The sequence below is a fragment of the Barbus barbus genome (assembly GCF_936440315.1).
Source record: "Barbus barbus genome assembly, chromosome: 47".
Lineage (NCBI taxonomy): Eukaryota > Metazoa > Chordata > Actinopteri > Cypriniformes > Cyprinidae > Barbus > Barbus barbus.
The window spans coordinates 14295065-14437724 of NC_136725.1; the positions used below are offsets into that span (position 1 = coordinate 14295065).

At 36.5% G+C, this 142660-nt stretch overlaps 1 protein-coding gene across 1 annotated transcript; it reads left to right on the forward strand.

Moving 5' to 3' along the window:
* The first annotated feature begins 17082 nt into the window (after nt 1-17082).
* Nucleotides 17083-70977, forward strand: LOC306865896 (GDNF family receptor alpha-2-like). The gene is made up of 9 exons (XM_079410722.1): nt 17083-17934; nt 19498-19812; nt 38352-38429; nt 52210-52594; nt 61854-61963; nt 62835-62975; nt 63188-63375; nt 68760-68804; nt 69624-70977. The coding sequence occupies exons 1-9, from the start codon at nt 17883-17885 to the stop codon at nt 69774-69776; spliced, it is 1467 nt and encodes a 488-aa protein (XP_079266848.1). The 5' UTR covers nt 17083-17882; the 3' UTR covers nt 69777-70977.
* The last annotated feature ends 71683 nt before the right edge of the window (nt 70978-142660 follow it).

The following is a 142660-nucleotide window of genomic DNA, read 5'->3' on the forward strand; positions in this document are numbered from 1 at the left end:
AGCATCTAGGACAAGCGGTGTGTTTGCATATGGCTATGCTAATTATGCTTTACACCCTACACTTAGTCCACAGAAATACGAGCGCCCTGCTGTTCTTTAAATGAGTGAAAATTTTTTCCGGCTTTTCAAACCCTTAAAATGGGAAATGGGCAGAATCGCTCCAGGAGACAAAGCTGAATCCATAAAATTCAAAAAGACCATGGACCGTGACAAAGCAGTTATTATTTGGAAATGACCATGCAGTCACATTTACCGTTGTTTGGTTCATTTCAATAGGAATCTGCTGTACAAGTTTGGGAATTTCGCGTGAGGGTGAAAGTTTTCCCCACACAGATTTCGCAACAGGTTCAGGTTAGTCTGGTGGATTAGTTGTGTTGACCAACAGAAAACTGTTTGGTTTGAAAGTGAGTTCTGTGTGTGAGTAGTGCTTTATACATCACCACAACAAACTTCCCCAGAATGTTGCAGATTTTTTTTTATATAAAATAACCTAAAATTAACTTATGCAGAACATTCCCTAATGGTTATTCTTAGGTTATTTTTATAACCTTTCCTTTTTATAATCTTTCAAATGAAAACCTTTTACATATCTTATCACAAAATATAAGTTCCAGTGATGTTAGAAACATTGGTCACAGTCTGAGAAAGCCAGTTTCTAGCACCAGTAGACAGGCCTTGTCATGGAACCCCCAGGGAAAGAGGAAAAGAGGCAGGCCGAGAAACACTTGGCGTCGAGATCTCCAAGCGGATATCAAGAGACTGGCAACCACCTGGAGTAAAATCGAAGGAGAAACACAGGACAGGAGTTGCTGGAGGTCCCTCGTCGACGGCCTATACCCTGGGAGGGGTGATAGGCGTAAGTAAGTAAGTAAGATGTTAGAAACAACATGAAACATGAAAAAACTGTTTTCTGTCCTGTGTCAACTTACTTCCTGTTGAAACAGGTAGTTGTGGTAGAGCATATAAAACATAACTGGTTACTAATGATGTTTAGGAAACCTGGAGAATGCTATCTATGGATAATAATGCTTTTTAGAACTAGATCATGACGTTACAGCAAAAGCTAACGTAGATATGCTAACAAGCTTAATCACTTATTTGCTTGCTGCTCAGTTGCAGATGGTATTAGGGATGCATTCTCATTCTAGAGAGCATTTGATCTGTGTTTAGCGCAATAATCATCAATATTTTACACCAAGGGAAATATGAAATATGTTTATTTGCTAAAAGTGGACTTTGCTAACTTTATGCTAGCAAACAGACATGGGCTAGAAGCCACAAAGCTCTTATTTGAACTTCATGGGATCCTTAAAGCAAACAAACTCCTATGATCTCAGATCAAACTGGCCTAGGGACTCTTTTGGGGATAATTTTAGTCTTATTGGATACAGAAGAGTGCTAGACTGTATTAGCATGGAGATAAGCTTTAAAGCTAATGAAAGAAATGCATCTTGTTTCATTACCGATGGACATTTACGAGCCCTCTGAACTGTATTATGCTGTGATTTGAGTCCTGAGGGTTTTACTAGCAATTAAGCCTAAACTGGACAATGGACAGTTTTTATACAGTGTGGTGTTGACCTGACTGGCCTTAGCTTCTCCCTGTACTTAGATTACTGAAATGATCGTAGCAAAATATGAATGCGCCTGTGAATAACAGCCATGATGTATGCTGGTCCAATCTTCAAAGGTTTTACTATGAATTTCAGAGAGCCCTTTCACTCCACAGCCATGATTTATACTATAAAAATTACAATGCAGCCAATTTACTTCAAAAGTATATCTTCTCCTAGCATCTTTACCAAGGTCCAGTGCAAAGAGTTCATTATGTGCAGGACAGGGCACTGAATAAATGAGCGTGATGACTCTTGGCATGGTGCAGACTGACTAGAGAGAAGAACACATCTCAGAGCTGGCATTTTTCTCTCGCAGAGTCCACTCTGCTCAGTCTAATAGACTGTAATGATGAAAATGTGCCTGAAGTACCCAATCTCTCATGGTTTGGCTGAATATAGCAGGTGCGCTCCAGGTACAAGGTCATAAAAGGACCAGGGTGACCCAAAATTTTAATACCGTATGCACTTTGTCTATCATCTTAAATGCTGTAATTAACTGCAGACTATGTGTGTGTGGCTGAGAAAGACAAAAGAGAACAACAGAAAGAGCATTTTAATTTTGAAGACCTCATGAATATAAAATTGAACTTAAAGAATTTTTTTTAAATAAAAAAATAACAATAATTTATTATTTTTAATACTACTTTGCTCTAAACTTCCCTAATAATAATAATAATAATAATTATTATTATTAGTAGTAGTAGAAGTAGTAGCAGTAGTAGTAGTAGGAAAATGTTGAGCAAAATAGTGTTCAAATAATAATAATGATTAAACAAACAAACAAATTAATAATAATAATAATATTAATTATAACTACTATTACTATTTTATATAAAATTATAATTTTATAATCACTATGAATCACTACCGTTTAATTTGTAATTAATAATGCTCTGAAATCATTAGATTAATCAGTAATTTTTTCTTCATAATTATATATCTAATGGTGCTCTAATGGAACCAATTTAACTGACTAAATATGCAAATGTCTTTCTATATTTTGTAAATACTTAAATATTTTGCACATATTTATAATATTTTCACGTTTAACAGTACAAATGTCTTAACTTGCACTCAAGAATGCATCCAATTTTTTTGTCCATTAAAATTCTCTGTATAGAATGAAAAGGCTTCCCTCTTAATCTCCTTGAATAGCAAGTAGCAAATCATGCTCACGGCTGTGAAATACAGGCTATTGGATTTTTTAAACCTTATTTACTGTTTTAATGGGATATACATCAATACAGTAATGCATACATCGATACATGGTACCTTTCAAACTTTTCATGACCCTGCCACAATGACACACCCTTCCAAAGACTTTCATTGTATTTCACCTACACACTTCCCACATCCTTTTTCAAAAATGTGCTTAACTGTTTAGAAGCTGATCTCTTAGAAGTGGTGAACGCCTCACTTCTTTTTGGGACTTTTCCAAACTCCCTTAAAACTGCAGTTGTTAAGCCCTTTCTGAAAAATTGCAATCTTGATAACACCATGTTGAGCAACTATAGACCCATATCAAATCTTCCTTTCATAGGTAAGATTATTGAAAAGGTAGTTTTTAATCAGCTGAACAACTACTTAAACTCAAATGGATACCTGGACAATTTTCAGTTTGGTTTCCGAGCACATCACAGCACAGAGACAGCACTCATTAAGATAATAAATGATATTCGCTTCAATTCTGATTCTGGCAAAATATCAGTGCTGGTACTACTAGATCTTAGTGCTGCGTTTGACACTGTCGATCATAACATACTTCTAGAGAGACTGGAAAACTGGGTCGGGTTTTCTGGGATGGCACTCAAATGGTTCAGGTCATACTTAGAAGGGAGAGGTTATTATGTGAGTATAGGAGAGCATAAGTCTAAGTGGACGGCAATGACATGTAGAGTCCCACAAGGCTCAATTCTTGCACCGCTCTTGTTTAGCCTGTATATGCTCCCACTAAGTCAGATAATGAGGAAGAACCAAATTGCCTATATCACAGCTATGCTGATGATACCAAGATTTACCTAGCCTTATCTCCAAATGACTACAGCCCCATTGACTCCCTCTGCCAATGCATTGATGAAATTAACAGTTGGATGTGCCAGAACTTTCTTCAGTTAAACAAGGAGAAAACTGAAGTCATTGCATTTGGAAACAAAGATAAAGTTCTCAAGGTGAATGCATACCTTGACTCTAGGGGTCAAACAACTACAAAATCAAGTCAGAAATCTTGGGGTGATTCTGGAGACAGACCTTAGTTTCAGTAGTCATGTCAAAGCAGTAACTAAATCAGCATACTATCATCTCAAAATCATTGCAAGAATTAGATGTTTTGTTTCCAGTCAAGACTTGGAGAAACTTGTTCATGCCTTTATCACCAGCAGGGTGGATTACTGTAATGGTCTCCTCACCGGCCTTCCCAAGAAGACCATTAGACAGCTGCAGCTCATCCAGAACGCTGCTGCCAGGATTCTGACTTGAACCAGAAAATCTGAGCCTAACACACCAGTCCTCAGGTCCATACACTGGCTTCCAGTTACATTTAGGATTGATTTTAAAGTACTTTTACTTGTTTATAAGTCACTCAATGGCCCAGGACCTAAATATATTGCTGATATGCTCACTGAATATATACCGAATAGACCACTCAGATCATTAGGATCGAGTCAGTTAGAAATACCAAGGGTTCACACAAAACAAGGGGAGTCTGCTTTTAGCTATTATGCGGCCTGCAGTTGGAACCAGCTTCCAGAAGACATCAGATGTGCTAAAACATTAGCCACATTTAAATCAAGACTCAAAACTCATCTGTTTAACTGTGCATTTGTTGAATGAGCACTGTGCTATATGTCCGAACTGACTGCAATTAACTTTATGTATAATAATTTTCTTTAAATTTATTTTAAATCAATTTCTATATCATTTTAAAATTAATTGTTTTTATTATTTTTATTTCCATGTTTTTATTGATTTTTAATGTCTATTTCACTTTCTTTTATGAATTACCACTGTGTATGAAATGTGCTATATAAATAAACTTGCCTTGCCTACACAACCAACCTGCAGAGTGTCTCTGCTACTGCCCATACCTTTAGACGGTCCCCTTCTCGCTCATAATCAATTGCTGATGTTTGCGTGTATTCCCAATACTGTCAGATGATCCTGCTGTGTCTGAGGAAAGAGATATTAATAGTCACTCTGTGAAACAAGAACTCCTTACTGTCTGTGAAAAAGACCCAAATAAAAACTAACCTATAGTACAAACACTTCAAAATATTGGCCCATGGTGCTTATGCAGGAGATGCAGGTCTGAATTCACCGGCATCGTGACCTGAACCCATTTTGTCCTGTTGATCCTCTTAAAGAAATAAAGAGAGAGAGAGAGAGAGAGAGAGAGAGATGAGGGAGAAAAACATTCCCATATAACCTCTGTATAATGTTGTTACAATTGATTAGTGGTTTTCATTGTCATTTTTCATAAACTTCCATACATCTGCCCGATAAAATACAATGTTTGTTCAAAGCAAAAAGGTGAGCGGAGGACAGTCTGTGAAACAGCAGAGGACACACAAACCCTCAGGGCCATTCTAAAGATATTGTCAAGGCGAGTTTGAATTCATTTTTGCTAAGAGAAATGTCCTAGGTCCTGTGTAACATGAGGACACAACTTGTCACATTGACGTTTTGTACACTCATTACATTTTTTTCCCTTTTCTAGTTATGAGTCTCATGTCTCATAATCTTAAAAAAGCTTAAATTTAAATCAAATATAAAAGGATTTTACACACACGCACACACATATTTATATACATATATATATATATATAGATGTTGCGGTCCTACTCAGCCTGCAATGAGCAGGATTCGAACTGCGGTTTCTGGTGTGGAAGGCGGGCACTCTAACGAGGAGGCTAAAGGCCACGGCGTCTAGTGTCGCTAGAGCACCACTTGAGATCGGGGAGTAAGGTTTTATCTGCACAGAACTTACCCGCTGGCCTCTGCTACATATATACATACACTGTAGAACGATAGATAGATAGATAGATAGATAGATAGATAGATAGATAGATAGATAGATAGATAGATAGATAGATAGATAGATAGATAGATAGATAGATAGATAGATAGATAGATAGATAGATAGATAAAACAAAACAAAACAAAACAAAACAAAAACAATAAAATGCCTTTTTACGTGTGAATATTCTAACAGTTAATTTAATGTCTTCCATTTCCATGACTGCATCATTGATTTGCAGTTAATGGCATAAATTAAGCAAATATTAAGTGTAATTTTCAGGTGCAGAAGATTTGCCATCGGACGAAGAAAGTAATGAATATAGATGTATATACGTTACATATAAAATAAAAGGAAGAAAGAAAAAACTAATTAATTTTATCTCAGTTTCTCACTGGGGAATGAGTTAAATTAAATTAAAGCGTTGTCGCTAAGGCAAATGTGCTGAAATGCATTTTAATTAGAACTTTTCTATCGAGTTCTATATCTTCTGAGCCATGGACCAACCCCATCATTGTACCCAGCTCATATTTCCCACAGTACCTCGTCTCCTTTTTGTGCTCTCGAGCTGTCTAATTATATTGATGGCTAAAAAAGCTTTGGCAACAGGATTCTGAAAGAATTGCTTAAAGATATCAGACCAGCTGACAAGTGAAATAGTTCTTGCAGCAGTTGTAGAAAAGAACATTTTGTGCAAGGGAAATTGCAGTTATTATAGTCCACGTAACGCATGTCCCTAACTTAAAGACGCAGCACGTTGACTGATAGGCAGCAAAGAGCAGATGGAGGACTCTGGGACTCAGGGGGATGCGAACAAGCTTGAAGGGGAGATTTATAAGAATAGGTTGTGACTAGAGGCTTAGAGAGAAGAGATTGTACTGCTTTGTGTCTTTCCTGACTGAGAGAACAGGAGTTTTTGTTTTGAGTGTGTGTTTGGGTAAAGAGACACAGTTTTAGAAGTGTTGAGGCCACAAGGTCAGGTATAAAAATACATCCCCTTTCTGAAATATCTAGGTTTGAAGGAAAATGGAAGCATCTGGAACTCTAGACATAAGTGTCGCTTTTGTTGTTGTGATAAAGCTAGCGACAGAATCACAGAAATGGAAGAAGTAAACACTTTTGTGAAGAACTATTGTTCATGTAAACAATAAAAACAGAGAGAAGGGATTATTACTTTGTTCCAAAACCTTAGGTAGCTGACATTTAAGACAGCATCTCATCTGAAATTAACATTACATAATATTAAGCATAAAAACACAAAAGGTTTTAAATAGTTAATAAAAATAAAAATTGCCGGAAAATGTACTCACCCTCAGGCCATCCAAGATGTAGATGAGTTTGTTTCTTCATCAGAACAGATTTGAAGAAATTTTGCATTACATCACTTGCTCACCAATGAATCCTCTGCAGTGAATGGGTGCCGTCGGAAAGAGAGATAAAATTAGTTGATAAAAACATCACAATAATCAACAGGTAACCTACAAGACTCCAGGCCATCAATTAATATCTTGTGATGTGAAAATCACAATTTAAAGTTTGTAAAAAAAAAAAATAATAATAATTTAAATATCATTAAGACATTTTAACTTGAGACCAAAATATGAGTCCATAATCCATAATAAGCTTGCTCCAGTGAAAAAGTGCATCCTCTGTTGTCCTCTCACATCAAAATCCACTGACATACTTGTTTAGAGCTGTTTTGGATTGTTTGTAAACAGTGTTTGATCTGTGCATATTTCTTTCACTGAAAACAATATTATGGATAACGAAGGAAAGTGATGAAATCTTAATGATTTGTTTTTCACAAACAAGCAGATTTTCTCTTTACAAGACACTAACTGATGGACCGGAGGTGTCTGAATTACTTGATTATTGTGATGTTTTTATCAGCTTTTTGGACTCATTCTGATGGCACCCATTCACTGCAAAGTATTCAGTGAGGAGTGATGTGTGATGTGATGCTAAATTTCTCCAAATCTTTCAATGAAGAAACAAACTCCTTGGATGGCAGTAAAAGAAAAGTAAAGTTTTCATAAAATTATAACTTTTGATGAAACGATTCCTTTAAAATACTCTGTAGGTAGCTTTCTACTGTATGTTATGTTCACAAATTGCTGCATTTTCTGAGCCAAAGAGCTATGAACAGATTTGATACAGGTTACCTAAAACTTTATATAAAGCAATTAGCACATCTGCCATGAATGTTTCTTTTGGATATTATTTGACACATGATGGAGTCCCTCGTGGCATTACATACAAATACAGGCTCTGAGATTGCCACTAATGAGGCAGGAAAGTGTCTCTCAAGACTTTGTTCATAAGTTTGATAGCTGTGCATTAGGTGTGGATAATAAGCAATATCCCACCATATGCTTCCCTGAAATCACTGATATCTTTAATAATATCGCCAGAACTTTTGTTTATTGCAATCAAGGAGATTATGACAATAGACATCGTCAGAGGAGTGCTAACGGCTGAATCTTTGTGAGAGGAGTCGTCCTATGGGAATGGCGATTTAAATTGGCTTAATGTTAATTAAACAACACAGACAGTGAGTTGGAGTTTTTGGCATGCTTGATGAAACATGTAACAGTGCTATCCTTGGCCATTTCTAATTAAGTAGCGTATAACGTTCAAAGGCCTTTCTGCTATTTGCATGGTAATTGTCTTTAATACTATTGATTCGAATATTTGAAGCTGGCTCAAACCACACATTACACGGCTCACTGGAATACTTAATTCTGATTGGTCGGCCATGACCTTCTGAAGACAAATATTTTTATACAATGCTAAAATGCATAGTTTGTTGTTTTCTCAGCAACCAATTTCCTACGTACAGTCAATATTTAAGTGTTTATTTTTTTACTTGCGCTGTAATTTATTGACTTGAACTGCGCTGTATAAAGAGCTACATATTTGTACCTGATATAAACCATTAAAATAGTTTTGTTGATTTATTTAGCTCTTTAGACAGCGCAGTTCAAGTCAATAAATTACAGCGTAAGTAAAAAAATAAACACTTAAATATTGATTTGAGTTCTTATGATAAACCTGCATTAGCTTAAAGCTTCTCCTTTACAAAATAATTGATCTGGCGATAAGGCAAACATTATTTATAAAATATCAATAGTGAAGTCTTCTGAGGTCAATAACTGAGACACAAAAAGGCAGCAGTGGCGCTTTTATGAAACAATAGAAAGTGGTATGATATTAGAAAGACGTGAAAGTAGTGCTGGTTTCAGTTACCCAGATCAAAGGTATGAAGGCGGTTTCACGCCAGGTCAGAATTATTATAATTCTGTCATGAGAGCTCTCGGAGGGATTGACATGGTAATGTACATGACAATGTTAATGTATTTGGTCTTGGCGGAATAGCTGCTGCTGCTGCCGTGGCAGAGCAAGTACCAAGACTTGCTACTACCAATACATCCACAACATGCTGCTGTGAGCATGTAGGAAATACTGCTGCTGCACATATAACACATATGAATAACCCCAAATAGCATACATGAATCACCTCGTAGCAGATCCATACAGGTGGAGCTGGGGAAGGTGAAGGGTTTCTGAAGTGTGCTGCCAAACTGCTACAGCAAACGAAAGCCAGGTATTTGAATATTGAGAAATAAGCTCATTGGCTACTGATACAGGAGAAAACCAATCAGTTGAGCCATATGATAATGATGCCATTATGGCAGACTGAGTTGGACCAACTTGGAGTTTTCATGCCAGAACTCTGTGTTTATGAGATCCTGACTTGTAAAAAGCATATTTATTTATTTTTTACATTTATTACAGCATTCATTATTTGTTAAACATTTATATTGTGAAATAATATTATAATTTAAAAAAGTTTTTATTTAAATAAATTTTAAAATGTAATTATCCTGTGATGATAAATCTGAATTTTCAGCATCATTACTCCAGTCTTCAGTATCACATGATCCTTCAGAAATCATTCTAATATGCTGATTTGCTGCTCAAGAAACAATTAATATTATCAATCTTGGAAACAGTAGTGCTGTTTAACATTTTTTGTGGAAACCGCATTTATTTGAAATGGAAATGCTCTGATTATAAATGTCTTCACTGTCACTTTTGATCAGCTGAATGTGTTCTTGCTGAATAAAAGTATTTTCCCACAAATATTAAGCCTCATAACTGTTTTCAGCATTGATAACAATAAGAAATGAGCACCAAATCATATTCAAATTATTCTTTTTGACCCTTACAATATATCAAACTAAACAAGCTGCTTGCTAAAACTCTGCCTTCACACAAAGCCTTTTCGTAAGCCAGAAGCTGATTGGTTAATTTCCAGAGGACAGTTTCAGAGAGTTAGCACAGACAAATTGCTCTGGCTTTTTCAATAAACCAGCAATCCCAGCCATGCTTTACCTTACAATCTCGCTGCTCTGATCTTTCATCAGAACTTATTCTCAGAGCGGTATGGGGCATCCCAAACTTTAATCATCTTTGACCTATAAACCTCAGCCACGACAGTGCAAAACTCCCCACGGAGCCGCAGAGACCTCTCTATCTCTCTCATGCACACACACACACATACACACACACACACACACACACACACACACACACACACACATAAACAGCAGTTGTTCAGCAATCAATTTACCTGAAGCAGTACCGCTGAAGATTACTTAAGGAGCTCCTCTCTGCATGGCATGCCCTTCATTGCAGTGCACAAATGAGGATGCCTGTTTTTCTGACAATTTGACAGGTAAGATTGTTTTTTTCCCATTTATGGCAATCACAAAACAATGACTGCTTTTACCTAAAGAAGAAAAAAAGTGCAAATAATTGTGGCCGTTTTAGGATAATCGAAAATGAGTTCAGACTTAAAAAAAACATCAACCTTGGGCATATGCTAACCACTATGTTGTGTTGCTCAGGCAGGAGATGCAGGTTCATATTTGATGTGTTTTGATAGGATTCATACCCTTTCTACCTCATCTCCATCTTCTTTTTGTAAGCTAAAAGTGCAAAGGAACCCAAAAAAGGGAAAATTACACACTACATGTATCACCAAAATATGGATTCAGAGCACTATAAATTAGCAACTAACATCTGTCAGTTATCATTGTGTTTAATGTTTTGACCTCCCACAATACAAAGTACAGAGCTTAATCATAAAACTAAGCATTTAAATATCATCTTGTTGGGAGATATAGAGTAACAACTGATATTTATATGCATTTAATGCATATAATTTTAAATGCACTGTTATAGAGGTCTCATCGATTTCATTTACAAGCCATCAGAATTTCATCTTACATATTGGCCATAGAAATGTCAGCAACTGCACCAAATTGCATATTTTTGTTCACTTTGGGCCTTCGGGTATTTTTCCACCTGGAGCTCTATGTTCTTATGTATCATATTTGAGTCATACAGACCTGATGTATCAAATATGATTCTCAACAAAAGCACATATAAAAACTATGTATATATATATACATATATTTTTATATTTTGTCTAAAAGTTTAATAAACTGTTCTTTTTTAAGGACTGTTATTTTATATGTCAAGCTTTACGGGGATAAAACTGCCTTTGGGACACAGCCTGCAGACTTAATCTTGAAATATACAAAATATAATGCGAAATTATGTAAGAATTCATAACCCTGTCAAGTTGAGGTAGCAGAAAAAGAAGGTGTTATCTTTCATTAGCCACCCCACTGACATGTGAACAATGTGGACAGTCTCTGTGGACAGAGCGTTTTCCACTAGGAAAGTCTGTCACATCGTTTCCTTTGCCATCATCACAAACATCACTGCATCGCTGATGACAGAATAGGAGGTGGAGCGTGCTTTTTCATCTCACTTTAAAGTCACCTTTGTTTCTGCTGATGACAAGGTCAGTGATTACAGATTTGGAGCCTGGGCAAGGACTGTTGCTGTGTGACTGGTGGGTGATGTGTGTTGTTTAAAAATGCCATTGCTTTTGCTGCTATTGTATGTCTCAGAGAATAACCTTGCCATGCAGTCTATGGGCATGTGGTTTGAGTGAACAAACCTACGCAAATTCTTAAGCCTGCAGGTCAAAATAGCAGTGCACTCTTAAAAATAAAGGCTCCAAAAAGGTGCTTTTTGCAATGATGCCATAGAATAATCATTTTTTTCATTCCCTAAAGAACCTTTCAGTGAACAGTTCTTAAATTAACTATTTTGAAAAATATTTTTAAAGAATCCAAGGAAACATTTCTTACTATAAACCATTTATGCATTTGAAAGGTTCTATAATGTCTATGCCAATAAAGAACCTTTATTTTTAAGAGTGTGAGTGCTGAGGAAGAGTTGATATTTTTTTATATACAAATCATAGATTTTAATTTGTGCACTGTATTTTTTATATTATTTTATTTTTACAGAAAATAACTGGAAAAATGCTACAGTATATGTGTAAGTTATGTTACTATATACAGTGGAAAATTGTGTTTTAACATGATATTACATGTCATTTTAGTGTAATTTTTTTTTTTTTTTATTTAAAGTGTTTTCAGGTAAAAAATGAATAAATTACCATATTGTCTATTTTGTATATTGTGTTTGTGCTATTTGGCACATTGTCCATTTTTGTATATATGTACATTATTTATTTTATTTTTTTACTATCTGTGTCCTGTCCTGTTGCTGTCATTCTGTCGCACTGTGGAGCTACTGTCACTAAAAAAAATTCCTCTTATGTGCAAACATACCTGGCAATAAAGCTAATTCTGATTCTGATATAATTTATAGTGAAATACAGTAAAAGGCCATTTCCAATACTTTTTTTGATTCTAGTAGACTGCATTAGGGTGTTTTGTGTTACAATGTTAATTAATATTTTATAATTTCATAAAATATACAGGCACTGAAATGCTGTCCCTTAATATCTGAAACATTGTTATCATATTTTTTTTTTTTTTGAAAATCTGACAACCACAACTGCTGTTTTCTGATGTTCTATTAACACAAAGATACAAACATAAATCAACATTGTGCTTCATACATACAGAGATTTTTTTGGGGGGTGGGGGGGTGATGATGATACAAAAGCCCTGATATCATAATGAAGAGAGAGAGAGAGAGAGAGAGAGAGAGAGAGAGAGAGAGAGAGAGATATTAACTGAGTCATGTGGTGCAACCAACACATACAAATAGAAAGAAATGCATAAAACAGGAAATATGACTGAATGGACCCCGCAGCATCAAGGTCATTAAGTAAGAACATCAGAAAATTTGGCCTTTTTATGATAAGTTTAGCTCAGGTTGTAAAACATTATGTGATGCAAAAAAACGTGATATTACGTGACATTTATGAATTATATAAATTCTATGAGATTTTGAATGAATAATTAATGATAGTAACATGTTTGACCTTAAAAAGTATATTTAAAAACATTTTTGAATATAATTAATAAATTGTGTTCACTCACACGTATTCAAGATGCAAGACAAAATATGTTAATGGTTTCTATGTGATTGTTACTCCACTTGACATTTGAATACATTTAATTATTTGTAAAGGTGGTTTAAAAGCTTTTCAAAAAACAAATGAAACCAAAATACAAAGAACCTGGCACGTGCTTTATTATTTTTTTTCTTTATCATCAATACTCATTAATCATGGACATTTGCATATTGTCAGTCCTCTGTTGTGTGTGTCATGTGTTCCCGCCTCTTGTGTCTATATTTGGTTTGTTTCCTGTCCTCGTCTAGTGTGATCATTAGTTCATTCTTGTCTAGCCGTGTACGTCTAATTATCTTTGATTATCCTGTGTATTTATAGTCCTGTCAGTTTGATTTGTTCTGGTCTACTCGTTACTCCCGGTGTTCCTGTCTGTGCCTTGCCTTGTTTTGCCCTGCCCTGCCCTGCCTTGCCTTGTTTTGCCCTGCCTTATTTGAAGTAAAGACTGTTATTTTGAGTTACATCCTCGTCTCCGTGTTCCTCCCTGCTGTGCATGTGCACCATGACACATATGCAGAAATGCGATGGAATGGAACTGCCCTTTGCAGACGACATCTGTCAGTTCACTTTCATGTGTTCTCAGCCATCTCTTGACCTTTACAATATGGCCATCACACAGATGTGTGGTAATTAGGAAGCGCTGCTAATGCAGTTTCTAGGTATTTATATCTATACACACCATCAACAGCAAACTGCATACAACACATATTTATACCGATGCTCTCCATTTCAGCCAGAACTCGAAACGGTTAGCCAAACACAGGGAAGACATCATTCAAATAGATGGCATGGATTCAAACCACTGAATCTCGCATGTTGAGTCACAGAATGACTCAGTCTGCATAATGTACAATGTAAGATAAAGACATGTTATTGTGTGTGAAATATGAAAACAGGACATGATTATTGCATCAGATTATAGTGACCAAAACACAGTCAGTCACTCTTTTTCAGGATAGCGGAATGATGAGACAACTGAGCGTGCCAGTTTGATCCTGTGGAGCGAATGCTGATGGGGAAGATTGAGAGACGAGCCAAAAAATATCACATGCACTTAAACGACAACAGCACAACAGCCTGCCAAGATAATGATATTCCATCCTCCTCTGCAGTAAAAGCCTGGCTTATTTGAATACCTCCATCAGTTCTACATAGCATATTGAGCTACAGTATATAATAAATATTGATAGGACTGGCAACATCTAGTATCTGAGACAACAAATCCGTAATCAGCATTTCGCTGTTGGAAAGCCGGAAATCCTATCGCTTATAGCACAAAACAGTCATTTCCCATTAGAGTAAAATCATTCGAAGTGTGTCACAGATGGTTGCACCCAGGTGAAAGGAATACACCGCTACACATCCACTCTCTTAAGCACTGCTGGAGTAAACAGAGCAGATAGGAGGAAATGTACATTACTGATGACTGCATTAGATAACTACATCAAAATGTCTCGGCTTTGTGCAGGATTCTGGGGGACCTTGAAGGCTTCTGCACAACGAGAAGCGAGACAATTATTTTCTTTCTCATAATGGGCTTGTCAAAGGCTGCTTTCTGCTCGCTAAGAGGAGCCCAGGATGTTGCCTTTTATGTCGGCTGCCTGTTTCCCCTCTCTACTTTAAAAAGGCTTAGGGGAGAGAATCTGCACGATGACATGTTGACAAAGTAGCCCCGTTTCTCTTCCCTGACGGTCGATTTTGAAAAGCAATGTGTTTGTTAACTACATCACTCCGAAATGAGAGGCGTACACGATGACAGTGCAAATATCAAGCTACTTGAATATGCTTCATCCAGACAGAAAAGCAGTTCTGTTTAACCTATTTTTCCTTCTGAAATAGACAATGTGCAAATGTTAGTACTCACTTTTATTATTTATTTTACTCAGAGCTATTTAATGATGTAATAAAATTAATATCAGTTTATACAGGTTACAAGCTATATATATATAGGTAGTTGACAAATAAAAATTGGCCTGTGTCCTATGCTGTGACATAGCAAAAATGTAGAAACAACAACAACAACAACAACATTCAAATAACATGAGAAAAATTAATCTTCATTCTTTTACAAATAGCATGAGAGAGGTTAGATGTACAATGTTAGAGTTTATATATATATATATATATATATATATATATATATATATATATATATATATATATAGGGCACAATGTATTGTATTAATATTATTACAATTTCTGTTTTTATTTATTATTATTATTATTATTACTACAGGGGTTTCACCTGTATTTTAAATTATACACTTCATTACATTGTGGGTGCATGGAAATGTCTATAAAATTATAGAAAACTATCAGTAAATATATATTATCAGTATTCTTAAATATATTATTTAATGGGTATTTTCATAAATGCAATATGCAATTTCTCCAGAGGACATTGCTGAAGAATTAGCATACTTGCTTGGAGTGATGATATAGTTGATTGAGCTTTTGAATTTAATGCCTCTACTTCATCTTAAACAGTTTGTTTATGACAGGCAATGTGCATTTACAAATTTACAGATTTGTATATCTGTTTATATGGTTAATTAGCTCAACTCATTTAGAGACCCCATTAAATAACTGAAGTTTCCCTCATGTTCACATTTAGACATACATATTGATTTGTTCAAACATAAGCTAGAGTTTTCAAACCAGTGATTAGGTAAGTATGAAATGAATGAATTAATAAATGAATGGAACTTTTGACTCTAGCAACTAAGAGTAGACTTAGATAATAGAGTAGATAATAATAATAATAATAGAATTTAAGACCTACACCTTAAGGGTGACAACAAACATTTGTGACAGCATGCCCCTGTAGTGGCAACATCTGCCGGTAGTAAATAACACATGATATGGGGTAAGTTGTCACAAAAACCTGCCATTATATAGTGTATTATATGCTTTTTAGCAAAATATAATAATTTAAACAACTCTAAAATGATGAAAAATGGACAGACAGACAGACGGACACAGATAGATAGATAGATAGATAGATAGATAGATAGATAGATAGATAGATAGATAGATAGATAGATGATATTGCTATTTTAGTGTTTAACCCCATCATATAAACCACATTTGACTTTTGACTCAAAAAACCTTATATTTCAGAGATAATTTGCCCAGCCTCTTTCAGCATTAGGCCTATATTGTCACTAAAGTACTTTAACACACATTTCACACTAAGCATTCGAAATGTAACTGGCAGCAAATCACATTCTACTGTATATACTACTAATTCTCACTTAAATGTGGCTTATTATCGACCATTGACTTATCTTATTAACTAATTTGAACATTCAAAGTTATTATTTTTAATGATACTAAGTGCGAGATGCTCCAATGCTGGAGAAGAAGGAAAACAAATCCCACCAAGAGTGTCAAAAAGTCCTATTTGTGGAGCGCAAGGTCGTCTCAGACATGACTGTGCTATGGTGCTTTGATGTATGGCAAGCCGTTTTGACTTTTATTCCTTCTCAGGATATGAATTCTTGATATCAACAATTCAATTTTTACTAGTTAAAATGTTAATTCTTGATATCAGGAATTAGATTTCTACTAGTAACAATGGCTATTTTTGATATCAGCAATTACATTTCCACTAGTAAAAATGCTAATTCTTGATATCAACAATTAAATAGTTGATATCTGTAATTGTATTTTCACTAGTTAAATGTCACCATAGGCTGCCATTCAAAATCAATTGTTGATATCAAGAATTAATTTCTTACTAGTTGAAATTCCAATTTCACATATCAGAAATACAATTCTTACTAGTAAAAATGTCTATTCTTGATATCAACAATTGAATTGTTGATATCAAGAATTAACATTTTAACTAGTAAAAATTTAATTGTTGATATCAAGAATTCATACCCTGAGAAGGAATAAAAGTCAAAGCGGCTTGCCATAGTCGATGCCCTTGTGCACTCAGCCAGTGAGCAGCGCTCAGATTCATGCGGTGATATGTTTTCATTGCGTCCGCTCTGACGTGAAGAGCGACAGAGCCCCGAGGGTCGTGCATGTAACTTCAGTTTCGTGGGAGAAAGCATTTTCCTGCGCCAGAGAAAACAGACGATAAGTGGAACTGGAGGTGCCCTTTCCCTGTTTGTTTTCTTCTCTATCACCGACTCGGAAAAACTACGGCAGTTCTGAAGCCACAGGCACGCTGGTGGACACATAAGGATTTTCTGATGAAAGTCAAGGTTGTCCGGCTCAAAGTCGAGGTTATCCAGCGAGGAAGATTTATTGCTTCTCACAGGAGTCCGGAGAGATTTTTAGTTCACGCGAACAGCCAACTTCTGTTTGAAAGCGCTTAAATATGCGTTTATACGAGAGAGGAATACGCGGTGATGATTAGTCATTTTAAGTTTAGTCATTTGTAACATAACATGTCTGAAATTAAAGTTTTAAACATCTAACGTTCGTATATTCAAATATCAACCAAATTTAGAAACGCGGGCTAGTGCTACCTTTTTGCTCCAAATCTGAGGAATGCTTCGACGCTCTTGTGGAAAGGATATGTTGGACAGTTTCATCAAATAAACGTCAGTTAGTCTTTTTTTTTTTTTTTTTTTACTAACTTCTCAAAAGTCCCAAAAGGAGATACCCAAGTACTGGAATTGTACGATTTGAACTATTTCTGACGTTATTTCATCCAGCGATTGACTGTTGGAAATGAACCTGAGGTTTGAAAAAGACGTCCGTTAAACATCCGTTGGATTTGTGGGCGAACATCACCGGGTTCTGGGATCGTAACAGCGCGCTGGGAGTTCGAATGGGATCTATCATGATTTTACTGAATATTCTGAGCGTCCTGTTTTTATCGGGTAAGTGATGAATCGAGTGTTTCATAAATGATACGAGAGACAAAAAGTAATAATCCATGAGGATGAAAGAGTGACAATCATTCGTCATATTGAGAGAGTGTGGTTTAACTGCCTGCGTAAAGTAGACATTTGACGGTCAACTAGACAGTTTACAGAATGAACTCACTCTTTCATACTGGTAGCCCTCCATACTTCAGTAGTCTCATCTCTCAGTCAGAAAAAGATCATGATTAAACAAACTGTGTAATATTACAGAAGCTAGGTTTACGTTGCAATTCAATGCTTGTTATTTTACGATGCAGTAACCCTTTGCCAACTAGAAGTGGATTGCTCGTCATTTAGAAGAACGTCTCCGTTACGTGAGACCAGTGTCAAAACTTAATCGAAGAATAGAGTGAAAATGTTGTGAAACTTAAAAATAAATAAATAAAGAAAAACTAGCTTTTCGAGACGCTGAAATTAAACATTTCCGAGTTTAAAAACATATTTGAGTTTTGGCTTCGGTAATACAATCCCCCCCCCCCCCCCCCCCCCCCCCCATACATACAAAGTACATAAATCATTTTAAGTGTTCGAAAAAGGCGATCCCAAAATTCAGAGAAACTGCATTCCTCTCAAGTAACCATAGCAACAATACAACTTCTTCACTTTCAGTTTGGATTGGTGTCCTATCAAACGCTATACTGGCGAAATATAAATACGTAAATATTATTACATATAATTTGATTAAATAAACACATCTCAAATATATCACCAAAATAGCAATTAACATCAAAAAACATCAAAAGACAGATTTGACGATACGGCCTCAAGACGAATCTCAACAGATTGTAGCATCATTAGTTGCAATTAGTTACTTATGCTTAAAATAGGCCTGCGTAAATATATGCCTTGCAGTCGGTCATGTAGCTAAATTAAGCCTATCATGTGGGATGCGCAGACAGTTGTAAATTATCCAAATGCATTACCATTATTTATTAAGTGTTCCTTTAACATGTGACCTGTGAAAGTGAAGCTCTGGTTAATTAAAAGAAAACGTTTTTACGTGCTAAATACATAATGACACTTTTAAGCGCTTATTAACGTTCTGTTTAGTGTTTTGGGAAATATAGAACAACTGAGATGAACTGTCCATGGTGCTGAAAACTCGCGAAAACCTACTTATAATAAAATAACTCATACAGGTTTGTTTGTTTTTTAAACATCCACGTGTTTATGTTATACCATAATTGTATAGACACACATTTTAAATGTTTTACTTTAAAGTTTTCTTCATAATGTGTTTGATATGACAGTAATGTTGAGTAATTCAATTCACTGTCATCTGGTGCAGTTTCTTTCCCCACCGACAGGAGTCGCTGTCATTATGGTTTTATGATTTCTGCTGTATCACTGTGGGAAAAAAAATGGTACCTTAGGACAATCTTGGGACTCTACAAATACAAAATGGATATTTATTGGATGTGTTCTTTTCTAAATTAAGTCATATTACAAACAACTAAATAAAAACTTCATTCACACCACCTCTTACCTGGTCTGATGATGCCCATGCCCTTCCCACAGATGAGGTGGTACTTTCCATGGCCAGCCATTCTGCCTTGTCTAGGCTGGGAACTCATGGTTGGAGAGCCCCCATGGACTGCCTGAAGGCCAGTGAGGTGTGCAACCAAAACTCACAGTGCAGCTCACGCTTCCGCATCATGCGCCAGTGCTTGGTAGGTCGTGACAGGACTACCATGCTGGCCAACAGGGAGTGTCAGGCCGCCCTTGAGGTGCTGCAGGACAGCCCCCTGTACGACTGCCGCTGCAAGAGGGGCATGAAGAGGGAGCTCCAATGTCTGCAGAGCTACTGGAGTATTCATATGGGTCTCAATGAAGGTAAGAATGTGTTTTTGATCTTAAAGTGTTTTTCTGTCCCATCTTATATGCCAGCCATTTTTGAAGGATGATTTCTGTGAAAAGTGTAAAAACTGTGGTAGTGTTTGTTTAGGAATCTTGCTCAGCTCCAAACAATTGCTTGACCAGTGGTATGAGTATGGAGAGGGACTATCTGTTTGGTGAACAGTGTGACACACTTTGCCTATAAAGTGACTGGTCATGCAAAAATGAGCATTTGTTCTTCATGTACATCATGTACACATGTGTTGCCAGATTGAGGACCTGCAACAGGAACAAGCACAATTAACCAAGATGTTGATGAGTTGATTTATCCTTGTTGTAATGTGCCTCTGATCATAGAGCTTTTTGGATGGTTGCCACAGCCTTTCAGGTAGGGGCAGAATCTGCAATCTCTGACACAGTTCGTTTGCTGGATTCCATGGCTGCAATATGCTATGTTTTCCAACAGCTGGCAACCCAGGGTGTTGAAATACTATTGGGTAAATTAACAGTGGGCAGAATCCACCAGACCAAAACAAAAGCAGACATTCTGAAATTGAATGCATATTTCGAAGTAGAATAACTCGCTGTAGCATTATTTTTTTTGAGAAACAAGTATGCGAACTGAGCATGTTTCCTAAATATCTGCAAACATATTATGGCATATTTATTTGCTTTAGTAAAGTCAATTTAAAATTTAAAGTCTATTCAAATTATGATACAACAACTTTATCTAAAACTATATATAAAAAATGTTTGAAATAAATAAAAATCTAAATAATGCTTCAATAATATAAAATACAAATTTTAAACAAAAATATTTAAGATGCACTAAAACTACTAACTGGAAATAAATTAAAAAAATAATATGGAAATAAAATGAAACAGTGATAGTTAAATAAAAAGACTAATAAAATGACTGAAAATTTAAATAAAAATAGAATTAAAACTGAAAAAAATATGATATTTTTAAAAAATATTTTTGTCTATACAATGAAAGTCAAAAGGGGCCAAAACAACAACTGCATTCCACTGACTTTCACGTATGGACATTTTTCAAAATCTCTTGTGTGTTCAGCAGAAGAAAGTCAGTCAGGTCAAGTCATTCCCACAACTTTCTAATTTGTTCCTTCATTTTAATTAAATTGTGGCCACAAATAAAGAATTTGTTCCCTTGTAATTCTTTAAAATAAAACAAGGGTATGTGGTAATAAAACAAGTGAACAAGTTCTTAATTTCTGGCCTCAATAAATATGTTTTTATCTTCATGTCATGTCCGGGGCTCTGTAGAAATGACAGGCTATTTCATTTTAGTGTGAAGTGTTCCTTTCAGTGATATTTGAAATATTGTGCATCAAAATGGTCCTAGTGGAACCTTGCAGACAAATGACTGCGAGTTGCTTTTCCAAGTGCTGCATAATAGATGATTTGTTTTTACTTGACACAAGGGAGATTTGTAGCATAGATTTAGGGCGGCGTCGATGTGCGAAGCAGACAATTAACCAGATTGCAGAGAAAGTCAACGCATACTTGCTCTCTTTACAGTCAGTCCATTACAGAAGCGTTGAGACTTCTGAAATGGCAGTTAGCATTTGCCTTTGGGAGTGTAGGGGAATCATTATAGGATTTAAGCAGTGCAAATCGGCCTGAATTATAACCCATCTGCTTTGGCAGTTGCTGCGGGAGCCACAACAAATAGGGTCCTATTGATGCGAGTAATCAGAGAGCCTTTTAAAGCAACTGCCCCTCTCAAGTCTGGCATTTCAATGAGGCATTGTGGACTGCTGGGCCTGCTTACTGCCTGCTGAGGTAGGGGGAAAAAATAAAAAAATCACACAGCTTCCTTTCATCAGAAGCTGTGTACAACCAGATTAGGTACTGCAGAAAGTTAATGCCATGCAAATGTGCCACATTCCAGCCCTCACGTTAGAAGAAACAGAGAATAATAAGTGATGCAACAGACATGTTGGCACAGATGAAGGCTTTCATACAAAGCATTAACAATTAGCAAAAACTTGTTTGGGTGTTCTAGAAGTTAAGAAGCAACTTGTACTTATATATGAACTTTGCCTTCAGTATCCAAACAAACAATTTGTTCTTTGAGCGTTTCTCCATTGAAAATAGTTGGACCCAGTTTTGTGTCCTACTTTGGACAGCTCCAGTCCTCATTATGATGTTTTTCTTGTGACTTTGCTCTTCAATCCACTACAGCCATTTCACTGGCTTCAGAAAAATACAGATTGCTCCCAAGCGACGGGACCGTGCAGCAATGATTGCACCTTGACAGAACTCTATCAAATCCACTGACGCTACACAATTGGCCCAACGAACACTCAATAATCAGTCAAACTAAGAGTGGCCCCATCAAAGGTTCATCTTTCTGCCATTCAGTTTGAATGGAATGGATTTTCTATTTCTAAAGAAACAGGTCCCCATAAAACAAAACAAAACAAAACAGGTCCAATCTTGGTCAAACTGAGTTAGGATGTAGAAAAAAATAAAGAGAAACATGGGAACGGCATTGGAGTGAGAAGGCGCTGAAGTTGCCACAAGCTCAGAGGTTTGAGGTTTTGCCAAAGCAAGCAGGAAGCTGGAGTTGTCCCTCATCGCAGTGCTGAAACAACTCAGCGCTCTGTTGGAGCATAACCCCTTCGCCTCGATCGCTCCCTCTTGCTGATTCCAAGCCCTCGCAGCGTGGGCAATATTCATTCTGATCCATAACACAGACAGGCATGTTGTGGCATTCAGAAAATCACCAACAGACACTGCCAACTAGGATGTCTGGGACGTCTGCTCCAGATTTAGAAACAGGCCTAGTTGTGATTTGCAATTTACATGAAGCTCCGTCTCCACTAAAACCTTCCATTGACCGGGATTTACGGTCAATGGAAGTCGTGGCCTAATGGTTAGAGAGTCTTGGGTGCCATCAGAATGAGCTTCTAATAAAAACATCACAATGTTCCACAAGTAATTGCTTCCTGATAAAACATGAGTTCTTAACCATAATAGTACTTGAAGTGAAAAAAAAATCATCTTGTCTAAATCAGGAGAGAAATATGCACAAATTGAGCACTGCTTAAACAGTCATAAACAAATATGTCGGTGGATTTTGATGTGAGAGGATAACAGGGTATGAACATTGCATCCAATTGATGGACTGGAGTGGTGTGGATTACTTGTAGATTATTGTGATGTGTTTATCAGCTGTTTGGACTCTCATTCTGATGGCACCCATTCACTGCAGAGGATCGACTGGTGAGCAAGTGATGCAATGCTAAGTTTCTCGTAATCTGTTCCCATGAAGAAACAAACTAAGCTAAGCAGAAGGGTGATTTTTGGCTTTTTTTGTGAGCTATTCCTTTAAGCAAGAAGCTCAAAACATTATGTTAAATGAGCTGTGGTGTCATGGTGACCCTAAAACTAACATTTTGATTTGTTATTGCAGATAACAAACTAAATATTTGGTATTCGTATTTGCTACAGTACATTTTAGCTGGATGGCTTGTTTGCACTGTCAATAGTGGAACACTAATGAATACATTAATAAGAAACATTTAAGTGATTATTTCAAAGCGTAATGATTAGTTTGTGCTAATGGAAAGTTAATGGCTGTTATAATTATTGTAAATGATTTGATAATTAAGCATATTTGTTATTTGTATGGGAAAAGCGCTGCACTTCTGCACTGCACTCTTTTAATATAATCTGGAAAAATGTCTTTTGCATTTATTACTGTAGGAAGCTATTTGTGTCTCATAAAACATTACTTTTGCTGGTGTAACCTAATGTAAAAATAATAATGTATTAATAAAACTGTTAATCTTGACATTACCACATGAAACGGGATATATACATACTGTATTTGTGTTTGTACACCATTAAATCTAGATTACCATTCAATTATGAGGTGCAGTAATATTTTTTTTTCTTTGAAAGAATACTTTTATGCAGCAAGGATTCATTAAACTGATCAAATTTAATTTCCATAAATACTGTTCTTTTGAACTTTCTATTCATCAAAGAATCCTGAAAAAAACGTGTCATGTCTCCACAAAAATATTAAGCAGCACAACTCTTTTCAACATTATAATAAATGTTTCTTGAGCAGCAAATCAGCATATTTGCATCACACGAATAAATTCCATTCTAAAATATATTAAAACAAAGCAAAAGTTATTTTAAATTGCAAAAAAAGAAAAATCACAATATTACTGTTTTTACTATATTTTTTTCATCAAATATATGCAGCCTTGGTGAGCATAAGAACCTTCTTAATGACATCTTTCTGGCCCTAAACTTTTGAGCGTATTTACTGAACCCAACAAATGTAAAATGTTCTAATGGAACATCATAGTTTCTAGCAGAATAAGAAGAATGCTGTGTAAAATATATATAGAGCATGAAATGTAATCTACACTAAACCTAGTGATTTCCCTCTCCAGCTTCATTTTGACAATTTTAATAGCACATTTTTGATAGCATGTAGATGGCTTGTATCTTTGTCATTGAACACTGGGGGCAATTATGTAATTACAGTCAAATCTGTGGCCTATGACCTTAGCTAGAGCCTATGCAAATTTGTATTATAGCCGTCCATGTTAATTAGGACATTATACTAGAGTTTAAATAAGAAGGCTTTAGACGTTAAATAAAGCAACTAAGAATGTCCTCTGACATAACTAGGCCTGCAACTACTTCTGTAATGCAAAACTCGAAATTACACTAAATACAAGCCAGCACAAGCACATGAGCAGACTGCTGTGGTCAAAATGTGTAAATTGATAAGAAAACACAATCAAACAACCATCTTTTAAAGTATAAACAGATATTATAATCAATGATAGTGAGGTTAGTAATTTTCTAAATGAAGAAAAGCTCAACAGCTGTTCATTGTTACATTTGTGCCAAATAATTTGACAGTGCGTTGACACTGTTATCGCTTTTATAGCTCAGAAATACAGCAGTTTATGAGCTAAAAAAGTACCTGTTATCAATGCACCGATGTATAAAATAATAATAAAGTTTCATGGTGTTATTTAACGGACAGCATCAATGATCCAATCAAATCCTGACTGATCTCATCTTATATTTTTTCCCCATTTCTTCACTGAAGTAAATGTATTCCTGTTAACTAAATATACAGTCCCACATGCACTCTGCATTCATAAGTATTTCAGTACATAATTATATTAGTTATAAAAATATTGACATTTTGTCATAAACTCAAATTTTAGCAACATTCTCTGTGAATGTAATCATACCCATCACAAATGATCTAGCCCATCACAGCAGTCAATGAGTCAGAAAATAAATATATAAAATAACAGCCCATCATTATGAGTTTACCAGCTTTACTTATGCCAGTTTGGTACTAATTACATTCCTACAGCTTATCAGAAGATTAGTATTAACCAAGCAATGTTTTATGAGCTAAATTGATTGAAGATACTTAGCAAAGTACACCAGATAGTCCAGGATTTCAGCACAATGGAGGTGCAGGTTTTTAAACAGCATGCTTAATCAAATATCAGTGTAGTCCACCCTTTCTCAGAACTTTAATTAAACAAGCATGTAGATATGAGGATGGGAAAAGGGCAGAATTCATTAGCTATTGTGCACCTGACAAATTGTGAAGCAAAACTGGGCCTTCGCTGCCAAATCATTTGGTATTTGTGGATTAATGAATCTGCTTAGACTCCACAACAGATTTACTTTGTTCCGTCGAGGCAATGTATCAGGCAGTTGTTCTTTGTTTGCTAATTGCATCCTTTGATTCCCACCAGGCACAACATGGGGGAAACGTAAGCCCTACCTCCTCCTGAAAATAAGATAATAACTGTCTCCAGACTCTTCGGAGATATTTTCATAATAAATCTTACCGTAATTAACCATTTCTCAACTAGCCCAACCTTCAGCATCTTACTTTGCATTGAATATTCAATTACTCAACCCCATGCAAAATTTAATAAAAATAAAAAAATTAATTAACTTTAAATGGCATTTAGGTCAATTGGTGTGACCCTCATTACTTATAATCCATCAAAACTAAGAAAACAATAGGCCATTGTTGACCAAATGGCATTAATGATTTTTTTTTGCATACTTTTTACATGTAGATTGTATGTATTAGTCTATCTCTCTACACAAGAACATCTTTAGATACATGTATTTTGAGGTTCATAATATATTATTATTATTATTATTATTTTAATTATTATTGTTGATAATACAATAATATATTAATATAATATGATATCATTTTAATTTTAAATAATTATACATGTAACTAAATGTGTATATGTAACTGTTATATTTGTACTATATTTGTACTATTACATAGAATACATACCTATAATACAACCATTTAATATATTTAAAATAAAAAAAATCTTTCTGTACTGTATATGTCACAGTCATTATCTGTTTCATTTAAGTTTTATGTCTTCATCATCCTGCCTAGTTTGTTTCCATGGTTTTTGATTAATTAGTTCCACACCTGTTTTCTGTTCCTCCCTGATCATGTTTGGTATTTAAAGCCTGTATTCTCTTATGTTCCTTTGTCTGCTATGGTTTTGGATTTGTGTTTGGTTGTGCCACTTTCCTCCTGTGTATTACTAAAAGATTATTATTTGAAGATACTCCCTTCGTGGTGTGCTTTTATAGCACACCAGCATGTAACAGAATAGCAGACCCTCAAATTAGTAATTTAGCTGCGTTTTTCTTTCTGTTTATTTTAATTTTTCTCGGTCCTCTCCCGGAATGGAGTTCGCAGCCGTCCAACTGTGCCTGGAGAAGATGGACCGTTCGCTGGAGGACCATACTAGGGACTTTCTCGATCTGGCGTGCCTTACCCACTTCCTGGACCGCTCGCTCTGTACTTTCTACATCACGAGGCACGCCTGCCAGAGAACGGTCCCAAGGAGAATTTCGCCGCTTGTGTGGAGTGGGTGCTGGAGAATAATGGACTGTTTTTCTACGTCTGCCCTGCCGAGGACAGCTCCAGCCCCACTCTCGATCCAGAGCCCAGCCAGCCCTCACCATCTCGCTGCACGGAGTGTTCGCCAGAGCCCGCCGAAAGCCCGAGCCGGCCGCGATTACAGCGCCAACACCATTTAAAGTGACAGAGCCTCTCATTGCCCTGGAGCCAGGACTCAGGAACGCGACTGACCAGGTGTGTGAGCCAGCAACACCGTTCCACCCAGTACTCCTTCCTCAGCCAGCTCCTCAATGAAAGCATCAAGGAGGTTCCCTTCCAGCCTCCCACTCCCTCCTCCTCTGTATCAGCCAGCCAGTCCATCAGCCCTGTCTCAGTTGCCTCAGGAAGGCCCCTCAGCTCATCCTCAGCATGCCATGTCCTGTGGGTCGGTTGCGCTTCAGGACTTCCTGTTACCAGCTACCTTGGGGTTGGAGGATCCCCAGTCTCCGCCTCCAGCCTTCGAGACCCGGACTCCACCTCGGCCCTCCGACCCATCGGCTCCACCTTGGCTCTTGGCTCCCTCGTCTCCATCGTGGCACCTCATTCCGCCAGCTCCACTGGGCTCCCTCGTCCCTCCGGCTCCGCCTTGGTCAGTCGTCCACCTGCCTACTCCACAGACTCCACTCATCAAGCTCTGTCTCATCCCTCCGTCCCTCTGGCTCCGTTGGGCTCCTCCCTCCCTCCGGCTCCATCTTCATCCTCTGTCACTCCGGCTCCGCCGCATCATTCCGGATCCCCACCTACGCCTCATTCGCCTGAGCCGCTGGCTCCGCCTAGGCCCTCTGAATGCTCGATCCAGGCTCTGCAGCTGCTCTGCTCCATCCTGGTCATCTCCGTCAGTCGGCCCCCTGGTGTCGGCGGTCCCATCTCCACCATGGCTCCTCCCGCCGTCGACTCCACCGTGGGCCGCCATCCTAGCTGGCCTCTGGATTGCCACCTGGATTGCCACCAATAATCTGAAAGATTATTATTTGAAGATACTCCCTTCGTCGTGTGCTTTTATAGCACACCAGCACGTATCTATCTATCTATCTATATATATATATATATATATATATATTGTGACGAGTCGGCTGTGTGTCGACGAGTGGGTGTGTGAGAGAGGAGGGGCGCTGAAACAGCCGGGGCTGGCGGCGTGTGATGAGGCGCACCTGATGTGAATAGAGCCTCATCACCGCCGCCGTTTAAATGCCGAGCGCACCTCTCCTCGGGAGACCCGGTCTCTTCCCCGTGCATGCACGCTGGTGTCCTCGTGGGTCCAGGAAGGGCGCGTCGAGAAGGGAGACTGCCGCACCCGTTACGGCTGACGGGCCAGGATGCCGGGCCGTTTAAGAAGCTCCAGGGGCCAAGGAGTAGGACGAAGCCGCTGGAAGAAGCCGCCGCCACTCGCTCCCAGACCCGAGAGGGGAGCACGTGCGGCCACCGGACTCCGCACCTTCCCTGGACCCTTCCTTTCTGAACACTGCCTTCCTTCACAAGCTCCACAGCTCGACGAGGATACCAGATCCCCTGTTTATTTTGGACACTTTCCCCCCTTTTTGGACACTATTTTGATTATTATTGTTTAATATAAACCTCTCCGAGGCCTGACGCCACGCCCACTCTGTCTGTCATTTGCTCCTCCCGCCACAATATATATATATATATATATATAAATTATATACATACGTGTGTGTGTGTATTAATGTGCTGTCAAGCGATTAATCACATCCAAAAAAGTTTGTTTACATAATATATGTGTGTATACTGTGTATATGTATTATGTATATATAAATACAAACACATGCATAAATATATTTAAGAGAATGTTATGTTTATATATTAAATATATTTATATATAATATAAAATATATGAATATAAATATAGACAAATAAAATACATGTGTGTGCATTTATATATACATAATAAATATACACAGAATTTACACATATTATGCAAACAAACACACACACACACACACACATAAAATAGTTACTTTATTCAGTAATGTTAAACACAATTTTCATTATGTTTGCATTATTAAATCTTGTTAATATAACATTAACAGTTCTAAAACTCAGAACAATGTTACAGTACTATGACACACACACACACAGTAAAAGAGTCAAATGAGTATTAATATTACACCACAATGTTGATGTGTTCCACTTCTCAATACTTCACAGTTGCTATAATTATAATTATAATAGCCATTAAAATCATCCTTCTTGAAGGAAGTTTCTCCTCATTTGCTAAAATACGAGAGTCTGAGTCTGATTGTGTCTGCATATTAAACTTCAAAAGCTTCCTCTAGTCTCAATTAGCCTTTAGTAGACTAGTAAAGAGTCTCTAAAATAGCAAACACAGAATGTAGATGTGGTCAAAATTTTGATATTGTACATTTCAGTTACCCAAACATACTAAAAATGTACAATTTACACACAAATATAAACGAGTTCACTTTGACATTACAAGTTGTCTTACATAATTTTTTCAAGCAGGGAATTTGTGTGGTCTAATTGATTTTAAAAGAAGAAAGCAATTTCAAAAGCATCCCCTAAAGTCTCTTTCTGAACAGTGTTGTTGTTGTTCTGATTACTGCTGACTGGTTTTGTTCATATCTGGGGGTGGCAAGAAAAAAGAAACGCAGTGACAGAGCCATGCTCAGCTAGACTGAACCAGTTCTGATAGTGATAATAATAGATCAGGCTCATATAAGCACAAACACTTACATGCTGTTTGTGAAAGACACCCTTCTCTCATCACATACATCCACCTGGTCATTCTTTAATCTGCTTGTTTTAGTACATACATGCAAGTCAGTCTAAATGCAGCTTTGCCTTTTTTGCATCAAATTTAATCACAGTGCATGAACTGGCAGTAATTATTCATTGTAAGTTTTCAAAAGTTCAAAATGTTTTATTCAATCAGATCCTGGTGCTTCTCAATAATGGATGTGACTAATGGATTCTTTTTCTAAAAATCATGGCAGGGACACATTTTCCTAACGACAGTTACTGTTTTTCGCAATGCCATAAGGCAGTATAATGGAGTTGAGTGGCTTATAATAAATTGTGGCATCACGTGTATATTTGGAAAGTAAGAACATCATAAACTGAGGTTTACTCAGAGCCCTTATTAGACATCAGATTGTGTAAGAACTGACGCACTAAATGTTCCAGAATAAAAATGGGCCATCGCTTTTCAACTTTTGTTCTTAACCATAAATGTCTCTAAATCTCAAGACATTTACTGAATGAATGGTGCTAAATTGGACTTAGTCTAGATGCCAATATTTATGAGATTTTTTTCCACCCAAACAGTTTTGAGCGTAACTCCTTTTCTGTCATGAATGCATTTGAAATTTTAAAAAGGAATATTTTATTTAGTATTTGATAATGAACAGACTGTGATGGCAAGTTTGAATTGCTAGAATATGTGGTGTGTGTGTGAGGCACCGGCGCGATCAAACAGCTGACATATTAAATACTCTATTTTTGGTCATACAGATAAGAGTAAGACAACCCGCAAAGTGTTAAAAAAATAATAAAAAAACTAACACTAGCTTTTCTATTCTTTTTGTAATCTATCTCTTTTCTTTTTATTTATTATACAGTTAACAAAAGCAAAAAAGGCCTCCAACACTAGCTTGCTCTCTTCTTTTTCTATTCTGTCTGTTTTCTTTTTATTTATTATATAATAAAAAGGGAGCGGCTATTTGCAGCGGGTATTTACAAGTGTAAATTGCGATAGATGCTATTTACAGTAAGTGCAAATAGCATTGGATTCTATTTACACCAAGTGAAAATAGCAGTATTTTTTAAACAAATATGCTATTTACACTAAGTACAAATAGCTATAGATTCTATATACACTATGTTAAAATAGCAAGATTTTCTGCTATTTATATTACTTACTGCAAATAGCGGCAATTATCTGCACCTCAGCATTGTGGTACATTATAAAACAGTATGCTATAATAACGTATTGAGTGTAAATTATAGTTTTAATTCAAATTAATAAATGGATGCCACCTTATTGGGACAATAAAGCCCTCCTCTCCAATAAAGCCCTCCTCCTCCAACCCTACCCTACCCTACCCAATACTTTATATTCAATTTCCTTCATTTTTATTTTAAGGGAGGAAAAAAGTTTGTCAAAAGGCAGGTTCGAACTCGGGTCGATTGTGTCAAAACACACGCACCTTACCACCTACACCACTGGAACTGAAAATAAGTGAGTGTCTTTTTTTTGTGTTGACTAACCCAATCACACATTAGTGGGTGGAGTTAGTGTAAATAGCCTTTGCCAACAAGGCGTGTGTGCTATTTGCACTTAGTGTAAAAAGACACTCCGTTTTGTGCCCACTAATGTGTTAGTCAACACTAAAATAAGACGCTTGTTCAACATCAGTTTCAATGGTGTAAATGGTTAAGGCCTTTCCACACTGAGCGCGATGCGAAAAGGCGAGGCGAATGTTGCTTACACACCGAGCGACAGCTGTTTCACGATTGGCCAAATTCACCACATGACAACAACGACGTGTATTTCGGGTTTATTCTGACAACTTCAGTCCCACTAATGCTCATATATGGACTTTCAAAAAAATAAAAATAAATTAACTTTTCATGTCATCTTCATCTCGTAAATCATGTTTATTAAAATATTACAATTATTTTTACTGCAATCACTTTTTTGTTAATTTGTTTATATAGGTTTTGTGCATAGGTTTATTTTGGACCTTTTTCATACAGACCCTTTACAGTATTAAGCTGCATAACCTATTTAGATAATCATTTTTTTATGGAATAAATCAAATGTCAATCTTACAGACTTTTAATATAATGTGGTCATCATGGATTCTGATTGATACTAATTGTCTAGTTGCTGGGTTCATCCATCTTCACTTGCATGTGATTACTGCCAACAACTTTGGCTGGATGTCAACTTAATACAACATTCAGATCACTTTCATAAACTGGTATAAATCATAATAGAAAGGCAAATAAATTGGGCTTATCCGTAGGCCTGTTCATGGTGTTCACGTATGAATGTTCATGGTGTTTTGTCTTACTAAAATGTGCTTACCTAACTGGAGAAATAGTAAAATAAATAAACAAATATATAACATCCTAATTCTTTTATCTGTAATGAAAACCACATTTAGTACATACAATTATTATCTTCATAGATTATTTTTATTAAGTTGCAGTAGCAAAAACACACATAATGAATCATACTGCACAAGTCAAATTTTCAATATGTTCTGTTTATTTACTTAAAACTTGTTTCTGTCGTGATGACACCCTTTCAAAATATTACATACATCTTAAAGGTTTATTAAAACATAAACTAACATAGTAATAAAAAAAGAATCACTTCTAATGAAAATTGTTAAGTGTAATTGCATTGATTGGTTAGTATTAGAAATAACGAGTCACACTGGTGTTGGGTATGGTCCCATGTCCCTTTGGATATATAAAAACAATACTTATTACATTGAACCCTTACTCACTTTCGTTGCTCATTGTGCTCAATTTCATACAACAATAACGGCATTTCTATAGCTTCCAGTTCGTCTGCAATAAAGCAAGCAAACGCCACGTGATCTGCCATGACTGAGGTAGATGCAGCAAACTACGAGAGCCCCGAAGTGTCCGACTTGACGACTCCGTTTTCAACTCCGCCCCTGACTGCAAGCGGCTACTCTCGTTGACCACCGTCTGTAGCCGTGCTTCAAGTCGAACGCACCTAATATGTTATTCTGTATAACGAACATGTGAGAGTAGTCTGTTCTTAAATACCAACAATAAAAGAACTCGGCATTCACTCTTCTCTCTTGCGGAAAAAGTCCTCTATTTCGGTGTTTTTACGCTCGTGCTCAATACTGCCCGTGTGTTCGCTTTGCAAAACTCAAAAGATTTGTTAGACTGGACGAAAAAAAAACATTCACATTTTTGGTGCGCGAATGTTCGCGGCCTATGTGGAAGCATCCATAGGAAGCTATTGTTTTATTCCTGTGCGTCATCGCGTGATCATTTTGCTTTTTCGCACTCAGTGTGGAAAGGCCTTTAGGCGTGTGCTTTTTGATGCGATTGACCCGAGTTCGAGCCAGCCTTTTGCCAAACTAGTTTTCTCCCTTTTCTAATCTCATATCGCATCAGAAAGGCATTCATTTTCAATAAAAATTAAGGAAGTAATCAAAAAGTTGAAAATAAAAGTATCAGGTAGGGTTAGGGTAGGTGTAGGGAGGGAAATAAGGTGACATCCATTTAATAATTTGAATGAAAACTATAATTTACACTCAATACGTTATTATTGTGTACTGTTTTATAATGTACTACAATACTGAGGTGCAGATAATTACCACTATTTGCTATAAGTAGTATAATTAGCAGAAAATCTTGCAATTTTAGCATAGTGTAAATAGAATCTATAGCTATTTGCACTTAGTGTAAATAGCATATTGTTAAAAAAATACTGCTATTTTCACTTGGTGTAAATATAATCCATTGCTATTTGCACTTAGTGCAAATAACCGCTGCCATAAAAAAAAAAAACCTTGTACTGTGCATTGCTCTTGTTGATTTTGATTGCTTTCATTGTCCTCATTTGTAAGTCGCTTTGGATAAAAATGTCTGCTAAATGACTAAATGTCAATGTTTACATTTATTTTTGTACACTCGCAATAAAAAGAACATTTATGTTTTTGTAATTAAGCAAACAAACAGGATGCGCATTCTGTCATCTCAGTTCTCGGTTTCCTTTCAGTGAACTTGTTTGCAGATCGCTGCTCCTCACATCTGTTTTATATCTGTTAATTATTTATGTCAGATATATTTAGCATATTTATACCTTTTTCTATATAGATTATGATTGTATTTTATTTTTATGGAAACACATTTTGTTATTTTTAATGTAACTTAGGCCTATACGTTTCCTTAAATCATCCTGGCGACCCATTTTTGACCCAGGTTTTGAAAATCTAGGCTGTATAGTTAGGTCCATGCAGAAACTTGTGAACGATGCTTGTATAGTTGTGCCATCACCGTTTAGTGACGTCATTGAATTTTCCGGGAAAACTGAAGTTGTATTGCCAATGTTGGTCACAGTGCCATTTAACTGCTGATTTGGATCCGGCAATGTCTCATTTACAAATTAAGCACTGATTAATGGTAATGCACAACAATATCCAGTATCACAAGTTTGTGGTCTGGTGTGGATGAAGGGGTTTTTGAGTCTTACTGATCAGGCTGTGGTTGGGAAACACAGCTCTACACATCTCCACAGTTAAAGTTTAATGCCAGTGGAAGATAAATACAGGCTGATGAGAGGATTTTTTCAATGCCGTTACATCTATGCCTCCATGAGGAGAAGACATAGACTGTTGAAATTCTGAGATGGGGACAGTCTTTATCTGAAAGTCGCGCTCCCAGAGCAAGTCTGAAATATGCCATTGAAGATGTTTCTCTAACAAAGGCCCTGGCTTACAAGAAGAAAGCACTGAGTGCGTTTTTACGACTGAGAGGTTAATTAGAAATTATGCCAAGTTTATTGTCAGAGGTAATTAAAAGTGGTGACACAAAGACAGTGAAAATGTAGTGGCACACTTTAATCAAGTTGGCTTGGTAGCTTTTTTGACTCATGTCTGCTGACTTGTATCCACCAGAACCAACTTAATATTCAGCTCCGTTACTATGAAAACCCATAGCCCTTGTTGAATCTGTTTTCTGCAATGCATATAATATAACTATAGAAATTATTGCAGACCACAGAAGAGTATTAATCAGGTTGTTTTTCCAAGGTCAGTGTTTGGCATGTTAAGTAGTCAGCCTATCTTTTTCCATTTACAGCCTTTAAAAGCAGCAATGTTTTCTGATTAGGGCTGTCAAACAATTATTTTAAAAAAATCTAATTAATTCTATGATATGCCAATTATTTAATGTAATTAATCATTATTTACAATCACATGTCAATTTGTGCTGAGGAATTACCCCAAAAAGATAAAGTCATCATTATTTAGAATAAAAATTAGTTAAATAAGAATTAGTTGTTAGAATTAGCACTAGCCGGGCGGAAAAATTCCAGAAACATTCCAGGATTTTTTTTGGAAAATTTCATACAGTTTGCAGCCTCTTTGCAACCATTATTATATTATATTATATTATATTATATTATATTATACACACTCCTAAAAATAAAGGTTCTAAAGTGTTTTCCGCAGTGATGCCATAGAACAACCATTTTGGGTTTCTCAAAGAACTTTTCAGTTCCTAACTCTTTCCTCACCATTTACAGAATTTTCCATATTTTATGAAACAATGCGCGTCTTTCAGTGCTTTCACAGTTATATGGTAGGGGGCACTATTACACATCTTCTGAAAAAGTACTAAATTTCTGGATCAAAACACGGTGAAATAATCTAAAGCACCTTCTGTGCAACGGAAAGGTTCCATGGATGGTAAATGTTCTGAGCAGTACTTGATTATTTTGGTTCAATGTTCAATGAAATGTTGTTCTGTCGTGACGACTCTCTGACAGTTAAGCATGGTTAGGTACATGACAATGTTAATGTGTTTGGTCTTGGCAGAATAGATCTTTTACGCTGCTGCTGTGGCAGAGCAAATACCGAGACTTACTACTACACAGACATGCTGCTGTGAGCATGCAAGAAATACTACTGCTGCACATATTATATACATGAAATCACCCATAGCAGATCTATACAGGTGGAGCTGGAGAAGGTGGAGGGTTTCTGAAGCAAGCTGCAACTGTTACAGCTAACACTAACCAACTATTTGAATGCTGAGCAGCAAGCTCATTGTCTGCTGATACAAAAAGAACCAATCAGCTGCACCATGTGAATAATGATGTCAGATTGAGTTAGAGCCTATCATCCTTCACCATCTAGAGTTTCATGAACTTTGGATTTATATTTTTAGATCTGCTGCCCTCAGGACAGAGACTGGTTTTGCCATCAGCCAATCATGACATCATTTTCCTGTGGCTGCAAAGTCATTTTGGATTACTGAAGGGCATTTTATCTCTTATTTGAATCCATTTCAGACACAATTCATTATAAACTCCTCAGTAGTGTAAAAATTCCAGGTAGGTCAATCCTGATAGGTCAATTAAATGACTCTAAAATATGTCAGTTTACACATTTGAAAACTTTCCAGCATCCCAATGCTGATTCTAATTTCAGTATCTTGGGAACACTCTCCATCTGTTGAACTCTTCAAGTCACAGCATTTTTAACAGTACAACAGACAAAGTCAGCGGCAAGGACGATGTCAGTGTACGTTTGTGTTCTCTGAATTGTTAAATCTGCTTACTTTCGTAACTCGTGGCCAATAAGCGCTCTTTTGCATTTATCATGTCAGCATCTGTGCTCTGTAATGCCCTGCTGAAAACTCTCAGCAGGATCAAGTTTTGAAGATTACACTCACCTAATTTATGCTAAATACATGCCTAGTACACTCCACAAATATGACGGGGGACAAATGCCTCTATCCCGAGATTTATGTGTCCACTTATTTTATTCCACTAGCGGTTCCCCCTCTGGAATTTGGCAATATTTTCCCCGTGCAGGCACTGCGGGCTTGTACGGCAGAGATTAAGGCTGTGTGTGCAGGATTAACTCATTGAGGAACAGAACATAAAAATGCCCACACAGCAGCAGCAGAGCTGGGAGGTGGGAAGCGGAGAGCTACAGTGACACAGCAGATACATTCTTGATCCAAGATGATCCCATAAATGAATTGCCAGCCAGAGGTACATTTGGGGTGCACACAAAGACACTGCTGAGACCAAAGGGCCCTCTGAGCCCATTGGGCTGGGAATAGGGACACGCAACCTGGGGATGATGATGATGTTGAGAAGCATCATAGGATGACAGGAGCACCTGGCATCATGATGTGGAGCTGTGACCGGCATATGGCACCCAAGCCCAGCCAATGCACATAAGTCATTATTTACAGCTGGACTAAGTCGATCTGTAACTGATGTGATCTTCATCTATCCTTCAAAAAATACAAACTAGAACCCAGTTTTACTGGAAAACTGATCCAAACACATTAAGCCCTTTTAAAATTCCCATTTAAAGGGACAGTTCACCAATAAATTTGGTCAACTTGAGGGTGAGCTCATGTCGTCAAACCCATATAAACTTACATTCTTTTGTTGAATACAAAAAATGACTAATTCTTATATATTTAAAGTTTTAACATTTGAAGAGTATCAATGGACTTGACTGAAATTGACTTCAATGGAAGCCAGTTTCCACCACTAAATAAAAAATTTAAAAATTCAATTGTCAGAATTCTTTTTTTTTTCTTATTTTATTCAGTGGTGAAAACGGGCTTGCATAACTTTCAGTGTATGGACAACTCAAAATGAAAACTATTATCATTTACTCACCCCTAAGTTGTTCCAATCCTGTATGAGTTTCTTTCTTCGGTTGAACACAAAAAAGGACATTTTGAATAATTTTGGTAACCAAGCAGTCATTGACTTCCACGGTATATTGTTTAAATACCACTGAAGTCAATGGGTACCAACATTATTAACAAAATATTTTATTTTTATGTTTGTACACACTCAAAAAATGTAAGCTTTTTTTTTTCTTTTTTAAAGATTTACACTATTTAATATTAATAGTAAAATTCCATCAAACTGAATCAAATAATCCTTATGTCTTTAATTGAATAACTGATTAAGGATTGTTCAATTATTCAAATAAAATACGTAAGGATTATTCAGTTCAATTTGACAGAATTTTGCTTAGTTAAATTGAAAAAACTAAACAAAAAAAACATTAAGTGCAGCAAACTGTCATTAATTTGGAATGACATGAGGGTCAGTAAATAATGGCAGAATTTTAATTTTTTAAAGAACTATCCCTTTATTAATAATATTAATCAACTTGAATCCCACCAGATTAGAAGCAGACTGCTAGAATTGGTACATGACACAGGGCATTTCCAAATAAGCACCATGTGTTAATGTGTCTGGAGAATTTGTGCTAACCACCCAAGATAAACTTTTTCTATTGATCTCAAAGGAAAATATTAAAGAGCTAGACAGCTGGGAGTCTTCATTTGAGAACCTCACATCAGTCTGTTGAAGGTCTAGAGTCACAGCTTTCATTATTATAGCGGCACCTCTGCTGGGACCAGTTAGCAGATTGGTTGCACTTCTTTGTGGGCTCCAGCTCAAGGCCCTGGATTAGAAAACAGCAGACTTTCTGAACACATCCAATGGGATGCAACACTGGGGAGCTAATTTGTGATTGTTGGCCAGTACAAATCTGGACAAAAGACTGCTGATCTGTAATTCTTGAGAGAGTGTGTACTTGAAACAGGGTGAGAGTTCATAGGAGTCTGGCCATTTGAAAGCATTATTTTAAGGAATCTTGTATTATAGAATATGTATTTATCTTTATAACCTTTGCAAGATGTAGATGTATTCGAAAAATACTTATTAATTAACCTGTATGCCCTGTCCTAACCATAACATTATATTCCTGCAAAACCCAAACTATACTAATATCTAATATTTCTATGTTTTTGTATTATTTTGAAGGAGAAGAACTGTATGAGACCTCCCCATATGAACCAATGCATCTCTCTGATGAGTTTCGACTCGCCTCCATTATTTCTGGTAAGTGAAGACATCTTAAGAGATTTTCAATGTTTTTCAGTGGTTAAAGAAAGCCCAGTTTTTCTGTTCAAGGTTACTGTCATTTATGTTCAAACATCTTCTCATACTCTCAGACAGTTTAAGTGTGATTCATTGATTTCTACAGACCTACAGTTTGCTGTGTTGCAGTAATGTTATATGAGCACATCCAGCATGTTAGAAATGTCCAATTGTATACAATCAACATTTAACAAATAATATTTAATTAGTCTACTCATCACTGACACTAAGCCAAAAATGTATTCCTAACTAACGTTATCATTAATATTACATATAAGATTAAATAAAATAGACATGATTACAAATTGACATGACATGTTATTTGATTTTGACATTTCATTTCTTGACATGTTTGACACACACACACATATATATATATATATATATATATATATATATATATACACACACACACACAGTATATTAGGGGTGTAACGAACACAAAACACAAATATGACGGTTCGGTACGTACCTCGGTTTTAATGTCACGAACGCAAAAGTTTTGCAAGAGAACCCAAATATCTTTGCGAGAGAACGCAAAGTTTCTCGAGGGAACGCAAAACATTTGAAAAATATTTTTTCCTCCCACCCTGAAATTTTTTCCACCACATCCCTTAAGGTGCTCTGTAATATACACTGTAAAAACAAATTCCGTAAAAAACTGAGAACTTGCTGCCAGAAAATTACCAGGTCATTTTCTGTTATTTCTGACATTTCCTTCAACATTAAAACGTAAAATTCTGTAGATTTACATTTTCTTCTATACCATAAACGGACAATCCATTATGCTGAATTTTCTAAAAAATTATAGCATAGGCCTATCTTTAGCAGCAAATAAATCAAGCACAATATATACAAATTGAACATGGTTTATTTTTACCTCATGTAAACATTCTTAAAAGTGTGTTCAGTAGCTTTTATTTCCCTTTAACAGAAGACAAAGATATTATGACATAATTTAATTTAACAATGTGTAAAGCACCATTGAAAATGCTTGTATTGCAGAAAACATTTTAGTTTTAAACAGCAACAGGCAGAAAAAAAGATAAGACAACATGAGCAGGTACTTGTACAATATTGGTGTTGCACCAAATAGTGGTCACAAAGATAAACTTCACTGTGAAACAGTCAAGATTCAAAACATTTTCAGATACATGGGAAAAAAAAAAATTATGCAAAGACAGGGCTGTCATTAATAACAACTGCTATAGACTTATAGACAACAGTCAAGTGAAATGTTATTTAAAAGGACAGTTCACCCAAAAATGTGAATTCTGTCATCTACAACTGACATGGTACTGCAAAAAAAGAAAAAAAACCTTGTACAGCATTTGAAAACAAAGAACAAAGATTAATGCATTCATGCCTGACATTTCAATGTGAAACTAAGAGAACTATACAATCTAAATTAAGAGCAGGGCTCCAAATACTTGTGTGCTTCTAGTATCTCTTGCCATGTGCCAGCTTGGGGAAACTACTTTTTTTTCCTTTTGCTGCATGTTCCGTCCAAGTTCCATGTTTAGATTTGAAAAAAGCTCAAATTGTACATGGATTCTCGAAGATGTTCATACATGAGTCTTGGAAGCGTAGGTTCCCTTCATCTGAACCTTTGACCCTCATTCAGGATTTCTTCACGGGAAGACTGGAAATGACAAGAAATTAAATGAAGGAAAGTGAAGTACAGAGTAATGTGCAGAACAGTTTGAGATTGAATTATCAATTCCAGTTCAAGCATTAATTATACAATGCTAAACTTGCATTTTCAGTGGTCTCCAATTGTATCCGTCATGCGATCTTGTCAACAATGCTTTATGATATACTTAAAGGGTTACTCCACCCCAAAATGAAAATTTTGTCATTAATCACTTACCCCCATGTAGTTCCAAACCCGTAAAAGCTTTATTTCGTCTTCGGAACACAATTTAAAATATTTTGGCCCAGAAAAGTATGAAAAGCATTGTAAAAAAAAGGACTTCTGCCATCAGTGGTTTAATCTGAACTTTATGAAGTTAAGATACTTTTTGTATGCAAAGAAAATAAAAATAACGACTTTATTCAACAATTCATCGCATCTGCGTCACAGTAGCGCCATTTTGGAGAATATCGGCTGAACACAAACTGCATATGCTGTTCTGTGTCAGCACCACACAGATACACTGTTTTTGTTAAATAACGACTTGTTGAATAAAGTTATTTATTCAAAAAGTATTCTCGTCGCTTCAAAGTTCAGATTGAACCACTGATGGCAGATGTTTCTGTGCCTTGATCGTGTAAGGACTCTTGCTGTCTATGGAGGGTCAGAGAGCTCTCAGATTTCATAAAAAATATCATAATTTGTATTGCAAAGATGAATGAAGGTCTTATGGGTTTGGAACGACATGAGGGTGAGTAATTAATGACAGAATTTTCATTTTTGAGAGAACTAACCCTTTGATTATTTTAAACTAAACAGCAACACAACAGAATGCTTTATACACATTTTCATTACATATGTTCCTTACATTTGTATGAATTCCAGCGTAGGTGCCATTCTCCTCCCAATGTTTTATGTTTAAAATAAAATGAAGAGAAAGTGTAGCTCAGCCACAATGGGGGAGGAAATGATAACTTCTTAAATGACAGCAATCTGGAATCACCAATAACAATAAACAAATAAGAAATTATAAACAACACATTGTAAATTCAGAAAGCCACTGCAAACATTGATTAGATATTTCCTACACAAACAACTTCAATAACAAAGTCAACTGAATAAATGACTCAATTACTAATTTTTTGTTAGTATTGAACATCCCTAATGGTGCGTTCACACCAGACGCGAATGAAGCGTTAAGCGCGAGTAATTTACATGTTAAGTCAATGCAAAGACGCGAATAGACATCCTGCGGCGCAATTCGCGCGAATGAGGCGGCGCGAATTGAGCGTTTCGAGCGTTTGACGCGCGGAACGCGCAATTCCCGCGAATCGCGCAAGTTCAAAAATCTGAACTTTGGTGGATATTCGCGCCGCGCTAACCAATCAGGAGCTTGCTCTAGTAGTGACGTGATTACGAGCGAGGCAGAAGTCAAAACAACAATAGAGGACTAAATCATCATAGCTGTATCCGGAGCTGTACTATAGACCAAAGATTACCTGTTAGATTTACCCAAAACAAATTATATCTTATGTTTATCCACTACAGAGACATCAGAGCCAGCGGCAAATGTCAGAAGGACTAGCCGAGGTTATGCTCCTCTCTTCGGGATACATGAGCACGAGCGCTCGGTGATCGCCTGAAGCTCACGGCTCCGAAATCAGCGAAGCACATTTTCAAATAGGGGCTGTTTTTATAAATAAACCGCAGATTTGAGTTTTAAACAACTACATTCTCGGCTGAAATACACGCGTCCAGTGTTTCCATAGCACATAAAGGGCTGATTTTATTTGCCAAATTCTATACATATGCTCTCTGTGGCAGTCATTGTGCCCCCTGGCAGAAGCCCCGCCCATGACGCGAATTCGCGTCTGTTGTGCAGTGAATTTCACGCGCGAATGAAGCGAGTAAACCCAAAATGTTCACGCGTCCAACTACGCGCGAATAGCGCGATTTATTCGCGCAAGTCGCGTCCGGTGTGAACGCACCATAAAGGTAAATAAAAATGGAAGCATATGGGTAGCAAAATTCTATTTGAAATGTTCAGTTTGAAATATGCAAATGGGAATGCATTGCAATAGATAAAATGGCAATGTAGTTCTGTATTTTAATTTACATTTTGCCATACGTGTCCAAATTTTAGTGCAAAATGAAAATTCAGTTATATAATTTACATTTGCCATTTTCTACACTAGTTTTAATATGCAAATTAAAAACATTAACACTTTATAAGTTGCTAAATTAAAACAAAAATGTATTACCCAAATTGATTAGATATGTTTAACATGTCCAAGCAAAAACTGTAGCAAAATTATCATTTAAATGCTGTTTTTCCTAAATGCATTTAGACTTAGGGGTAGGATACTTGGGACTGCATTTCCATCATAACACCGCGTGATAATTATAGCAAAATGCAGTGAGAATTTGAGAATGAAACGTGTATTAAATGAAAATGCAATTGAAACGTCTTATATGTAAGTGTCAATGCATTTAAGAAAAATAAAAGACATTTAAATCACCATTTTGCTGCACCCTTGGCACAGAATGCACCCTCAAATTCTCACTGCATTTTGATACAATTATCATGTGGTATTATGATGAAAATGCAATCCCAAGTGTCTAAATGCATTTAGGAAAAACAACAATTAAATGATAATTTTACTACAGTCTTGGCTTGAACATATTACACATATCTAATCAATTTGTGTAATACATTTTAATTTTGCAACAAAGCGTTAAAATATTTTTTTATTTTGCATATTAAAACTAGTGTAGGAAATGGCAAATATAAATTATATAATTGGATTTTCATTTTGCACTAAATATTGCACACATCTATGGGAAAATGTCAATTTAAATACAGAAATACATTGCCATTTTACATTTCAGATTGAATTTTGCTACCCATATGCTAACTGTAGTGTTAATAAACAAAACAGAATACAAACCCATGATAAGAATGCAGGGGGTGCTTGGGATGCACAATACAGCAGCAATAACGACCTGTCATTAGAAAAGAAAACAAAAGAAACACCATGAATGTCATGAACTGCTGTTCCTTTAAAACATGACTCACATCGACGCACATCTGACACATCCTAGTCTCGCGTAGCCAGACCTTCAGACTGATGGCTGAAGGTCTGGAATATATGGCCGTTTTCATTGGCCAAGGCCCGCCCATGAGTCCATTTGACCGACATGTCAAACAACCAATCATAGTTTGTTTTGTTTAGCGTCACGTTTCGGGGCGTGGAAATGTCGCCACAATAACAAACCGGTGTGTGAAACTCTCGGATGTATTTTAAAGATTATGCGCCGTGAAATTTATATATTTCACATACTTTTATACTTTTAAAAATCCAGAGTTTAGTTGACCCTGATAAGCATTCGTCGTCACATTTGTAAACATGACGGCTTTCTTCTTTCGTGAGGGGGTTTGGCCACGCCACGGCATCTTTGTTTCCTGGCGGGCCGAAAATAAATGCGACACTCGCGTCTCCCGGAAATCCGGTTTAATTCAACCAGTCAGATGATGACTTTGACATTCCTGAAGCGTTTCCAGAAACGTGCATCAGATCCTTATGCATCAGACGTTTAGCCAGCATTCCGTGGGCGTGACGTCTTAGGCTGAGACTAGACACATCCCAACTCTTTTTTAAGACTGTCACTAGCCAAAAATGGTGATTTTGACATAATTGTGTGTGCTTTTGTCCGTGTAAGTGCGAGAGAGAACTCGGTGCGTTACTCATGCGCTGTCTGAAACGGCATTCTCTGCACGTGCATCACGACATGTGTGTGTGTTCACAGACATGCCAGTAACGTTACCGAATTAACTTCTCTTGTGTGTGTGTGTGTGTGCTTAACATAAACAAGACAATAAAATGCCTAAACCTAACCTTACCTCGTTTGGCAGAAAAGGTGCGTTATCCTTGAAGAATTCCACGATGTCCGATCTAGTCGTAGAATCTCTTTTAAATAAAAAAAAGTTGTAATAGTATCTTGTTTTCTTGACAATTCCTCTGCCAGCTTCTGTTGAAGGCACACAGCGCTCTAAACACTCTAAACATGCTCTACGACACTTCAGATTTAACGTTATCAACGCTGCTTAACATCACCTTGCTCAGTAACAAATACACGCATCAACAACAGTTAAAAGTTAATAAACCTTTATTAATAAAATTGAAAGTGAGCACAAAATGTTGAAAATGTTGAACACGATGGCTCCGACATTCATTTGCCAAACAAGGAAGACTTTTTCAACTAGGTTAACGTTACAGTTTGTTACATTTGACAAAATACAATTTACCACGAAAGTGTAAGAATGGTTCCTCAAACCCGAAATCTGACTTTAAAATTAAATTTTTACCGAGACTATCTCCGTGAATAATGGCGTCTGCTCAAGCACTGTTTTCACACCGAAAATCGACTGAGCTTCTTGTTCCCACAATGCAAAGCGTAATTAAAAAAAATCCGGAAAAACACCTGTAAAAACCAAATACGGAAAATTCCTTTAAAAATTATTATGGTACTGAAAATTATTTTTACTGACTTTTTTTACAGTGTATATATGATATTTTAATTTGTATTTTTTTGTTAATATTTATTTTGCTTATCAAAGAAAAACTCCAGCCAGAACAACCATAATATTTTCATAACCTAAAACATATTCTGTACTTCATATTAAAAAAAAAAGAGAGCATAATTGCTAAACAGTTTAACAGGCTTCTGATTAAAGTAATCAGCTTTTTTAACAACAGCAATCTTTATAAAAACACATTTGAAAAAAAGTAATATTAAATAAAATATGTATTATATAAATGCTTAATAGATGTATTCTTAGCAATGGAAGCTAGGTGCTGTGTACAGTAATTACGTAGCAGTCACCATCCATTTACTGAAGCCAAACCTCAATTCAATTTAAACAATATAAATGGGACTATATGCATTAGTCATGATGGGCATTGAAGAAGACCACCAAGGAGAATGAAATTACTCCGTATTAATCATAATTGCAGCTTTGAGAAAGGCTCTGAAAAGCCGTTTCTATGAGTCATACGTTTTACCTAAATCAAGTTTTTCTTTCTTATTCATTGTCACCTCCAAATGGATTACATTTCCTCACAGCCCAGCCTCACGATGACGTGCTGGGGCTGTAGTAATACGAGTTATGGGAGGCAGAAACCAGTTTGCAGGGCTTTAGGTGAAAAAGGTAAACAGAAAACACATATAGAAAATCAAACACACGCTGCGGTCTCGCTGATGGCTTTTTGACAAAAGCTATCCCCCACACAGCCACAAAAAGCAGCTTTTTTTTCCCCCATTCCTTATGCGACTGTTCATGTTTCTCATTTCTTCAATCACAGCAGAGGTAATCTGTAGCCTTATATAAAACCGACTAGGAGGCCATTTGAAAAAACATCTTTACAGGCTGCAGATGCTTTAGACCATGTACAGGCACATATGCAATCATATTGAGAATCATTTGGCATGGCAGGGACATTTAAGGTAGTAAATGCACGGTGAGAAAATGCTTTCATATGTTATAGGCAAGGAGGTGTTTTGTGAGAAGCGTGGCAGTTTCAATTATTTCTGCAGTATTTGTCTTACACTTGTTTTGCTATTCTGCCCTTTTATATTCCCACATAAGAAAAACACATCATGAAATGTGAATTTGCTTCATTATAGGCTTTATTTTATGTAGCTACCTTGTTTCAGAGTCAATTCCTGGAATACCTATACTAATTTGGTTGCTTCTTCAAAATTTTATTTTTATTTTTATAAGTATTCTGTGCTGAAAATTACATTTTACATTTTTTTGGGAATAAAATGTCACAATCCTGTGTCTACCTTCATATGTATTATTTTATCTATTCTAAATACACACAAATTCATAATATGTTAACATGAAAATGAAAATGCTATCTCCTGAAAAACTTTATTAGGTGAAAATTGTTGGTCATGGTGGAAATGATACCATAACTAAAATATTTATTTGTAAAAAAATTAAATAAAATAAGATTAAGTATTAAAATAATTAAAACTAAAACTGAAATAAAAATGTAAAGCTAAATAGACATTTTTTTAAAAAACTAATAAAAAACTATTATACAATTACTAAAACTAAATAAAATTCAAATGAAAATTGAAAATATAAAAATAAAAGCCAATTCAAAATGTGAATAAATACTACAACACTTATAAATAATACCCAAAGAACAATGATTGCTTATTTCTCTTTGTTTATTTCTTGCTGTTTACTACTAATTAGTATTTTGTGATGAATTTTCATATTTTAAGCTTAAAAGTCTGGGTCCACCACACCTTTATAAGCAGCAAAAAATAAATTAGGAAAGCCTAGTGAGATGTTTCCAAGAATTTTAATGTGACTTTCATGTAACAAAAAGAAAAAAGGTGTTATTTTTTATAAAATTCAACCCCTGGGACACACTTGTGCCTGTAATTGAAGAAACACTCATTTACAGGTTTGTGAAATCAAATCTGAACCCTCTAAATAGCTTATTTTTTTATTATTCTTGCAAGAATAAGAAAAAAAGACTAAATACATGGACCAACAAGCACACTTGAGATGGTGATTTTTATTAATAATCTACTAAGTGACCTGAATACACAGGGCGGCACTGATCCTTGAATATTTGCATAATGCACATAGATTGTGCCTTTCTTAAGTACCTTTATGCGATGATAAAAAGCACATATAACACGTGAATAAGTGCTCAAATTATTACTACACACTTCAACAACTGCCTTAAGGCAAGTCTGTACAGAAATGTTAGCCACATTTAAACAAATCCTCACATTTATTGCATTGGTTTACTTGTGTACATCTTGAATTGAAAATGCACACAAATTTATACTATGTGAGCAATTTGAAAAAGGAAGGATTTGAGATGGCCCTCACTGCAGAACACAAGATCCAGGGGGCGAGGTTGAATCCAGATCCAACTCCTCCCACCTTACATATACCTAAACCTACCCATCTCCACCCCCTGATCCCTAAACCCACCCATCTCCACCCCCTAGATGTGGATCCAACCCCGCCCCCTGGATCTTTGTTCTGCAGTGAGGGGATTTTGATTTGTTGTTTTTTTAACACAGTTAAAAAATGTTATATTTCAAAATACATGCTGATTTAGATTACATCCAATCGCAAATTTAATTATAAACCACATTTTGCATGTTTTTACACTCCCCACTCAATCTGCAGTTGAAAAGGTGAGTCAAATGTAAAATGTGCAAGGTGCAGTCTAAAATCAGCTGATTTTCTCCACTCGGAGCTGAAGCCAAAACAAAATCAAATATTTTCCTTTCATAATTCCTTTTCCTCTCTGGCGAAAGCCTCTGTAAGCTGGCTCTCCTTGAGGATTTGTTAGAGACCCTTTCCCTCTGATATGAGATAAGATGAATATCAGGACCAAAACAACACACCTCTGAGCACACGTTTCGCTTCTAAAGCAGGACTGGAAAAGCACTCATAACAAAAAAAAAAAATCAGACATCTTGTTACATGGCTCTCCTGTTCATTTGTCAATGAACAGATGACCGCTCACATCTGCTTGGTTCGTTAAACCAAAGAATTGCCATTGGACCCGGGTATGATAGATTCTCAAGACAGGAAGGGGAGATAAGAGGATAATAGAAAGGGACTTTATATAAAAAATAAAATAAATAAAAATGGCCACACTAGAGAGAGCAGTGAAACATTAAAGGATGCTTTCTATGAGTGTTTCCAATTGATTACTGTGGAACAGCCAGCTAAGATGGGAATCATGTTGAAAGAGTGTTTATGCTCTGCAATTGCCAGCGGAAGCAAGAAAAGGCTCTGAGGAGCATGGATTAATTTTTATTTTAACATGGTGACAGATGCATGATAATCAGATTTTGCTGAGTTGGTTTATGGTGACCGTGATGAATAATAGAAAAGACAGTTTCAGGTATATGATAGTATTTTAAAGCGATCGGGAATTGAGAAATCAGAATTTCCTCGATCTTTTGACTTGTAAGAGGTCATTGTACTATAAAAACACCCTGTTAGTTTTAAAGGGATACTCCACCCCAAAATGAAAATTTTGTCATTCGTTCATCCTCGGAACACAATTTAAGATATTTTAGATGAAAACCGGGAGGCTCGTGACTGTCCCATTGCGAAGCTTTTATTTCCGATTTTGTCCCTTTATGATGTAATAGTGCAACGAAAGCCTGCCTCTGCAGTATCAGATCAACACCTACTTCTACATCATCACATCTTTGGCCCCGCCTACTGAAGCGTTAGTGAGATGACAAGGAGAGAGGAGCTAAAAAAATAACTTTACTTTCCAAAGCATTTTAATCTTAGGAAAGTGCTTATTTTCAACTTTGTGGATGTCTCAGTAGAGCATTATTTGTGTGTTTCACTGTGAATCCTTTGGTAAATAAGTCGCTTGGCACAGTCTTGTGACCAAACATAGCCTACGATAATTTTCTGACAGTGTCGGAAATTTAGCATGATCACCGCACTGTGTGTTTGCTGCTACAATCCACGCTTACTGACCAATCAATAAAAATGCAACACGAAATCAACTCAACATGACGCTAAAACAAAAAACTGCTTGATTCATCATGCTCTTTTGTTTACCACTAGCATATGCTTAAATAACATTTTATTCTTCTATAGAAACGTGCATCGTAGCTTACGAGTCAGTTGGTGTCATCATCGTACAGTCTACAATGAACCTAAAACAAGGAAGCTTTGAGCTCTGAGACTCACAGGATGTTTTTAAAGTACAATGACCTCTTATATGTCAAAAGATCAAGGAAAATGTGATTTCATAATTCATACTTTAAGTCAGAAAAAAGAAAAATTTTTGAATGGCCATCAATACAAGAATTTTTATTTTTTTAAAGAAATTAATAGTTTTATTCAGAAAGTACACATTAAAAATATCAAATGGGACTTTAAAGATATTACAACAAAAATTTTTTTAATTAAATAAATGCTGTTCTTTTGTTAAGTAGCACAACTGCTTTAAGCATTAATAATAATAAGAAATGTTTCTTGAGCCGCAAATCAGCATTATGATTTATCAAAATACATCTACATTGTAATTACTATTGCATAAATAATGTAATTGCATTAACTTTGAATATCAAAATATGGGGGGAAAATGAAACTATAATATCATATAAGATGACAGAAGGTGTCAGAAAATCAAAATAAATGAATAATATATCATGCATTCGTCCGTTTAAACAATTTGTGCAAATTGGCTGATTTATTCTTGTACAAAGCAAGTGACTACTGACTTCATAAATGGGTCATTCCATTTTTAAATTACCCGAATCATTCAAGAATGAAACACCACTCTGTGTTGCAACTGTTCTGCTTGGACTGGAAAGGTTTTGCTGGCGAAAGAGAAAAAACTGGCAAAAATTACAATGTTGTGTCAAAAAATAGTCAAATATTCTAATTAATTATAATAAATATCACATTGGCAGTCTTGCTGATATTCTGTAAAATAGGACTTTTAATTGTGTGGTATTGCTTAAATATATTATAAACAAAAACAACTTACAGGGCCAATCAAATCTTGAATTTTGGGGACATTGTTATTAATATTTCTAGCATTTCATATCATGCTTGCTGAATGATGGCTGCAGAAAATCACAGGAATAAACAACATTTTAAAATATATATTCAAATAGAAAATAGTTAATTAAAATCTTAATAGTATTTCACAACATCACAGTTTAACCAAATTTTTAATCAAATTAATACTGGACATAAGCTATATCCGATCCTAGACTTCTGAATACAATAGTGTATTGTAAAAACTGCATTAATTAATTCTAATATTGCCCAATAACCAATATTGAAATTATGACTGGACAATGGTTATTTTCTCCCCAGTAATTCACATACTACTCTTTGAAATGGCTTGAGTTAAACAGGGTTTGAGCACCTGGGCTTATGGATATTACCCCCAGCCTTAATTTTGTACTTGATTATTTAGCTCTTAAATATATTAATTATACAAATATTGAAGCCAGAAAAGTTAAGAGCATAAATATCTGAGCTCTGATTCGAAAACACGTCATTTCAAGTTTATTTGCTTTTATTAATTACAGTAAGAACAGGCTGTTTGATGAACACTGTCCTTGTCAGGACTTCTAGAGGGTTTCTGAAGAAGAAGTGAGATTGTGTATGCGTCATCAGTCAGAGGGGTGAGGAGCTGCTGTCTGGCAAGAGAGCAGAGATGTTTTTGCTAGTGAGGCAATCAGCAGACAGGTACACTTTCCACTTATATGACCTTGTGAGAAGTGAGGCCTCAGTGAGATCTGTTTTGAAGCCCCTGCCTGATTCCCTCAGCTTTAATAAAACATGTGCGAGCGCGCAGAAAGGAAGCGCTTTGAGCCGGGGATACTGTAAAAACCTTGTCTGTCAGAGAGATAACAAGGTAGCTCTGGCGTAGTGCTAATTGGCCATTGCGTTCCTATATGCAAAGAATATTCATCACTTCTGGCAGGACTTGAGAGCATTTCCTTTTTTTCCACTTGAACAGTTTTGCCCTTTGCAGACTGTGAGTTTTATCGGCGTATTTGAAGATGCAAAATGAGATAATGAGTTTTGGAAACATGAGGAAATGTTGGCCGGTTTTCCTTTGGGGTGGGATGTTAAGACTGCTTAAAAAGCGCACACTGGCTAGAATAAACCAGAACCTTGACACACACACTCATCCAGGGGCCGTGTCTTCGCTGCCAGACCCCACACTGGCAAAAACATTGTATTTGGCCCAACAATATTTCCCATGTGTTTTGCTGTTCAGTATGCGATTGCTTCTTTACAGTAAACATACAAAAATATTTTTCTACCAAAATAGATTCCTTTCTGTTGACTCATCCAAAGGATGCACGGCATGTCTTTGATTCACCAAAACGAACCAGATCTTAAGAATCATTTGTTCAGGAATCTTAAGAGCCATCTGTCAGGAATAACACTACAATGTCTGCATGGTTTTGAATCACCAAAAAGATGAATGTTCAAAGGATTCATTCTTTTGGGAATCAGACTAAAACATGGTCACAATTTATGTTATAGATTCACCAAAATGAATCAACTCATAAGGGTGATAATTTACACTGTTACGTTGTATGTTATAAAAATACTTATAAATTTCATCCTTGCAGGAATCAGACTACAGTTGCACTACATGTTTTTTAGCCACCAAGAAGAAAGGTTTCTAAAGGATAATTAATTTGGGAATCGGACCACATTGGTTATACTATATTGATTCACTAAAAAGAATAGACACAAAAATGCAAGTTCCAGGAATGTTAAACGAAATTCATCCACATAATTCAGTTGTGGTATTTTTTGAAAGATGCGCCATTAATGGACATACTTGAATGTAAAAGAGCATTCACAAACATCTAAACCAAAAGGACTAACGTAACAAGTTAAATATCACTGGGTAAATATTGCCTTAAAAAAACCTTAGAGTGTTTCCAAAAGTAGATAATTAAATATGATTCACAAAATCATGCTAGTGTGACTAGTTTCAGCCTGGAGCATGACAATGACAAAGCCATCGCTGTAAGAATTTAAACTCAGAAAAGACTTGAGACTTCTTGTCATCTTCTAAATGACAAGCAAGAGCTATTTCACACTGAACCACCCAAGATGTCTAACAGTGGCTTATCCAGCAGTTCTCGTTGGGTAAAATCTAATTAAACATGCTTCAAAGGACAAAAGCTTGACTATCATGAAGCCGCCTGTGCATGTTGAAATGAAAAATGCTATTAGAGCACATGTTAGCTCTTATCAAAAAGTCAGAAAAGGTCATGGTTTTCAAGCAGAGATGTGAATAGAGGCTAATTTGGAGGGTCATATTTGATAAATGTGCTTGTCTTGATTATTTTTATGCAAAATACCTTCATTAGAGTAATAAATGTGCATTGACATTTGCATGCTTAAAAGCTGAAGCAACTTGACAGTGCATCGCCTGTGTGTGCCTGAGTAGACACTTATAAATATGTATTTTCACTCGAATCTGACTTGTCTTTGTCTAACCAAGCATGCTGACCCTCACTGCTCTCCTCTATCTGTGCCGACAGCCATGGACTCCGCTTCTGCAAAAGGGAATCTGTGTTCTGACACGGGCAAGCCCTGCAATCCATGCCTGGACGCAGCAAAGGCCTGCAACCTCAATGACACCTGCAAGAAACAGCGTACTGCACTCATGGCCACTTGCAGCCCTGCAACTCCCATTCAGCAAGCACAGGAACCCTGCAACCGAAAGCGCTGTCACAGGGGTCTGCGGCAGTTCTTCGACCGCGTGCAAACTGAATTCAGCTATCCGCTGCTCTTCTGCTCCTGTCGGGATAAAGCGTGTGCCGAACGTCGCCGGCAAACCATCATTCCTGCGTGTTCTTTTGAGGAGAAGGCAAAACCAAACTGCCTTGAGCTAAGGAGGACCTGCCGTTCAGATCCGCTCTGCAGGTAAGGTTATTTCGTCAGGGTCATGGCACCAGATATGCAACAAATAGGCTGACTGTTTGGTAGGGCTGCAGCTAACAATTTATATAAACGATTTAGCATGTGCATGCTCTATTAAATACTTGAAGGTCTAACAATGTCAGTGACATTTATCCCCTTAGTTGACCTGATGCTATTAATTTATTCAAAAATAGAAATAAAAAAATCGATTCATTCCTATAATGATTTATGATTGATGATTGATTTTCTAAAATTAACTTTCATTTCTAAATGTAAAGTAATTTTGATGTTATTTAGCCATAAAGTAAAAAATGTCCAGATGATTCAACTGTCCTGATTTCCTAATAAGAAAAAAAAATTGATAAAAAAGTTAAATGACTCCAATACCTCTTTTATTTATTTTGTTCTAATATAAAAAAAAGTGTTCTAATATTTTACAAATCATTATATATATATATACAAATATTTTATCTATATTTTACAAATATTTTTCTAATTAAAAAAAAAATTATTCATCCACAAATTTAAAAATGTCTGGATGACATGTCTGTCCTGATATCATAAACAAGAAAAAAAGTGTCTCGTTAATAAAATTAAATGAGTTTAATATACCTCTTTCATGTTTTTTGTTTTTTCAATTTCTGAATTTAAATTGATATTGATATTTTTATGCCACAAAGTCAAAAATGTCAGGATGATACAACTGTCCTGATATCATAATTAAGAGGAAAAGTTTAATTAAAAACTTTAAATGACTTGAATATGCCTCTTTTATAGTTTTTTTCTCTAAATTAAAAATATTATATTATATAATATATTTGATATTATTATATATATATATATATATATATATATATATATATATATATATATATATATTATAATATATATATTTGACATTTGTAGGCCACAAAGTAAAAAATGTCAGCATGAAGCAACTGTCCCAATTATTAAGTCTCATTAAAAAAAAAAAAAAAAAAAAAAAAAAAAGAAAGTTTTTTTTTTATTTATTTGTATTTGATGTTTTTGATACCATATAGTACTTGCCCTAATTTCATAATTAAGAAAATAAATGCCTCATTTAGAAGTTAAATTGCTAAATAAAATCTTAGAACACAAACATTAAATGGTTTCACTGCTTAGTAATATTCAAAAATATGTCTGTCAAATCAAAGTCATGTGGTGCAACCAACATGCAGAATCCCTGAGGTCTTCTGTCAACAGTGCCGACTGTCAACAAGACCTGAACAATAAATAATACACTGCATTGTTTTTTACTTGTTATTATTGACTATTACTGAGTAGCTATTGTAGGTCTACTCTAAATTGTAGGGTTACTATAAATTACCTTTAGAAGGAACTGCAAAAACAGAAATTACATTGGATGAGTAGATGATCCATATACTCAACACACATCACAAACATTGAATCAGAAGGAGATCCATATGCTCAAAAACATTGTAGAAATTGAATCTCTAGGTGGTCAAAAAGCGCTTAACTACAGATGTAACCGATATGTAATCTATATAGCCAAGGTCAAACAACCCATTAAAAGCGAATTATTGACCCAAATGCTGACAGACAGCCAACTACAGCACTGCATCGACCATAAGGTTTGATCAGTATACGGCGTATCCAAGCATGCAATGTCTTGACCCTGTCTTATCACTTAATGTCTTAATGTCAGAAGAACAAAAAAAAAATCAGTGATCGATCATGCAACCAGTGAACACTTACGCTCTATTAGCAACATTTAGAATAGGTGTTTTATCGAGTGGGGAATGGTAATTAACCTAGTATGGTGAACTAGGAGAAAATCGATGGGCTGTGTGTCAAACGAAGCGTTCTCTTTTGAGCCTGTGCTCAACTCTCCTCAGTTCATGTGCCATTCATCAACAGTCACCTGGGACTGCAAGAGATTGCCCAAACATAAATCTGTCTTTGAAAGGCAGTGGATGGAAAAGCAACTCTAAAAGCCAGCTTCTTACTCATGCTTAAAAAGAAGCTATAGGGGTCACGAACACTATTTAATTGAATTGCAAGACCTAAAGATTGCATTAAATGAAATGCCACAGTGCTGTTGTCAAAGAAATGATGGCACTTATTTCTTTACAAAACACTGTATGGTTTTATTCATTTATGCAGTACTTTTGGGCTGATTAACATTTAAAGAAATGGATGTACTTGTAAGTTAAAGGTGAAGCATGTCTTTTTTGTGTCACTAGTGAAAAAATAAAAAAATAAAATAACCCCAGACGAACAAATAGTCTGAAACCCAACGAGAAGATTGCAATTGCATTCGGTGCCATTAGTGGTGCAGAAATTACAGAAATTATAAAAGATTATAGAAAATATCTTTTAGTCAAGCTTCCTACACTCAAATTTTATGAATTATAACTTGATTATATACACAATGTCATGAAAATAGCAGGATGTTAGCTTAGGCCTACATGAGGACATCATCTTCGAGGTAATTTTGATAACCATGTTTTGATAAAACAGTATTATATCAATTTCTGTAATTTATCAAACAGGATGGATTATTTTAGAGTGACAAAACAAATCAAGCATCACAAGATGTCCATCAAAATCCATCAAATCCACTGCTAAACACTTATGTTACATACTACCTTAAGTTGAATGTGGTGATACTAAATAAAATTTTCCCATTTCAAATCATCATTATAGACAAATGTAAACAAAACAAGATGGCTCCACTCACCTGTAGACAATTTCATTAGGTTGCCGCCGCCTTGGAAATAACATCAAATGGCACCTGCAATCAGAGTTGTTTGGTCTTAAATTTACAAGTGTTTTGTAAACAAAAAAGTGCTTACATTATTTATTATTTAGCTTTAAATCCTACTGTGTGTATATAAAATAAAATGTGAACATCAAATATGATCCATCAGGCTTTTGAAGAAGATTTGTCTATTCATCTCTCAATCATTGCATTGTTCTTTATTATGTTTTCACTCCCAAAATAAAAATTGAAGAGCTTTGAAAATTAAACTAAGCATTTAGTAGTTGGTGTGTGAATAGATATTAATATGCATTTTATGAAAGTAATCTGTTATAGTGTTAAACAGATCTCATTAATTTACATCCTAAGCCATCAGAATTTAATTCTTTCTGGCCATATAAATATACCAAATACCAAACTGCATATTTCTGGAGAGCGTCTGAATAAAACTGTGGTGTTTTCTCCCTCCATATTCTCACTTTATCATACCATATAAGGCATAAAAGCCTTACATATCAGATATAATACAAAACATTAAACACTATTTATGCTTAATGTTTTTTTAAGATAATAAACTACAATAAACTAAACAATATATTTTTTCAAGCTATATTGATTATGTCATGTTCTACAGGGTTAAACAGTTGTTATATTGTGTTAAAATAAATAATGATAATATGATCTTTAAAACAAATGAGGGATTCTTTTTTAATAATGAGATGTTTCACATTAACATGTACTGCACTGTAGGAATGACCCATATACTGTATAAAACAAGCCAAAATTAAAGAACAGGGTGAGGAAAATGCATGCAAGCTTGACATTTTATCTATCCTGCATTCAACAAGCGTGTCTGGAACATCCTTAACTCCTGCATTACATGTATTGCCACTGGGCTCCAGACGCATTGTCCTCAAAAACTGTGTGATGTGTGAACTGAGAGAAAAGCGAGGGCCACCACCAGGCCAACCTGAGGACTTTGGCTGCCCTTTCTATCTGTCATAGCCTCCAGAAATCACCTTGCCTTTCCCATAGCAGGAGACTGGAGGACATCCAACAACAGAACTGACTCAGTGCAGTGGCCAGGCTGAGGATATAGTAAACAGACACACTCATATGTATTGTTATGCCTGACTTGAATAACTTTCCGAGACCCTGTCATTCATTTTGTCCTCTGTAAAGGGCATTTTGTTTGAAATCTTAGTGTATCTTAAGGAGGACATCCTGGACTTTTCAGAGACACCAAATTTCCTATAGTTAAAAAAAAAGTGCTTTCAAATTAGGATAATGTTTTTTCTTCCTCCGTTTTTTTACATGATTTAATGTCTTCTTTATGTAATTATAATACATATTTTTGTGTTCACAAGAAAATGTAAAGAATAAAAAACATTTTTCTGGATATGTTATTTAACAAAAACTGGTGCTAAATTACTAATAAGCGAGTTTATTTAATTCATTAGTGCCTCTTCCATCCCTATGGCATATTATCCATGGGCCAAATGCAATGTTGCAATGGGGCAAGTACAATAAATAAAAGGACAGTTCTCATGCCAATTACTAATCTAAGGATTTTATGTGGCATTTACTGTACTTTCACTAAAAAATCTAAAAATATTTTAGAGGCCATATCTTTAAATCTCCTGGCTGCTTTCATTTGCTCAATTTTTCTTTACTTTAACATAAATGCATTATTTATTTGATATCCAGTGTTTAAAGATGAATTTCAATACATTTCATATAATTTGATGCTTTTCCATCTCATACCTGAACAAAAAAAAAAAAAATCTGATCTTTTGAAACTGTCCAAAAGCATTTTGAATAAGCTACCATACAGATGAAGCTTTGGTTTAAGCTTGAATGCTGAAAAAGCCTGTCATAGACTCTAATTTGAGTCAGGTGACATGGATATTAGATTCAGTGTGCCTTCAGGAGTTGTGTAAATTATTCATGGTCTTGTTGCTTAGACTTCATGGTCATGTTCCTGAATCCCGCTGGACCCCCGGACTTCTTAGAAGATGCTAATTTGACCACACAAGCATAAAAATATGCACACACATGCAGTTGCAGGAAATAAATCACATTAAAAACAGGTACAAGTTTAGAGTTTAAAAACAGTTCTTCCCTTTTATTTAAAGACTACAAATATGCAATAATGAAAATATGCACAATATGGACTTATTATTAGCACAGTCAGGAGATGTTCAGAAACTCTGTGGACATGTTAAAGTTGAAGTACAATGAGATCTTTCCTAACAGCTGAAGGACCATTTTTCAAATGAACTGTAGAAACAGAAAGAGACATAGCCTGTCTATAATATTTGGCCTTGATACTCTGCTTGTCCGAGTACGTGCTGTCTATTGTTTGCGGATATCCATACTGGGCCGGGGCCAGAGTATGAAGAGGACAAGCACCCCAACCATCTGTTCCTAAATCATCAGTGATAAACACTCCAATTAGGAAATGAGTGGGCTGCCATGATTCGCTGCTGAAGAATGAAACACATTTGTCATCTTAATGGTACACTCAGTAATTTTGATAAAGTTTAAAAAAATGTTTTGCTTAAAGAAATTAACATTAAACAAAAATGTCAATGAAAGGATATTTATTCTTAGACTTTCAGATATATTAGTTGCTTATTCTGCATGAATTAGATCTCCTCCAATGGGCTGCGCAATGTTTACATCATATGACCAGCCTTGCAAGGTAATTTTACTAACAATAACAATAATACTTTGTTTATACAGAGCTTTTAGCTAGAGCTCTTTACAGAGAATAGACATAGTAGCTACTAAGACTAAATGTTACAAGGACAAAGATACATTTATTTTTCTTTAAGTGACAGATATAAAGGCCAACAACACACTTGCAAAAAGAACATAGCCGACTACGCCACCTGGATTCTTAACTGAGACCCAGGACTCAACTTAACCTAATTCACTTGATAACTATTCCAACTGAGGGCTGGACATCAAAACCATTGGCACTCAAGAGGCATATCGAATTACAACATCTTATTTATTACCTATTATTTATTACCTACTTTATTACCTACTATTTAATTGCAAAAATATAAAAAAAATAAATAAATAAAAAAAAAAAAAAAAAATGGGAAGGGAGAATGCAGCGAGGTATTCAGTCAGAAAAAAACTGCCCTTTATATATGTTGTTGTTGTTTTTTGGCTAGTAGACGTTGTGAATGGCCGGTAACTTAATTTATTAGCCAAATTGTCTGGTGAGTGAAAAGGTTCATTTCAAACCCTGTTGCAGACCCTGGTATAGTAGCATGTACGGGCAGGTCAAGGCAACAGGTTTAGTTGGCGTTTCCCTGGGGGATGGGGGAGTATACCCACTTCTCCAGGCACCACTACACCACTGATTAAACTGGACCAAATATAAAACAGTAAATTTGAAATTTGTTAATTTAATTGATACATGATTGCTGATTACATCAGTTTGACCAGCTAGCTTCAAAGTAAAATGAAAAACCAAAACCCTGTAATGATTTTTCGGTAACTCTTGTTCATCATCTGCAAGTCGCCACAGGTCTGACTAACTCTATGCACATGATGTTTGGCAGCGAGAGGGTGACATCCGTTTAGAGATGTCCCTGAATGACATAGCGGGCTCGTGATGTCTCCTGGGGGTAGCAGATACCGTTAATGCTGATGATGACGGTTTAACACTCCAGCCCTGCAAACCTGTTACCAGAGGCATTCATTTACACATCTCCCACCCTTCTGCTTCCTTGAGCCAACCAGAATGTAATTAACAATGTAAATCATCAGCACCACTGAGGGATTCGTTAATTTAGGCAAGCATCGTTATTATGTTCCTGGTCTAATAGAAAAACAAGACAGTCCATGTGGACCTTTCCAAAGTCACTTTGCCAAAAACTCAAAGCTCATCATACAACCATATTATGAATCTGTACGAACGTTCCTCAGACCCAACACAGCTCTGTCATTTAATTAACATATCTTTTTTTTAGAAATGTATTTATTATTTTCTATGATAATACATCCAGATTTTCTTAAAAAAATGGATTTTCATATTTGAAGCGTTGTGAGTTCAACTTGTGCAACCAGTGTTAAGTGGATAATTTGAGGGAGTGTCAAACACTTGAAATGCTTTGTCATTCTGGATGTTAAAATATGTTCTCTAATCCCAACCTAATCTGCAAGAAAATTAGTCATTTAAAGGTTGGTTCTCAATTAAAAAAAAAAACAAAAAAAAAACATTTTGTTTCTGTGGTGCTTTCAACATCTCTCTTTTGAGATTTTAAAATTCACTCAGCAACAGCTCAACCAATGGTGTGAGTTTGGGGGCGGGGTTATCTGGTTGACCAATGGCAGGTAGAGGAGTGTTTTAGAAACATGTTTTTTAGAAACAATCATTGTTTAGTTATGTGAAATTACAGACTTCACATTTAACTTGTTTTCTTCAAATTAAATAAATGAATGTTAATAAATACATTGGATTCAGAGAATGAGAGTAATTTTAAGGGTCAGATTCAGTAGAAAAAGCACCTTAAGGTAAAACCTTCACATTCATTTTTTTTCAAGAGTATTTACTGCCACGTCTACGAGCTTCACGTATCTGCTTCAGGACATGGCTGTATAAGTTCATGGGGTTTAATCATGATGGTAGACTGATAGAATATTTATGATATTTGCATAGAACTTGAGCTAAATGAGGTGGCATGTTGAATTCACAGTAAACTTTCTTTCAAATCATGCTGTTTCAATAAGATAAGATTAAAAATAAGATTTCATTTCTATATTTTTAACTATGTTTTTGCTTGTTTGTTTGTGCTTTTTGATACCCATATTTGTCTTTTTGTCAAATTAAAACTGTTTTGAAACCTTCTACATTTATTTGATCGAAAATACAGTAAACAATAATATTGTGAAATGTTACTAATATTAAATTAACTGTTTTCTATTCTAATATATTTTAAATGCAATTTATTCCTGTGATGCAAGGCTGAATTTTCAGTATCATTACTTCAGTCTTCAGTGTCATATGATCCTTCAGAAATCGTTCTAATATGCGGATTTGCTGCTAAAGAAACATTTCTTATTATTATCAAAGCCAAAAACAGTTGTATGTACAGTTGTATATTTTTGTGGAAATTGTGATACTTTTGTTTTTTTACAATTCTTGTTCAAAATATATATAGCTTATCCGATGTCCCATTTTGTGCAGTCTTTGTGTGTCATCTTTGGACACTGGTGATTATGTATGTATGTATGATAATATAGCTCATTATTAATATAGCTTATTGGTTAAACTTACTGTGTTATAGCTGACCCCATGTGACGTTCCTCCAGACTCTCCTCTAGTTGCAAGGTCTTACTCTCCAGCTCTGTTAAAAATTAATCTATGATGTAGTTGTGAATTTAAATAATTGAGTAATATCTTTGAACTGCTAGTGCCATAATTCGGGAGCACTTCAGTTCACCCTTTCAGAGCGGTCCACTTTGGATTGCAGTCTCATCAGCATGCATCGCTCTTTGATTGCTGATTTCACACACCTTGCTGCCTTTGCCTTTTTTGCCATGAGTCACGGCAGCGCTTATCTAAAGATAAAGCTTGGGGTGAAAATACAGCACAAAAACCATCAGAAGAACATCCATTTCCATGTCAATAAAGCAGAGTAGAAAGGATGACCTTTTCGGCCAGAACCCATGAGAGCAATGCAGATACTGTTCTTTGTTCTGGGAGGTAAACACCCTAGGCAACACCCGTGGACCCAACAGCAAGAACGGTTTGGTTAATATTCACACCGTAGCTGAATTGGTGAATCAAGGGTCCATACTGCCGTGTAGGATGATTCACTATTAATCAAGGTCGCGCAGGAGGGCAGCGAGCCTGGAATCTCCATCTCGCCGGCGTTATTTGAGAAAAGGATGCGCGGGGCTGTTATTCTGAGTTTATGTGCGTGTAAAGTGCTAGGGGAGAGAGTTCATACTCAAGAATAAGTACTAATGTGACCCCCTGCCCACCTCAGGTCTAGTGCTTGGAGCAATCTGTTTCTGAATGCACGTAGCCCCCTAGGAAGAGGCTGTTTGAGGCAGATTGCTCGAGTTTGAGAAATACCACATGGAGTCGAGCAGAAAATAGCCTTGAATTGGAACCCCACAGATACTAGTTAGGCCTGACAGAACGCATCTCATATTGCACATTCACTGCTGCGTATTGTTTCGGTCTTGGATATTAGAGCATTGATGATAGCAGATGCAGCTGTGGTGATAAATAACTGTTAGAATAAATCTTCCCTAATAGCTTGATCCAAAAGCGTGTGACTCTTGGAACACCTTACAGAGAAGGTGCAGACGGCGGTTATTTGAAAATATGAAAATCCATCCTTTCTTCAGCGTCATGTACTGTAATCTTGCTTTGTAAATACAGAAAGACTAGTAGCTTATTCAAGCGTGCATCTAAATCATTTTCAGTCGTATGTGCTAAAAATGTTACAGGCCTCTTAAATTCTATAATTTGTTTTGTTTTTGGACTAGATCCAGGCTGGCAGACTTCCACATGAATTGCCAGACGACACTGCATTCAATAACAAGCTGTCCTAATGATAACTACCACGGTTGTCTGGTGTCCTACGTTGGACTCATTGGTGAGTGATTATGAGAAAAATCTGCTGCACGGCAATAATAAGAATTTGCAATTGCATTTTAATGGACTGACTTCTTGGAACATGTATTTTGCCTTCTTTAGCCGTTTGAATTAGTGATGCATCAGGAATTTTATTTAAAAAAAAGATAAAGAACAGGAGAACAGATGAAGGCAAGGGATATTCAAATGTTTTGAAGTCAATGACCCCAAATATAGCAATCCCCTTGGAGTCCCTTTTCCTAAAATTTAAAAGCCACTATAAATAAATTATATTGTTATATAAGTTATATTTCATACATAAATTATGTATTATATTTATATTGAAAAAAATAGTCTGATAAAGGCAACGTGTAAAATTGTTCAAAAAAAGATTGTCATAATACTAAATATACATATAATTTCTATCTTTCCAAATTTATAAATACTTCCACAAGTGCAAAGGACCAACACTATTTTACTAAGTAACAGATGAATTTGCAACAAAATTCAATACGATTTGTTTGGATACATGAATGTATTATTTTTTCCTAAGGCATAAAATTATTATTTTGAATTTTTTTTTGGCAATTTTCATGAAATAATCTGAAATAATTACTACTTCTGCTGTGTAAATTAGGCCTGCAAACCCTCAGAGAAAATTTTAAATTGCATCCTTTTAGTCTTTTACCTAAAATGAATCCTCGAGGGTTAAAAATCCAGTCGTGCTGTGAACAAACGGACCTCTAAAAGAGCGCAGACCAACAACCTCTGGCCATTACACTCAACAGCACAGACAGCCAAACAGCACATTATACTCCAGACAGCGAGATCTATAAACTAACATGTTCCCACCTAATGAATATTTATGAGAATCTCTACCCTTGGCCTTACAGGATCAGATGTGACTCCAAACTATGTGGATGCGAGCCACACCAACATCACCATTTCCCCTTGGTGTGGCTGTCGAGGCAGTGGAAATCACGAAGCAGAGTGCGAGTCCTTCCTCCGAGACTTCAGAGAGAACACTTGCTTGAGTGAGTGGAGATGAAACCTCACGTAACCTCACGGCCTGAACAGCCATCCTTATGGGCTTAACCTAAATAGCACATTAATGAGAAATGCTATGTCTTACGGGCATGTGATCTCATTTTCAGAGGGGCTTTTTTGCCACATGAAAATTTCGTGACTTTTCATGCATGTGTTTTTTTTTTTGCATGTGTGTGTGTGTGTGTGTTTTGGAGTGCAGGAAATGCTATCCAGACATTCGGTTATGGCACGGATGCGGGTCTAGTTCCCATCACTGAGACTCAGTCAGCAGTCCCATCAGTACGGACCAATCTGCAACCAGCTATCATCACCAAACATGTCATCAACTCAAATGATGTCAAGCAAATAGACAGTGCATGTGTTTTCTCCACATGCGCCAACCTTCAGGTAGGTTTGAAAAAGTCGTTCACTGCATTATGTTATATTACTAACCAGTGAATCCAAAGCTAAAAAATGAAGGAATTTAAAGATGGTGTTCCAATTTTTTTTATATTAACATTAAAATATTTTTTCCTATTCCAGTTTAACCTACATTCTCAAAAACAGGTACACGACTGTTACTAAGGCTTACTTATTTATACAGTATGTACACATTAGGTACTAATATGTAACATTGAACACTGTGTTAATTACATTTCACTGGAATTATTGTATTGGATTATTATACTCTACCCAAATTATTCTCTACCAATGCTAAAATTCTGTTAGTTGATGAGACAGATGGTCTCATCAGAGCCTGTACAGTTATGCACTGTGTGACAAGGACCAGGAAAGAGTAGCATCAGAACAAGATTTTAAATATGTGGCATATTTTTAGCTATTTGGTATTTGTGCTACACTTGCTTGGTGTAGAAGCAATTTTTTACTTGGAAATTGCTAGTACATTTCACAAATAATTACAAAGAAATGGCAAATAACAACTGAATTAAATGCGAAATCTTTAAGTAGACAGAGTATTTTCTTTTAAAGCATACGCCAATAATCATCTATTTACAATTTCAAAAGATCTTTTTTACAGAGTAGGGATGAATTTAGATCAATTGGGACACTTTTTGTTATTGAGGCTCTCTTTACTCCTATAGTTTCAATGGTAATTGGGCTAATTTTGATTGTCCAATGGGTTGGTTTGGTTACACAGACCTGGCAACCCTTATGCAAGTGGCACAGAAATTGCACAGTTCACTTTTAAAGTCATAAAACACATTCATTACACAATATTCTCCTGGAAACCCCTTTTTTGTAAGTGTAATGGGCAATAGTGCTAGTATTTCTGTAAGCCTATACATTCAATTTGGATAGTTCTGAATTGCCTTGAATGTCAAGATCAGCGCTAAAACATGTATCGCTGCTTTGTGCATGTATAAAAGCAAAACACATAAATTCCATTAAACTCCCCCTTAAAACTAGGCCAACCCTTGAGGACACCAACTATTACATTCATTAAACTAACTGAGGGAAGCAGAATTCCTCTTTGTGGTAAAATAATCATGTTTTACCTGAAGATATGCAGAGTGTCTAGTGGAAGGTAAAACACTTTTGTATAATTCAGTATGCAGGTGAATAATTCATAAACAGAGCATTTGTCAGCTCATGCAGAGGCCATTTAGAGCAGACCTGCAGCATGGCTGTCCACATCAACGAGGTCTGTAATACCTGAAAATCATGAAATATTGAGCCTTAATGCTCAAATGGAAGATTAAGTTTCGAATCTGACCCATGAAAATCCTGTCTCTATAGTCAGCTAGATAGGGTATGTTGATTGTTGCATTGATTTCAAGGATGCTAGTATGATTTGTCTTGCAAACAGGAAGCTATGTAATATATAATCCTATGTAAATGAGTGATGTCATCACAAACACTAATTCGTCAGCTAATTCACGTTTGAAAGGGCCTGCATTATAGATATACGACTTAGTGTGACCACTTCCATCCTATCGTGCCTCGCAGTTCTGTCCTAAGGATTCAGTTATAAGCCCCTGGGTACTGAAGAAAATGACTGTACTCTCTCATCCATGCTGAAACAAATTATAAAAAGTCTACAGACAGAAATATCATATAGTCGAGCAGAAAATAACTATTTCAATTCATGTCTCCACCTGTTGTAGGAGGCAACAGTCAATCTGTGAAAAGTAGTTATCTGACATGGCTGCTTGTATCTACTCGATTACTTGATGCGTTTACAATGTTGCGTTGAATGTTTTGAACTCGAGCTCGTCGTAAAGAATTTTAGCGTATGGAATGTGTTGATTGAATAAGCAGTCATACTCAAAAATGTCAAATCTCTGATTATGTGTGTGTATCTCATTGAAAATATTCAAGCTGTAAATAAAATGGGGAAAAAAACATCAATTTCCATAATAGTCAGTTCTTCACCTGATACATATACAGTATATATATCATGATTTGCTACTACTAATTCAATGTCAATTCAACTTGTAATGTCAATGTTAATTTGATGTCCGATACTGACGTCAACTGATGTTGATATGTTGTTTTTAGGTTGTGTAACCAAAATCCAATGTTAAGTCAACGTCAGATCGGTGTCAAATACTGACGTCAACCCGAATTTCACTCTCAATCATAATGTGATGTATATTAGAATAGTAATATGTACTCTTATGGTACTATTATGAATCCTTTAGCAGTAAAAGGGGTACAAAGGTGTTCCTTTGAAGCCCCAGTGACAAGCTGTTGCACACCAATTTTTTTTTTTTATCTTCTGAGAGTGCAATTTTAGCCAAAGTTCACTTTGGACATTTTAGGGTGGATATTGTCAGGCGTAACACATCAGATTTGGTTTGTTTCAAGATTGCTTTTACGTGATAATTGTGCTGGCTGAATCTCTGTTCAAATGCTATTCTACCCAAGGCTACATTTTATTTTGAAAAAGAAAATTGGTATAGTTGCATAAAAAGAAGGCATGTTTCTGTTGAATAGAATGACAATAGGTACTTTCACAAATGCAGGTCTTCCATAAATTTTAACTGCATTTTGTTGTGTTTAAAGGTCATGTGTGAACAGAACCAATTGTCCACATGAAGAAAAACGTTTGAAAAACATGATTATCTACATTGTGGAAAGAAATGTCTTGAAATTGGACAGGTGCTGAAACAAAAGAGCTGCTTTCTATCCAAACAGATGGATAAATAAACTGGAACTGCTCAAGATTCTATTAAATATGACAAAATACCAAGCCTTCTTCAGGAACAATGTATTTACAATGCTGAAAGCACATGACATCACAAAGTATAAGGGCATTTTGTTGCTTATGTTGCTACAAAGGAGTAGAGGGCACTTGGTTAAACTCGATTACAGTTGGTGGGTGAATATACAGGTGTTTTGTGTTGAAATATTGTGGGCAAAAAAAATGGCCACCACAACTGTTTAGCGAATTCGCCATGGAATATTTACAGATGGGTACAAAAGCAAATTCATGTTTTCTGAGATGAATCCATTTCCTGATGCAGCTGGGATTTGAATGCACTGTTAAATAGGGCACTGAAACTATCAGTTATTAATAATGCTTATTAATGTCACCCTCCTTATGAAGTTCTGAAGTCAGTGTTTTATTGTTAAAAAAGTGATTCCATGCTTTCTTTCTTACTGTTGCATTTTACAGCACTGCCTTCTGAACCATAAAACAGCTCAAAAACTTTTCATGTTCCTTGTGGGAAACACAAAGCTGACAACTTGAGCATGTTAAGTGTTTGCTTCAAGTGTTAGAATATATAATGCATTTATTCTGCTTCATAGCACGAGAAAAAAAAAAAACACCTGCTCAAAGCACCTTGATATTAGTGACATTTTGCACAGAAGTGACATGACTGGCCACATAATTTCCATCTTCAGTACAATCAACTGATTTCTGTCATTTACTGAGTATTTAAGGGTAAGGTTTGTCTGCACCCCCATCGGTCATTGGTCAGCCAAACAGACCTGCATGCCATTTTGTTGAGAGAATGTTGTTGTGCACTGAAAAAAGTGATACTTATTTTAAGGTAAGTGGTGGCAAACCATTTATTTTAGCTACATTTAAATTAACACATTTTGTTGATAGTTAGTCAACTAAATTTGTTTATTTAAATGTAGCTAAAATAAATTGATTGCAACCACTTACCTTAAAATAAGTATCACTTTTTTCATATGACATTGCTAAAAAGAACATTATTTTTTGTATTTGGTGTAATGCAATGTGTTTATGCAGTTTAAGGTTAAAAAAAACACATTACTTTCCACATACTGTACATTATGGTTGCTCCTCCATGCTTCGCCTTTCTGAAACGCGTCGATTTTTTACAAAGCTCATCGTTCTGAGAAGCGAAGAGTGCTCTGATTAGCCAGCTATCCAGTGCGTTGTGATTGGCCGAATACCTCAAGCGTGAGACGGAAATGTTACACCCCTTACCGTATTGTGATGTTGTGTCCCGGCACGATGACACAAAAACAATAAAACTCGTTATAAACAAGGCATTGGTTGCATCCAGTGGGGACATAATTACTGATTATAATGACTTATACTGTCTTTTAAACATCACCATATCTGCTTTTGTGATTGGAGAAACGACAAACAAGCACTACTCTACACTGCTCAAAACTCGCGTTTGAATCATCAGTGGCAAATTCTTTAAATAAGCACATGTACTTACAGGCTGTGAGTCAGTAGCGCCAGACTGTCCTTGCAAAATTGGAATTGCCCCACTTTATAGAAACTGCCTTTGTGCAAGCCAGCATTTTAGGCTACTCTTCCAGGTTCAGGAAATGGTCCTCCATAAAATGTGCTGCACACACTTTAATATTCGGGTTGAACTGTTCTGGAAGAGTGTTGTAAATACAACTTAACCACTGATTTCTAGTTGTGTCCTCTTTTGGAAGCCCAAACAAAGTACTTTTGCTTTCACAACGAAACGCAGCCTCTCCAGGACATGGTGCTGGCGGCAGCAACAATACTACAGTGAGAATAATAGTTCCTCCTTTCATTGCGTATACATTGCGTTGAGTCTTAAATTTTATATAGAATATCTCTTTGGTTTTGAGACTTTAGTCTTTGCAACTTCAGGGATCTTATCTATGCACAAACAGCTTGTAACACTCCAAAGAAAAAGGAAAACTTGGGTTTCACTATTTTGATGGTCCCTTATTTTGATGGTCACATTCTGTTGACTATAAGTAACATTTCACCTACATTTCTCTCATTTTCATTCTCTACATGTCTCATTCCCATTTCTACTAACTCACATTAGAGTGTTAGTAGAGCATTAGTAGACTGGTAGGGTTAGGGTTAGAATAAGTTGACTTGCAAAGTTACTTACAGTTAGTAGAGTATCTGTTGGGAGACCATCACAATAAAGAGTTAGCAGATATGAAGCAGACAGTCTACTAATACTCTAATGAGAGCTTGTTGACATGTAGTTGCAACATCACTTAGTGTCAACAGAAGGGACCATCAAAATGAAACTGCATCATATGACCCCTTTAAAAAAAATTTGTAAGCCACAGTTTATACTTTTCAGGGGAACTAAACTTCAGATGACAATTACAGTCTATTCATATTAAGCTATGTATTAGCTAAGTAACATTCAGCTTTAACATCCATACTACACAGTTCTAAGGCAGCTTAGTGTATGTATTTTTTTAAACCCAGGACTGAAATTATGTACAGTAGATTACGATGGAATGATGGACGGAGGGCAGCCATACACTATTAACACTGAACAGTACAGTATGCAGGTTATGGTCACATGATGCTAATAATATTATTTCTATTTTCACAGGACAGTGAGCAGAAGTGTTCTAACAGTTTTGAATGTGCTGATGAGGTAAGACACATTTCACCTGTACAATACATCATTACATAATTATGAAAGTTGTTCCTACCTTAAAACGTAATATTTCTCCACCCAGCAAACAAAGACCTTTCTCAGAACAATGGCTAAAATTAGCCAAGTGAACTAAGGTTCTCTTAAGTTATGAACAAGTGTTCGTCCAATAAGATCAATGGAATGTTCATTCAGAGTTATCTAGACTTTTCTAACGCTATCAATAATAATTTTTTTAAAAAAGTATAAATGTATAAATCGTTCATGGAACATTTAGATTTTTTTCTTTTTTTAATGACACTGCTTGAGAAAATTCAACAATATTTGTAAAATTATAAAATGTTTGCAAAACCTAAAACAAACAAACAACTTTGTGTTGTTTGAAACGTAAAGAAATTACATTTTCATAACTTAAAGGGAACATCAGCAAAATGTTGTTGCCTCTAATTGAAATGTTTTTTTCAATTTGATTGCCAATTATTTATTAGGTGTATCCAATGTCCTCAATATCACTTTCCATCTTTTAGTCTAACTTTAATGACATCATGCTCCAGGATGTGACTTCATTCAGGAAAACAACAGCAGAAACATTAGAATCAACAGTCATTGTCATTGAATAAGCATGTTAACAAATTCGAGTTAAGATTAATAAAGTTTAAGTGCCTGAGCTTTACAAGAGCACATTTAAGAAAGTCTCCTATACACTTTAAAGAAATACCACAAACACATTCATTTTTAAATATTAGTGAGTAGCGAGTAATTGGGAATGACCCATAATCTTAATACTTGAACTGAAAAAAGTTTGTAATATTTCCTCAGAATGTGCTGAACCCCAATATGGAGGGATCCATTGACTCGGTGGGCTCTCACCAGGCTGACAACAACAGAGCCAGACATTCATCTGTGATTTCAATCAGTGTTTCTGCCGCCACACTGACACTGGCCTTTGCACTGGTCAATCAGGTTCTGTAAACACAGCCTGACTCTACAACACTAGGAAGCATCTGATGGATTCTTCTGACCTCAATCAAAGAACTTCTCTAAAGTGACATTGATCTTTCTCTCTCTCTTAGTGTGTGTGTGTGTATGTGTGTATCACACGCCATCTTTAAAAACCAGTCGGAACAAAAAAAACAACAAATCCTTTGCAGGAGCTTCTAAAAGACTTGAAACACCACTGAAGAGAAAGTGAGGAACCACCGGCGGCTGACACTGAACAGGTAGAACTTCTACAAACGTCTTATTTTAGAAGGAAAGCAGCCCGCCGGGTTCTCCAATATCATGACAGATGGTTGATCGAGAGCAGGCTATAAAATGCAATCATGTGACCCATCGATGAACTCTCTGTATATTTACCTAGAGATATAGAGCATCCATTATAAAAACAAAACTTTTCGCTATCTCCCCTGCGCACATCAATACAATAGTGCTCACTGCTTCGATCATTACCAATAATTCCATGTAAATGTTTCTTTTGTTTGAAGAACAAAAATATGGATGAAATCTTGATTTGTGCCCTCAAATTGGTTTCTGGTGAACTATGTACAAGGGTTCATCTGTGACACGTTTGGATCCTCCAATCTAGCGAGATTTGGATCCTACTGCCCTGTGTACAATGTGTATAATGATGTTTGTAAGTATATGAGATTCTTTTTTTCCTGTTTTATCTCTAAAGAACCTTTAGCATGTGCTGGAAAGCTGAGCAACACGGGGAACTAGAACAAAAGCGGAGAGCTGTGTGAAACGTATCACCACGGAGAGCCGTCGGTGCCAATGATGTTCGTCTTAGGCTGTTATTATGTGTAATCATTTCATTCTTGCCAAAAGACTTGGATTATATTCAAAGAAAAATGCTCCAGGGAGAGCGGAACAAAAGATCCATTTGCGGAGAGGGTCAATTGTTGGTGTATTTTATAGTGTGCAATCTATCGTGTGGCCTTACTTTTTTGTCTTTGCTCTTTTCCTCTCTCTTATGTAATGGTTTCAGACCGTACCACTTGCAGAATACAGCCAAGACTGACTGATTTGATTTCAGATGTTCAAAAATAGCAGCTCCTATGACTCAAAAAGGTCTTGGTTCGTTTGTGATGCTTTAAAATGAGGCAAGACAGAGGCTCAAGAATGTGTCAGAAATATTTGTTTAAATCTGAATAAAAACATCCTAGTAAATGTCTCGAAGAGTTGTGACTTTAACAGCATCTATTGCAGAATTAAAATAGGTCTGAGTGATTATCTTGGAATAAGTTTTGAAACACTGTGTAACCTAATATTACATATTTAACAAAATCAAAAAAATCACAATTGACCCCGTTTAACATTATTCTAATGAAAAAAAAAGTTTTCATAGTCTGTTCATATAGAAAAGATAGAAATAGAAGAAACAGCCAGCTTGAGCTTTGCCTGAAATGTTCTGCTGATGTTTACAGCAGCCTTAGTTCTGGCAGTATTTTTCCATTCATGTATAGCAAAGGGATTTTTAAAAAAGTATTTGTTTAGAAGTTATAAGCCATCAACCAATGCAACCAGCTATGAGGTGATTCACAACATTACAAACTGTGATTTGAAACAAAAGTCTTAACTGGGGTAACAAATGTAATAAGGGAAAGAACATAATCCCATGAAACACTGCAAAAATTATAACAAAAACAGTGGATAAATATAAAACTGATAATTAAAAGATGTTGATTGAGTATATAAAAAAAAAAAAACTATAACTTACATTTATTGTAAAAGTTGTAGATTCTATTTTGAATAAACGTGGTTCTTTTTATATTTTTATTCATTAAATAAATCAAAGAAAAAAAATGTATCACAGGTTCCAAAACATTAAGCAGCACAGCAGTTTCAACATGAATAATAAATCAGCATATTAGAATGATTTCTGAAGGATCATGTGACACTGAAGACTGGAGTAACGGCTGATGAAAATTCAGCGCTGCGTCACAGAAAAAACAACTGCGATTGAGGTGTTCTGTTGTTGGATGTAATAATGAATATAGCAGTCATCATTTACTCCTAAATCTGAGCCGCTGAAGACACTGTGGATTACATTTGTTTTTGGTAATGCTCCGTGATCTACCTAAATGTTCGTGCAAATCATTCGTGATCCAGCTTCACCTACAGAAGAAGTGAGTATAAGGGTTTATGAATTTGTGCTAGATAGCAAGTTTCACAATGAATGGGGTTCATAGAAAAGAGTCTCTCAGGCCCTTTCCCAAATGGAACACTTCGTGTGCACTTCCGGTCTCACGGACTAACAATGGCCACTGCATGTGCGTGTCCGTTAAGACAATGACACCGTAGGGTGTCCCATTCCTCATTTGAGTGTTCAGAAGGGTCGCGAGCACCCTCTTTTAATGAAAACCTAACAAGTATATCAGCACAAACACCTCATACAAAAATTCACACATGCTGGTGGAGTGGTAATGATTTTGGATTTGTTTTGTAGCCACAGGAACTGGGGACTTCACAGTCATTGAGTCGACCATAAACTCCTCTGTATATCAAACTATTCTAGTCAGATGTGAGGACAGCTAAAGTGGGGCCAAAACTGGGTCATGCAACAGGACAATTATCCCAAGCACGCCAGAAAATCTACAACAGAATGGCTGAAAAGAAAATAATCAGGAGGTTGTAATAGCCCATTCAAAGTCCAGACCTTATCCTGACTCAAATGCTGTGGTGAGAGTTGTGCCAAAACAAATGCTTAAGGTCATCCACTCATTGGTTTGTCCATTCAACCATAACAGAGTTTGGTACGGTTGTTTGGTCCACACCCGAGTATGATTGCTGTATTCACACTTGCTCAAAAGATCCGCACCAAGGTGGGAAACAAACTTGAGTTCGATTCAATCGAACCAAACAAGACAACCTAAGTGTGCAAGTTGATTACTTACTTTTTAAATGAGTCTGTAACTCCAATACATTGTTCATTTAGACTGATTCACAAATGTGCACAAACATTGGTTGCATTTGGTCCGGCTCCATTCTGGAATGTAACACTCAGTCTTTTTGTGTTTTTTTATCCTGTTTTATTAAAAAAAAAATCCATCACTTTAAATGTAGATCTCATCATGTGTGAACAATTAAAATGTACTGGTAACACTTTACAATAAGGTTCATTAGTTAACATTACTTAACTACATTAGTTAACATGAACTAAGATTGAACAATAATTCTACAGCATTTATTAATCTTAGTTAATGTTAGTTTAAGCATTTACTAATACATTATTAAAATCACAAGTTGTGCTTTGCTAACATTAGTTAATGCACTGTGAACTAACAATGAACAACTGTATTTAATTAACTAACATTAACAAAGATTACTAAATAGTGTACTATATGTGCTGATCATTGTTTGTTCATGTTAGTTAACACATTAACTAATGTTAACAAATGACACCTTATTGTAAAGTGTTACCAATGTACTAAATGTTGCTTGTTTTGGAAGAAACCAAGTCTGATCAGATTTTTTCCCCAAAAGACTGTCACTCCATAAAAACATAGTAAACAGCTGTGAGAAGCACCGCTGCTCCACAGAAATCAGCTCAAGGTCTGATGATAATCCTTTGTAGTTACAAATGGAATCAACACACAAACACATGGACGTTGTTGCTGCAAGATGTTTGCCGTCAAAGTGCCTGCCAGCTTTGGCAATTGAGCTGCTTTTACTATTTTATGATGCTACGGCTTATCTGCTGCTGGAGCTTCATGGGTTATTTTTCTCCATAAGATCATTAATGCATTTTAACCTACTCATTTTATTCAAAGTGACAGAAAAAAAATACTCAAAGATGCTTGGCCAACACATTGCAAGCACACTCTTGTTGACAGTGACAACAGCCGCTCACAGAGTAAATGTCACAATTTTGATGTTTCAAGTTGCCAGCGCAGACTTTAATCATTAGACTGCATGAGGACAAACTCAAGTATAATATATACCATGAGATACTGCATTTATCTATTTCCTGTTTGCCATCTTGATGTCCTTCATCAGTGAGTCTCCATCTGCTCCACTTCCCCCATCATCTAACTATCATGTGTCTAACTCTCTTCACTAATTTGTCTCAAATCGTGACAGCTAATTAATATGTTCTACAGCCCCACATATGCTGTTCAACTGCAAGGGCAGTTTAAAACAGCAAAACAATGCATTCATTTTCTCATTTGAGACAGTTTTCATTACATATTACATCTTTAACATAATTTGAGTAAAGCATTATAAATTATAGATTTGAAAAAATAGATTTTGAATCACACATTTGTATAGAATAAACGTAGAAAGATTTAAGCGTAAAACTCCTTACAAAAAAAAGAATGCTCATTTTTGACAGTCCAGTGAGATCTCTAATAAAAACATATACAGTATTGTCATAAAAACTGTTTGTATGCATAGAAAATGGAAACCCATAATACTCTTCCTCAACTTCCTGTGCAAACCTGCCTTCCATCTGATGTAATCACTTAAGTATAGTCATATGCAGGTATGTGTGAACTCATCCATTTAGCTTCCATTCAGCCACAAGCACTGCCTGCGGCCTTCTGAGAGTTCATCATGCCTGCTGGTTAACACCGGCTGAAATTTGCATTGCATAATAAAGTGCCAAATAAAGAAGTGCTTATAGTATGCAAAAGAATAGCAAACATGTCAAATAATAGCACTGTGGTATTAATGCAAGACGTGATATTAATATGCAATAATTTTACAGGTAAAGTAATATGGCTTTAACATTTAAATTTATGGACTAGTTAGCTAGTCACATTGGAAATACAGCACAGTATTTTTAAAAATATATAGTATATTATTAAAATGAAGAGTTACTATGGTCAATGAACTCAATACCTACGGAACCCAATGAGGTATGGGATAGCATACTGTATCTTTAGATGTTTGAAAACTTCTGAGGTGAAAGATGCATAATTGTTCACTTAAATGACATTAAAAAAATGAGACAGTAAATTATGGATGGGTCAACTCATCAAGTTCAACTTTAAGTGCCTAACTGCTCCCACAATGTTGATACTTGAGTCTCACTTAGAGGCAGTTCACCAAAAATGAAAAATCAGTCATCACTTACTCACACTCATGTCATTCCATATTTTTATGTCTTCATTCTGTGAAATGTAGGATGACAGTTTGCAAAACATTTTAGACTTCACAGCAAGACGCTCCCCAATCTTCAAATGCTGTCCAGATCAGTTATAAAGTCTGATTTTCTGGCTTCTTCTCTAAAAACCAACTCTCTGATTTTCATCTGAAATTTAAGTTGCTCAAGATTAATCTAATACAACTCCAGATGACACAATCCTATTGTTACTGTTTGGTTTCTGCTTAGTTTCCTGTTTGCTTTTGTTCCGGTTTTTCTCATCAGTTCCTTGTTAGTTCATTCATTCTCATCACCTGTGTTTAATTAATTATCTTGTTTCCTCGTTTGGTTGATCCCTTTATAAGACCTCAGTTCTCCTTATGTGTTTTGTCAGATCTTAATGTTGAATAATGGTAAAGTGTGTTGAAGCTTAATAAAAATACTCCTTTTCGTCCATTCCTTGTCGTGCACAATTCTTCTACAACCACGTACCGTAACACCTATAGGTTCTAACTAGTGCTGTCAAACAATTAATCATGAGGTTTTTTTAACATAATATATGTGTGTACTGTGTATATTTATTATATATATATATATATATATATATATATATATATATATATATATATATATATATATAAAAATACACACACATACAGTATACAGTCATGGCCAAAAATATTGGCACCCTTGGTAAATATGATCAAAGAAGGCTGTGAAAATTAATCTGCAGTGTTAATCCTTTTGATCTTTTATTTAAAAAAAAAAAAAATCACAAAAATCTAACCTTTCATTGGATAATAAGAATTTAAAATGGGGGGAAATATCATTATGAAATGTTTTTCTCTAATACACATTGGCCACAATTAAAGGCACCCTTTTATTCAGTACTTTTTTGAAACCTCCATTTGCCAGTTAACAGCTCTAAATTTTCTCCTATAATGCCTGATGAGGTTAGAGAACATCTGACAAGAGATCAGGGACTCTTCCTTCATCCAGAATCACTCCAGACCCTTTAGATTCCCAGCTCCATGTTGGTGCTTCATCTCTTCAGTTCATCTCACTCATTTTCTACAGGGTTCAGGTCAGAGGACTGGAATGGCCATAGCAGAAGCTTGGTTTTGTGCTCAGTGACCCATTTTTGTGTTGCTTTTGAGGTTTGTGTTTGGATTATTGTACGGTTGGAAGATCCAAACATGGCCCATTATAAGATTTCTAACAGAGTCAGTCACTATTGATTTTTTTATCTGTTGGTATTTGATAGAATCCATGATGCCATGTGTCTAAACAAGATGTCCAGGACCTCCAGCAGAAATATAGTCCCACAACATCATAAATACAGCAGTATATTTAATTGTACACATGGGGTACTTTTTATCCCTGTGTTCACCAAACCCATCTTGAGTGTTTACTGCTAAAAAGCTCATTTTTTTTAGTTTCACCTGACCATAGAAGCCAGTTCCATTTGAAGTTCCAGTCATGTCTGATAACTGAATATGCTGGAGTTTGTTTTTGGATGAGCTAGGAGAATTTTTCTTGAAACCCTCCCAAACAACATGTGGTGAAGTAGGTGCTTGACAATTTTTAAAGGTTTTCTGACCCAAGACTCAACTATTTTCTGCAATTCTCCAGCTGTGGTCCTTGGAGAGTCTTTAGCCACTCAAACTCTCCTTCTCACCGTCCATTAGGGTGATACAGACACATGTCCTCTTCCAGGCAGTTTCGTTACATTTTATGTTGATTGGAAAGTTTTAATTATTGCCCTGATGATGGAAATGGGAATTTTCACTACTCTTTTCTTAAAGCCACTTCACTAATTTGTGAAGCTCAATTATCTTTTGCTGCACATCAGAAATATATTCTTTGGTTTTTCTCATTGTGATGGATGATTAAGGGAATTTGGGCTTTGTTTTCCCTTCTATTTATATTTCTGTGAAACAGGAAGCCATGGCTGGGTAATTCCATGTTCAAAAGTGAGTGTTCAAAATTGTGAATATGAATGGGAATATACTTCAGACAGAGATATTTTACTCATAAGAATTTCTAGTGGTGCCAATAATTGTGTCCAACGTGTATTTGAGAAAAACATTTATTTCATATTGATATTTCCCCCCATTTTACATTCTTATTATCCAATGAAAGGTTAGCTTTTTGTGATGTTTTTTAAATAAAAGATCAAAAGGATTAACAAAATTTTAATTTCCACAGCCTTCTTTGATCATATTTACCAAGGGTGCCAATATTTTTGGCCATGACTGTATATTTTGAACATATTTACATGTATTTACATTATAGATAAACAATTTATATTATAGATAAACATATTTACTATATAAATGTATGTATATTTTTCTTATCATTTATCCTATCATTATACACATGGTACAGCTGATTGGTTTCTTTTCACATGAGCTTTCGGCTCAGCATTCACATACTTGGCTAGAGCTTGTAGCAGTTACAGTGTGCTTCAGAACCCCCCCCACCCACCCACCCACAACTTAACTAGATCTGCTATGGGGTGATTTTATATTTGTGCGGTATGAGCAGTCTTTCTTACATGCTCACAGCAGCATGTCTGTGGATGTATTGGCAGTAGTAAGTCTCAGTACTTGCTCTGCTGTAGCAGCTTAGCAGATCTATTCCAGCAAGACCAAACACATTTAACACTGACATGTATATTACCATGCTAAACTCTCCCGAGATTTGACAGAAATCATTTTAAAACAATATGACACTTGCAATTGTGCTGATGTTCAATAATCTTGCTTGAGTGAATTTGCTTAGGTAGCTTTTTGATATTACTTTAAAATAGCTGTGAAAAATAATTGAAATACATTGCTTAAAGGGGTCATGACCCACCTTTTTTATTGTTTTGTACTGTACTCTGAGGTCCACTTATAATGTTGTCAAGATTTTTGCATTAAAAAAAAAAAACATAATTTAGAAGTATCAGTCTATTTTCTGTCCTGTTTTTAACCCCCTCATCAAAATGCTCCATTTGAATAGGCACGACAAATTGTAGACTCGGAAGTAAACACTGCTTTGATTGGCTAACAGTTGTGTATGGTTGAATGCATAAATACTCAGTACATATCATATGATATGATCTGAAGAGACAAAGCAATAGTGACCACATAATAAAAACAGTTACTCACACTTATGTGTTGCAACATTACTGTTGGATCCGCAGCACAGTTGGCACAGCATCATCTTTTAGTTTCAGTCTTTTTGAAAAACCTGCATCGAATTGTGACTTGTTTGTAAATTAATTCATGGATGAATGAATCTGAAATTAAATGAATCTGAAAATGAAGTGCACAAAGGACAGAGTTCTTACTGATGTGGTTTGGAACTTCATTAAAAATAAAATTCACTCTTTCCTAACGTTGGGATCAGAAGGAAGGCAATGAAAAGGCTGTTCTTCCACTTGGCACTGCACAGTGTCTTGTCTTCAGAGTCATCTTTATCGTTTGGTTTTTATATGTCTCTTATGTGTCAAAATATCAAGTGAATTTTTATTTCTCTGTTCATGACCCTTTTAAGTTACTTTTGCTTAAATGATGATATCTTTCAAGTTCAAGTTCAAGTTCAAGTTCAAGTTGAGCTTTATTGTCATTCCGCTACATGTGGGGACATGCAGTGGAACGAAATGTCGTGTCTCGCAGGACCACGGTGCTACATAAATACAGACATACAACAATGAAGTAAGAAAAAATACTATAAACCTATACACTACTAACAGATTTAACTATAAGTATACTATATATAAGTATTTACCCTATACAAACTAAAAGAATAAAGGATAAAAAATACAACTATACGAATGCTTCACATAAATATTATCCTATACAAACTAAAAAATAGAAGACAAAATTTAGTATTAGAATTTAGTATTCAGAGATACTAAATTAGTATTAGTGTTAATTTAGCACAGCTACACTCCATTCTGTCTCAAATTGCTAAGAAACGAGAACACAGGGATTATAGTAATTGTCTAATCCATGCAGTAGAGCTATCTTGAAAACCTGAGGGAGTTCAGACAGACAAAAGTGGCTGATTAGAGAATATATGCTCTGAGGCTAAGATGTGGTGTCAACTACTGCCAGATTTTGGGGCTACTGACACCAGGTGCTCAGGGGAAAATTAAGTGATCATTTTCAAAACAATATAAATTTTCAAATCTGCTTTTACGAGTTGATCCATGATTAAATGACATTACACGTTTTATTTTAAAAAGAATCCTGATCAGAAGCATTATTTAGAGACTGATTTCCACAGGTAATATTGTAAAGTTATAGAAATGCTATCTTAGATTCTTTATTTTGTTATCTGAGCAAATGGGAACTCAAATTATATTTGTTGTCATTTCTGTTCACCGCTTTAGAAGTTTACTGACTATTGTCGCTTCTGAGAACCTCAGAAATATGAAAAGCGTTCACTGAAATCGATTGCTAGTCAAGTCCCTCAATTGGTGTGCAAAGCATTTGAGCTACTACTTAAGTAGAGCACCCTAAATCAAAACAGAGCGAAGATTTCATGACCATTAGGATGCTGCCTTGAGATTTTAGGCAGCGAGGCGGCACACTTTTCATTAGGATGGAACTGTACTCTGGCTTTTGGTCAAAATTGCGGCATATTTCAATGAAAGCACCCCATTTAAATAACTACGTGAACATTTCTGTCACTTTTAAATTGGAGTCCCAGAGTGCTGAATTCTCAAACAATATTATATTAGGTGCTCTATTATGGAGACGTGAAACATGCATGCGGCAAATAAAGCTGATACAAAAGGTGACATTGAGGAAGAACTCAATAGGCTGGAAATTAGCCAGCTCAGTGGGCAGATGGGCTTTTGACAGAAATATTGAGTCCCAGCAGTCTGAAATGGGTGGACCAGAATAAGCAAAACTACAGAAAAAGAGCAGCAAATGCAGAAAATCAAATCAACAGCTGACAGGTCTGCCATCCTCAGGGAAGGACGACATACACAAACATTATCTGAGCGGGTGGGTGGGAAAACGCTAAAATAGTCCATGATAGAGATATGCTGTCTGCATGACAGAGATATGCACATTGCTCTGACAGGTCAGTAAAAGCTCAATTCTAGAAGTGCACTGGGAGACCAAAGGTGCCTTGGGGAATGACGGCAGTAATTATCATCATGGCACGGCACCGTTTTATAGCAGAGATGGATATGTCAAGAAAGATCTCTACAAAAAAAAAGAGGGTCTCAACCTTCCAGCAGCGCCAAATGGCAGCTTCACAGCAATCTTCACAAGAGGAAGTGTCGACTGAAAGACTGTAAAAGGACTGAAAGAGAGGTTTGATATACCCGCTTGATTCCAGAGGATAAAAAGGCGCCGTGAACCAAGAATGACTAAAACATGACACATACATCTTTATTCTTGACTCACACGATGCTTATTCATTAGCTATGCTCTGATTGGTCATTCAGATCATATGTTACAGACTGTATTAGACGTCATTGTGAAAAAGAGGGAATGACAAACACATAAAAAACAGCTGTGTGGTGCAGACATGACTTCACTGTGAAACTGATAATAGGCTGTGTACATAAGGCTCTTTAGTACGAAATGGGCATTGAGAAAATGTGACACGAAAGAAGCCCATGGTATATGCAGAATCATTTAATTGCAATTAAGTGTGTGATCTCACAGTTCTACAAAACATCTTTAATTTGCGAACTAACACATATCTAGACCTATTCTCGGTTTATGTGTTAACCTAATCTTATATTATATTGATTCTCAGGTGAATTGCTTCAGATTTTATTTATGGAATAAGTGGTAACATAATACCAATTCTTTTCTTTCTTTCTTGGAACCTATGATACTTTTTTCAAGATTCTCTGATGAATAAAAAGTTTAAAAGAACAGCATTTATTTAAAACCGAAATCTCTTGTTACAATATACACTACTGGTCAAAAGTTTGGGGATAGTACTTTGTTTCTTTCTTTTTTTTAAGAAATTAATACTTTTATTCAACAAGGATGTGTTAAATTGATAAAAAAGTGATAGTAAAGACATATATTGTTAGAAAAGATTTCTATCACAAGTTCCTTAAAAAAATATTAAGCAGCACAACTGTTTCCAACATTGATCATAATTCAGCATTAGACTGATTTCTGAAGGATCATGTGACACTGAAGACTGGAGCAACAGCTAATGAAATTTCAGCTTAGCATAAGAGGAATAAGTCAATTTTAAAGCATAGCCTATTAAAATAGTAAACCATTATTTTATACTGTAATGATATTTTGCATAATAATAATAATAATAATAAAAATTATAATTTTTCTTTATCAAATAAATTCAGCCTTGATGAGCAGAAGGGACTTCTCAAAAGTCAATAAAAATGACTGATCCCAACTTTTGAATGGCAGTGTATATTAGTAAAGATACTAATGTACAGTAAGTCTCACAATCCTAAAATATCCATCACGCAAGGGTTCCTATTTTAAATTAGACATAACCAAAAATGATTCACAATTCAAAGTCAGTTATTAACTAATAACACTGAAGGATTGCCAGAGTGAATGTTCACACAAAGAACATACCTATCCACCTTATTCCTATGCTCCATTAGTGAATTATGAACCTTCACTTAAGCTGTAAACAGTGAAAGGTTTGCTCTATGAATGCAATAATAACGTTTTTTTTAGTTTGTTTGTATGTTTTTTAACTGGGTACAATGAGATGGCATTATTCTACTTATCATTCAATCATCGAACATTAAAATGACATTTAAAAGTTTAAAAACATAAACAAGTTACTTTCAACAGACCAAGAATAACCCCAAAATCGCGACTCTTTCCACAACAATAACGGACAGGTGACAACCAAACCTGGAAAGAAAAAAAAAATGAGAGATTGCATTCCAATAAATTAAATCAGGAGCAAAGACCACAAATGTGCAGTGTATGATATCCTTTTTCATAATCTTGCAGCGGAATTCAAAGGGAAAAAAGAAAATGAGGAAAAGAAAGCAGCGACTGAAAAGAGCTCTTGCTATAGATATTCTTGTTATAACATATCACGTTAAAATGCCAAGCTTTGCGTTATTCTCATGATGTCTGAAAAATAAAACATGAAGGAAAATTTATAGGGCAACCTCTTGATTTGAAATGATAAGTTTATTCTTTTTGAATGGAAGTTCCCCAAATCGTTAGTGACAACCATAATTCAAAACACAGTATAGGCTCATCAGGAATAAGGTGGATAACTATAATAATTCTACAGTTTTAATATTAGTTCTACGCAAATAGAGACATCCGCACCACAGCTATAACGTTAACGACACTGAAGATCGATATTATTGAACACACTTTCAAAATAATTTTTTTTTTTCAGCTGATGAATGATAAAATTACTGACAGCCAATCAGAATCCACCCTTTAAGGTTATATAAAAGGCAGATGACATAACTGCAGCACACTATTAAACAAAGGTATTGTTTATTGGTGTGGCTGCACAGATTATGTATTTTTGTAGGCCAAAACGAGTTAACACTTCAGGTTCCATCAATCTGAAGTTATTCAGTTTTTGAATAGGCTTATGGTTAATGTCTGAAAATGGTCTGCAGCTTATGCAAGCTCAAGACATTTTTATGCTTTATTCTATGACATAAATACATCAGTAATATTTCCTTGTAATTGTATTAAAGCTTTTACTTGTCTTGAAAAAGGTGGTTGCTAACAAGTGGCTAAATGGAACTACAAAGACTGACAGGGATAATAAACATCACAATGAACAGGAACATTTCTCTACTCTCTATAGTTCAAAATTCAATGAAAAAATCCTGTTGGGTTTCTGTTGAGGAAACCAGGGTGATGCGAACTTACAGGTTGGCCAACAGAAATTCATCATCCCTGCAGCACTCTATGGTGGTTATATATGTAATTACTGTAATATGGATTTTTAAAAGCGATTCTTACACACAAAAATCATTCTCTCTCATTATGCTTCTGGTCTGTAATGTGTACAGCACAGAGTCAATGACATGGCAGATACTGTGATCGTGGAGGATGACTTTGTAAAACCAATTAATGGCTGGGTATTTGATCAGAGCGTTAACCATCGTTCATCACTCCCATACTGCTCTCCTAACTCTTCCATTAATTAGCTTTTATTAATGTGAGCAGTCAAGGGACTGTTCAGCCCCCAGGGCTAAAGCATTTAGAATAATCAGCAGCCATGAATGTGAATTATGCTGAGCTCAGATGAATAATTTACCAAGTACACATAAGGACAAGATCATTCTTTGCCCAGTTCATCCTGCTGAAAAAAGGTTTTGTCATGTTGACACTGATGCTGGGACAAAATAATTTTCTGCCATAAAACTTCATGACTACTGGAGTTAACCAGGCTTCAATGTCTGCTTCTTGGAAGCCAGTCAATGAACATTTGTGTGCTTGTAAGCAGCCAAGACCAAAAGGGTCATTGCTTGGATACAGTGCTGTGAGAACATGTTGAGTTAATTATGAGTAGCACTGAAACTCATAAAAAGACCATTTTACAGTGCACTGTAAAAATAAATTAGGTTTTCACAGAAAAAAAAACAACAACTGTATTTCCTAATAGGAGCTATTTATTTAACATGGGGTGGGTCATTTCATGAGGGCTGTCATGTTGAGATCACATGACCGGTCAAATCCCCACATTACTAGACAATTTATGCTTATAGAATTAATAAATCATGGCTGACTGCAAATACTATCTCCCCATTGATAATTGTAAATTCACAAGTTTGTGTGCCCATATAATATTAGCATTAGTGGTAAACTGATTTGGCTTGATGTCTGCAATGGAGGGCTCAGAGAGACTATTAAACTTGAGCTCCGATAGCCCCCCTATAGACAGAAGGATAAATGAAATAAATATGCATAAAGGAGGAGATGGGGAGGTGGAGGGATGCCGAAAGAACTAGCAACGGAAGTGGTAAGAGGCTGTTTTTATACTCGGGTATTAATTGTAAAATTAGATGGGTGTGCTCCTCCCAAAATTATGTTAATGATGCTGCATCCACACCACTAGGTTTCAGTATAAGCCCAAGAAGGCTTACATAATGTCTGAGTAGATATTACATTTCATTTAGAACTTACTTTGTGATTATTAAAAAAAGCATTTTCTATATAGTGTGAATGTGTGTAGTATGAATTACTAGTGCATCCCAATTCACAAACTTATGCACTATTCTAGCGTCAGAGAGAGCCTCCTGTTGGCTCTGGCACAAGAGAGAAGGCATAAGCTGGAAGCCTGAGGAGAGGGGCAGTGACCTGGCCAGTCACTGCTGACCTGCCAACTGGAGGGTGTTGTGGTTAAGGGTCGAAACACCCAGAGAAGGTTGGGGACCATCTGAGTACCTCTCTTCCAGGCCAAGGCTTCATCCATTAGAAATGGGTGTATGTTAGCATCGCAGATGCATTATACAACTTTGTAGTATACAGTATCTCACAGACGTGAGTACACCCCTCACATTTTTGTAAATATTTTATTATATCTTTTCATGTGACAACACTGAAGAAATTACACTTTGCTACAACGTAAAGTAGTGAGTGTACAGCTTGTATAACAGTGTAAGTTTGCTGTCCCCTCAAAATAACTCAACACACAGCCATTAATGTCTAAACCGCTGGCCACAAAAGTGAGTACACCCCTAAGTGAAAATGTCCAAATTGGGCCCAAAGTGTCAATATTTTGTGTGGCCACCATTATTTTCCAGCACTGCCTTAACCCTCTTGGGCATGGAGTTCACCAGAGCTTCACAGGTTGCCACTGGAGTCCTCTTCCACTCCTCCATGACGACATCACGGAGCTGGTGGATTTTAGAGACCTTGCGCTCCTCCACCTTCGATTTGAGGATGCCACACAGATGCTCAATGGGGTTTAGGTCTGGAGACATGCTTGGCCAGTCCATCACCTTTACCCTCAGCTTCTTTAGCAAGGCAGTGGTCATCTTGGAGGTGTGTTTGGGGTCGTTATCATGTTGGAATACTGCCCTGCGGCCCAGTCTCTGCTTCAGTATGTCACAGTACATGTTGGCATTCATGGTTCCCTCAATGAACTGTAGCTCCCCAGTGCCAACAGCACTCATGCAGCCCCAGTCCATGACACTCCCACCACCATGCTTGACTGTAGGCAAGACACACTTGTCTTTGTCCTCCTCACCTGGTTGCCGCCACACACGCTTGACACCATCTGAACCAAATAAGTTTATTATTATAACCATGTTATCAGGACATGGTCCCAGTAATCCATGTCCTTAGTCTGCCTGTCTTCAGCAAACAGTTTGCGGGCTTTCTTGTGCATCATCTTTAGAAGAAGCTGGGACAACAGCCATGCAGACCAATTTGATGCAGTGTGCGGCATATGGTCTGAGCACTAACAGACTGACCCCCACAGCTTCAACCTCTGCAGCAATGCTGGCAGCACTCATACGTCTATTTCCCAAACACAACCTCTGGATATGACGCGGAGCACGTACAACTTATTTGGTCGACTATGGCGAGGCCTGTTCTGAGTGGAACCTGTCCTGTTAAACTGCTGTATAGTCTTGGCCATCGTGCTGCAGCTCAGTTTCAGGGTCTTGGCAATCTTCTTATAGCCTACGTCATCTTTATGTAGAGCAACAATTCTTTTTTTCAGATCCTCAGAGAGTTCTTTGCCATGAGGTGCAATGTTGAACTTCCACTGACCAGTATGAGAGAGTGAGAGCGATAACACCAAATTTAACACACCTGCTCCCCATTCACACCTGAGACCTTGTAACACTAACGAGTCACATGACACCGGGGAGAGAACATGGCTAATTGGACCCAATTTGGACATTTTCACTTAGGGGTGTACTCACTTTTGTGGCCAGCAGTTTAAACATTAATGGCTGTGTGTTGAGTTATTTTGAGGGGACAGCAAATTTACACTGTTATACAAGCTGTACACTCACTGCTTTACATTGTAGCAAAGTGTCATTTCTTCAGTGTTGTCACATGAAAATCTATAAAATATTTACAAAAATGTGAGGGGTGTACTCACTTCTGTGAGATACTGTAAATAGTGCTAGTAGTGTGCCAAATTCCAAAAAGAAAAATGCCCTTTAAAGGGTCATGAAACCCCAGACTACTTTTTCAGAAAATTTTGTTTAATTAATGTGTTGCACATCATAGAAGACCATGTTAGCATCCGTTAATTTTAATCGTTGGAGAAAACCGGTTAATTTTAAGCTTTTTTGCGCTATTTTCATCTTCCGGGTTTGAAATTTACATCGTGTTGATGTCACAATTTGTGATGTGGCAAAGGACACATCGATGACGCGTCGGTGTCTATTAAATTATTAGGCTTCTTTGTGATGATCAAAATCTGCACAGAACCGATCACCGGAGATCACCGTGAGATGCATGCCAGTTAGAAAAGTGTCAGAGTTATGTCCGACTTGTTTTGTTGTCATGCTGACGTGTGCCAAAAAACTCTCGCGGCGGCGAGGCGGCTGTGTCGGATTCAAAATCATGATGGGAAATGACTGACTGACGACACAGCTTAATTCTCATTGATTCAAACAACCATGATGTTGCATTCTTTTCTAATTTTTAAAAAAATCTGATTTCATGTGAATATGTATTTAAATTATGCATGAATATTCCCAAACATTATGACTTGTAGATGTTTGTATTAAAGTAAAAATGGATGGTAAAAACGCCTTTCATATGGAACTAAATAGCAAGCACTTTGAGTGTCTTGTTCATTATATTTATTTTAATATAAAAGCAAAATAACTGAAATGTTTATCAGCAGCACAGCACATGAGTGAGAATAACGCAATATCTGCCTTTGATCTCAGCTATCTGTTGCACTTCGGGAGGTCAGAACTGTCCGTCTTGACTGCACTTATTTCACTCGTGCCCTCACTGCAGCCGCCTACTCTGACCTACATTTCAGGCGAGGCGAGGCGCGTCTCAAACAAGCCATGAGACTGCGTGTTCTTATACCATGAGAAGATGCTTCGCTTAATTATTCATGACAACATTTGTTGATTTGCTATGACAGATGCTTCAGACTGTGAGATCGCGTACATTAAGGCTCCGTTTACACTAGTGTGATTTTGTTTTAAAATGCATAACTTTTGCTATGCTACAAAATTGCTAAACTGGCAACAATGACATGGTGCGCAGTGGAGTGGAGGGGGAAGAGGGAAGACAGACAACACAACTTTGGTTTCAAATGGTTTCATTTTTTAAACCAAAAATGAAACTGGTTGGCAACACTGCACCATGTCCAAAAAACTGTGGTGAGAACTAACCAGTGCTGAAACACGGGGTTTTGTGAGCCTTTAAAGGGATAGTTAGCCCAAAAAAATAAAATTATGTCATTAATTACTCACTTTCATGTCGGTCCAAACCCATAAAACATGTGTTAATCTCCAGAACATAAATTTAGATATTAATGAAATCTGAGCGCTTTCTGACCCTGCATAGACAACAACGAATCTATCACATTCAAGACCTAGAAAGGTAGTAAGGACACTGTTAAAAGTCCATGACACATCAGTGGTTCAACCATAATTTTTTGAAGCTATGAGAATACTTCTTGAGCTACTTTTGTGATACTCTCACAAATGTGTGGAGACTGGTGCGTAAGGGAAGAATTGTCAACTTAAGTTGTTATTTTTGTTTTCTTTGCACCAGAGCTGGACTAGGATGCAATCTCACACTCATCCAGGCCACACAGAAAAAAAGGGGCCAAAATTGTCACTGGAGCATGCTCTTAAAAGGACATCTTTGTACCCTTTTTTTTTACCCCTAATTGGCACATATTAGTACCTTAGAGTAGTAATTTGTACCCTTAAGGTACTAATATGTATAGGCCTATTTATTAGGGCTAAAAAAGGAACAAAGATACTGTTCCAGTGACAAGCTGTTGTACCCCAAAAGGTGCAATTGTGGCCCCTTTTTTCTGTATATAGTCTATACATCCACAACAATTTCTGAAACCACAGACAACCCTATTATTATGGTCATCACATAAAAAGGTCTAAATCCTTAGTCTGGGGCCATGGAAAACAATTAAAGCTTCTCCTTTGCACTGCACCAATTCACTTTCCTTTCCCTTTTCTTCATTTCCACAATATCTCTGTACCCTCCTTTGTTTTGTTTTTTCTTACCTGTCACTTCTTCACCAGCAGGTCTACTGTTATGAACAGAACCATGTCCACATTGTTGAAAACAACCACCTCATTTCAATTTGTTAGCACAGAATGTTATTTATCTTAAAATTACTTATGTACCCTAGATTTAACAAACCTATATTTCATACAAATATGCACTACCAGTCACAAGTTTTTGAACCGTAAGATTTTAATGTTTTTTAAAGCCTGCATTTATTTGATCCAAAGTACAGCAAGAGCAGTAATATTGTTAAATATTTTTACTATTTAAAATAACTGATTTCGATTTGAATATATTTTAAACTGTAATTTATTTCTGTGATCGAAGCTGAATTTTCAGCATCATTACTCCAGTTTTCAGTGTCACATGATCCTTCAGAATCATATATAGAAATTATTACATTTATTTAGCAAGGATGCTTTAAATTGATCAAAAGTGATGATAAAGACATTTAATCATCATAAAGACATTTAAACAGATAAATTCTGTTCCTCTGAACTTAAGAAAAAAAAATCACTACCAAAAAAAATAAGCTTTGATATCACAGGAATAAATTACATTTTAAAACATATTCAAATAGAAATTAAATAGAAACCATTATTTTAAATAAAAAAATATATATTTTGCAATATTACTGTTTTTGCTGTATTTTGGATCAAATAAATGCAGGCTCGATGAGCAGAAGAGACTTCATTAAAAAATCGTATTGATCAAAACCTTTTGACTGGTAGTGTATTAAAACACATTTTCTAAAGTACTGAAATGCCAAAATTAGTACAATATATTTATTGAACAATTCTAATACAATATTGAATTATTAGGCTGTGACTACTGAATATTATTTTTGTTTATCTAGCTCCATCCCTCCCTGTACAATAAATCCATTTAAATATCCGTCTCTGCTAATTTTTTTTTAATGTAACTTTACAATTGATATTGATGTCCTTTAGCACAGTATTCTGAATGATGATAATAATGGGGTGCTACTGATAGCGTAATAGATACCAGCATTTTAATAGGCCAATTACGTTAATAAAGACAAAACTATCTAGCATATTTACAGATGAAACTGACCTGCACTTGAAGCCCTGAACAGGTCAGTGATTTCACTGCTTCTTCTGGCCGCTTCATCTCCTTCATTGAGTCCCGCATTTGATGTCTGTTCCGTGCGGCGCTGCCAGTCAAGACTAACCGATTTATGACTTATTATCGATTTATTATTGAATGAAAAAATCAGAAATTATCACTTTGGTAAATAATCACTTTGGTAAAAAAGAAAAACAGGGCAGCGGGCCAAATCAGGCCAACAGGAATTCTCCCGGTGCTCCCAATGGCCAGTCCGGGCCTACTTTGCGCAAAAGAAAACAAGTCGTTATTTTTCTTTTCATAACAACAGTTGACAATTCTTCCTTTGCACACCAGTCTCCGCCACACGTTCGTGAGAGTATCACAAAAGTAGCGCAATAAGTATTTTCATAGCTTCAAAAAAATATGGTTGAACCATTGCTGTGTCATGGACTATTTAAACAATTCTTTACTACCTTTCTGGGTCTTGAACGTGATAGATCCGTTGCTGTCTATGCAAGGTCAGGAAGCTCTCAGATTTCATCAAAAATATCTTAATTTGTGTTCCGAAGATGAATGAAGGTTTTACGGGTTTGGAATGACATGAGGGTAGAGTAATTAATGACAGAATTTTCATTTTTGGGTGAACTATCCATTTAAAATGTCAAGTTGCCATGGCTTACATTACATCTGCCCAAAATGTCTGGGTTTTATGTTAGTTTTCCTATTGTTTTCTTTTTTTTTCCAAGGTAATGACTGCAAAGTAGTTTGACCAATAGCGTGCAGGCATTACACAATTAACTGTAGCATCCCAGAAGGTGTGATCTACAGAAAACTGTTTAAAGCAATGCAAATATGTATACATGTAATATATGAGGACTGTAGAGAGTACATCAACAGGAAAATGTATGGTCATCCTACATGACTAAAAAAAATTTAACCTTTTTTAACTTATTATTATCTGTAAAATAAATGTTAATTATTTGGTATAATGTACTACAGCCCAATTTCTGTTAAGAAATGCAGTGACATATTTGGGAATCAAACAGTTTGTTGTCTTAAACTATTGACAAATTCACATGAATATTCATTAGGCTACATGAACAATCCAGAGATGACAACACTTGCGAAATAACACAGCAACGGAGAGATTTTGAACAAAGGAACAAATGCATCCTGACATCACTAGACAACAAGCTACAAATAGATGAAACAAAATTGTAAAAACAACCAAACAAACAGTCAAACCTTATTAATTATACATGCACCGGTAAATGCTAGCAATGGGAGAGAATGGGAACCACAAAACGCTTATTACAGGACCAATGTTTTGCACAATGGTAACAACTTATGCATTATCCCATATGAGGTTCAAACCAACGACCTTTAGCTTTCCAACTCAGATATTTAATCACTATTCACCATTACAATTCTCAGAAAAACAAAGAACGTGCAACATACTGTAGTTCTTATAATTCACTCTGTGAATGGTACCAGAGTTATTTTATTGGTCATCTGCACAGCCATCATTCTTCTCTTTTCCACTTACTAATTTCTTTAACATGTTGCTGTGAATTGAATGAAGGAGAGCACTTGACCTTGCTGTCAACATTAATTAAGTTTGATGTGTCTGACACACTGTGTACACCTCAAATTATCATGTTACAGTCTGATATAACCTTTAGTCAGCCTTACAAATCCCGACACAGCTTTGCACCGGCTCAATAAGAGCTGCCAGGTAATGAGTTACCCAGTTACACACTGACAGCTGGTACAGCACTGCTTGAGATGCAGAGTGTTCAGATATGAGTCCTATGAAACAAAGGGCATATTTACACCTGGTCACTTCATGCGTTTTCTCTGATCGGATATCTATCTGATTTGTTAAAACTTTCCATTTGGCCACATAAATGTGTCTTCACAAAACGGATATAAATCCAGTCTTCAATTCCCATGCTAAATGCAAATTTAAAAGAGTTCACTTTAACGAAAGCAACAGATAAGTGCTGCATTTTATTCATTATCAGCTAATTTTGAGATCAAAGACCGCAACAGGAGAGAGTATGGCATCAGCACTGGAAAGTTAGTCTCACTAATTTTAAATTTCCATATGTGGTTTCAACAACCAGATGCATTTACACTTGTCCAGTTGCATCTGGAATGCGGCCCAGACCACCTCCTGAAGTGGTTTGAGCGATGGTATTTAAATGCATCTCGAAAGCGTTTCGGAGGGCATTTACACCTGGGCCCGTATTCTTTAAGATTCTAAGAATCTTCTCAGAGAGTATATAAGCTGTATAAAAGGTTCTCGAAAAAAAAAAAAAAAAACTATTTTGTTTGCTTAATGTAGGCTATTTATGTACAATTATTCTGAAATTAATTGTAATGTCATACCAAAAAATGTCACACACATTATACAAACCACTGGCCTGTGATTCAGGCTGTGAAATAGTGAAAGAAGTCATCCCTATATCAAATATAGTGACTATATGCCTTTTACCTTCATTTATCCAGATTGTCACTAATCTATTTATTATTTTTATTAGTTGTAATATAATTTAATAATTATTTTATTATGTTTATTGTTTTTATTTTCATTACTTTGATTTGATGTATTTGTTTATTTACTTTAAATTATTAGATTTCTATTACATGTAATGTTGATTTTTTTTTTTTTTTTACAGTGGATTGTGTTATAATAAGAACAGGGTTTTATATATATATATATATATATATATATATATATATATATATATATATATATATATATATATATATATATATATATATATATATATATATATATATATATATATATATATATATATATATATATATATATATATATATAAAAAACCATGGGTAAATCATGGGTATTGTTAACATATTCTACTTTCTGTAATGTTTTTATACACAAAAACCTTAAACTTCAGTTGCACAAATAAAAAATTACACTAATGCATCATAATTTTTAGTTCATGCCGAGAATTACCCTAAATGGGCAAGTCAACAGGCTGGTTGACTTCTGTATCCGCTTAGTGAATGGGTCATCTGAAAAAAAAAAAAAAACTGAAAAGTTGCTTAGTGTGGTGTCAGGAACACAATTTTAACAATAAATAAGTTTTTGCAAATGTATCTCATAGTGTGACTGTTAAATGGTTAAATACTTCCTCTCGCAGTTATATGGTCGGGTAATTATACTGTATTAATAGGAGCTGTTATTAATATGCTTGTATTAATTTTGAACGAACGGTCGATCGCGTTATACTTTCACTTTCGCTTTCAAGATACGAGATTGCAGGAACTGTGTTAAATGTTTATATTATGGGGTGGCAGCACTTACCACACATTTTACTAGATCAGATGCTTGTCATTGGTGCTCAGGATCTGTAAATCATTCGCCATTATCCTCATTTCTCCTTACTCTGTTTATGTGGTAAGTGAAATCGTATGTACTGTAACAGGCTACAGCTAGCAAGGAGCTAACCATGTCCCTTCAGGGGCTCGTGTTATTTTATTAGAACACGTTATTTGCTTTCCGTGCCTTTCTGAATACAGACACCAACCCATCTCTGCACTTCACATCCCCTGCACAGCCTGGAACATTACATTTATTTCCATGATATGCCATTTTCGCTGTTGTCCGCGCATGTTTATTTACAATACCTGCAGAACTTCTGATGATTCGGCTGGCGGCTGGCGTCGAACAAGGGCGGGTTTATGCAAATGTTGGGGACGTAGTGATCCCTACTGTTGCGTCACAGTCAGTGTTATGTTCTGATGTGCCTATTTATCAGTGGTCTTTTTTATTCACGAGATTTACATAAGAAAGGAGGAAACTATGGTGTTTGAGGCTCACTGTATGTCATTTCCATGTACAGAACTGTTATTATTTAACTATGCCAAGGTAAAGACAATTTTTCATTCTATGGCACCTTTAAGGGTCTGAATTACTTTTTTTCTTTGCTAGGATATTTTCTTTAAATTTAAAAGGAAACACCCACATTTCTAAGAATTTCCTTAGAATGTTGTTACTAGGAGCAACTCTTAGCACTAAAATTTTTCATGAATACGGGCCCTGGTCTTTCCACGATCGGATTTATCCGATCAGAGAAAATGCATGAAGTGACCAAAGAGCCTAAAGAGCACAAAGACTTGAGGCGCAAGCTAAAATTGCATGACTGCTTCAGTAAATGCTTTTTTTTATGCCACAGTTGCTTTTATTAACACCATCAGTTAATAGGCTCATGATCTATGCTGTTTTACTCAATGAATCTATGCTAATGCCAGTACTAAGATTAGTCTCTTCTTATTTGCTCAACTCATGTTACATAGAATAATAAATGTAATTGTCTTTCTAAACTGTCAAGACAGTACAACGGACAATGTAATAAAAGATTCACATTCATCTGTTTTGGATAAAATTGAGCATGCTTTTAGTGCCACTCACTGGACATTTCATTTACAAACTGAAAAGGTTATCAGACCCTCTGTCATACTGTCAAAAGATTCACAGTAAAAAAAAAAAAAAAAAAAAAAGTTCACTGGAGCCCAAAATGAGTTAAATCCTCAATATTTAAATTAGAAAGTAACACAGTGCAGTTGCTCGACAATCTAGTTAAATATGTGCAGACCACATACTGTTATGGTATAAATGATCAGAACACTATCTCTTCTCTTAACAAGGCCTGTGTCTAATGGTTTTCATCAGACCCAGACACAGTTCTTGAAATAACCCTATCATGTTGAAAGAAAGGCTCACAGCTTTTTTCTCCTCTGTGTATCTCAGAGATCATTTTCACAGATAATGAGATTTGTTAACTTGGGAGATCAATAGAAAAGCTAGACTGTTTCCGCTTCTGCAGGCTAAGAGTTTTGACTGAAACACTGAAATATTTAGAGGGGCCTTACCTTTGTAATGTTTTGGACATTGGTGGTGGTAGTACTCTTTCTGTAGGATCTTCTGAATGTTTCTCTGGATCATCAAAGCACTGCTGCAAAATCATTGGAGCTGCAACGTCAAAAATGGTTATCGAGTAAACAGAACATAAAGAGACAAATCGCATCTAATCAATAAGCTGCTTTCTGACTTAACATCAAATCAGCTGATTTATGGAAAATGAGGAAATTAGCCTTTATGAAGAAAAAAAATGTGCATTGAAACTTTAGCCACATCAAATATCAACATTGTATATACATCAAATTTTGTGCCACATGGGCAGAAAATTGTAAATATTTTATGATGTTTTGTGTGGTTGTATGTGTTCAAACAAGATCTCTTTGTGCCACTTAAATAGGTTCATTAATATTATAAAAAAAAAAAAAAAAAAAAAAAGTTTACAAATTTATTGGTATGATTGATTCTGTACAGTAAATGTGAATGACAAATTACTTAATAAAATCTCAAACTAATAAAGTTATTCCAATCTGTTTTATGTATTTTTAAGTCATTCTATGGCTAAAGCTCAGCAGCAGTCAGTAAGAATTGATCATGTTTAATAACAATGTCTTTAATATATTTGTTGTACCCAAGAAAATGATAGGTGTATATATAAAAGTATTTAATGAGCACAGAGGCAAAAGTATTGAAAAACTCAAATTCAGTCCAACAAAATAAAACTGAGAGTTACATAAACTTGATGTTTTGTTAACAGTAAATTAAACTGAAAATCATCTGGAAGCCAAACTCATTTAAAATCAAAAAGATAAAAAAAAAGACATTCTTCACTTTTCTGTTAAATGGAAGGAACACAGAAGTGTGATTGTACAAGAGCTGCTAACAGATGGCATGAGTCATCGGGGCCAGAACCCTCCAGCGGAGCAGCAGTTCACTAACACAAGGGAGTAACACCTCAGGAGGAGCGCTGCAGATGGACTGAAGGCTGAAAAAAAAAAGGATTCGGTCACACTTTATATTAGGTGGCCTTAACTGGTATTTTTAAAAATATAAGTACAATGTAAAAACATGTATGTACAAAATAAGTGCACTGTATCAAATGATTACTTTAAATGTAAGTGCATAGTAGTTAAGGCCACCTAATATAAAGTGGGACCGAAGACCCCCCACCCTCCCCAAGTGATATCTGCATTTGTATTTAATCAGGTAATTTTCTGCTTGTGGTGGTGCTTGTCTCTGATTACACAGTTTGCGGTTTTTAAACTGTCAGATAACTTTATGCATTTGAAAGTAAAACTGCATCTATATAATGTATCTGTCTATGGATATGTGCATACATATTACTGAAGGCATCATGCTGTTGCACGATCTATAGGAGTTCTTTATTCATTGTTATGGAGGCAACATGAAGCCGCTTTCTCCTGTGGTGTGGTCAACGTCAAGGTCATTTTAAAGTTCAGCCCTCACTACCATTTTCTCTGAAATGTTTCACACAACAACAAGCCATTGACCTGATCTGACTTTAGACATTCTCTATCTATTTGTTTAGAATATCTAGGCAGTACCCATTTAATCCCAAATTAAATTAAAAAAAAGTTTTTAATTTATAAAGCTCGAGGAACTGTACCAACTGATGTTTTAATGCACTTCCTGCAAATATGGAACAAATAAAGGGTCTCAATGAAATATGTTTAGTTTCACATGATTAGTGTAAATTGTCACATGACCAGAGCAGTTTATTTCCTGTTTGCACCTTGAGAAGATGATGGATGCATTAAAGCTCTAAAATGAAAGGCTAGTAAAGTATGTTAACATAAAGATATGACAAAGATTGTTGGTACACATTATCTTAAGTGTGTGTAGTATTAATGTATGCTTTTGCATATATTCAGTTTGCTGAGTGTAGTCATAGAGTGAGTAAACATGTTGATGGTCACAATAGTGGGATAATGGTGAATTTTATTTTACAATATTATGCAATGGCAGTTGCTAGTGAAAATGAAAATAAAATGTTGCAATGACAAAATATTGCACTAAATTAAAATTCAAATGTTTGAAAAATTTTACAATAATGATGTTGTAATACTCGTAGCATTGATATAAAAATTTGATGTTATATTTTAGAAAAAAGTAACAATTTTTAAATGCGGTGATGGTTGAATTTTTTTAGTTTTGTTTTTTATCTCAGTGTTCCAATCAATGTTGCATAAGTTTTTTTTATGCATAATAGTAACCCTATAATGTGATCAAACAGTTTAAAATAGCTGAGCTAAGATATATAACATTTTTTATAACTGCAGAAATATGTGATTTCAGTACTCTCCATATCCCACTATTGTGGCCGAACATAAAACACAATTTTTCATAAAACACTTTTCCAAATAAAAAAATAAATAATTGATTATTTCAAAGGGTTACTAATGACACATTATTTGGATATTTTCATGTCTGGGAAAAATTTGGGATTAAATGGGTTATGTAAGTGAATATCTCTACTATTCTTATGAATCTTTTTTTATGTATTTTTCTGAATAATTTTGGCAATGTTCACTCAAAAACTGAGATGTGCAAGTTCAGATCAATGAGGCCTACAATCAGCCAGGTCCACAAAATACAAAACAGTCCAAAGTGAAAGAAAACATGTTAAAGATAAAAAAAAAAGAGTATATCCAATATTTTGTAATAAAATAGCATAATGAGAAATTTATAAACATTTTTTTTTTTTTGTAGGCCAATAATTTTTGACAAGCAACACCACATGTGGAAAAAAACAGGTGGGGGAAAAAAGTACAAGATGTATGTTATGACAGTAAATTTTGAATGCATGTTTTCACTGTGATTTAGTCTATTAAAATGCTTAGAATTCCACCAAAATTCAAGACACAGTAAGTGGGCAAAAATGCCACCATATGACTTTTATATTTATATCATCTGATAAGTGACTTACATTTTAGACACAACAGTTCTTGTTTTTGCTCTATTTCATCAACAAAAATAGTTCCAAACTAGAACTACTGTACTTTATGTCTCTGAGCAACACACAACAGGGTGTCATTACTGATTGAATAAACCAACTGATCGAATCGGTTGAGTGATTGTCTCAATGACTCACTCATGCAGTGATTTGTCGCCACCTACTGGTGATTTTAGGTTTATAGTACATTGTTCCTCTTTTTTCTCCAAATATTTTCAAATACCAACATTCAAAATTTGTTTATGCATTTGTAACTGCATTCATGTCCTGCATTAAACAGTCTATGTAAATGCTTCTAAATACCACTTCAGATTCTGTGCCACCTCTGCATTGCAAACACAAATTTTGTTGATACTGATTTTATTTTATTAGCAACAGACTTATAGTCTTACTATGTGAATTTATTGATTAAATGTACGAATGTGACACAAAAGATGATGCATACATTTAATTAGAGTAGGAAAAAATGGCCTTATAAAAGGTATAAATGCACATAAAAGGTAAAAATCAATTTAAGCTTGTTGGAAAAGTTCATTTCTGTTACTCCTGCAAACAAACCACCGCACAGAATGTTAAGAACATCAAAAGCTTTAGGAGTTAGCGGTCCATGGCAGTCCTAACCTTGTCAAAATACCAGCACAATGATACACTCAGCAAAATATCGTCTAATTATCGTTACTGACAGCATCAAGATATCATTTTTTTGTCATTATCACACACCCCTAATATGAATAGATCAATTTTATTATTTGTGAATATTTTATTACTTATGAATATTATTTTTATTTAAATTATTCTTCTGATTGGTCAAAAAAAATGCGGCACAATCGGAAATTCTTTATATGATGCAAGAACATTCACAGGATGTAAGAACGTAATTCCTTTCTGGCCTATTCAGACTACAAAAAAAAAAAATTGCGCTAGCAAATCCATAGATGTTTTCTGCCTGTCTGAAGAAAGCCTTTGTGATTTTGATAATCCTGGTTAATTTGTCTTTTTATATGTACTTTTTGTAAACAGGTTTGATTGAAGTTTTTGCCAATCCAGTTATTATTATCAGAACAAGTATGTGACTAGATATTTCACAGTAAGTAGAGTCGGTAAAGCCATGCATGACAAATAAATGGAAGTCTGGTTCCTGGTTTGACACAATAGGTTTATTTCCATTAAGTATTTCCATTAGGCAAGTTATTACTTTGTTTCCATTATGGTAATTTTGTCATAATACAATAATATAATGATACAACTAATGCATCGTCAATACAAGCCTTACAATCTACAGGAATTAAGACCCTAATGATTGAAGCACAAAGGAGGAACAAAATGAACCAGCGGTTTCTAGAAGATATGCAGGAATAATTCTGTTGCTGTGTAGCTTCAAAATAAGATCTAAAGTTTTAGATTTTCCACTAATCCAAATTAGTTTTCCCCTTGTGCTATTGTTTTCCCTTTGTATGCGTCAGTGGCCCCTTCCTGTATCATACTGGAGTCTGTCTACCATTACAGACAGATGTATTTTCTTTTGACAAGCTCCGACAACTTAATGGTCCTTCCATAACCTTTATGGTTTCTAAACGCTGACAGCAGCATACAAATAGCATCAATTACCATGTAGGGCTACAGCAGGGTGAAGCCGGGTTAAGTATAGCTGCACTGTACCTGCCTGAGCTTTCCTTCCATTCACAATACAGCTAAGACAGCAGGCATCAAGACGAATGGGATTTAGAAATCAGTCTTTTGGCAAAGCCACTTAATACTGTACACAAAGTAATGCTGAATCCCTGCAACATGTTCAATACAGACTGATTAAATAGCATAAATAACTTTTTACACTCTTTTCCAATGGCCTCCATGTCTGCAACTTGAAACAATTTGTGCATTTTTCTGAAGAGATCTAAATTGTAGGCTACAATTTGAATATAAAAAAGGCATAATATAAATTTCTATCACTGTATGAACTTGGCTCACTGGAAATACATGCATCTACCTACATTTCTGCAAAACTGAAAAAATGTACCTATACATACGAATAGCTGTTTCCAGTTGAAATGAACAATACAACTCTGCCAACTTTTAGTCCTTTTCACACAAAGTATGATTTACAAGGCCAGAGTTTAGATTAAGAAAGCCTAATTTTCAAAATATTCCATGCACATTACATTATGACCTCAAACAATTTTGACATGCTGCAAGATTTGCAAACTATTACTTTTGAATGTTAGCATCACAGCCTCATTTGTATGTTTTCTAACTCAGCAGGTTTGCTTGGTAGCCCACACGTATAAGAACGTCATAGCATGGCTGCATCTGTGAATGCATTTTTACATCACTTTTACATTCGTTAACACCATCAGGTAGATTTAGAGTTAAGTTAGGTGTAAGATGTATGCTATTTTTCAACACGATAAAGACTTTTAGCAACACCCCAAGCAGAGTCGATTTCTGAACCACTGCAATACCTACCTGAAGCTATGTAATAAAAACATAGCAACACAAGCAATACTTTACCAGCATAATAAAAACATAGCAATGGTGCGTTTTAGCACCACTCACTGGACATTTCACTTTGAAACTACCATGAAATGTGCAGTAAAGTATGTAATAACGCTATTGCAGAAACATTGCCACACATTTTCAATGAGCCTGTGTTGTAGCCTTCAGCATAACATTACACTTAATTAAGCACAGAAATTTCCCTTACGAAGATCAACCATGGCTTAACTACAAATTAAACCCAAAAAATAAATAACACATGGTTACTATAGTTATACTATTGTAACCACAAATTAAGCATGGTTTTGCTACAGCAACCATAGTTTAACCATGATTTTTGTAGTAAAACTTTGGTTATACAAATGGTGATCAATACGCCAAAAAACATGGTACTACACTTTTACTACAATAAAACCATGGTTAATTTCCGTAAGGGTTGTGTGCTGTTTACACCTGGTCGCTTCATGCATTTTGTCTGATCGGATAGCTATCCGACCGTGAAAAGACCTGGTGTAAATACAACACGTTCTCACTCCCAACTCGTCACATATTTAAGCTTGGTCAGGACCAATTGGCGTCACTTTTTGATGCTCAGGGTACACCTTTAGCATAATTTTTTGACTTGCAGGGTCCTCCATTGCTTTAAATAAGAAACCTTTGGTGCCAATATGCCGACACAAAAGGGACTGGGAATTTTATCGTCATGATTAAATTATATATTGGGTAATAATATTCCCATTACTACATATATTTTGGAGTGTGATATTTCAATGTAAACAGTAACAACAGTTTTAGTTATTTTAAGTTTTAGTTTATTATTCAGTTTTAGTTGAGCACATAACCCAAACCCCTGACCCTAAACCTACTATTTGTCAATAAAATACAAGATATAACAGGCAAGTACAACTAATGCCTGTTAATGAATAATTTATTCAAAAAGTATTAATATTCCAAGTCTTCCGAGGCAAAACGATTGATTTGTGAGAGGAATAGACTCCGTCTGCGGTAAAGCTCTTTGGTAACACTTTATTTTAGATTCTCTTAACTAGTAGCTAATTAGCATGCATATTAATAGAATATTAGCCATTTATTAGTAGTAATTAAGCACATATTAATGCCTTATTCTACATGACCTTATTCTACATTAGGTGCTCCAATGAAAGTATGAATTTATATAAAATTATTTATATTTTTTACAAATGCATGCAAACCATTAAACTACGACAAAAAACTGAAAACAATCTTGCAAGTCGAAAAATTATGCTAAAGGGGTACCATGGGAGTGAGAACGTGTTGGTAAATGCCCTCTGAAATGCATTCGAGATGAATATAAATCCGATCACTCAAACCACTTCAGGAGGTGGTCTGCATATGTGGTTTTGCATTGTCCTGCTGAAATACACAAGGCCTTCACTGAAATAGACGTTGTCTGGAGGGGAGCACATGTTGCTCTAAGACCTTTATATACCTTAAGCTGCCAATACCGTATGCAGTTATGCACCCCCATACCCTCAGAGAGGCTGGCTTTTGAACTGAACACTGATAACACGCTGGAAAGTCTCCCTCCTCTTTAACTTGGAGGACACGGCATCAGTGATTTCCAACAAGAATGTCAAATTTGACATATAGAACAATTTGCCACTTTGTAACAGTCCATTTTAAATGAGCCTTGGGCCACAGGCACGACAGCACTTCTGGACCATGTTCACACATGGCTTCCTTTTTGCATGACAGAGCTTTAGTTGGCATTTGCAGATGGCACGGCGGATTTTGTTTACCGACAGTGGTTTCTGGAAGTATTCCTGGGCCCATTTAGTAATGTCAATGACAGAATCATGCCGATGACTGATGCAGTGTCGTCTGAGGGCCTGAAGACCGTAAATATATACAAACACAAACAACCTGTAACCGGAAGGTTTGTAAAACAATTACAACTGATGAGTAGTTTACACTTTAGATTAGGGGATGCAGAAAGCTTTGTAAATGATTTATCATGTTTATTGAGATAACAGTACAGTGTTGACATTTTACATTATTTATAAGTGATTAATAATATATTAACTAGTAACTTAACTAGTAACTATTAACCATTTACTAAGGATCTGTTTGATTATTTCATGATGCTATTTTTTTAAAGATCACTTGTGACAGATTTGTAAATCGTTAGCATATTACTTAATCATTTGTGAATATTTTGTAAATGATTAGTTCATCATCATCTAAGCACTTGTAAATGATTTATAAATTAATCTACAAAACATAGATAAAAATACTAACGTCACTTATGAATCATCTATGAATGCATAGTCATGTTTTGTATATGATTATTTCATCATTAATTACTTGTAAATGAATTAACACACAAATTGTTGGCATATCACTTATTACTCGCTTATGAATGTTTTGTAAATGATTAGTTCATCATGAATATAAATGACTTACAACTGAACGTTATTATAAAGTGTTACCCAGTTTTGTTGACAATGACTACTTACAACTACTTTGTAAGACTTTTGCAGCCCAAGACATGACTTTCTCAACCTTGTGTTCACTTTCCAGCTGATTTACCTAAAATGTCACCAGGCTTATGATCAGCCTTGTAAAACAAAATGGTTAAAAACAAACAAAACACACAAGCACATTAATTAATCTTGTCATCTTAAATATATATTTGCAAACATTAATAAGCAAAAGCAGCAGACATTTACATACATGAAGTAAGTGTAATTTCAATGTAACAATCTAACAATATATGTTAGCACTTGCTATTTACTGGAAGCAATGAACCCAACCACTGTGCATTTCTTCAGGAACAGTGTGAGGCCTGAGAGATGTCATGGTCCTTTGTTGGAAGTCAGGCTGACTGCTGAGTGTAAGCTCGTGGTTTGTTAATGACTCCAGTGACAAAGCTGCTTTTTTTAATCAGTAAAATCGTGAAATATTATTAGAATTTAGAATAACTGTTTTCCATTTCAATATATTTTTTAAAAATCGAATGTATTTGTGTGATTGTGAAGCTGTAAAATGGTAAAATTGGTAATGAATTATTAATAATCATCTTTTTTCCTTTCAGTGTTGTTTAATATTTTTGTTGAAATTGCAATACATTTTTAGGATACTCTCATAAATATAAAAATCTAAATAAAAGCATTTATTTAAAATATAAATATTTTGTAAAATTACAAATGCATTTACCGTCATGTTTGATCAATTTAATGCATCCTTGATGAATGAAAATATTTCATATGTAATAGTGTATTACAGTCTCTACAAAAATATTAAGTAGCAAAAACAGTGTCTTCAACACCAATAGCAATATTAAATGTTTCCTAGGCACCAAATCAGCATATTAAAAATGATTTCTGAGGGTCATGTGACACTGAAGACTGGAGTAATGATGCTGAAAATACAGCTTTGCATCAACAGTATTTTTTATCAAATAAGTGCAGCCTTGGTTTTAACAATTATGCTTTTATTCTATGAATGTTTTACAATTTCTGGTAAAAAAAAAAAACTATGTTACACTGATCAATGAATCAGAAAATCAATTTAATATATTAACTCATTTTTACTGCTTCCAAAACAGCCTAGAAGAGGATCCCATGGCAACAGAATAATGATAATGAGGACTGTCTCTTCATTGAAGCATTGCATTAAAGCAATGACTAGATTAAATAAGACACATAACTGCTCATGAATTATTCTTATGTTCGGCTATGCTGAAGAACACATGATTGCTTATCTAGACTGAATGTGAAATTAGAAACACAGCAAGACTGAAGACAGAAGAATTGAAGAAAAATCTACAAGTCAAATTTGCTATGGCAAAGGGAAGTCTAAATATTGATGGTGTCACCTTAAGAACTGATGCATTTGGGTCACTGTTGTGCTTTAATGCATGAATATTCATAGCATGAATATTCAAAGCAATGCTATAACCGCATCCACATTAAGCATTTACTATGCTCCAGTTTGCATAGTGACTGAATGGTACCTCTCAAATTTCTCACTACCCACAATCAACAGACAGAATACAGAGCTTCAGTATTAAAGAGTAATACTGTAAAAATGAAAATTCTATTATCATTTACTAACCTAAAATCATTTCAAACCTTGATGACTTTCTTTTATTCTGTGGCACACAAAAGAAGATTAATCTTTGTCCATAAAATTAAAATCAGTGGGGTCCGATATTCTTCAAAATATCTTTTGTTTTTATGCAACAGTGGTTAAGTCGTCATTTCAGGCCAGTACCGTTAATACTTGCGGTGCTCTGTGTACTTAATTAGTTCAGTATGTGGTCTGCAGTTTTGACTGTAAGCAGAAACCAGAGTGCATTTTGCATACACTGCGATTACTAAAGCATCAATTTTAAGAAAAACATTTTTAGCCTGATTTAAATGTAATAATAATTGTGGTGTCAATATTTGATTCTGAAAAACAGCAGACTAGTAAACTGAAAACTGCTGCTAGTGTAAAACCAAGAAAGAATGGCTCATGTTTCCTTTTAAAAACACTAATTATGTGAGCTGGGAATAGGGTGATAGTGTGGTTTGTAAAAAAAAAAAAAAAGTAAAATAAAAAATTACCTCATCATGTAAGTCCTAAAGCTGTGATCCAAATGTGTTCGATTATATATACCCATAGAAATGTACAGATATTCATCTGCCTAATGGATTTCAGTGTTTAATTATTTGAGTAAGAGTGGAAACAAGTGGAAAATCCTGACAGATTTAAGTTTAGTGTTTGAATTTAATGTATTTTGTTTAATTCTCTTGCATTGTGTTATATTTTATGGGCACTGTTTAAAGGAAGTAATGAACACGTGACTGACCCTCATGCAATCCAAAATCTATGAGTTTATTGGCCAATGGGAACCGTTTTGGAGAAATTTAGCATATATATGACCAAAATCGTACATCAAGTTTGGAGTAATTTTATTTCACGGCAACTATACCAGAATATAGTTACTATTATATCAAAATTTTTGACCATAGAAATTTCAGAATTCTTGTCACCAGTATCAATATCATCAAAAAAATAAAAATACTAGCCTAAATAAAAAAGACAACTAAAGACAAGTCGGTGATTAAATAAGAATAAGATTCTAATTGCAAGCAACAGGACAAATAAATAAATAAAACTACAGTAGAACAAATAAACAAGAAATGCTACATACATTAATCAAATGTATAAAAATATATATTTGATTAATGTATGTAATAGTTCTTATTAAAGTGATTTAGTCAAGAGCCGTGAGGGATTTTTCTCTCTTTTGTTGTTTGATTGACATGAATGACAGACGGCAGGAATATTAGACTGCTGTCACTTTAAGAGCAGCCCTGATCCAGTATACTGTTACACATGTGTTTTCTTTCTCAGTAGTTTACTTTCACTTAAGACCTACTGTGTTTACGAGGATACTTGCAAAGACAGGCATTTTGACACATAAAAGTGAGTGTATTTAACCGGTCAAAGTCTATAAAGCAGCAAAAATAACTTTAATTCTTCACATGTACTGTATGCGCCTCTTTGACAGCGCTCAGAAACTCTCATGCAGCCAGCGCATATCCTTGTGAAATGATTTCTCTTTTGCTGCCCTTTGCATTTCAATGGCTTAAAGTCACTTGTTTTTAAACTGCAATGCTTAAAAACTCATGCAAACGATACGTTTGTGACCACATAGCACAGCAGCGTCACATGAGCATGTAACAGCAATAGAGACAATAGTCCAAAATCTCTACCAGTTGACATATTTCTACCAGTTAATCATGTCTACCAGTATATTCCCCACTCCTAACACCTGCTCACCAATGTATCCTCGGCTTTGAATAGCTGCTCTCAGAATAAAAGTCTGATAAAAAACATCACAATAATCCACAAGTAATCCACACCACTCCAGTCCCTCAATTAACATCTTGTGAAGCGAAAAGCTGTGTGTATTTACAGTGATTAATATTCCTAAAACTAAATCTGTGGATATACTAGAGCTAGCTGATAACTGAGGTCACTGTTACGGGCCAAAGAGAACAAATTAAATCATGTATCATAACATACAGATGAATGTTCACAAATTTGCCTACAGAAATGCAAAGCTGCAGCACTAGCAATGCTAATCACATTACTCCGTATTGCAGCATCAACTGCAACCAACCATACAGCACATCTTGCAAAACAGCACAATAAATAAAGTCATAATCCAATTTAGCTGCTATCTAACTTGTCTGCACTCGCCTGAGCTCACATAATTAAAGTGATTTTCAGTAGGCACAAATGTTGAGCACATTAGGCTAGTCCCTCAATTATATTAGCATTCATCCCAAAATATTGTTGAAGCTAGTGGGGTATAGTGAATTTCCAGTCTACTATTTGTGCTTGTGATTCGCTTGAGCGTCGTCTACTACTCTTGTCTCTCACTGTCAAATTCGGCAATTTATATTTATATCATCAGCATACATTAGCATTGCGCTTGTGACTGAGCCACCATTCTGACAAGGATACAAGAAGATTGTCACTGAAGATTTAAATGTTTCTGCAGCTATAGGTTTCATAAGCTATATGAAACAAGAAATTGCAAAGCTTGTTAGCCATCTCACAGCATAATATATTGTCAATAATGTTGAGGAACGAGCAAGAACTGTTGTATACTCACTTACTCGCTACAAACTCTGCTGAATAGTTTCAGCTGTTCATTATTCAAACAGCTCTGAGGATGAAGCAAAATATATTTCCCATGTTCGAGTGCAGTATGCTTTAATGAGTTTCGTTAACCGATTCAATAATTCATCTCACCACCAATGCCAACAGCCGCATAAAGTTGTAGATAGCGTGAGCATATGGGCCCCGAATCTGCTGCTCCTGTTTAATAAGCTCCATAAAGGGAACAAACAGCTTGAATCAAATCCATCCCATGCGATTCCTAACTTATTAAAACACATTTCTTCCAACAATCCCTTTCTCCCCAAACTAAATCAGTGAAGAACTTGTTTAAAGGAGTGGGATGTTTTGCTATTTCCTTTAGAAAAAAAAGCTGAGACTCTTTATTTCACTCCCTACGGAGCTGGTTATAATTGTGTTGGTTTGGTTGGACTGTTTGATCCGAGGTTCTTTGATGCCGGATGCCGCAAAATGCTCACAAGACACTCTTTCAGAGTTGATTATGGTAGAAAAAGGTGTTAATAAGAAAGAGACTTCTCCCCCTCAGGATTTTTGATTCACGATAGGAGCGGAATTGATAAATGTCAGCATGCTTTCAAGGATGACGTCAAAAATAATATTACTCATTATGATCTTTGAATATGGCAAGGATTTTCAAACCTATACTGTTAAGTTTAAAGCTATAATTATGCTCTTATGTAGCATAGAGACACTACCCAAAGTGCTCTTGTGACTTTTGAGTAACTCACATTAAAACCGCATACAAAAAGGTCTGTTAGAATCATGCAGACATGTCAATAGAAAGAAAAGTATCTATTCGAAAATAGCATTTGTGACAGGTAAAAGTTGTCAGGCCTGCCATTTTTCTGTGAACTGATTGTGTTCTGAAAGACCGCATAAATTAGACACCACATTATAAAGTTCGTACTCTTAAAAGATGCGTGTGTCATTTGTATGTCAGACTATAGATCACTCTGATCGTGTGGGCCGCTAGCTTCCGTTATTAAATCGGACTCACTCAACATCCTGCAGGGGACCAAATGGCACGTTAAGGTACCAGTTAAAGGGAACTCTCAAAACAAGAGATAATGGATTGGTCGACATCCAACAATCACTAACATTTAGCTGCAGAAATGTGTGCTTAATTAGTCTGGATGCCGATTAGAGACAAACACACAGCGTGTGAGAGAATAATTTAAATAAAAAGCCTCGTCACAAAGCTAGCATAACAAGACCGCGTGTCACTCCATGGGGTCTGAATTTGCCATGCCCACGCAATAATTGCTGACAGACCACCAGTTCTGGAGAGAATAGCGTTGCAAGTTAAAAAGCTCCAATGTATCTCTGTATAAACACGAGCTACGGGAGCGAGCTGATGAAATAGCCGCTCATATATTTTCTATCCATTAGACTAAAAATCACTCTGACACCCACAGCCTGCTGAATCACAAACAGTGGCTTTCTAACAAGCACTAATGGCTACCGTACAAACACTTCTGAATCTCCCCATGGAAAGAATTAGCCCGACTTTTCTCCAGTAACATGCAGATTAATCCCGAGCCCTTGACCTTCTTAATGAATAACTGCGGTAGAGACTTGAGGGTTAGGGCCTATCGCCAGATATTTTTAGCCTTTATATTTTTACCTTTCCTGATAAACAAGCCTAAACTGCCATGGAACTTCAAAATGCTGCAGCTTAATTTTTTCTGAACACAAAAGACTCAAAACCAGTATACTCTTTTAATCAACACGTCTGTAAAGCACAAAACAACAAAAGGCAAAGACAACTGTGTCACATATTAGAGAATCTCACATTTGTGTGAAATAGCTCTTTTTGTCTGCACAATCGACAGAGAATAAGTCTTATATAAAAGAAAATTATCCAAATCGCCGCAGTAAGTACACTTGTTCGATCGCATGGACTGACAGCCCGCCTTTACTTATGTTTCTTAATGTGTCATCGGTAGGTTTTTAACGATTCTGAATTGTCTGAACAGTTCGGAGCTTAAAATCAAATGGGTTGTGATTGCTCTGCAAAAAAGATTAAAAAGTGACTATGTCAGTACAGATCAATCCGAGCAAATATGTTTCAAGCGGGTCGCTGGCAATCTAAACGTAAGAGTGCTGGAGACAATTTCTGAGGTCTTCTTGTGAAGCATTATTCTAAAGATAATTACAAAAGTGATTGCTTCGCACTGAGTTTTAGAAAAATCCTCCTGGATTTCCCTTTCTAGCAATAGTGCCTTTGTGTATCCTTACTAGGGATGGGCAATATGTCAAAAATATCTTATCAAAATAATCACCTTAAAAATATTGCGATATCTGATAATATGGTCTACCTAAGCCCCACCTCCACGACACCCCGCCCCCACTGAGACAACAATGGCCGTTTCTCAAATGGAAGGCTGCAACCTCCAGATATCGCATTTGTAGGTTGCATATGTCATAAAGATCTTATTTCAGAATATTAACAGTTATAAATTTGACCATTATTCTAAATTAAGTGTAAATTGTTGTAATATGCTTTTGATTCGCGAATGTAATGCTCAGTTAACTGAAATAAACCAGGCTTGATGACGTATGCAGCCTACAAATGCGACCTCCGGAGGATGCAGCCTTCCGTTTGAGAAACGGCCAATAGGTCGTTAGTATAGACCATTGTATGATATCAAAGTACCGCGATTCGAAAGCATAAGGATCCGTCTGCTCTCTTATCGCTCTCGTGGTACTTTGATGTCATACACTGATCATTCTGCGCCACTTCAAGTCGAACACACCTATTGACGACATGCACCATAGACACACACCATGTTCAGTTTGGTGTTAATTATTGCCACATTAAAGTTTGGTTTTACTAGTTTTGGTTTTTGTTAGTTTGTGCTTAAACTAACAGAAAACCTTAGCTTTGCTGTTATTTTGGTGTTGCTAATAATTCCCACTCGGTTCTTTTCAAATTTGTGTTCAGATGAAAAGAATGATAAATGCATGTTCTGCATTTAGGTTCTGGTAGCCTAGCCTACAACTACCACAATGTAATATTCAGTGTTGGGCTGCCGAATCTCTGAACACGTGCATGTTGAGGGGCGAGCTGAGCTATAGCCTATTAGCTACTATAATGTCTTCATCCATTTGCAACAAAACATTACTACTTTTTATTTATAGTTTTGTTTCAAATGAATTAAGAATTTATGGTGCTATATCTTAGCTTAATTAAACATAATTATTCTGGATACATGGTTTAAAAAAATCTGTAAAAACAGGGCACTGTGTGCACTGTATGAATAGGCTGTGAACGAACACTGATAAATTTTTTTATTTTTTTTGGTGAAGTAAATACTACATAAAAACGTCTTAGGTTACGTATATAACCCCAGTTCCTCGAAGGAACGAGACGCTGCATCAGGAGACGCTTTGGGGAACGCCTACAGCGTAACCAGCTCTGAATACCAATGAAATCTGTCCAATACATGGGAGGGACGTCACGGGCGAGGTGACGTAATGACCAGCTGGTATATAAGCACGTGCGGTGCAACCGGCGTCAGCTTCTAGAATGAAGCAAGCGCTGGCAGGGATGCCGGAAGTGTGGCCTTGTGACGCAGGGTCTCGTTCCTTCGAGGAACTGGGGTTACATACGTAACCTAAGACGTTCCTCTTCAGGAACTCGAGCTGCGTCAGGAGACGCTTTGGGGAATGAGATGCCCACGGCTCCAGACTTCCAAGTCCCTGCCCTGTGTGTATCCATACGGAGCACAGCTAGGGCAAGAGAACGGAAGAGCCTGGAGTGGCTCTCATGTCCAGGCCATAAATCTGACAAAGGTCAGGGGCGTGGACCATCCCGCAGCGTTGCAGATGTCCTGGATAGGGACACCTGCGAGAAAGGCCTTGGAGGCCACACACTCCTCGTGGAATGAGCCCTGACTCCCATGGGCGAGGGGAGATCAGAAGACTCATAAGCCATCTGAATGGCATCCACAATCCACCGACTGAGGGTCTGCTTGGTCCGCCTTCCTCCACAAGGCAGCTCTGTGGACGTATGCGTCCAGTGCTCGCACTGGAAACATACGATTTAGCCTCAGCTGGTCGGGCTCCCGAAAGGGAGGAGGACTAAAGCCTCAGTGCACCACGGAGGAAACGTGTAACTAGGGGTTGTCTGCACACTGTCAGTCCACCAACAGGGGTGTGGTAAGCCGAGATTGCCGCCACATAGACCTTCAAGGTGGAGTGGACTAACCCTGCGGAGAGTCGAGCCTGCAGGAACTCCAGCACTGTACCAACCGGGCAGTTAACTGGGTCGAGCTGGCGATCTCTGCACCATGAAGTGAAGAGTCTCCACTTCAGGGCGTACAGTCTCCTCATAGAGGGAGCTCTGGATTGGAGAATGGTCTCAACAACCTCGGTTGAGAGACTGGAAGCTCACGTGGAGGTGAGGTCTGAAACCGCAGGAAACGCTCATCCAGTTTGCCTCTCCTTGGTTCCACCGAACACTCGGCCGGCCAGTCGATTCTCAATTTGGCTACAGCACGAGTGATCACCTCCACAAGCTCCTCATACTGGGGTGAAAGAGGGGGTGCGACATGTTCAGCGCCTCCCACATCAACAACCTCAGAGGAAGACAAGAGAAGCGCTGCGGCTGCTGCCCAAGGGGAAGTAACCGCCAGGCGTTACCAGGCGAAAACCCTCGCAGAGCGGACAGTCAGCCCCCTCGAGGGCTGCCTCCGCGTGCCTCGCTCCCAAGGAAAGCACACACAAGCTGTGTGTATCCTCCGCACACAAATAACGTTTGCACGGAGGAACACACAGCCTGTATTGCGCCTCACTTCTCCCATGCTTGGTTTTACAAAGCCTTTTTGACATGACTCGTAAAACGGACAGGCAACAATAAATAGGACTTACAAGACACAGAGCGCTTAGCTAAATGACAGAAAGCTGAAAGCTGTGCTTTTATACCAGCTGGTCATTACGTCACCTCGCCCGTGACGTCCCTCCCATGTATTGGACAGATTACATTGGTATTCAGAGCCGGTTACGCTGTAGGCGTTCCCCAAAGCGTCTTCTGACGCAACTCAGGCAAGAATTTAAAAAAATAAAGTAATTTCCATATTAGTACTCAATTTAAGCTTGTAGAAATTGTGTATTGTGGTCATGCTTTGCCAGTTTATTTGTCATGTATTTTTTTCAAGCTGGATATAAAAAAAAAAAAAAATGTAGCAAAAGAAACATTTAATTCTATATATTTGTAACATTGGTAACATTGGATGAACATTGGACTTCCCTACTACATGCCTGTGTTGTACCTGTTTGCCATTATTGAATCCATGCCTGTTTCATGATCACGTCTCTGAACAAAGCTTTGCACATGGACATTTGTACACCTCACGTCTCGTCGGCTCCGTAACACATACTATATAGAACATACTTTTTTAATGGTTGCAAAGTAATTACTTATTCATTTCCGATGCAGCCAAGGGCTTAAATACACAAGGAACAAGGAACAATAAAGGGCAGCCAATCAGAAACGAAACTACAAAGTACTACAAAAGCCAGTACAGGGAACAAAGAAACAACACAAAGTTTCAACACAAAAAAAAAAAATGATCAGCAAATTTGACTCAATTTGAGTGTCAATGGGCAATTTCTGACAAAGCATTTTAAATGAAAACCTTTTACTGTGTCTCATGAATAATTTAATAGACACCGACGTGTCATTGATGTGCTAGTCCTTTGCCACATCACAAATTGTGACGTCAACACAATGTAGATTTTAAACCCGGAAGATGAAAATCGCACAAAAAGTAATTAATCAAAAAGTGGGGGTTCATAACCCTTTAATTATTCACCCTCATATCTTTCCAAACCCATAAGACGTTCATTCATCTTTGTAACACAAATTAAGATATTTTTGATGAAGTCCGAGAGCCGTCTGACCCCCCATATACAGCAAGGGTACTACCAAAGTCAAGGAACAGAAAGGTAGTAAGGACATTGTTAAAATAGTCCAGTGACTCAACTGTAATGTTATGAAGCTACTAGAATACAAAAATAACGACTTCAGTGTCCTACGTTTCTGTGCCTTGACTGTGGTAATACTTTTTTGAGTGAACTTTCCCTTTAATTGTCCAAGCTATAAATCTAATATTTCCTTAAAAAAATCTTTTAAATGGGAATGACATGCTACTGTAATTCTAAAACAGACCTGGTTCCATCATCTGTGAAACCCAATTGATCACAAAGTTATGTTGCCTTATTTCTGTTTTGAGGACTCCCATGTACACTATTTTGGTTCTGGCCAGGTTCATACCCAGAAGTTGGGATTTTCCTTGATCTGATAATAAGGGGAACACAAGCGTTTAAATATTCATGCTTTTTTTTAACTTGATGCTTGAAGAAGCCTGAGGTGATCACATTTTTAAGAGCTGCCTGAGGATTTGACAGAGGCAGGCCCGATATACATTCAATAAATAAATTATTAGGTACAAGTTAGCTCTGGGAAGGTGATGTACAGTACAGTGACTTGTATTCATTGGCAGAAAATGTGACCACACAACAATATAGCAATAAATGCAATCATTATATGCACTTCAGGCATTCAGTCTCTTTTGGGCTTGACTTTAACTCACTATTTCAAAAGCATGTAAGCCCACAGTATACTACATTGTAATATTGCATATTGTGCATATGTGTTAACATTGCTTAGCTGTACAGTCCAAAAACTGCATTGTTGACGATGTTCATTATTGCTACATTTGCTTATTATTCTGTTGCATGCTGCTCTGTGTAATAGTGTAACATCAGCAGAACTATTTTGCAGGAAGCAAGCAGCGTTGGACATTACAAACAAAACAGGAACATGATTTACAAAAACAGAACTGATAACCATATCCTGCTGCTGTTTGGTGAAGGCCTAGAAATACTGAGTCCTAGAATGACTTCACAACCTGTTGTGCTGTCTGTCCCCTGAGGTTAGCGTTACCCTTTCTTAGGACTCGATAAGAACCAAATGTTAGAAAACCATAGGGGGTACATCCATTTTCACATGTGTTTTCTGCTAGACATCAAAATGGCAACAACTGTTGATTCAAGGATACAGTTACAGCCCATGCACAGAAATTTTATTCAGACTTGACAAAATAAATGAAAGCAAAAAAACAGCTATATTACTCACATACAAATTTGAACATCAAGACTTGCCAAAAAATAAAAATAAATAAAAAAGTAGTGCAAACACTATATATACACAGACTAACAAGTTGACATAACTGTTGTGCAAAACTAACAGGAGACAGGAAGTCAGTACAAAAGGGAAAAAAAGGGTAACCCAATTCCATGTTGGAAATGTCTTTGACTATTTTTATTAACTGTAAGCTACAGTACCCTTACCAAAAATAAGTTTATTCATCTATCTGTGCTGATAATATGCTTCTTTTAAATTAAAAATATACTTTCAGTCTACTATTTAATGCACTTAGAGATATACATAACACATTTATACATAAAGGCAGGGTAAGAAATTTTGTTCAAAAACACTTTTGTTATGCTGGTTAAAAGTATATTCACATCCCATATTCACCAAGTTAAGTGGTATAAATGTATTTACACGTATGTATATGTATTTGTTTGTGGAAGACATAGGACCATAAAATGTTTGTCCAATCATATTCCTTGGTCCGAGGGCTACGATATATTGTCCTACCTGCTTGTCAACATATGTATTTGCATACCTCCATGAAACTTGTTCAACTACAGTATCTACAAGAAATACAAAAAAGAGAAAAATTGATGCAAAACTACAAACTACTTAGAAGCATTGAAACAATACATTTACAAGTATACTAGTCTACTAGAACAGTGATTTTAGTATACTTGGAAAATATACTTTATCTTTAAACTTACTTTATAAAATTAACGAAGTAAACATTTGTGTAAGGGTATATATAGATCAGCTTTAAAGTCTGTGTAAAGACAATTCTGAGAATTGTTTATAAACACATTATAAATGTTAGAAATGCATTGCTGAGACATGTTACAAAGACTAAACTATGTAGTACTTAATAGAGGAGTTAAACTGTTAAACAGTATTTTACCATTTTCGTGATCAGGATTTTTTGGGCGTGGAGTTAAATCATGACTCGATGACGCATTCGAGCCACCGAGCACGGCCCCTCCCCCAACATTATTAGAGGTGTGTTCGACTTGAAGCAGCGTTACAGACTCTCGCAGTACTTTGATGTCATACACTGATCGTTCTGCAGCGCTGCTTAAAGTCGAACACACCTAAAACTACAGCGCATTAGCATCAGTGTTTCATCTGCTGAATCGCAATTTACTGTCATTAGTGTAGCTAGCTATCCCTTCATCACGTTAATACCTGGTTGCGATAATTAACAAAACAACTGTGCGCGGTCTCCTTATTAAATAAGCTGCTAGAGGAAGACTGTTGAGAGAGACAGCAGCTTTCCTGCGAGTGGACACGCCCCCAACGTTTGAGAGCAGAGAATACTGTTTATTTTTTCAAGATTTTTATACCTTATTTTATTTACTTGGCGGGTATTTTAGCATTCAAATTTGGCTGGGTGGTTAACACATTTTTCTGTGGTGTGACAAACTCAGAACACAAATTTAATATTGACTTTACACAGATTTTAAGATGATAAAAATTGTCCATTACCAAGTAGAAACACCCTTGATGGACACTGTATATGTAACATGTAACACTATTATTTTTGAGATTCTTTACCTAACATATTTTATTTATTTACCTAGAATGTGATGTTTTCTCTATTGTATTTTAAGATTTAAATTCAGTTTAAAAAAATTCATGTTTAATTCAGTATGTTACTTGCTGTGTCTGTGCAATTATTTGTGAAATATACTAGCAATGTTTGACTAAAAACTGAGTTTCAAAGTAAATCCTAATTTTTTCCAGTGTATCTGTGCATGTATTGAGATTCTTGCTGGTCTTTTTTTATAAATCATTATATAAAGAAGACTGTGTGAGATCTAAAGATAATCAACAAAAATCAAATTTCAACCTTCAAATGAGAAAATGGCAAAAGAAAAAAAGTGTTCAAAAGGCAAACAAGTGTTATCAACATAATTTTGGAGTCAGTGGGAAGCTAATTGACCCCAACAAGAGGCACAGTGAGTTGACTCATGTATTATTTGAGCCTGGTGAAGCGCTTAGATAATCGCATTGAGGTTGTCTAATGAAAAATGACAATGAAAAAGAAACAACCCAAGAGGAAGGCCTGGACAATTTATCTGACGTCTTATTCCGCAAACCTGTTTTAACTAAGCATGTCTTGTTTAGTGTGATCTATGATCAGTTGTTCAATTATTTATAATGGAAGAAGTTTCTTAATGAATGATTGCATCATCTTTGTGAGCCTTCAGGCAATAGATCACAGTTTCACGGGGCAGAAAATGGCATATTTTTGAGTGTTAGCATATGTGAACTCACAGTTCACAGTTCAAAACTGATCAAGGGAATTATGATTAATTAAATATTCCTCTGTCCTTGACCTTAAACTCAAAATACAAATGAGTAGAAATATCTGTATGTTAGTTAAAAACTTTGCTCCTTTCATTACTCTACCTAGTTGGCCATTTTGTTGACATTGGGTTGCTTGTCTGTGCGTAACAGGGTGAATTCAGTTGAAGGAATCATTGCTTTTTTCCGTCTTTGTGCCTTTGTCTTTTGAAAAGTCTTTGTAACAATGTCACGTTGTGACTTTCACTACCGGATTAATACTGATGAAATATTGACAGCCCACATTCTAAGCTTAATAGCTTGACCTTGGTTTCTGATTTCATGTCTTCTGTAGATCTTTAAAAAGGCATCATGAGAGGAGAGGATAGAGACTGAGAGGAGTGTTTAAAAAAAAAAAAGAAACTCGCCAGAATTGAAGTTCTTTGTTCTTTGACTGGGATTTAGCTTTCATATGAGAAAGGTTTAGATGGGGTCAAAGTTTGGCTGGTTAGCATCAGCAGGCCCTGTTTAAGCTAATTTCGGCTTAGTTCTGTTGAAGACTATTTGAAAAAGGTAAACAAATAAGCTTTATGTCTAAGGCTTTCAACTGTTTAATCAATCTACTATTGCCACTTTTCCACTGCGGCACGGTATGGTTCAGTATAGCTCACTTTTGGGGGGGGTTTTCCACTAGGTACAGTACCTGGTACTTTTTTAGTACCACCTCGGCCAAGGTTCCAAGCGAACCGTTCCGTTACCAAAATGTGACGTGTAAACTCTGCTGATCACTGATGGGCCGGAGAAAATTGTCACTGCCTGCGTCATTGAACTTGCGGCACGAGACACAACAGACCCCCTAGATTTAAATCAGCACAGCCAGCGAAGGATCGAATGCAACTGTTTTGAATGAGCGCATCTTTCTTTTAACAACCAAGCTGTTTCATGGTCTGTTGTAGTGTTGTCACGATACTGGAATTTCTAACTTCGATACGATACCTTGAAAAATATCGATACTCGATACCATTTTCGATACCACGGTGAAAAAAACTGCCACAATATTAAGGGGGTAATTTTTTTAATTTAAAGATAAATGTAACAAGTCGAGAACATGCGGTATATTTTACATGAACAAAAAAAAATGTCTTGAGGTACTGCATTTGTTGATTTATTTATTAATCTTTTATTAATCTTAGTTAAATGTTAATTGAAGCTAACGTTTACTAATACATGTATTTAATTAAAATCCAAAGTTCTATTTGTTGATATTCTCATTTGCTTCATAACCAAAATATTTCCAGATATAGGGCCCTATGAAATCCGTTTTATTTTTCCCCAAATTCCGTTTTATTTTTTTCTACATTCAATTTTTTTCATTTTAATTTTTCTGGATTCCGTTTTTTTTCAGTTTGAATTTTTCTGGACTCTTTTTTTTTTTAATGGTCAAATTAAATGCTATTAATCTAAACGGATGTCTAATTCATTAAAATCATGAAAATTATACAATTTAACATTTAATTTATTAAAAGTGCAACAAAAATGACACGCTTAGGGCCGTATGAAATGTTTTATTTTTTTCTCACCTTATGTTTTATTGTTACCAAATTCTGTGTTTTAGCATGTCTATTATTTGAATGCATACAAACAATTTTTATTTATTCTTACAGTAGCCTTATGAAATGTGTTTTCCCCCTCAGAAATTCTGTGTTGTGTATTTAAATTTTACTGGATATCAGATGAAGGCATAAAACAATTTTAATTCATTTATTTTTGAATTAATGAAAATTAAACATTTACATTTTTGGCAAATGAAGGGGATTTACTATTAAAATTAAAATATTTTGTGATTATTTCTTTAAAAAAAGTTAACAGTAGTAGTAAGTAAGTAGTATTATGTACTTTCTACTAAATAATAATAATAATAATAATAATATAGCCTATTTCTGGCACACGGTCTTTAATAGGCTAAGTTAAACCGAACTTGTATTTTGACGGGTTGCCGTGAATACTTTTAAAGTTCTGTGTGTGTATGATATGACGCTAGTTTTACTCAAATTAAATGGTAAAATGCTCGTAAAGTGCCTTTCAGATCAGTTCAGGAGATGTTGATGTATTTATGTCCTCATTGAGACGGCAGACGCTGAAATCACCGCGAGCGCCACATTAGTAAACACAACCGCACGTGCAGCACATTCACACAGAGACACGCAGAACATGCAGGATTCATATTTAAATCGACTTTTGCAGCTTAAGATTTACAGATACTAGTCCATATCGCGATTTGATTTAAGTGTAATGACCTACTTTTGATTAATTCATCCAAACTTTGACAAATTCCGTGACATTCCGCGTTAAACTGTAAATTCCGTTTTTATGACTGGATTCCGTGCGCGTTCTCTGCATCGCGGAGATCATAGATCCCTACAGATAGCGCTCCTGCTGTGTTCTTTAACAATCAGAGCACTCATCTTTCTATTCACTTCACTTTTGCTATTTAACCAGAGCGAAGGAGACGAGTGCGGTCACGTGTGGTGCTTGTCCACGTGCCTTTGGAGAGAAGTGAAAGTGACAGCTCGGCTAGTATCGGTGTATGGATACTTCGGGAAATTTCAGTATCGATATTTATCGAAATATCGATATTTTTGACAACACTAGTCTGTTGAGAAAGTACAGATGTTCCTCTCGTTGATAGCCGAGGAGCAGATCCAGCAAGAGCATGATGGAGCGACATGGAATTAAAAAGTTTTTCAGGAGTCACGGCAGTAGAGGCGGTGCAACTATAACAACACGTGAATAATCCTGCCCACTCTAAAGTGGTACTAACCTAAAGTGGAAACACAAAGCCACGGAGCCGTGCCGAGCCGTTCTGAACCGCGCCGAGCTGACTCGTACCACGCAGTGGAAAAGTGCCATAAGAGATGGAAAATATTACATCTGTAAGAGTGTTGATCAGATGTGTCAATTAGCTTTTTTGAGTTACATACTTGGTAATAATTTATTAATAACTTAGTAATAATTTAGTAATAGTAATTTGTATTTTTGCATGAGGCACTACATTTTTACATTTAACACTTAAGCAACTAGTGTATTTTCAAACCCAGATCCTAATAAGAAATCCTGAACGTAAAGAATGTCACATTTTTAAAGAATAGTTCAATCAAAAAGTAAAATTTACTTAACCTCATGTCGTTTTAAAGGGTTATTTCACCCAAAAATTTTAATTAGCCAGTGTTTTACTCATCCTCGAGCCATCTTAGGTGTATATGACTTTCAGACAAATCCAATCGGAGTTAATGAAAAATTGTCCTGGCTATTCCAAGCGCTATTATTGCAGTGGGTGGGTGTTTCTCTTTAACAGTCCAAAACAGGTTAAAGAAAGCATGCGCATCCATAATAAAACGTGCCTCACATGTCTCCGGGGCATGAATAAAGGCCTCCTGTAGCGATTGCATGTGGTTTTGTAAGAAGAATATCCATATTTAACAATAATACTTTTCTCTCACTTCTGCTGACTGTTGAATGCGGAAGCAGTTCTGGCAGATGACGTAGGACGTATGTGCGCGTGCCTACCTCTGAGATATGCTAGTCTCACAAGTTTTTTTTACAGGACCAAAAGAAGCAAAGCTTCCTTACTTTAGCAAAGGAAAGCCAGTCTCTTCTTGGCTTATATCGAAATCCTCCGTCATTTTTCTTTACAAATCCTCGGTTTGTACTTCTAATTCATGACTGGCATTTTGTTTTGTTCTCTCTCCGCGTTCGTCACTAATCACACATTGCCAACGTTCTACATCATCTGCCGGAACTGCTTCCACATATGAGAGATGGCGGAAGTGATAGAAAAGGGTTTATGATGTTTGAAAAATTTATATTTTTCTTACAAAAATGCATGGATTCGCTACAGGAGGCCTTTATTCACCCCCGGTGCCATGTGAGGCACATTTCATTATGGATGTGCACACTTTATTTAACATGTTTTGGACTGTTGAACAGAACCACTGCAATGATAGAGCTTAGAAGTGCCAGGACAATTTTTAATATAACTCTGATTGTATTCGTCTGACAAAAAGAAAGTAATTTCTGTCATGACAACTCTCGGAGGGATTGGCATGGTTATGTACATGACAATGTTAATGTATTTGGTCTTGGTGGAACAGCTATACATCCACAACATGCTGCTGTGAGCATGTAAGAAATGCTGCTGCTGCAAATATAACATACATGAAATAACCCCCTATAGCATGCATGAATCACCTCGTAGCAGATCTATACAGGTGGTGGTGGGGAAGGTGGAGTGATTCTAAATCTCGCTGCAAACTGCTACAACAAGAACTAGTCATATTTGAATGTTGAGCAGAGAGTTCATTGAGTTGGCTACCGATAAAGTAGAGAATCAATCAGCTGTGCCAATTGATAACTTGAAAGAAATAAAGATTTGAAATTTATTGTTATTATTATCGATACTGACTGATGTGAAAAATTTTATTGTGAACAATTTTTGGGCCATATCACCTGGCCCTACTTGAGGGTGAGTAAATCATGGGGTTCATTTTAATTTTTGGGTGAACTATCCTTTTAATTTTGGTACAGTTTTCAAAACAAAAAAGTCATTTTGCATCACAAATACTTGTGTATTGAGAACATTTAGATATTTGTACAGGAAAACAAGTATTATAATATATATATATATATATATATATATATATATCTCAGTATTATTTTTTGCAGTGCAGCCTTTTAAAACGTGTTGTATAACCTTTTTGTAATTTTCTCCTAATGTTGAAGAGCTGCAAAATGATGTAAGAGTATGATAGCATTTCCACATGAACACTTTCTGTAATAACAATGATTATGTTCACTTAAGTAGCAAAGCCGTGTCTTTGAGAGTCATTTTTACATTCATGTAATCTGAACAGCATTTAAGATGAGCTCTAATGCATAAAGAACTTACATTTCTGTGACATGTTACAGGCTCTGTAAATTTATTACATGACGCTGTATACTAATAATAAATGTTTTATTTTCTTAATGTCGTTCTGAACATTTATGATTTCAGAAGACTTGAAATATAATTACATGGACTACTTTTATGGTTTCATATTCCTTTCCGGTATAGAAAAGATTGTTCAATCTAATTTCTTGTTCCACAGAAGAAAGTAAGCCGTATGGGCTTAGAACAACATGAGGGTGAGTAAATAATGACAGAATCCTCACAGCTGGAGATGACTTAATGCTGAAGTTGTATGAGGTTTTACCATATCAAAAGTTTATCCTGCTATTTGATTCACAGGCAACGGACTACTGCAGAGCTGAAATGGAGCAGTTTCTTTGCTCCATTAGCACAGTAGACCCTTTCAACCTCTCTGCTGTTGATATGATTAGAAGGCTGCCATGTTCATGCGAGACACACTGGATGTTAGCATCTGCAAATTACCACACAAAGCAGCACGAGCAAGAACACTATTTCACCCACAGCTATGCTACTCTTTAACGCAGCACATTCTTTCAACAGTAGATCTGGTGTGCCAATACAAGGTCAGCATAAAAATACTGATAATTAAAGAAAAAACTAAATATTCACAATTATTGTAGCTTGTTTTGACCTGCCATTTATTTAATATGACTTTAACAACCAGGTCTGAAATTTCACACAAAGCTAGTTTTGCTTCAGGAAACTTGGAATACAGGGGATGAATCATATAAACTACACTTTTATGGTGCATTTATGTCATTTTTGGAGCTTGACAGCTCTTAGTAACAGTTTACTTATATTGAAAGAGTTCAGTCAGCAATCTCATTTAGATTTTTGTGTTCCATTCACAATGAACTGATATGAATTATTTATTTAAGAGTTTTGGCTACACTTTATTGGCGTAGATCATTGATCGGCGAACAGAATCTAGAGGGCTTAACAAAGTCCAGACGAGGTACAAACACAGAACAATACTAGAGACTGATAAACGCAGAACAATACTAGAGACTAAACAGAAAAATAAACACAGAATGGCTTGGTAAAGTAGCTAACACTAAGAGAGTGATAAACACTAGACAATACTCAGTGATTTGAACAGGAACTGAGTAGGTGAATATAGTGTGTGTAATAGCTCTCAGGTGAGCATGTGATTTGTGATCAGTGCATTCAGCTGTGTTAGTGTAATCAGTGCAATGGATGATGGGAACTGTAGTCCGGAGTGACATGAAACAGTCTGTGTGGTGTGAGAGTCAATATGATGGAAGAGCGACCTCTGATAGCGAGTGGATGGAAGACCACAAACCGGATTTGTGACACGTACTCAGTATGTTGTGGACCCATCAAAATAAAGAGTTAGAAGATATTAAGCAGACAGTCTACTAATACTCTAATGACTGGTTGTTGACATGTAGTTGCAAAGTTACTTACTGTTAGTAGAATGTCTAAAATGGACTATCTGGTAAATTGCTACCAGAGTTTTGAAATATAATTAAAATTTAAGCTAAATTAAATAAGCAGCAATATTAATAAAACATTAAGATATTTACTGCCATTTAAAAAATGTAAGACTGAATGCATAAATTGTTATATTACTCAGTCTGCACATTCCCTAGATGTCAATATTTCTGGAACTTTTTTTTTTTTTTTTTTGGTTACTCCCTTAAAAATCTGTATTTCTAATGACATAATAGAGGCACATTTTAAGATTTTACATATTGTGTATACAACCAGCTCCCAAATTGATTATTTTGTTGATGTCTCTTAACTTCTGCAAAGTTGAGGAAGAAACTTTTCTAGTTTTCTTCATTTATTGTACCACTGCAATCAGGTTTAATCCCTTTGGAAGAACTTTTAACTGAAAGATATATTTCCTTATTTTTCATGTAGTGACCATCCTATTGATCTTCTTTTTCATTTCTTTGTGTTGCATTGGAAAAGTTTTATTCACAAAAACAAATTTCTCAAGACTGTGTATTTGAAGACTTTCCTGTTGAGATTTCCCTTATTGTAAAATTTCATTATAAACTCATTGATAACAAGTTTCTTAAATTATGATCACTTTCTTTTTACTAGTTGCCGTTGTTATTTCTGTAATAGTTATTTTGGTTGTTATCTCTATTCTTTTTTCTCTTCTTTTCCTTTTCATTTCCATGAATGATGGCTCAGCTTACGGCAGTCATGATGCTTCGCTATCCAGTTGTTTTAGTGTTTTTCCTGTTTTTTGTTTCTCAAACACGATCAGTTTTACCAGAGAAGAACTGCTGAACATTCGGCAGAACACACCACAAAATCTCCTACCAGTTTTCGATAATTCGGATGTTTTGCTGGACAGTAGTCGGCGGAGCAGCAGTGCTGCTCAGACGGTTCAGGACACACAGACGGGGGAAGCGAGCCAGCGCGCTCGTTAAACTCATACAGCATGGATTTAGAATGGCGTTGCCTAGCATCCATCCTAGCGAATCTCCACTGTCTACCCAACAAAACGGATGAACTCCTTCTGCTCTCCCAGACAAATAAGGATTTCTCAAACTCTGCTGCTCTGTGTTTCATGGAAACCTGGCTGAACGATGTCATTCCAGACAGCATGCTTCATCTGCCGGGCTATCAGCTGATCAGAGCAGATCGCAACGCAGAATCAACGGGGAAATCGCGCGGCGGCGGGACATGCTTTTACATCAATGAGAGGGTGAGTACAGATGTAACAGTCTTAAAGAAGATGTGCTTTTCAGATCTAGAAGCTCTCTTCATTAACTGTAGGTCTTTCTACTCGCCGCGGAACTTTTGCTCGTTCATTCTCATGAGTGTTTACATTCCTCCGCAGGCACGCGAGCCTTGCTTTGTAGAAACTCACTGATCTGATCACAGACACAGAACAACAACACCCAGACTCTGTTTTAATCATTCTTGGGGACTTTAATCAAGCAAATCTCAAAATACAGACAGCATGTTACATGTCCCACCAGAGAAAGTAATATACTGGACCATTGTTACTCCACAAAGAATGCATATCACTGTAAAACTGTAAAGAGATGGACCAACGAGACAGAGTAGATTTTACAAGCCTGTCTCGACCTTACTCACTGGAGTGTTTTTGAAGCTGTTTCCACCAATCTGGACGAGCTCACATAGACTGCAAGTTCATATATCAGTTACTCTGAGAATATATGCATTCCCATCAGGACTTATGCAACATTCAACAATAATAAGCCATGGTTTACAGCAAAATTCAGACACCTTTGTCAGGCCAAAGAGGACGTCTACAGAAATGGGGACAGAGTCTTGTACAATCAGGCCAGGAACACGCTGAATAAGGAGATTAGAGTGGCTAAAAGGACCTACGCTAAAAAGCTGGAAGATCAGTTCACTTCCAATGACTCCGCTTCAGTGTGGAAAGGCCTGAAAGCCATCATCAAGTACATTTACATTTATGCATTTAGCAGATGCTTTTATCCAAAGCGACTTACATTGCATTCAAGTTACAGTTTTTACATTATATCAGCTCTTGCTTTCCCTGGGAATCGAACCCATGACTTTGGCGTTGCTAGCGCCCTGCTCTACTATTTGAGCTACAGGAAAGTACAGGCCACCATCCCCCAGCACTGAGGTGAATCAACAACTTGCTGAAGACCTGAATAAGTTTTATTGTAGATTTGAAACCCCCCACACCCATCCTGACCATCTCTCTACACAACCGTTAACACCTCCAGCAACACCCCTCTCCCCAACTCCTGTACTTCAGATCAGTGAAGAAGATGTGCACCAGGTCTTCAGGAAGAACAAGAGAAGGAAGGCACCAGGCCCAGACGGTGTGACACCAGCCTGCTTGAAACCCCATGCTGACCATCTGGCCCCTATCTTCACACAGATGCATCACAAGATGTAAACCATTGAAGATTGCTCATCAATGGTTTACATCTTGTGGTGAACCCTCTGTATTGACTCTGGTGAAGTCTTCTCTTGATTGTTGACTTTGACACACATACACCTACCTCCTGGAGAGTGTTCTTGATCTGGCCAACTGTTGTGAAGGGTGTTCTCTTCACCAGGGAAAGAATTCTTCGGTCATCCACCACAGTTGTTTTCCGTGGTCTTCCGGGTCTTTTGGTGTTGCTGAGCTCACCGGTGCATTCCTTCTTTTTAAGAATGCTCCAAACAGTTGTTTTGGCCACGCCTAATGTTTTTGCTATCTCTCTGATGGGTTTGTTTTGTTTTTTTTCAGCCTAATGATGGCTTGCTTCACTGATAGTGACAGCTCTTTGGATCTCATCTTGACAGTTGACAGCAACAGATTCCAAATGCAAATAGCACACTTGAAATGAACTCTGGACCTTTTATCTGCTCATTGTAATTGGGATAATGAGGGAATAACACACACCTGGCCATGGAACAGCTGAGAAGCCAGTTGTCCCATTACTTTTGGTCCCTTAACAAGTGGGAGGCACATATGCAAACTGTTGTAATTCCTACACCGTTCACCTGATTTGGATGTAAATACCCTCAAATTAAAGCTGACAATCTGCAGTTAAAGCACATCTTGTTTGTTTAATTTGAAATCCATTGTGGTGGTGTATAGAGCCAAAAAAAATTGAATTGTGTCGATGTCCCAATATTTATGGACCTGACGGTATTTGTTTGCTACCACCTCCATCCTAGTACATCCCTGCATCTCCTTCTATTTTTTTTTGGTTTATTTATATTTAACATATGCTTATTTTTTATTGTCTGTGTGTCATTGTGGTCTCTGTGAACTGGAAGCTTATGACACTAAAACAAATTCCTTGTATGCGCAAGCATACTTGGCAATAAAAGCTCTTTCTGATTCTGATTTCATGTTTTGTTTTGTTTTGTTTTTTCCCTTGAGCTAAAACACAATTAAATCAAAATTCACAGCCATTTATCGTATTACACTGTAATCCATTCAGGGTGTTTCCCTGCAAATGGATGAACGAATGGCACTTGCAGTAGTGGAATCAAGATATTTTGACAGAGATGGCATGGCAAGGGCCAGCAATATTCATTTTTCAAAAATAAAAATAAATTATTTTTGACTATAAAATACTGTTTTAGCGCTTATGCCACAACTGTTCCGCTTCATTGTTGAGATGTGATTGTAATAGATAAAGTTAACACTGGGAGAATTTGACAATTTTATCTTACTCCTCACCAAGCACCAGGAATATTAACAGAAAAGAAGCTCAAACTACAGCTAAAGTTTAACTTGCCTAGCTCAACTTACTACAGCAATGTGCATGTCCTTCATTATTACTTCAGGCATACAGAGAAAGAGTTTTATTCTATCTACACTGAATAATGAACTCTTCAATTCTTCTAATTGTGGATTAGACTATCAGGTCTGTCAGTACTAGTCTTTGAAATTGAAAATTAAACATTCTGTTCTTTATCCAAATAAATAAACTTCAACAGTTCTGTCATACCTTAATGAACTTAGTACAAAGGAAAATATATTCTTTTCCAACCGCATTTAACAAACTGAATCTGATTTGAGTGTCAGAATAAACATTTCCTACCTTAAAGCAACTGTAAGTTTTTCATCTTGAAATATTAAGTTACTTCTTATAAATCGACTGGCTTCTGTTTCTTTTATGCTCCCCTCTGAACGTCTGTTCTAGGAGGATGTAAGTTTGGTGACTGGGTGTGAAATTTTTGCAAAAGGGCTTATTGTTTTACTGCAGTTACAAATGCACATGTACAGCTATTTATGAGAGTGAATACCACTTACTGAACTATAAGGGGCTCCAAAGAGGCAAAAATACACAAAACTATTGATTCAAAAGTGTGTTGGGCAGTGTCACGTATTACGGTACTTTTCAAAAGTATTGACAAAGTTTAGGCTAATAATTATTTAAATTAATAATAAATTAAATCATTTTATTATACATAAATAAATATATCTCCAGTTGTACCCTCTAACACAAAATAACTTATTTCATGACTTATTTGTGCATTAACTTCATATAATCATCAGTGACAAAAATCACATGTACTTGTTTCTTAGTGTACCGGCCATTTTTCTTCCTACTTAAGCTCAAAAAGTCAAGTTCAATTGCTGCCTGCAATTTTTAAGTATGCACAAGGTATGCACAAGCCAAATCACTGGTTAAAGTAATTTGACGAGTTAAAGCAATGGAAAAACATATGTTGACTTAATGATCATATAATTTTTATTGACATAAGCAGTTAATTTAGTGCATGCACTGAGGAAAATGTGCATTAATGTGGCACATATGTTAAGGATACGGTAGATGAGTTTGCTATGACTTTTGGTGGGTAGCCATTTAATAATGTATACCCATAATAATGTATACTACAGTCGGCCAATGACTATACAGTACATTAATACAATTAGTAAAAATATGCACAAATAAATATAAGACAGTTTTTATCTTGAAATATTGCTTGCTTAAGCGTAAAGGTCCTATTACCCTAAGTTGTTTTCTAATTGGCAGATAAATTTACCTTTTTTAAACTCCCATTGCAATACACTCCAGTGATTCCTGAAATAGGTCTAATAACTATCAGGCCATTAAACTACCTTGCTGCCTGGTGTACTGTGTGGTCACCGAATCAATCTCCACTCTACATGGTAATTGTGGTTTAATTGCAAGGCAACTGCTCAGAGAGTGTGTTTCTTTATATAGTTACCCTGTAAACCCATTTGTAATCACGACATTATGCGTGAGAATTACCTGCAGATCTTTCAAACAAGTTTAGACATGGATGTGGGGGAAGAAACTGTGTCATATAGCTTCATCTAATTAACAGAGAATGCCATAATCTCACCCATTGCACAATCAGAGTAAGGGTGTGTGGTGAGTATCAACACAGCTGCTCAAAACACCCGTTGGTATTCAACGCATGCAAAGGCGAGTAGCCTGACAATTACTGTGCACCGCTGAATATGCACACTTCGCTCAGATTCAGATTAGCTGCTGAATCTGCCTCTTCATTATTTAGGAATTTCACCTTTGAAGTCGCTTGTACAGCAAAAGCACGTGCCTGTTTTTCCTCCTTAGTCCGATGGCAGTTGCTCGAGACCCTCTCATTCACCTTCATGTCTGCTTGCAGGAGACAAGACCATCAATCAGAAAGTCAGAGAGCTGGAGAGGAATCTGACAACACTCACCTGTTCTCTTGAAGGTGAACTGGCAGCATATAGCATGTTGGCTTTTCCTCCTTTTCCTGCTATTCTGTATTCTAGTCTTTGATATTCTGGAGTCTGCATGGAAGATGTATAAAAATCTGTCTGACAGTCCAGAGATATTGGAAAACTGCTGCTGGAAAATCTATATTAAGCTGGTAGCTTGGTAGCTCAACCATCACCTAAATTACATATATAACTGCATTCACATAGTATTTCATTTGAAATATTTACATATTAATGGAAAAAAATAACACTTTATTCTGTCATTCACAGAAGAAAGTTTTTGAGTAAACTGTTCCAATTACCTTCTGATAGCTGCTTTATTGATGGTTAAATTTCATCTGCTATCTTGTAAAGTCTAATGACTAGCTGAAAACTAAAGAAGAATTGACTTTATACCTCCAATAAAAATATTGGGACCAGAAAGTAAAAAAGTAACTGGAAAAGGAATGGCTCAGAAAAGTTCATTTTGAGAAAAGGTCTAGCTTCTTTTGTTTGCACATCATTGGTTTGATATGTTGATGTCTAAACCTTTTTAACATCTTTTCAATAGCAAGAACAGAGTAAATGCTTGTAACACTGATGGTTTATAAAACTGCATATCCAGTTCAGTGGGACATCTTAAGGCTGTTTTTGTACTGAAAAATGTAGAAAATGAAGGGTCCAAATTTTTAAAACTTATTTTAATTTGTGCAATGGCTTTTAAGTTGATATGTCCATTTAGTGCATGTTTAAATAGTAAAGCTATTGAAAAGCAGAAAAGTGGAATGCAAATACGTGTCGGTAAGGGGCAATTCACACAAAACACACTACTGGAAAGGGTTGCCATGTTTGTGCAATAATACAAAGACAAAGACCAAATTAAAAATAACCCCAAACAAGTCCAATGATCATATCCAAATATCAAAATTCAATGCTTGCCAGCCTCATACCTAAAATACATATTTCGCAGTCACTGCGTTATACACAATTTCAACTTGAAAATCACTAGTCGTAGTCATAAAAAGTCTGTTTATGGCCCCTCCCTCACAAAACTCATATCTAGCACAGTATTATCATTGGCAGATTGTAAAATATTTACACATGCATTTCAGTCAAAAATGGGAAAAAAATCAACCCTCAGCAACAGTGTACATGCAGCCCAATTCCATGGGAAAACTGCAAACTTGGCAACATTGCTACTGGAAATCATTTGGTAATGGTTTTAAGCATTAACAACTGATGTTTTGTTATGTTTCAGTGGCACTTGTAGTGGAAACCTTTAGAACTTCTGTGATAGTGTCCATTGTTTTTTTGTTGTTGGTTTTTTTTTTTGTTTGTTTGTTTTGTTTTTGTTCTTTCAGCAGGGGTGTTTGACTTCTATAAAAGTTGAACGTTATAGAGTTCGCCTATAGTGCATGTTTACCTAGAACAACAGTGAAAAAGTAGCACAGCTGAATGCAAAAATGTCTTCTGTGAACAGACGCTAAGTGTTTTAATTCTGCTGAAACAAAATATGATCTCGATCAAGTTCACACATAGAAGCACCACCATTTTGCATTGCATTGTGAGCGTCTTTCTCTCTAGTATTCTTATGCACTTGACAAGATTGTTCTCAAAGGAAAGAAAATAACTCATTTTCCAGTTAATATCCCTCAACAATATTCCAGCAGAATAGGAGTGTTCTCAGCGCTCTGTTCCTGTACTGCTGCTTGGCTGACTCTCACTGATATGGTCTTTTGGATGACACTCCAGAAAATGTTATTTCCAGCAAATGTCACCCTGACTTCGCTGACCTCTCTGACAGTGCTCAGGACAACTCAGATGCACCCCTGTTCTGGAAAAGCTGATCATGTTCTATGCTTCTACCATCCAGAGCACCCTTCTCAACATCCCATTTACTTTCGACTGAATGCTCTGCTTTAGAACATATAGTACTGCCTCCTTTGAGAGGAAAACAACCTTGGAGCTTTCTTCCCATCTGGGATGAGAGAAAGCATTTACACATCTGCCATCCCATTAATCAATGTTTGGAAATGGTTTTCAGCTAAAATTTTGGTTGTGCCTGGCAGAGCCAAACTTGTTCAGCTACCAGACTGTTCCCCAGTCAGCTAACCGTGTGCCTTTCCTTCTGCACAGTGGTTGATGATTGGCCGCAGCTCTCTGGCTGATATCCCCTTGGTTTGCAAAGCTACAGCAGCTGTCAGTAGTGCACTTTCAGACAGGTGATAATTTGATAACACACCAGAAATAAAATGGACTGTGGCTGGATTTCAGGTTTAAGAGTTCTTCTTTCCATCACCATTGTTTTCAGTCTTACATGTTCACAGATATGTGGAGTAAAAGGGTGACCTCAGCTGTTTGGATGAAAACGTAATTGATTTCTACAATCCCATTTAACTCGACTTTGTGCCTCCATGTTTCAGTTTATTTAAAGTTGAAGATTAAGATCCAAAAGTGTGGAAAAATTGGTATATATTTTCATTAAAGGCAGGGTATGTGATTTGGTTCAAAACAGTTTTTGTTTTGCTGGTTGAAAGTCTCTTCGCATCCCGATAGCAATCCCTAAGTTAAGTGGAATAAATGTATTTATTAGGGGTTCAAGCACGTAGCGCTGAAACACTATTGTAATTTTTAGAATGGTCACAGATGAGCGATTTCCACATAAAACTGATCGTGCAGACCAAACCGTAAATCGTTGAGACTTGAAACTTGGAGGGATGATAGTACTCACACCGCCTACAACGTGATCAAGGCTCACCCCAATCAGCCTGACGGGGGCGCTACAGCGATCAAAAGTACGAAATCGCTCATAACTTCTAAATTGTCCATCACAGGCTAAAGTGGCTTATGCCATTGAAATCCTTGGCTCATGCGGGACAAAACACACACCTCAGATTCGATCGTGAGCCTGGCGAAATTTCACATTTTTTTACAAAACTTACTTTTGCGAACTAGTCCTAGGAACTTTCAACTCACGGTCGCAAAGGTGAGCAAAAATGTTCGAGAGAGACGGGGCCAATTTTACTAAAATGGCTATAATTCTTAAACGGAATGAGAAAGCTTCACCAAATTTGGCACACATGTGTATGAGCTCAATCTTTGGTCAAATAAAAAAAATGCACAGCTCTAACACTTGGTGGCGCTATAAGACAGTAAAAACATAAAAACAGCTATAACTACGCAACCATTGATCCGAACAGCTTGGAAATTGCTATGCAGTGTCTTGGTCCAAAGTGGCACAAGTGTCTATGAGGACATTCGCGTATCTCAAAAAAACATGGCCACCATAGGCCTATGAAGTTTAAGCAAGGTTAACAGAGGTTGATTGGAACGAAACTCGGTGGGCATGTTCGATTCATGGCCCTAAAGGTCTGTAAGAATTTTGAAAGAAATCGGTCACTAGTTGGCGCTAACCATATATTTTTGGCTCTGTAATCACGTGGTGTTTCTCATATCCACACAATATGCATATAATTTGATAGATCTCCTCATAATGCACAACTTTGCCTCAACAACCATTGCTGTCAATCAAATCGTTCATTAAATATTCATAAATATGTTAAAAACCTACTTTTGCGAAGTAGTCCTAGGTTTTTCTCCCAATGCAGTAATATTCTCTGGACACTCTAGATCAATAATTATTTAAAAAAATGTGAATTTTGTCCTTTTGGTTAGCTATAACAGGGTTATTTAGCAAAGGGGCGTGGCCAATTATACCCAAAAGCCTATAAAACCTAAACGAAAACTTGAAATTTTACAATTCTTGATGAAAACGTGTCAGACGACTCTTAACAAGCATACAAAGTTTCATGGAGATCAGACCACAGGTGGCGCTACAACAGTCATAACTGTTAAAAATCATCATATTTCTTTGGTAAATTACCTGCATTTGCCCAAAATTATATTTTTAATCACTGATTTAGGTAGTTACAGCCATGTTAACTCAAAATCTTTTTCCTTATGTGCTTAAATGCCTTAAGTGCTTGAACCCCGGTAATCGCTGCTTGCACCTATATAATGTATTTATTTTGTTAGTGAAAGGCCTAGGACCATAACAATATCCTGATGGCTATGATAAGCTGTCCTGTCTGCATGTCAATGTTTGTAGTTAGGTCCGTGATATATATTTGGACACAGGCACAATTTTTATTATTTTAGCTGCTGACCAAAATATATTCAAGTTACAGTTATATAATAAATATGTGTTTAAAGTGCACAATCTGAACATTAATTTGAGGGTATTCACATCAGATTTGAAGGAAAAGTTAAGGAATTATAGCTCTTTAATATGTACCTCCCCTTTTTCAAGGGACCCTAAGTAATTGGACAACTAGTAATTGGCAATTCCTTCATTATTTCTACATCAATTAAGCAGGTAAAAGTCCTGGAGTTAATTCCAAGTGTGCCATTTGTATTTAGAAGCTGTTGCTCTGATTTCAACCTGATTGAGCATGCATGCCGCTTGCTGAAGACAAAACTAAAGACAGAACTGAAGTCAGCTGCAGTAAAGGCCTGGCAAAGCATCACAAAGGAGGAAACCCAGTCTTTGGTGATGTCTATGAGTTCCAGATTTAAGGGAGTCATTGCCTGCAAATGATTCTAAACAAAATATCAAAAATGAACATTTTATTTATGATTATATTTATTTGTCCGTTACCAATTGAGTCCCTGAAAATGGGGGGACTGTGTATAAAATGTTTGTAATTACTAAGCATTTTATGTTATATTTATGTTCAATCCCTTGAATTAAAGCTAAAGTCTGCACTTCAGTTCAATTTCATCTTGAAATTCTATTCAATTTTGTTTCATTTTAATTCTATTCTGGTGGCATACAGGGCTGAAATAATAAAAATTATGTCAGTGTCCAAATATATATGGACCTAACTGTATTTATATACCTCCACACCCTGTTCGCACAGAAATTATATGTCATCAGTGCATTCATTACGCTATTGCAGACCAAGCGAGAATGGAGGATGTTATTTTTGTAATATTATACGCTTCGTACTGTATTGTGTTCTCATCGGTGAATGAGACATGAGGTAATCTGACAGCGTCGCATTCAACCCTCTACAAACGCCGTCTCTCATCATGTCACTGGTTAGTCTCTGGTCTGACTGAGCATGGTCATGTGTTTTGGAGGAGGCGTGGCTTTGGAGAGTGGTTTGCAAGGAGGGTGGGATCTTATGCTTTCAAAGCTAGCTTGCTATTGCTAGCCTCTGCAAAATCGCTTACCCTACCTTTAATTTATGAGTTAATTTACTTTAACATTAAAAATTATGAATTAGACATAGAAATTGCTTGGTTTTTGTTGTTGTTGTTTGTGTGTGTGTGTGTGTGTGTGTGTGTGTGTGAAATGTGCTGGAATTATGTTAACCCATCAATTCCAGGTGTTCATGCATCTTAATTTATGACCATTATTAAGGGTAACCTGGTTTCATAAATCATTCAGATGAATAATTGACAAGTTCATTGATTTTAAGCTTGGAGTCATATCCAAGCACATGATAATGTGTTTTCTATTGTATTATACAAGAAGAAAATGTGTTTTTTTTTACTTCAGGAAATAATGGTAATTTGACCACACAGCTCTCTCTTGTAAACATCTGGGTTTATTACTGCAATGACCAGTGCTACACTAATCATATTACTCTTCCTTTACTTCTGGCCAGTTGCATTACACTCCAAACAAGCTCTAATGTGCCTGCTGAAGGATCCCATGGATGCCTCAAATGTAAATAATTGGAGGAATCAGGCCATCTAATCAGTCATCTGCTAGGCTGCTTAAAGAGAGCCAGATCACTACTCTCCATATGTTTGCAATGGTGAAATTGCCAGCTCTGTAAGATCTGTCGCTGTTAGGATGCACACACATATTTCCCCTTTTTTATCTGAGCGTTATTACAGCTAAAGCATTACTACACAGCCTTGAAACATGTATCACATTTCTTTATGCCTGTGGCACTTTTCCTGGGTTCAACACGCAGTCACAAGAGGCCACGATCTTTTCCGAGTTCAGCTTCAGGGCATCATAAATGAGATTTTTATTGCTGGCAGTAGTTTCTCTTACCTCCTCTCAGAGGCTTCACTAAATGGACAGTGAACAACATACAATTGTTACAGAAATCTGATGGCTGAAACATTTAATTTTATTGTACAAAAGGCATTGCTAGACTCTGATTTGGAAATTTTCTGCCCTGTTTTCATCTCGTGGGAATCGTGGAAATCTGCCAGTGCAGTCATCAGCGTCCTAATAAATTTGTGATTCTGTCTCACTACATGTTGACTAAAAGCAGAGGCCAAATCCTTAACAAGTGTTAAGAACTGTAAAGTTAATTAAATGAAGTATTATCTTTCCAAGTGACATAAATGCTTTATAATAAATATTTTACAAATATTTTAAAATAAATGTGATTCAAATTTTAATATTTGTAACACTGATTCTTAAATTAATAAATATTGCTGAAATATTTTAAATAATAATGATTGTAATACATATTTGTAAATTTATTTAATTTTTAATACAAATTTTCAACACTGATTTTTCAACTAACAAATGTTGCTTAAATATTTTAAATAATAAATATTTTAACAAATGTCTGTAAATAAATTTGATTAATTTATAATATATTTATAATACAATACTGATTTTCACATAAATACTTTAAATAATTTTAATTAAATAATTTTAATAGATAATTAAAATAGTTTGTATAAATAAAATTTGAATTTAATTTTAATTCACATTTATTTGACTTCAAGTTATAAGTCGAGCACTTGCACTTTAGGCAACTAATATACCTCTGAGTCACAACAGCCAGAGCCGATCCTCCCTATACGCAAAGTACGCAAGCTGTGTAGGGCTCCCGAAACACCAGGGGGCCCCCTTACTCTCAAAGATGATTTAATTTTAGTTTCTTTTTTGAATTTGACCAGCGGTTATGAAAACGTGAATGTTCATTTCTTTTAATGTGGTGCGCTGTGTCGCCCTTTCTACGTAAAAATCTGTCAAATCATGTAACGTCTTGCTCGAGACAAAAAAAAAAAAGTTGAAAAGTAGGGCCCCCAGAAGTGTAGGATCGGCACTGACAACACCTCATGCTCAGCCTTGCTTAGACTGAAATCGTCGAATCACCCTGGGCATGAACTTTCCAAAATTTGGTTTATTTGTATTGCTTTTTGCTGTTTTATTTCATTTCTTCATGTCACATGCTAATACTGCCACCTCAGTTATTTAAATTGCTTTAATATTTTGCTCGCTTACATCAGCCTGTGCTGTAACACTGGGGATTGAATATCTATATTGATGTCTCGAATCCTCAGCTTAAAACTGGCAGTAATCAACCTGATAATAACAGCAATACAAACTAACAAAGTAAAAGTTAAATATTTCATCATTGCAGGCGGCACATTAATGCAACATTTTTGCCAGGGGCTCCATATTAAAATGTATGAGCAAAAGGGCAACAGACTCAAAAATACACTGACATCATTAGAATCGTTGAGGATGCTCACAGTATGAATAAACATAATCCAGGAGGACTGTTGCAATGAGAGGTTGAACCAGAGCCCCAGGACACCGGGGAAATGATGTGACTTAAAGTACATGGACATGTGATTAATGTTCTCATAAAGTAGGGCAAATGTTGTTGCCAAGAGAGCTCATTGGGATTGTAAAGCTGTTAGGGAGGCCAGAGAAGATAATGATGATAACTGTATCATAGCACACATTAAATATGCTATGCTTTACCAGCTCTTAATATTTAGATGATATTATGATGAATCGATACCTGAAAGGTAGGTATAAAAAGGTCTTTGGTTTTCCCTCCACTCTTCTCATGGACTTCATGCAATTTGTTGTTAACGTGACAAATCAAAAGATGATAGGTCAATAATCAATTACTAGCTTTTGGCACCAGAACGCTGCCACCTCCTGAGGGCCTGCTGACACGTCTGTCCATGATTGTGACCTTAGTGTTTGGCAGATGCATGTTGACCTATGGGATGTGACAATGAGGTCACACTGAAGCAGCAGGACCAATGATTTTAATGATGATTACAAAAAAAGTGAGATGAGCTGCCAAGCGGAGCACTGTATGCCAGGATTTGTCCCTTTGCGAAAGACAAGAGTGGTACAAGAGCTGTCATCAAAAACATTTCTCATTCACAAAACCCTGCTGATTGGTATGAAGAGCCTGACAGATGGTCAGTCTATATGCTGATTATTATGGTCTCTTTTTTTCAGACAAGACTGAGCATTTTCAGATAGTGAAGTGAAGTGAAGTGACATACTGCCAAGTATGGTGACCCATACTCGGAATTCGTGCTCAGCATTTAACCCATTGAACGTGCACACACACAGCAGTGAACACACACACACCGTGAACACACACCCGGAGCAGTGGGCAGCTATTCATGCTGCAGCGCCCGGGGAGCAGTTGGGGGTTCGGTGCCTTGCTCAGTCGTGGTATTGAGGGTGGAGAGAGCGCTGGACATTCACTCGCCCCACCTACAATCCCTGCCGGCCCGAGACTCGAACCCGCAACCTTTGGATTACGAGTCCGACTCTCTAACCATTAGGCCACGATTTCCTCCCTAGTGTAGTAATATTGATGAAATACAGACGCATTTAAAAGATGGACTTTTAATTTGACACTACGGTTTAAAAATGCAGTGCTCAAGCATGACCAAGACATGTTTGTGTAGAAAACAATTAAAGCAGTGGATCTTCTACAGTGAATGGATGCAGAGGATCCACAGCTGATAAAAACCATAACAAAATCCAAATGTAATCTACACGATGGAGTCCATCAGCTAATATTTTGTGAAGTGATGCCCATGGATTGTCTGTGTCTTTTTCTTCTCATGTGCTCTCTGCGACCTAGTTTCTCCCTTGCTTCAGTAGTCATTACATTCACCTGTGTCCCATTAATTATCCCCTCGTTCAGTCTTGTATTTAAAGTGTTGTCTGTTCCTTGTTTCCTTGTCCGGTGTTATACATCTTTGAGTCATGTGTGGTCCTGCCTGCCCCGTGTTACTCCTTCTGAGGATTATTAAAGACTGCTGTTTGTGTTTACTCCACGTCTACTCGATCCCTGCAGTAGGCAACCCTGACAGAACACTGGACCCACCAAATATTTAGTGGCGTGTTTTCCCCCCATTATGTTTCTGTTTTTGAAAGTGTTTCATTTGTTTTTCCCCCGTGGATTCCCTCACCTCAGTGTTTACCTCACTTGCCCGTAAAGACTTTCCCTTCCTGGAGTGTGCAGTTGATTTCAGCCAGCTTGCCGGTAATGGCATTTGACGATGCTGCGCTTAACTCACTGTTCTGGATCGGGGCCAACTACCATCTCCCCGTCAGCCTCCCAGACACCACCGGACTGAGCTGGAGGGAGGCGATTATCCATTGTCTGGAGAGTGTCCTGCCCCGATCCAGAGCAGGAAGGACTTCTTGATGGACTTTTCTTAGCAAAATCAACTGACATTTGCTTAAACTTTTCTTATTTTCGCTTGCAGTCTCTTTGATCTGTGCATATTTATCTCCTGATTCAGACAACACCATTTTTTTTCCATTGGAGAATAAATGGAGGACTATTATTTTAGCCGAGATCAATGGTTTGAAGTTAAAAATGTCTTGATTTTGAATTTATAACAAACACATAACTTTTTCACTGCACAAGACATTAATTGACAGACTGGAGTCATCTGGATTACTTGTGGATTATTGTTATGATTTTTATCAGCTGTTTGGACTCTTATTCAGAAGGCACCGATTCACTGCAGAGGATAGTGAGCAAGTGATGTAATGCTAAATTTCAACAAATCTTTTCAGAAGAATAAACACATCTTGATTGGCCTGAGGGTGAATACATTTTTAGCAAATTTAAATTTTTGGGAGAACTGTTCCTTTAAGCATTAGAGCAATGGAATGAAAAAGTCCACCCTCTTATCGTTATTGTGTTATATTATTTATTAAGGTATTATAAATATGGTAAAAATAGTAAATTTAAGGTGACAAACAGCACATAACGTGATATGCTTCATCATTATTTAACCGAGGGAAATAAAAAAGTGAAGATGCATGGGAATTTATTTTTACATTTCTTCAGTTAATTATAGTTTTAGAACAGTGCTTTATGCCTTTAAAGGGATACTAAAATGAAAATTCTCTAAATTTCTGATTCTCTAATTCTCTAATCAAGTCTGTGGAAAGTAAAAGTCAAAGGACAATGTTGGTTGGTTAACAAGCTTTTTCAGTCTTAAATTTAAATTTAACAATCTAAATTCAGTCTCATTTTGTGTCAGTAGAAAAAAAAAAAAAAAAAAAAAAACAACGACAACAACAACTCATACATGTTTGGAACCCCATGAGGGAGTGGACAGAATTTTTAGTTTAGGGTGTACTATCCCTCAGCACGTCACAATGGGGTTGTGGTTTTCCTGATTATTCCATGACTTTAAATTTTTATTAATGCAATATTCCTAAAATATTTGCTTTACTATTCAGCAACAATTTAATCTCAGTTTGTGTCCACAGAAGAAATAAACTTACATACTTGTAACCACGTGAGGGTGAGTAAGTAAAGAATTTTCAACTTTCAGGTTTTTTCATTGACCTTTTGTACAACCAATTTCAGCCAAGCTTTAGATGTTGGACAGATGGCCTCAAATTTTTCCCTAGAATACTTTGGTATACAGAGGAGTGGTGGACTTGATGACTGGAAGCTGTCCAGATCCTGTGGCTGCAAAACAAGCCTAAATTCTCACCCTCCACCAACATGCTTGATATCTCATCATAACCTTTTATTAGGGTTGTGTTGAAATTGGCATTGTGCGCTATGCCTAACACCTTAACACCTTCACTTTGGTCTCCTGTGCAAATGACATGACTATTTCCATGTCATTTTAAATACAAACACATGAAAATAATATTCCATTTCTATCAGGAAATGGCCTCAAACACGGAACCCACACATTTCAGTCGCCAGCAATTTCATACACAGCTGGACAGAAAGGAAAACATACACTGTGTGTTTGTAAAGCAACATTTTGACAGAAGAGAATCACATGAAAATGAGAAAACAGGGCTGTCATCAATCATCAAACCTTTAGTAAATACACAGAGATATTTAGGATTCCGCCTTTAAATTTGTCTCCTGTTCTTCATTGTACAGTGTTGTCAGTATTGTCAAGTGTTAACATTCTCATAATGTTTTTTCATCAATACTACAGAGCTGCATAATTTACATATACATATAGTTCCATGTTTATCCAAACTGTTGCCCACTAAAATGTCTCAGAAATGGTCTCAAAGGGCAGCAGCCCAGTGAGAAATGGATTCTTTATCAGTCTTTTCATGACTACTTTATTATTTGAATGACCACAGCGCCACTCTGTGGTAGCATCCTCAATGACATGCACAACTGTTTTAGGCAGTGGACAAATGAAATAAAACTGTGGAATTTGAGAAAATTTGCCCAAAGATTAAAACCAAAGTCTAATATCACACAGACTACACAAACTTATTAGAAAATGTATATCTGATTCTGATTGAATGAGCTGCTAAACTATAATATAATGTAATATTATAATTATATTACATATTATATTAAATATTCTAATAATATATTCTACAATATATGCAGACCTGTGACCACTCAGCATTTCCTCATAAATCTACTGTGGTATAAATAACATTATCTAATGAATGACACATCGCTGCTACACAATCATCTATTATCAGAACCAGGCCTGCCTACATAGTTATCACATATCTTATATAAAAGCTACTTTGCTACCTCTTTTACCAGTCAGAAATTTCTTCATATGTGAAGAGTTCATATGCAAAAGCCTCCATTACAATCAGTAACAGATATTCGTCAGTCACTTTGCAAAGAAACACTAAGCACATAGCTTGAAAACACATGTCCTCTTTTCCATAAATTCATTTTTGAAGCCTACACCGATAACTATTGCTTTCAATAACTCATACTTTGAAGCCCATTTTCATGAGTTTACTTTTGCAGCCCCCCCAAAAGCCACGGTCATGTAAACATCCAAAACACTAGTTTTCTATTCTTGCCCCTAAATGGGCGTCATGTTAAAACACCCTTGGTCATTATACAGAAGTCTCCAGAAAACAAGTGGCAAGGGCCACGGTTCAGACCCTTCAGCATATTAAACCAAAAGTTGGTAGGAAAGCAGTTTAAATCACTTCATGGCACCTTTTTCACATTGCAAAAACAAAACAAAAAAAAAGCCACCAAGAAACCTGCTTTGTTTGAAACATTTATCAAGGTTTCAGTTCTGGAAGACATTTGCATCATGTGGCAGTTTACCAGAGTCTTTTATCCCTTGACAGAGTAGAAGCGCCTTGAGGAAGAACTGCGGGATGGAGCAGGTGCATTCTGGTTGATCGTTGAACTGTAGCTACTCAAGACCTCAGAAGCTGAAGCACTGGATGTACCTTGACCAGCAACACTTGGATCATAGGGCAAGAGCTGGGACCCAGGGATGTACTTGGTAGAGAGGCTTTGAGACTGGAAAGAGCCACCATAACTGGTGCTACCACCCTGTGCAGAAACAAACGGACCAGAAATGCTTGAAGATGAGCCTCCAGCAGACAACAGGGAAGAGAACTGCATTGGAGAACTTTGAGATAATCTGCCCGGTGATGCAGCTGCATCTGAAGTCTGAATAATTTGCATCCAACGAGGCACTAGAGGCTGCCGTCTTTGAGACTTCTGGCTTTGGGACACAGAACAGCCTTGATATGCTTGGCTGGACTCACTAGCAACACCTTGAGGTGAGGACAATGACACACTTGCATTTGGGGATGAAGACCCAGGGACAAACTGACTAGGTGGAGAGGCACCATAAGCAGTGCTTCCTTGCAGGGTGAAAGGAGTAAAGGACCCAGCCTGGGTGCCAGAGCTGCCTGTGAAGGTAGAGGTAAACTGCTGCAAACTAGATTGACTGGCAACACTTAGCGGTGAGGACAGTAATAAACCTGGATTTGAGGATGGTGACCCAGCGCTAAACTGGCTAGCAGCATGTTGAAGCTGAGGTGATCCACCATAAGCAGTGCCATGCAGGGTGAAGGGAGTAGAGAGCCCTGCTTGGGTGCCAGAGCTGCCTGTGAAGGTAGAGGTAAACTGCTTCCATGAACTCTGAAGCATAGTAGGGCCAGTAACAGCTTGAGAGGAGGACAGCAACACCCTTTAGAGGTAAACTGTTTCCGAGAACCCTGAACAGTAGTAGATGGACCAACTTGTGGTGAGGACTGTGATACACTTGCATAGGAGGGTTTAGATCCAGGGGCAAACAGACTTGCGGTATCTTGAGACTGGACAGAACCACTGTAACGGTTACTCACACTTTCTGATATAAAACCACTGGAGGCCCCAAACTGAGCTGCAGAGCTGCCCTGGGAGGCAGAGGTAAACTGCTTCAGAGAACCCTGAACAGTAGATGGACCAGCTTGGGGTGAGGACAGTGATGCACTTGCATAAGAGGACTGAGACTCAGGGCTAAACTGCCTAGCAGTATCTTGAGGTTGAGATGATCCACCATAAGCAGTGTCATGCAGGGTGAAGGGAGTAGAGACCCCTGCTTGGGTGCCAGAGCTGCCTGTGAAGGTAGAGGTAAACTGCTTCCATGAACTCTGAAGCATAGTAGGACCAGTAACAGCTTGAGAGGAGGACAGCGACACCCTTTCATAGGAGGAAAGAGACCCAGAGGGAAATGGACTAACAGTATCTTGAGGCTGAGGTGATCCACCATAAGAAGAGCTTCCCAGCAGGGTGAAAGGAGTAGAGGACCCAGCCTGGGTGCCAGAGCTGCCTTTGTAGGTAGATGCAAGCGGTTTCTGAGAAACATGAACAGTAGTAGACTGACTGGAAACATTGGCTGTTGTGATCCATCATAACTGATACTTCCTTGCAGGGTGAATGGAGTAGAAGACCCTGACTGGGTGCCATAGCTAGAAGTAAAATGCTTACGTGAACTGTGAACGGTAGTAGTCTGATTGTCTACATCTAGGGGTAACAATGCACACTTGCAATTTAAACTTGAGGAATCTTGAGACTGGACAGAACCAGCAGAAGAGCTGCTCATTCCTTGTGAGGCAAAACCAGTAGAGGCCCCAAACTGAGCCCCAGAGCTGCCCTGGGAGGCAGAGATATATTGCTTATGTGAACTCAATACACTGGCGGACTGACTGGAAGGGCTTTGGGGTGAGGAAATTGGCTTGGAGTAGCCAAGAGCATATTGACTAGAGGTAGCTTGAGACTGTGGAAGCAACCCACTGTAATAGTTCCCTCCCAGAGATGGAAACAGACCAGAAGCTCCCATTTGAGACGGAGAACCAACCTGTGAAACTGCTCTATAGGAAGTCCTGCTACTTGTGGGACTGCTTTTATATTTGGTAGGGGACATGGGAGTATACTGATCCAGAGTGCCCTGAGGCTTGAGAGATAAATTAGTAAAGCTACTACCTCCTTGTACAGGGACATGACTAGAAGTTGCTAACTGCATGCCAGACCTGCTCTGGGTGTTTGACGTAGAAACTATAGCTGAACTTTGAGCATTTGTGGACTGGCTAGAAACCCCCAGGGGTAAAGCATCAAGCTAGACATCAGGGATCCTGTAGTATACAGATTATGTTGCAACAGTTTTGGATGCGTCTAAAATGACAGTATCCTTATGTACAAGTCATTGGTGTTTGGTGGAGTTTTTGGCTCAAGGTCTGCATATAAAATCACACCAGAGGTGTTCAGCTGGGATCAGGACTTGGCTTTCTGCAGACCAGTCAAGTTCTTCCACACTGACTGAATCAATCATGTCTTTTTGAACCGTGCCTTATACACAGAGGAACTGTCATGTTAGAATAGAAAAGGGTCCTGTCCAAACTGCTGCCATAAAATTAGA

What these genes read in the sequence shown, in the direction of transcription:
- LOC306865896 (XM_079410722.1), top strand. Translation starts at nt 17,883, where the DNA reads ATGGGATCTATCATGATTTTACTGAATATTCTGAGCGTCCTGTTTTTA. An exon ending in TCATATGGGTCTCAATGAAG is followed by an intron (nt 19,813 to 38,351) that starts GTAAGAATGTGT and finishes ATTATTTTGAAG; the next exon opens with GAGAAGAACTGTATGAGACC. An exon ending in CGTTCAGATCCGCTCTGCAG is followed by an intron (nt 52,595 to 61,853) that starts GTAAGGTTATTT and finishes TTTTTGGACTAG; the next exon opens with ATCCAGGCTGGCAGACTTCC.